Genomic DNA, 144,179 nt, shown 5'->3' on the forward strand with positions numbered 1-144,179 from the left:
TCCAACCTGTGGTAGATGTGGCGACAGGCTCACCGTCCTCCACGTCCTCCTGGAGTGTCGGGAAGCCGAAAGAGAAAGAAAGAAACACTTTCCTCTAGCATATCGCTATTGTGTCCCTCTGCATCCCGCCATGTTTCTTGGTAAAGAACCACTCTTTAACACCAAAGCAGTCCTCGCATACTTGAAAGATGTTGTGCTACATGTTATTAGCCCAGTAAGTTCGTAGCGCATCCTCTCTCAAGAGGATGTTGCTGTGATAGTGTTTTTACAGCACATGCCTACAAGCTCTTGTGTCTCAAGGGCTCTGTTTAGGCACTTGTGCTCCTGGCCAATTCTTGTACCTTTAATTTTTTGTAACTCGTATCATTCTTTCGCAATGCATTGTTCATTTCCATAGTACACATAATCACTCATTGCCATAATCTTATTACTTATAAGTTTTACGCACTTTACAGCGACTGATTTTAGGCCCCTTTACAGCCATGCCACATCTAATGTTCATGTAATTGACTATTCATATACCACTAACAAGTCATTACCATCGTCTTGGCGCTCTTTGGCCACATCTGGCCCTTGCGCCAATAAACCACAATAATCATCATCAATCATCTCAGTGTGAGCACGGCGCTTTCCTGTGCCCTGTGGTAGTGTGTCTTCTTGTGTGTCCCCAGGAAGAAGGCCACAACGAAGTAAATGCTGGGACCTCAAGCTCGAGTGTGTCATCGGCCATGATTTCCAGAACAACTCCCGTGGTCGCCACTGAACACCGAGGCTTTAGGGAGCCTGACAACTGGTCACGCTCTGGTCGGATCTCTCGGCGGCGGAGGAGTCTGTTACGTCTCAAGAAAGCAACGCACATTCCTTTGGTGTGGCCCCCAAGACAGGCCTTTTCATCAGCGCCGTCCAGACGGCAACAGTGCCCGACACCCACTATGACAAGCTGGCCGTCACGGAGATGCCACTGATTGATGCGAGGGGTCAACTTCGTGGAATTACTAGCGTGGGACTAGCGATGATCTCGGTTTCCAAGATGGCCACACAGTTGCGGTGAATGCGAGGGCGAGGGTGCATCATTGGAGGAGAATGCCAGCGGAATGGTGCGACATCATGGGTGGGATATTGTGAACGGCCGACGATTGTGACTGGCCGAGACACAGTGATCATATTCCCTAGTCTGGTCACCTAGGGAAGACGACTTCTTTATGAAGGCCTATCCACACAACGGACCAAATCACTGTTTTGGACCGCAGTCCACGCATCACGCGATAGGATGTTACCAGTTCGTGCGCACCGCCGTTGATCCGCGCAAGAGCCCGAACGTTGCGGTATAACAATTCACCGAGACTTTTCCTCTTCAGTTTTGGCGGCGGACCGTATGCAGACCGCATTCATTTTAGCGTAGCCAACGAATGCTATCTGGAAACACAGTGTATTTAGCCAAATCCAAAGTTTTCGGCTAAGCAAAAGCCAGTCGTTTCATATGCGCCCTTCCGCGGCGAAACGAGCTTCTGTTCCGCCTCCATTTCGACGACTCCAATGCGCGATACATGCGTGGCACGGGCTCGAGGGGTTGGCATGGGTTCGCGAGTTTGTTGAGTCGAGAGCACTGGGCCGAGAATGTAGCTGGTTGGTCCGCGCTGTCGTCTGCTATGGTGGTCCGCCCTGTGGATGTGCTCTGCGCCGGACCGGACCACGGCGGATCGTGACGTCTCATCACGTGACTGATCGGCCCGCGGACTTGGTCCGTCGTGTGGATCGGCCTTAAGCGGACAGATTTGGTGTGCTCGAGCGTCCTGACGTTCTCATGTGCGCTGAGATATGTAGTGATCCAGACAGTCAAAGTGCTCCTGCATGGAGTGGGCTTTTATCTGGAGCCACTGTGAATATTGCAAAATAAACTCTTTTTCTCTCGCTCCTACTCCCGGACGTACTCATCCCTGTGGCTGGAGGATCACCGCCCTAAACGCTATCCCGAGTCCCAACAGGGCTATGCGACTATACGCCTACCGCGAGCATGAGCGAGACTTGGCTCTTGAATGGGCCCGTCGGTTTCTATGATTACTGGTGCGCAAAAAAGGGGCGCCGCAACTTGCACGCTTAAAAAAAATAACACGCCGAAACGAACAGAGAAACCTCACAGTAAAAAAAACAGACACACACACTGAGAGAACCGCAATAATGTAGCATCACCAACGAGGCAATGCGCAGAACTGCTTCCGACGCCATCCGCGTTTCCCCGTGTTCACGCGGTACGCGCATGGTGTCCGTGACTGCAGCCGATGCCTCTGGCAGCAGCCCGGCAAGTTTCGACCAGAGAAATGGACACTCGTCGAGTAGCGTCGGAAGTCGCTGCCCTCGTCTCGCTTCACAACGTTTCAATATAAGTTTTTGTTGTTGATCTGTGTTTACTTGTGTTTACGCAGTTGCATCACGTGCTACACAGGCACATGCAACACTCGTAACACTCGGTGTAGCTATAACAACGCAGCTTCCCTGTTCGACCATTTTTCACGGAGGGGAAGGGGCGGTAATTTTTTTCCCTCTCGTTGATCGCTTATGCCGCTTTAAGATGGAAAGAGAGTGAGTTAGCAGCTAGGGGTGCAACTAAAGTCCCTATATAAGAAAAGCACCGCCATCCTTCGATAAACGCCGCTTCTCTCTCTCCTGTATCTCTGATTGGACGATGATAGCGCGCGCTTTTCACTTCTTTATATTTTCTTTTTTTTTCCGCCTCAGAGCCATGTTGAAAGTACTCTGCGCAGCCGCAGTCGCCGGCGGCGGCGGCGGCGGGGCGTGCCCGGCCTGAAAGCTTCAACGTGGACTTTCTAGGTGCGCCACCGTCGACTTGGCTATCGCAAGCAAAAAGCAAAGAAAAAAGCAAGCGCTTTAGGAGAGGAGGCGGCCGAGGAAAGAGTAGATGGCGGTACTTTTCTTGTATAGGGACTTTAGGTGCAACGACTCATACCCTTTTTTTCATCAGAGAAAATTCGTTTTCGGTGAAACAATTTTTTTGTTTTGATTTCGTGGCTCTTTTTTTTTTGAATGATGTTAGTATGCTTGCTCAGTCCAGTTCCTTGCACTTTGTGGTTTGTAGCGTACTCCGGCAGCATTTCTTATAAAGATAAAGACTTATTCGGTGCTTTGTTATATGGGACCTAGGTCACCATGCTGTAGTTGCTCGGCCACTATCGCGAACTGGGCTATGAGGGAATAAAACTGTGCGTTAGTACGCACTGGCATGCCACTTATGCAATTCTGCATAGTTGCACAGACTTATGCACCAGAATTCAAAGAAGAACATAATGCTACATAAAAGATACTTCACGGCTTTTTAAAATATACGGCTTTTTATACCTTCCTCGGCATACTCGTTTATGCTATAGTGTGTAAAGTACCACTAAGAGAACGCCCCATTTGTGCTAAGGTTCCTTTTCATTTGCGGGTTTATTTGTGAAATCTTCAAAAGTTTGCTCCATCCCACCCATCAAAATTGTGCCTATAGTTATTATTTTACATCATATCGCTAGACGTCATGTCAATGTGAGAAACTTATTTTAGATATGAGTAACCTAGTGACATACTGTAGTGCAAGAATATGCATCATGTGTGATTGTTATAACAATCCTATGATCCATTGACTTCGAGGAAAGGGCTACAAGTGTCATCGTCAAATATTTCTTTTGCGTTGTCGCAGGCGTCTTCATATTCATCTGTGCAACGCTGCGGGACCTTGTTCTTCGCCTCCCAAGTTATCCACAGCATGCATTCTGTGGAGGAAAAGACGCAACCAGAACATTACATTAAACAAAACAGCTTACGTGGTACTATATTAAACAGTGGCCGTAGAAATCTATCTCAAAAAACATACAGGCAATGTTTCTCTGTATTTAACTTTTTTGTGAGCAAATAAGAGTTAACAACTTAAGTGTAAAAAACTTTGAACCTGAAAGGGCATTGCAAGATAACTACAATTATTGCAAGATAAATTAGGAAGGTTGCATTTGAAGCGTCCGCCGAATTAGTCGGGAGGTTTTTCCGAAGATTAAGTTCTTATCTCATTTACTCTGGCTCAGAAATGGTGAGGCTTAGCCCAGACAATCTCCCGAATCCGACACAAAATATCGCTTGCATTGCCTACGTTGGAGGAAGTGCTAATCTATTGAAAGATTCGTTTGTGATGCAGTCGACGTGAAGTTCGGCACTTATACTTTCGACTGCGATGAGAGTAACGTTTGTGCTGAGGTCGTTAGTTAGCAGGCATCCCGAAAGCTTGACTTTAGGTGGCTACTGCACAAAGCTGTTTCCAAACATAAAGCTGGTGTTTGCAGAGGAAACAGTACTTGTAACAGAACTATTTGCCACTATTTGCCACTATTTGCTGGGCTATTTCGTTGGCACGTCTAGAAGATATATCAAACAAACTGAGGCGATCACCTAGGGATAAGAACTTATAGACATAAGAGCGGCTCCTTGTGTTCTTTTGTGTGAACATCACCGTGTGTATTGGTATGTCTGCTACGAAGTATGTATTCGTAACTTGACGTTTCTAGCAAGTAAGAATACTACTGCTGCTTCTGCCATGGTCACGAAGTCTTCGAATTAAAACAGCGAGTGCTTTCTTATAGTTACCAGGTAGTCCTTATCAATGTAGCCCACAGTGTTTGAATGACAGTATCTGTTTAGTGTGTTAGCATTCCTGTGGCCATGCAGTAAGTAATAGTAATAGATATTTATATATATTGTTACGGGAAGGAAGAAGCGTACTGGTATTTACAGATGGGTTTTAATGGCTGCGCAGAGAAGCGAAAACTCAGAATCTTCTTTGTCGTCTCCCAGGGCACCAACCATGTCCTCTTCTTTCCACATTACGCACTGTGACATTACCCCCCGTCGGAAGAAGCACCTTACTGGTGCGACTCACTGGTTCCAGAAAGGAACGGTTTGAGGCGGCTGACGTGGATGACATCAGATAGAGGTGAAGGCACGGTAGCATCCAGTGGAGACGCTTCATATGTGACAGGCGTCACCTGGCGGAAAATGCGATAAGGGCCGTAGTATCGCGAAAGGAGTTTCTCCGAAAGACCGACACGCCGAGATGGAGACCAAACTAGCACAAGAGAACCTGGTTCGTATTCGACGTCGCGGTGGCGCTGATCGTAACGGCACTTCTGACGTGTCTGTGAAGCAGAGAGACGAAGACGGGCAATCTGGCGTGCCTGGGTCGCTGTGGTTATGACATCACGAGCGTACTCTGTCGGCGAGTGGAGTGTGGTCGAAAGAAGAGTCTCGAAAGGCAAGGTCGGTTCACGGCCATATAAAAGGTAGAAGGGCGAATAACCAGCTGTGTCGTGGCGCGAGGAATTGTACGCAAACGTGACAAATGGTAAAGCAGTGTCCCAGTCGCGGCGATCGGAAGAAACATACATCGCGAACATGTCAGTTATTGTCCGGTTCAGGCATTCAGTAAGACCATTAGTTTGAGGATGGTAGGCTGTAGTAAGCTTGTGTTTAGTAGCACAGGATCGAAGTAAGTCGTCGATGACTTGGGCAAGAAAGTATCGCCCGCGATCGGTGAGAAGTTGACGAGGTGCGCCGTGGTGTAAGATAACGTCGTGAAGCAAGAAGTCTGCGAGGTCTGTAGCGCAACTGGTTGGAAGGGCTCTTGTAATGGCATAGCGGGTGGTATAGTCCGTAGCGACGGCAATCCACTTATTTCCGTCGTTTTATATTGGGAATGGTCCGAGAAGGTCAACGCCAACGCGAAAAAAAGGGTCGGTCGGTATATCCAGAGGCTGCAGCAAACCAGCGGGATGTACAGCTGGTCGTTTTTGGCGTTGACACGACTCACACGCGGCGACATAGCGACGGACGGAGCGGTTGAGACGGGGCCAGAAAAATCGTCGCCGAATTCGGTCATAGGTCCGAGAGACGCCAAGCTGTCCAGCAGTGGGAACGTCGTGCAGTTGCTGGAGTACAGTCTGCTGAAGATGAGACGGAATGACGATTAGCAGCTCGGGCCCGTCTGGGTGCATGTTGCGGTGATACAGGGTGTCATTTTGTAGTACGAACATGTGAAGGGATGGGTCCGACGGGTCAGAGAGCAGGGGTTCGATAAGCTGCCGTAACGAGTCATCGCGTCGTCGTTCAGCCCCAATGTCTTTCAAGGCGGAAAGCGAGAGAACGCAGATCGGTGCGGCATCCACTAAATCGTTCGGTGCATCGATGGGGTGACGAGACAGGCAGTCGGCGTCCTGATGTAAACGCCCGACTTGTAGACTACAGTGTATGTGTATTCCTGAAGGCGTAGGGCCCAGCGACCGAGGCGTGCGCTGGGATCCTTGGGGGAAGAAAGCCAACAAAGGGCGTGGTGATCGGTTGTAACCGTAAATGGTCGACCATATATGTAAGGTCGGAACTTGCCCACAGCCCAAACGAGGGCGAGACATTACCGCTGAGTAATCGAATAATTGCGCTCAGACGGGGAGAGGAGGCGGCTGGCGTAGGCGATAACGCGGTTGTGCCCACGTTGGCGTTGGACTAAAATTGCGCCGATGCCGTATCCACTGGCGTCAGTGCGAATTTCTATCGGAGCGGAGGCGTCAAAATGGGCGAGAACAGGAGGTGTCGTGAGTAGCGTGATGAGGAGCGAGAACGAAGTCGCTTGTTCAGAGCCCCAGCAGGAAGGAACGTCTTTCTTGAGGAGGTCAGTCAGGGGACGAGTAACATGCGCGAAATTTTGCACAAGCCGGCGGAAGTAAGAACAAAGACCGATAAAGCTGCGAACATCTTTGGCAGAGTTCGGTACAGGGAAATTCTGAACTGCACGAACTATAGCGGGATCGGGGCGAATGCCTGACGAATCGACGAGATGTCCGAGCATGGTTATTTGGCGGTGACCGAAGTGGCACTTGGACGAGTTGAGCTGCAGGCCAGCGGCGCGAAAAACGGAAAGCACAGATGAAAGTTGTTCAAGATGGGCCGCAAAAGTTGGAGAGAATACGATGACGTCATCCAAGTAACACAAGCAGATGGACCATTTCAATCCACGCAAGAGCATGTCCATCATACGTTCAAAGGTCACCGGGGCATTGCACAAGCCGAAAGGCATTACCCTAAACTGATAGAGGCCGTCAGGTGTGACGAATGCGGTCTTCTCAGGGTCCATTTCATCCACGGCAATTTGCCAATATCCGGAGCGAAGGTCTATTGATGAAAAATAAGTGGCACCGTGAAGACAGTCCAGAGCATCGTCGATCCGTGGAAGCGGGTAGACATCTTTCTTGGTGATCTGGTTTAGATGACGATAGTCCACGCAGAATCGCCAGCTGTTGTCCTTCTTTTTGACGAGCACAACAGGGGAAGCCCACGGACTGGAAGAGTGTTCAATAATTCCTTTGACAAGCATTTTGTCAACTTCGCTCTTGATAACTTGTCGCTCAGAGGGTGACACCCGGTATGGGCGTCGGCGAACAAGTGCCGCATCGCCGGTATTTATACGATGCTTCACAACCGTAGTTTGACCCAAAGAGCAATCGCTCAGGTCGAAAATGACGGCGAAGGACTCGAGGAGGTCATGGAGCTCTGCTGCGGATCCGGGATCGAGGTCCGGCGCAATCATTTTTGCAATGTCGTTGGCCGGGGCAGATGCAGAAGGCGCAGAACGAGCACTGGTAGAATATGTCGCAACAGATAGAGCTGAAATATAGCACTTGCGGGAAGGTGACAACGTGGCAAGCGACATCCCTAGAGGAAGTACCTGAGGGTACTGGCTGAAATTGAGGATGGGAAGGCAGGTCTGATTGGCCGCTACAGAAATGACGGTGTGCGGGAAGGAGACATTGTGGGAAAGCAGGACTGAAGTCACGGGAGTGAGGACATAGTCTCCGTCAGGAACAGGTGGAGAGGCGAAAACGGTGATGCAGGTTGATGCTTGTTGAAGGAGACGAATAAAATCCGCAGAACAAATCTGAGTTGGGGCTTGAGCAGGAAGGTCAATGGAAAGGGGTAGGTCAATTTGGACCACACCGGCTGAACAGTCAATCAGAGCAGAATGGGCGGTCAAAAAGTCGAGGCCGAGGATAACATCGGGGGGGGGGGGGGGGGGGCTGCGTTCGAGCACATTAAACGAAAACGGACGTGTGGTGGCCGGCGACACTGACACGTGCAGCACACATTCCGAGCACAGCCGGAGTTCCGCCGTCGGCGACCTGTAGCAGTCGAGTCGGAGCAGGAGTAAGGCCTTTCTTCAGGCGCGTTCGAAGGTCAGCACTCATGATGGAAACTTACGCTCCAGTGTCGATGAGTGCTGTAACAGGCAAACCATCCACATCCACGTCCAAAAGGTTCCGATCAGTAGGCAGGGTCAACAGAGGAATTTCAGGCCGGGGTGCTAGAGCAGCGTCACCTCCCGGAGATGCCCCAGTCAGTTTCCCGTCGCAGAGCGGCAACGGTAAGCAGGGGATGGAGAACGGCGCAGCTGGGGTGAACAGGAGCGGCTACTGTGAGGTGATGATGAGCGGTTAGTCGCAGTAACTCGAGCGTTGTCAGGTGCATCTTCGAACTCGGCGGGGGGTGCAGGCGGGCGAGGATTCAGTGGGGAGCGGCGGTAGGCGGGAAAGCTTGGTCGAGAGAGGGCCGCCCAGGAACTTCGGCAGTGGCGAGAGATGTGGCCCACACGTCCACAATAGAAGCAGATGGGTCGATCATCGTGTGTGCGCCATTCGGCCGGGTTGCGATAGCTCAGGTAAGGACCGCACTGGTTCCGGTGAACAGGGGCAGAGGCAGCAAACGAAGCGAAGTCAGGACGGCTGGCGGAGCAGATGGATTGCAGACCCACATTGGAAAGTTTTGGCGAACGACCCATTGAATGAGGGACACGAGCGGCCGGGAATCGTCAAAACACTGCGTCACTTGTGTGGCTGGAGACGCTGCTTCAGTTTCTCGCCGGACTATACGTACGACGTTCTCGGAGGGAGTGGGCTCACGCGGAAGACAAAGGTCTTCACACGTCGATGAAGCAGCGGTGTTGGGTAGACGCGTGAACTGCTGAACTATGCGGTGGCTTTTCGCTTCTTCAAAGCGGCGACATTCGTTAATGATCTCATTGACTGTTGTGATGTTCTTATACACGAGAAGGTTAAACGCGTCGTCCGCTATGCCTTTTAAAACGTGACTGACCTTGTCTGCCTCTGTCTTGTTCTTATCCACCATGCGGCAAAGAGCCAAGACGTCCTGGATGTACGCCACGTAAGATTCAGTGGACGTCTGTGAACGGGTCCCAAGGTCCTTCTGAGCAGCACGTTGGCGGCCGATGGGCTTGCCGAACAAATCACGAAGCTTCTGTTTGCATTGCTCCCAACTGATAATCTCTTCTTCATGTGTCTCTAATCAGACTCGTGCTGTTTTTTTTTTTGAGGTATTATATTACGTTGGCCAACATAAGCGTGTTATCCCACCTATTGTTGGCGCAGACCCGTTCGTAATTTGCCAACCAGTCATCGACGTCAACGTTGTCAATACCAGAACACATGCCAGGGTCGCGGGGCTGGGTTAGGATGACCGTCGGTGGCGTCAACGGGGCCGCGGTTGAAGACTCCCCTTCGGATGACATGGCGGCCAGGTTACGTCCGCTGCGGAGCTCCGTCTTGCGCAAGTGATTACACCGCACGTCCACCAATAATGTTACGGGAAGGAAGAAGCGTACTGGTATTTACAGGTGGGTTTTAATGGCTGCGCAGAGAAGCGAAAACCCAGAATCTTCTTTTTCGTCTCCCAGGGCACCAACCAAGTCTTCTTCTGTCCACATTGCGCACTGTGACAATATTTTCACCCGAATACTCCACGTTTACGAAGAGTGAGTGGTTGTGCCGTCGTTGGCGTCGTCCTTTCTCGAACCATTTTTTTTTGGCGGAATTACCTACAGCTATGCAGAAGTCAATTTCAGGCGGTTCAGTCAACAGCTATATTCGATTTTAGGTAATCCAAATGAAGATAATGCTTAAGTATCCCTGCAGTGTAGTCGCCATTTGTATTTATGTACCTTATTCGTTTAAATGTTAGGGTCGTTGCCTGAATGAAATGACAATGTACATTAGAAACCGCCAGCGCTCTCATTGCGGTACTATTGTTCCTGTGATAGCATTTTAGTGAAATACTAGCTGCTTAAGAAGTGCTGTCTAACAAGTATTTGTAAGGTATCAGGTGATTTGCAGTGTAGCTCTATTTCACCTTGTGAGTTTTCGTAAGGCATTTCCACCACGACGCAGTTCTTGTAGTCCGAGTAGTCGTAAGCTCCATTTTGAAGAGGCCCGTCAACTGCAAGAAGATGTAGACAGTTAAGACCCGCATACATTCATCCACACGGTTTTTTGCAAGCAGTTCGTCAGCGCAAACCTGGAGGCGACATTATACTGCTTCGCACTGCGTCCAATGGTGGCCTTGGGGAACTCGAAATTCGGTTCACGGGGAAGTCGAAACCACTAGTTCGCATATGAGTATGGCGCGTTTACTAGGACATGGGAAGGTAAAGAAAAATTAGTTCCATCATTTTTGTTTTGTCGGATCATCTAATGAGCTATGAAGGGGCAGAGCTTGTTGGTGTGCGATGTATAAGCCCTTAGCTGCATCAAGGCTCACCACGACATAGTGTTAAATTTGTGGGGTCTCAAAGTGCTCTTGGGACATAGCACCGACAACGCTGTAGTTGTAACAATTGAAAAGGAATTTATTGCGCGTTCAATACAACAATCTAGTAAGCCGAATTACTACCAAAGAACATGCCGATGAGAATTGACAAATCAAGGAAGTATGACTCACTGCGAAAGGATATCGAACGGAGCTAGATGTTCTTCCTGTGCGGGAGACCAGCGCGTAATCGTTTGCGTGCACAGTCATGCGAACGGTGGCGCGTTTCAACGATCCTGTTCTTCCATTTCAATACCCCACTTCGAAGCATTTCGCAGGACAGTCCTACCAGCCCCCGGAAGGCAAAGCTTGTTTCGGTTTCAAGGAAGATGTCCGCTCCTAGCGGTTGCCGGACAACCTATTTTTTTATTACTATTTTTGTGAATTTTAAATCGGGCGAAGTGCAGGAAGTGGTCGTCTTCGTGCGTCCATCTAGCTTGCCTCTACTCATCCTTGCCACTCGCTCAGCGATATCACAAGTCTGATCGCGCTTGGTCGTCTGCTTCGGTTGTCGTCCGAAGTATGAAGATGGGAAAGATAAGACAGAGAGGCTTGATCAGGCGTGCAACGAACGGAAGAAACAGGAAACCAGGTCAACCAAGCATTAAACGATGATGGCTAAATCGGGGATCACATGTGTTGCAGGGCTGTGTGGTGTTCGAACACCGGGAATTCCAGTTCTGGCAAGTTTTGCAGGTTTCCTAATAACAGCAGGTAAGCACAAGTATTTCACTTTATTTTGTGAGCAGCTTTTCATTTTGCCTGAGTAAACCAGTTCTGTACAAGCCTGAGTAGACTGACGTAGGAGCAGTGTCGCTCGACCCATTCGTCTTGACGGCCGCCCATCTGTTTTCGGTGAAATACTTGTAATCAAGGGCTTGAACCCGCCGTGGTTGCTCAGTGGCTATGGTGTTGGGCTGCTGAGCACGAGGTCGCGGGATCGAATCCCGGTCATGGCGGTCGCATTTCGATGGGGGCGAAATGCGAAAACACCCGTGTACTTAGATTTAGGTGCACGTTAAAGAACCCCAGGTGGTCCAAATTTCCGGAGTCCCCCACTACGGCGTGCCTCATAATCAGCACTGGTTTTGGCACGTAAAACCCCATAATTTTAATCAAGGGCTTGAGTGCGTTTTGGTTGTGCTATACATTTTGTTCACTCTTTACTATACATGCAAATGCATGACCCCATATTACAATTCTGTGGGTCTTCTTATACTGTCAATGAAATACATGTATTGTAAAGGTGCCCACAAAATAACTTGGAACGCCAGACCGGTAACCGCTCGTCGGCGGAGCACACCCGCGGATAACTACAGCCTTCGTCTGCGCGTGCGCGGCATCCCTAGCCAGCAAGCCTCGGTACCTAGTGCATCTAAATAGGCGTTGCCTTGCGTCAAGAAATTTGCGGTTTGTTCCTCTTAGCGCTGCGACAATACATCTGGGGGGAATCGGGGCCTGTAGGCTACAGCGTGCTCACACGCTATGCAAGGTAAATACATCTGGTAGCGAAGCTTCCATAGAAGCCCATACGTTCAAAACATGGTTGCTTACCGGTGGTTCATGGGGCTTAGCGCCATCTGTGTGAGGAGGGAACACTTCCGGCGGAAGAAAAAATAATTTGACGTCATATTCGTCAAAACTAGAAGTGACGTCATTTTGTTCTCATAGGCACGAAATTTGTTTTCGGAGGCCTGCCATTGAGCTGTATATTCAAATGCCCCGCCATTCGACTTCATGGGCGTTCCGAGTTTTCAGCGCGAAAAGCGATGCCGGAAAAGATCAGCCGTACGGGTGTCGAAATCGCATCGCTGCACAGAACATACTTTCTTTGGAGGCTGACGAACGCTTTGGGCGTAGATTGCGTAGACTGCTCGTCCTTTCGTCGGACGCCAAGCCCGTCGGCAAGCGCTGTTGCACGAAAGCAACTAAAGTAAACAAGTATCTGACGGTCGCAACTCACTACTTTTGACTGCACAGGTTAAGGAACAATAAAACTACCCGCGTCACCTAATTCAGACAAACGTCAACATGCAACACAACACATGTGAGGGGGGATTATTGCAACAGGTGAACTTTACGAGCGCGCCTTTCCACGCACTCCAAGAGCTGCATTGCATTGCAACTGATAGCGGCGTCAACGCCCGCCGCTATCGATGGGCGCTCTCACGGTGGGCGCTGAAACAAGGTATTTATTGATAATAATCAAGTAAAACAGAGTGGTATCTTCTTTTCTCGCCATGCGTATATAAAATGGATTAGGAATTTTATTTTAGTTGAATGAATCTAACTGGGTCTCCCTTTAATTTAAAAAATGCTTTTTTTCTTTCCCATTGTTTATTCCCTCCAAACATAGTCGCGCTTCAATCGCTGCTCCCATAACCACCCTTGCTGATGTCGGTGACAATTGGTTCTGAACCGCTTTTCGCCCGAAGCTTCGCGACCTATGTGGATCGACCTTGCGCTATGCAGCGTATTTTCTAAACGCACGCGTAATCCTTGTGGCGTATTCTAGAAGAAATTTGCATTCATTCTAAGAGATAGTCATGGTTTCTGGATAGCTTGCTTGGATGGATCCATGAGTGTGCATAACTGAGTGGTGACCAGTGAGTTCACCATGCTCTACTTTTAATTATACCTAAAGTCTTGCATATCTGAGTCAGTTATTTCGATTAAAGAAACTATGAATTCGCAGCTTATCTTTCATGTGGGCGAGCGCCACGGCTCGCCTATAATAGCACTGTAGCGCACTTTTCAAACGGATTATCGTGATGCGCTATGTAGTGTTTTAGTACTTGTGCAATTATATTCCAAGCCGAATTTACTACCTGGGAATAAGATCAGAACTTTGACTGTAACACGACGCCTCATTTAACAAGGATGACTGCGTGCAGTAATAAAAGTTTTCAAAATGACATCAGAGGCCGTATTCTAACACACCGATTTCATGCATGTGGCACTATAATAAAGGTCTCTTCAATGCTTCGCAGTCACAATGAACATAGCATAATGCTCTATTTATTTACGAAATCTGGCTGCTTCGCTGCAGTTCTAGTAGGGAGTACTCTAACATTTGATCGCGTGTCTGCGTTGGTTGGCGCAAACATTCAATTTTTGGTTCGATGTGTTAATACGTTGCTAATCAAGGGGGTGTTACAGCTATGTGAGTTCAATGCGTAGGAAAAAAACGTTCGGTGGGGTCCCATATCGATTGATAAGGTGACTTTGACGGCGAAAGCGTTAATGCGTTAGCGTCATTTCACTTGCGATAGCTTGCTTATGTTGGTTAATTAATTAAATAAGTATTATTTGGTAATTAGGAATAATTGTTTTCTAACTTGCTGTCACGAAGTCTTTAATTGATCCTAATTAGTATCTGCTGCTCATTGGAGCAGTTAATTAGTCTTAATTTTACGTGACCCGTCTTATCACGGAGTCTTAGTCTTGAATTGATGTTAAGTAATATCCGTTACTGTTCGCAACCCTTAATTATCTTTAATTAGTCGTAATTATTCTTAGTTCCTTAGTAATTCACTTTGGCACGCTTTAATAAACGTTGTATAATGTCTGTGTTTTGGTCTTGTTAATTACCCGAATTACTTTTAATTAGTATTTGCGATACTTGAAATAATCGTTAATTGCTTTATCTACTTGGTGCTAAATTCCTTACATGCTTTATTATAACGGTAGAGGTGTAGTATGCCGCTTTCTGATTTTTGCTACCACAAGTGTTGTCGACGATGGTCACATTCCGCGACCAATAGCCAGTTAAGCCTTTCGCTTTAAAAGGCGCCGATGCCCATTAATGCGATGGCACGAGCGCTTATGGCCCATCGCGTGCACACGCGCGCACACAGCGTTTCAGAGACCGCATCCGGACAGCCCCCCTTTGACAACGCTAAAAGCATCCAACGCTATTCTTTTGGAGCAAGGCAACACCTGTTTAGATGCACTGGGGAGCGAGACGAGCTTGCTAGGGAGACCGCGCATGCGCAGACCCTGGCGCTACTTTTTCACCGGCGCGCTCCGCCGGCGAAAGGCCACCGGTCCGGTGTTCCGAGTTATTTTGCTCTCCGTGAAAGCGCGCGGGGGGACGCGCGCTTTCACGGAGAGCGAACGCATGGCGGAGATCAAACGTGACTTCTTCCGTCGTGCGAAATGCCGTGGGGGTATCGGAGGGAGGGGGGCGACGCTGTGCTGCGGCACCAAGTGCGTATGTTGGAAACGGGCGCAAGGGGAACTGGCGACTCAATCTCCCACGGGAAAGGAGGAAAGCGGGAAGGCAGCGCGGGAGGGAGGGGGGCGGATTCTACTTTGCCAACAACAGCGTACTTGTATTTCGCGCCGGTGCGGGTGTCGCTGCGCACCGTATCTCGAAAGCGATGTCCACACGGCTCTGACTTTTGTATGCGCTGTTTTCGCCCCTCAGTTTCCGTTGAAGCGATAGACCGCACGAAGCGTTGCTCGCTGCGGCGCCGCACTTGCTCACGCCAGCGTTTTGACAGTGGTTGTATGCGGTCATCGAGTGTGATCTATTCATGTTTGCTTGTGCGCGCTGACACCACGCTTGTTAATACAGTTAGTAAGGGAATGTGTCCAAGTTTATGCAGCCGATAAAACTACGATCCCTACTCCGTATAGCTCTCTACTAATTTGCTATCGCAATTGATGTTTCGCATTTCCGGCAAAACTGCGACATTTTTCTTCATTTTAAATGCTTGGTTCGTACGAGCGATGTCCAAGTGGTTTAAAAATGCATAGTAGCTTGCAAGGTTAACGTAGCAGAAAGAAAGCATTTCCTAAACACGGCACATTTCAGCGAGTTCTGCTCCGGAATTTGGGTAATGTCGCGGCGCGGTCAGCGCTCCTGCAAGAGAGCACGAACACCGCCCGCTTGCATGCGAAGTGGGAAAGGATCGCTTCCGCGGCAACCCTCCTCCTCCAGACGGCGCTCTCTCCCTATACCTTCCTCAGTGACGTCATGAAGGCATTGTTTTGTTTGTGAAATATTTTCAGCAAGATATCCGGCAAACACCAGTGGTGGAGGCGGCGCTGCGTCCGCGTATCGGCATGGGACCGAGCGCCCCAATTTAGGTATAGGGAGTTTCCGGCCCCTGGTCCTACGACGCGTGTCAGCGATCGCGTGGCCGTCAGCGCGCCACCGACCCCAAGCAAAATAGGAAGAGGCTACTCCCTTTTGCGCCCGAGCAACCCTGCCGTTCGGTGACGTTAGCAGCGCAACTCTCGCCATCTCTCATACTATTGCGCAACTACACAGAACGCCAACTGCGCACAGCTACGTGGGGGAGTCGGATTACAGGAGACACGAGAGCCATGGGGGGAAAACTTCATGGTACGCGTGAGTCGAGTATCCCCATATCCCCCTTATCTTAAATGGTTACATATTCCCGGCGAAACATGCCACACTGTCTTACATGAACGCCTGCTTCCCAACCAACGGTAGTACATGCGGCAGTTGCCATGTCGAGGGAATGTCCGCGCACCACACCCAAGAATTAGGGACATTTCGTTCAGCTTCCTTTTTTCACCATCACGTGTCTTGCGGACCTTAAAGAATTCGGAATTCCCGGCATGACATATGCGATGACACACGCCTAAAGAAAACACAATAAAATAAGCACACCCTCACACTGCCGCTTCGACTCGATACCTGAAAACGAGTGCGCTTAAGTGTCAGACTTATCTTGAAGACGGCCAACTACTGGCTCGGCTAGGAATGACTCAACGATTTTGCTAAGCATCTGGCCAGACAGCTCGTCGGCATTCCGGATGAGATAACGGCGGCGGCTAAGCGTCCACATAATTTTTTTATTACGCACCATCTTGTCTGCGAGCTTGCGAATACGTTAGCTCTCTGTATCATGAGTTTTTATGGAACTAGTGAGATGGCTTTAGAGCAAGCATTAGCTCGTACCTATCTCTCATGGCGGCTACCCAAATACATGTATAGCGCAGGAGTGTTATTCATGAGAAAGCCATTAAAACAATTTAAGTGAGAAAGTTAACTTAGAGTTACTCCAGTAAACGGAGATCTCATTTTGGGCATGGTTCTCATTTCAGCATTTTGGGCATTCCGATAAAAATTACAAGAAATTGGTAAATTTGAAAAAAAACACGAAGTTTACAAATCTATAGCTCAGCATTAAAAATAAATCTCACATTTCTATACCCTGCATCTGTTGGAGCATATAAAGCGCATACATCTGATCTACGAATTTAAATATTATGTGCATTGAGTGCAATGTTTGAAAAGGTGTTGTAAATGCCATATTCACAAATTAGGGGCATACTGCAGGGTGGCCTATGACAAATCATGGTTGTCCGCTTTAGATATATTGTTAGGTGCAATTTAAATAATTGCGATATCGTTGTTAGCTGCTGCCATACAAGGTTGTATACTTCTAGTTTTACAGTTTTACTCCTCGTTTTACCCACGCCGTATGTTCTATGCGCGAGTGAAAGCACGCGAGGGTGAGCCGGCGATCGCTGCTCAAGAGTCCTGCACGCTAGCGAACGAAGCGGGAAGGAAGCGCGCCGTCTCCCAGTCGCGTGCAATGCTCCAGATGAAGGGTAGGAGTAGGGGGCGGGGGGAAGGGGGAGGGTTACTACGCCGGTGTCCGAGCGACGGCGCGCGCCCGCGGGGTAGCGAGGCTCCGGGGGTCGGCCGCGTACTACGCCGCGCGCTCCCGCCCGCACGTCGCTCCCGCCGCTGTATCTTGAAAACCATCTGCGACGGGGGCAGAGTGCTTCCTCCCTGCGCTGTGTTTTCGGGACGAAGGTTAATTTCTGGACGAAGGTCATTGCAGCGGAGGCTCCAACGCGGTACGGCCCGGTGTTGGCACTTTCCGCACATGGTTTGTCTTTCGCGTCGGATTAGCCTGTGGCTCCTCGTTGCTTAAGGAGTGCAGCTTCAACATACATCAGCAGTGCTTACACGCCGCCTACTGCTTCGCTTCAGATGGCAAAAACTAAGAAAACTGTTGCGCTAAGCGGCGCAGAAAGGCAATGGCGACGACGGGCGAATCTCGCTTTGGAATGGAGAGAGACACGCCAGCGTGAAGCAGCGCTCGCTGCAATATCTGCCAATCGCATTCCTAAAGTTTAGCGCGTCGCAACACAACTGGATGCCCAAGACACTACGGACACTAGCCAGACCAAAATGCTCGTACCGTCACCGAAGCGACTCGGCAGCGGGAAGCCGCTCGCCAACCGCTAGACGCCGCTCGCCTTGCGCCAAGCAAACCTGCAACACGGTCGGCGGCCCGCAAATCGTGCGCCTTTCGCTGCAGCGGACCGTGAATTCACGAAGCAAACATGCAACAGCTAAGAAACGTTTCACTTTCGTGTTCTACCGATTCCTTTGAAAGAGGGATCTACCATACTTTTTTTTCTTTTGAATGAACCAAGCTACATGATGTGCTTGCTCATGACCGCAAAGAGATATTCACCATTTTTGTCCTTTAAGAGAACCTGGCCAGGGGCATCGCCGGCACGGAAATAGAAGGAAATATTTCGCCTGCAATGAACAGAACAGCTTATGTAAAATACATGCATAGAAATAGTTGGACTTCGGCTTATATGTTGATTTCGACACAAGACAGAGCCGAGGACCTGGTTGCCAAAGCTACAACTTTCAAGTTTCAGAAAAAAAGGAGGCCGATTATAGCTGAAGTGCAAAGAAAGTACCAGTTGTACTTTTTTTTGCATAAAACTTTCCTTCTGAACAATATGCAACATTCTATTGACATTCAAGCAGCTTTTCAACAACCAGAAAAGTAGCCACTCTCCTTTGTTTGCAGCATTGGGTTTATGCAGGCAATTCAAGAAAGCCTAATGTTTTGCTGATACAATTCGTTGGCGAATACCAAATTAGATTTAACCTTGAGGCTTTTCTATGCACTTTGTCACCTTGGTCGATTATTGCAGTTTGAAATTGTCCCTGTTAGCATGCTCTAATACGTATCAAATACAGGTGAAGTTCATGACTAGGCTAACAGATTCGTTGGTGGTGGTGAATTCTTTATTTCTCCCAAAATGAGGGGACCAGTCCAAGGACCAGTTGCGCAGGCGGGGATCCCTTGGTATTGCGCAGCCTCCACCGCACGCTGGATGATCCGGCGTTGGTCTGCTGGCTCGGAGGTACGTAGGAGGGACTCCCACGACTGTGGGGCGTTTGCGTTGTCTGTGTTGTAGTGCGTACAATTCCACGCCATGTGTATGAGAGTCACTGGAGCTGAGCAGTGTTTGCATCTAGGCGTTATTTGTTGCGGAAATATTTTACTGTATAAGGAGGGGGTTTGGGAAGCTGCCTGTTTGTAGTTTGCGCCATTGGACGGTCTCACGTCTTGTTAGGTCGCGGTGTGCGGAAGATATGCATCTTCCGAGTCGGTAGTACTAGAGGATGTCCGTGTAAGTGGTGAGTAGAGAATCATGCGAGATAGTGGTGTCAGGGGAATTGGGGTAGTGGATCCTACACTTGGTTCGGCAGCTAAGATCTCGAGCAAGTGTATGCACCAGGACGTTTCCACTGAGCGACTCTTGGGGTGGAGCCCACAGGAATAAGCGGGATGTGGAGGAGGTGGGAGTAGAAACTAAAGCACTAATGACGACTTTGGTAATAGGAGCAGTTAGCGCAAGCGCAATGGAAACCTCCTCTGCTGCGGTGACTGTTTCTGCTTTGCTAATGCTGCAGGCTGTGTACCTGCTACAGTGCGGGGCGAGGGCTGCCACCACCATCGCTGGTTTCGAGGGGTGGTAAGAGGCCTCCGTATACGTGACATTCGGACGTCCGCTGAAGCGTTTCTCGAATTGACGTGCACGGTCGGCCCGTCACTCGGCGTGGTGTTCCGGATGCATCCGTTTGGAAATGGAAGGGAGGAGGAAATTTTGGCGATATTCCGGTGTAAGGTCAATATAATTGGGTGCCGCCCTCGTTGGTGAGGTTCCAACTTGCTGCAGTACCGCTCGGCCAGCGTGTGTGAGTGACAGCCGCTCGTATTGGGTGGTGAGGGTAGCTTCAATCAGTTCGCTCACGGTGTTGGAGATGCCGAGAGCCATAAGCTTGTGAGTAGCTGCGGACATGGGAAGACCCAGGGCCGTCTTGTATGTTCTGCGAAGTGACGCCTCTAGCCGTTCGCTTTCGGCGCGGATGAGACGTAATTAAGGTGCGGAGTAGGTGATGCGGGAGCAGATGAAGGCTCGGACGGAGGCGCAGGAGGTTGTACTCTCGCATACCTCGGTGCTTGTTGGAGACACGCTTGAGAAGACGTCCGATCTGTACCACCGACTGGTCTATGCGTTGTTGCTGCCGTTTGCCTATAGGTGTAGACCCAGAATCCTGATGCGATCTGTAGGAGGGATGGAATTGCCTTGCACCTGGAGGTTGATTGGTGGGCGTCGTCCTAGGGACGGGATGACGATATACTCTGAATTAGTCGCCGAGCAGCTGAGGCCAACTGTATTGAGATAGTCTCCGACACGATCGATGGTGGTCTGGAGAGTCTCTTCAATCTGGCCGTCACTGCCGTGTGTGATCCAAGGTGTAAGATCGTCAGCATAAAGGTGTATGTGGAGGATGTCAGCCAGAAGCTTGGGCTGGCCTATCAGTGCAACGTTGAAAAGCAGCGGCGAGAGCACGGAGCCTTGCGCCGTGCCGCGGTTACCAGGAGAGATGGTGGAGGGATGTCCAGTGCCGACGCTGAGTTGTATCTTGTGGTCGGTCAGGAAGTCTCGGACGTACACATACGTGTGATGTCCGACGCCGAGAGTCTGGAGTTCTTGAAGAATCGCTTCATGGAGGATATTGTCGAAGGCCTTAGCAATATCGAGGCTGACGATGACTTTCGTGTTTAGTGTGCGACGCATGACTGCCTGGTGATGAGAAGCATTATGTCCGGGGCTGCTAAGTGAGGACGGAAACCGAGCATCGTGTCTGGTAAGACGTGGTGGTCTTCGAGGTAGCGAAGGAGTCTGGACTGGATAACGTGGTCCAATAACTTCCCAACGCAGGATGTAATGGGATGGAGGTTGGCCAAGGTGGGTGGTTTTCCCGGCTTAGAGATTAAGACTAGCTTGGTGCACTTCCATTCCTGCACGATGGTACCGCTGGCCCAACACTCTTGAAGGTAGTCGGTGAGGGCCTGAATAGAGGCGTCATCTAGATTCCTAAGCATCGTGTTAGAAATGCGGTCGGGCCGGCCGCCGAGTTGGTCTTGAGGCGATTGAGTTATGCACGGACCTCCGCTAAAGCGATAGGGGCGTCTAGGCCAGGGTTGGCGGAGCCCTGATAGGGGGGAGGCTGGTTGCCGGTTCGGGGCGGATGTAGGTGTCAATGAGCTCTTGTTTTAGCTCATCTGGCGTGCCAGGATAATGATGGAAGATTCGCTCAAGCTGCGTGCTCGGAGATCGCCTCCAGCCGGGTCCTCTAGATGTCGGAGAAGGTTCCACGTGTTACGAGGGTTAGGAGTCTTGTTCATCTGGTAACAAATGTTGTGCCAGCTCTGGCGGGTGAGTGCGATTGCATAGTTCTCGAATTGCGTGTGGGCGCGCGCCAGCCGACGGCGGATATCGCGGTCCCATTTTAGAGTGGCGCGAAGAGCTTCCAGCGTCTTCTTGCGCTCCCAGAGATGGGCGTACTAACGGTCACAGTGTGGGACTGTGTCCTCAACCACGACGGTTTGTGTTGCATCTGTAGCTTTCTTGACGATTTCGGCAGCCCATGCTTTGATGTCAATAATGGCGGGAGGTGTGGCTTGCTCTTTCCTGTGCGTGCGAAAGGAGTCCCAGTCAATCACCTTAGTCGGCCGCGTACGTTGCCTCGTGGGCTCTTGTATCACGATCTCGAGCATGAAGTGATCGCTTCCAAAGTTTTCGTTAGTGTGACACCAAGTAGCTTTGACTCCAGATCTGGTAACGGCGAGATCCGGCGTTCTATCTCGGTGTAGGCCCGAACCGAGTCTAGTGGGGTAGGAGACGTCTGTGATGAGGGTGAGCTGGTGCGTATGCCAGTCATTCCAGAAACGTCTGCCTTTAGCCGAGTCGCAGTGGTAGCCCAAGCGCGGTGGTGCCCATTGAAGTCACCTATGTTGAGGAGAGGCTGCCCTGGCGCTATCTGCTGGGATTTGAGGAATAGGGGCCCGAAAACGTCTTTATGGGCCCAGGGAGGGCTGTAAACTTTAAGCACAGACTAGTGTGACGTTTGCGCGAGAGTCGAGGTAATATTTCTAAGACTACGTGCTCGGGGAAAGTAGGATCCAAATTGGGTGTTGGAGTACAGTGAGATTACGTTTGACGAGAGTGGCTACTTGTAGCTTTACTCGTTCCGATAGGTATGTGCTGAAACCGGCATGTTTTGTGTTCTTGAAACCTTCTTGGAGGGCTATCAGTTCGGGGCGATCGGTCGTGGTGAGGAAATGTTGGAGGACCGGACGCTTACCTGCGAACCCGCGACAGTTCCACTGCCAGACGGTGGTGTTACCCGAGCTTATTTCCATGATTGACCTGGGAACGTTCTCGGGTTGGAGGAAGTGCCGGCGCAGAGGCCGCGAGTTCGGCGACCACTACGGGTTTTCCCTGGGCTTCTATAGTTTTACTCAGGGTCTCAATTTGTTGGGCGACCTGTGAGCGCATTGTCTGGAGTGAACGTTCGATTTGTGCTTCTAGAGCTCTGATGTGGGTGTAACTGAGTTCGTATTTTTGATCGAGTCTGTCGAGACGTGCCTGCCAATCCTCCGCCGGGGGTCGTTGTCGGCCGGGGCTTTGCAATTGTGTGTGGGTCGGCTAGAGGGTGTGATCTCCATAGGTACAGCTGTAGGTGGGACCTGCGGAGCGGGTGGAGACGGGGTGTGTGAAGTGGTTCGCTTTTCGAGAGCGTCTACTCCGAGTATGAGTTGTTGGATGACTGCTGTCAGTTCTACAATCGCTTTGTATGTGTCTGGAGTACTGGGAGTCCCTTCCTGCGTACCCACTGGTAGTTGATGTTCTTGTTGGACGGGCGGAGATGGCGGTGGCCCACGTGGCTGCCGCGGAGGAGGAGAAGAGGCTCGGGGCTTCTGGATGACTGCAGGTGGCCCGTGTCAGCTCCGGGAGGGAGCGCGAGTCCGCCTCCGGTGAGTGGTAGACTCAAGCGGTGGAAAGGAGCTCGAGCGGTCCCGAGGCTGCCACTGCCGGCTACCGGAGCGATGGCGATCGCATAGGCTGGTGTGCTGAAGCGCGACCTGCTTGGCGGGCTCTTGGGTCTAGAGTATGTTCGCCTCACCTTGTCGGTAATTCTCCCATTACCGGCGCTTGACCGTGTAGGGGATCCTGTAGATTTCCTTGCAGCGACCATCACCCATGACATGTTCCTTGCCACACAGGCGACAGCTTGGTTTGCACGTGTGGTTGTTTGGCGGATTTGATAGCCCGCAGCCTCTGCATTTGGTCGTTGGGCTAGCGCAGACGTCGGCTCGGTGACCGAGCTCGCCACAGTGATAGCACACTTAGTACTTTTTCTTGAATAAGTTACATCTGTGTCGACTGTTGCAAAAATAGACCCACGTCGGCACTTGAGGCTGAGCGAACGTGATGAGTACTGCGGTGGTGTTCCCGAGCCGCCGAAAGTCCACTATGGGTGGATTGCGGTTACCTTGTAATTCGGCTTGAACTGTCTCTCGGTCCAGTCGAAGATTGACGCCGCGAATAACACCACGGCCCGAGCTGTTGTCTGGAGCACAGTAGACGGAGACCTCATACTCCTTGTTGTCGATGGTTATCACTTTGAGTCATGGGACCTGTTCGGCTGTTTGGACGTTTGGGGTGCAGTACGCGAAGCTGTTCTAAATCAGGTTCGCTTGTATAAGGCCTTCGTGACGCAGTGCGTCCCTGGTGAACGAGCAGCCATGCAGATCGCTTCTAGCAGTTGGTAGGTCGAAATCATGAAGAGTAGCAGTCCGCCGCGTGGGCGCAGAATCAGCTTGAGAGCGTTGCTAGGTAAGCGAGGCTGGTTCGAAGCTACAGCATTCTTGGCTAGTAGGCGTCCTCGCTGCCGAGGCGTTCGTTCTGCTGCCTTCTTTCTTGCAGGTGCACCCGAGGCCTGGCCTTTGTTGTTTTGGGGTGGTTTATCCGGTCCCCATCTCTCTCTGGGGAAATCGGGTACGGCCTGGCCCTGGTGTTGTTCGCGCTACCCGGAGCTTGTTAACTTTAGTCAACCAACCGCTGGCTGCTAATTCTTCCCGAGAAATTGGGAGGCCCTCTACGGCGACTTTCATGGTGAACTACGGTGCACGGCCTGGGTCGACGGCGCGGCGCAGCTGGATAACGCGCAGCTGCGACGCGGAGCTCCGTACTCTTCGTCGCGACGCGGTAGGCCTAGCGAGGCATCCGGCGTGGTCGCAGAAAAAGTTGACCGTAAAAAGGTCACTCGTCGTCGTACGTACTTCTGGTTGGTTTCTCTAGGTTCTTCTGGTCCTTAGGAAGCCGCCGACGTCGATGAAAGTACGCTAGGATCTCACTATCCGGGGTGAAACCAAGAAATCGGCGCAGCCCATGAGAATGCGCCCGTCGACCGCGTTGCGGGGCGCATCTCCCTCCTAACAGATTCGGATTATTGCTTTAATTATCAGTGAAGGAACCATAACATCTGCTCCAGCTGAGGTTTTGGTAATCTAGTGTTTAGAGCCCCATTTTAAGATGAGATGATTATGACCACAAGGGATTATGACCACAAGGGATTCGTTAATGTGCGCCCAATGCAGGGTACACGGGTGTTCTTCTATTTCTTTTGTAACATCAGAGCTGTTTAAGCCGGCCGTAAGTCCGTGACGCGTAAACAGAAAATGTGGGCCGATCCTGGCAGTAGTGCAGAAAGGGCCCACATACGAGTACCCCCGTGAACTAGCGAAGCTGAGCCTGGCTAAGTATAGCTAAGCATGGTGGCGACTATTTAGGCTTAGTCAGTCATCGATAGCCAACCGATAAACAATCAATAGCTAATTGATAATCAATCAATAATAAATAAATTTCCGGAAATGCTGGGGATGATTTCGTAGTCCTTCATCATCATCATCATCATCATCAGTCTATGCGTATGTCCACTGCAGGACGAAGGCCTCTCCCTGCGATCTCGAATTACCCCTGTCTTGTGCTAGCGTATTCCAACTTACGCCTGCAAATTTCCTAACTTCATCAGCCCACCTGGTTTTCTGCCGTCCTCGACTGCGCATCCCTTCGCGTGGTATCCATTGTAAGCCTAATGGTCCACCGGTTATCCATCCTACGCATTACATGGCCTGCCCAGCTCCATTTCTTCCGCTTAATGTCAACTAGAACATCGGCTATTCCTGTATGTTCTCTGATCCACACCACGCTCTTCCTGTCTCTTAACGTTGCTCCTAAGATTTTTCGTTCCATCGCTCTTTGTGCGGTTAAGGACCGCACAAAGAGCGATAGCCCAAATTCGTGGCCAATACCTTGCGATATTCAATCGATAGCCAATCACTAGCTAATTAATAATTGATCAATAATCAATAAATTCCGGAAATGCCGGGGATGACTTGGTAGTGCTTAGCCTAGCCCAAACACGTGGCGAATACCCTGCGATAGCCAATCGATAGCCAATCAGTAGCAAATCGGTAATGTACAAATACTCAGTAAATTCTGGAAATTGCTGGGGATGACATGGTAGTGCTTAGCCTAGCCCAATAGCCAGGACTAGCTAAGTGCCCATGAGCTCCGCTGTTTCTTTAGCATTACTCCTCCAGTGCAAGCTACGGCAATTTTTTTTAGTATTTTTTGTATTTAATCCACGCACAGCAAGCATAGTGGCTTGTTCGGAACTCCTGCTACGTGGTTCAGCCATGAAAATCCGGTCGCCTGGTCGGAGAGGCCGCTAATGAACATCTCTAAGACGAGCGGCTTTCCAGCGGCGACGAAGAAGTCACGCGCCTCCCCCAGTAGAACCATGCGCACTACCAATTATGGCTCGGATGCGGCGGACTGGTCTCGCATGTGCTCCGTGCGAGGTGCTGGCGCGGCGGAAATCGTAATCATACCGCGGAATATAACCTACGTGCTTCACGCGATTGGCATTGAGCGTTTTAGCACTGTGACGAGTTTATGGAGCTCATGGAGTGCAATACCGAACAAATCCGCAGCAGAGGTGAATCAGACTTGCAGCATTGCTTCCTGTAATTTCTGGTAAGAAACTTCTCATATCTCACGCATGCCTAAATTACACGCCAACACGTCTCTAGTCAGCTGCAATTCTTGGGTTTCTTCAAGCGCTACGATAGTCTTTAAACACATTATGAGTGGGATTCATCTCCCGATAACTCGGCCTTTTCAGATTTGCGGAGGAGTCCTTTTGGCGTTCTTAAACTTGTATTTGTCTTTCCCAATAATTGATTTTGGAAACTGTAGTCACAGGAGTAGCCATTTTTGTGTTCGTCCTGCAGCTTGCGCTGATCACGATTATAGTTGTATGCACAAACTCAATAAAATAGGAGACCCATTGGAAGCAAGGACTGCGGAACTTAATAGGTACACGTTAAACAATAAGCACATTTCACTTTCCTATCGGGATTAGCAATGTCAAATCTGAAGCGATCTACTATGCTTAGGAACGTAAATAAAGAGAGAATACTGACCGGTACAGTGCCCAAAACAGCCAAGCTACTTTCATTCGAAATAGTCATAAACCGGATACAGAGGCTCCTTCTATAACTAGCGATGAAGTTAGAAGGGCCTTGAAAAACATGACCAGGGGAAAGCTGCTGGAGAAGATGGAATAACAGTATAGATAATCAAAGATGGAGGAGATATCATGGTTGAAAAGATTGCGGCCTTTATACGCAATGCCTCACAACTTCAAGTGTACCCGAGAGCTGGAAGAACGCCAACATTATACTAATCCATAAGAAGGGAGACGTTAAAGAATTGAATAATTATAGACTCATTAGCTTGCTTTCAGTATTGTATAAAATATTCACCTAAGTTCCAATAGAATCAGGGCAACACTTGACTTCAGCCAACCAAGAGAACAGGCTGGCTTCAGGAAGAGATATTCGGCAATGGATCATATCCATGTCATCAATCAGGTAATCGAGAAATGTGTGGAGTACAATCAACCTCTCTATATGGCTTTCATAGATTATGAAAAGCATTTCATTCAGTAGAGATACCAGCAGTCATAGAGGCATTGCGTAATCAAAGAGTACAGGAGGCATACGTGAATATCTTACCAAACATCTACAAGGATTCCACAGCTACCTTAGTTCTCCACAAGAAAAGTAGAAAGTTACCTATCAAGAAAGCGGTCAGGCAAGGAGAGACAATCTCTCCAATGCTATTTACTGCATGCTTATAGAAGAAGTATTCAAGCTCTTAGACTGGGAAGGCTTAGGAGTGAGGCTCAACGGCGAATATCTCAGCAACCTTCGGTTTGCAGATGACATTGTACTATTCAGCAACAATGGAGACAGAATACAGCAAATGATTGAGGACCTTAATCGAGAAAGTGTAAGAATTGGGTTGAAGATGAATATGCAGAAGACAAAGATAATGTTCAATAGCCTGGCAAGGGAACAAGAATTCAGGATCGCCAGTCAGCCTCTAGCGTCTGTAAAGGAGTACGTTTATCTAGGTCAATTACTCACAGGGGACCCTGATCACGAGAAAGAAATTTTAGAATAATAAAATTGGGCTGGAGTGCATACGGCAGGCATTGCCAAATCCTGACTGGGAGCTTACCACTGTCGTTGAAAATAAAACTGTACAATCATTGCATGCTAACATATGGGGCAGAAACTAGGAGGTTAACAAAGAAGCTCAAGAACAAGTTAAGGACCGCACAAAGAGCGATGGAACGAAAAATCTTAGGACTAACGTTAAGAGACAGGAAGAGAGCGGCGTGGGTCAGAGAACAAACGGGGTTAGCCGATATTCTAGTTGACATTAAGCGGAAGAAATGGAGCTGGGTAGGCCATGTAATGCGTAGGATGGATAACCGGTGGACCATTAGGGTTACAGAATGGACACCAAGAGAAGGGAAGCGCAGTCGAGGTCGGCAGAAAACCAGATGGGATGATGAAGTTAGGAAATTTGCAGGCGCAAGTTAGAATATGCTAGCGCAAGACAGGGGTAATTGGAGATCGCAGGGAGAGGCCTTCGTCCTGCCGTGGACATAAAATATAGGCTGATGATGATGATGATAATAATAAATGCAGAACGACCACAAGTTTAGTTTATTGAAACGTGCAACATTGCTGAATTCAGGAGAACCATTGGTTCTTTTAAACCATAAAGTTGATATGCCTGTGTCTGACAAACATGTGAATATCAGAGACGCTTCATCTATATTTCGCTATCAAGACCCTCTCGGCCCCGTGTTCAATGATAGCTTAATAGCTTGCGTAGCCGAAATCAAGCTTACGCTTCGTGTCCGTTTACACCCTTGAGAAACCACACGAATGTAGCACTTGGCACGCTGGCATCGTAATCCTCACGCGTAGCCGTCACACAGTCAAGGTCACCGTCGTTGTCGATGTCGGAGAGTGCAAGACCGGCCTGAAAACCCTCGAAAACCTGTCAAAAGAAAAAAAATATGCACAGGCACAGATTATTATTTGTAAAAAATAAATTACTCACTTCACAACACTCACACTTTCCGTCAAAAGTTCTTCTGGAGACGTATTGTAACACGGCGAGAAAAAAAGCAAAGACAAACACGGTCCCTGCGGCGAGCGGCCGCATTTCAGCGGCGATCTTTGTTATCGATCACCTCTGCTAGCCTTCGTCTGTAAAGAAGCAGGCAATCATACAAAACAGTTGACATCGTCGCCGCGCGCCGTGCGCTGTATAGGCGAGTGAAAGCTTGCGATGGTGCAAGCGCCCTCCTTCTGTAGTGCGCGAGGCACGGCGGGGGGGGGGGGGGGGGGGGGGGCAGACGAGAAAAGGGGGGCGGTTACTCCGGTGGCGGCCACGCGGGCGCCGTGTCTTGAAAGCGATCTGCGACGTGGACACATCATAAGTAGTGACACAATTGCGGATCTCACCTACACTTACAGCATTAAGTGAGTAACCTGGACCAACCTAGAAGGAAACTTGGGGAGCGCTCATTATATCAGCAGTGTATCCATGTCGTCTCCCAAGCTCTGCAGAGTAGTGAGTGACACCATCCTACGGACTGGGTTGTCTTGCGCTCCCACCCCCTACCTGACCACATTCCGAGCAATTTCGAGGAATGGACTCAACACTTAAAAGAGGCCCACGAGCAAATTTAGAGAAAGTTCGCGCGCACGGTGCAAACACTAGTAGGCGACTGCCACCTACTCCATTTGTGGGAGAGCCATAAAAGATTTCTCAGACGATGGAAAAAACGACGCCTCAAACGCACCCTATTAACCAGGATAGCGGCCCTCTCAAAGGAAGCCAATTCTTAGGCAGCCCAGCTAGCGACGGAAGGATGGGTACAATTTACAAGACATAGCTCTTTACAAGACACTTTAGGGCCAGCACAAGCGTGGACAGTCCTGAGTAACATGCTGGAATCCAACAAATCCAAAGCTGCAATGAGTCGTGCACTGCAAAGAATAGCGGACAAGTAGCCGGGTACAGACCAACAGCTGACCAAAGCCTTAGTCACACGCTATATATGAGACCAACCTCACCCACCTCGTAACGCTCAGTATAGTGGGGCACCCAACCAAGAGTTGAATGCTCCTCTCACCAAAGCAGAAGTCGTTGAGGCCGCACAAGCAGCAAAAAGAAACACGACACCGGGGCCAGATAAAATTGCAAACGCAGTGGTTACGAACCTCAGTGACGATCTCTTGGACTATACTACCCGCTACATCAGCCAACAAGGTCAAGTACCTCTCGAGGGAAAGAAAGCAAATATCATAACAATCCTTAAACCAAGAAAAACCCCAGTAATCGATCTCTTGCGTCCACTCTCATTCACGTCTTGCATGGGAAACTGTATGAGACAGTCATACAGAATCGCCCTTAGAATTACATTGAATTCGATAACCTTTTCCCACCTACCATGCTAGGTTTCAGGGCAGGACTATCCACAGAGGACGCCTTTCTTCTTCTGAAAGAAGTCTTATGCCGTATACCTAAAGGTAGCGAACACCTTATTCTTGCCCTCGACCTAAAGCGGATTAAATAAAAAAATTTAAAAATCAAACGTTATTCGAGTTGGCGATCCTCGCTATAAAACAAATGGACAAATAAATCTCAGCGTGGATGGCGACCCCATTGCTGAAGCCACCCAGCCTGCATTCTGGGTTTCTGGGTGCAACGCAATGGCATGGCTACACGCACAATCAAAACGTTACGCCCCACAACTAAACAGATCTCAAGGATGATACGCCATATAACGTATCACCATAAAGGAATGAAAGAGAGAGACACCCTACGGCTAGTCCAAGCTTTCGTCCTTAGTCGAATGTCCTATGGGCTGCCTTACCACCGCCTCAGCAAGTCAGAAAAATATCAAGTAGACGCCATCATTCGCAGCGCGTATAAAGCTGCCTTAGGGCTGCCTATACACACTCCGACTCAAAGGCTTTTGGTCCTTGAACCTACATAACACTTTTGTGGAACTCCAAACTGCGGTGCTGGTCTCGCAGAGAGACCGCCTCAGCATCCCCGCAGCAGGCCGAACTATTTTAGCCCGCATGGGAGTCCCAGTCCCTCTAAATACAGGATATGTATGCTATGCAGGATATACCTAAAGAGTGTCGCAAGCAGATATGCACCAGACCGCTTCCCAAGCATTCCCAAAGTCGTCGTTTGGCCAGCGTCAAATGGCTATGCCACCAGTTGGCATCCAAACCACATGCCATAAACGTAGATGCAGCTCCATACGCAAAATTACCTTGTACAGCAGTAGCTGTAGACATAAAATACCAACCCGTCGTCACCGCATCATTAACCACATCTTGCATTACTTTTGCGGAGACTGCAGCACTTTACCTTCTACTACCCTTAGGTTGCTAGGTCCTAACTTGCAACACTACCATACTATATTGTGGTGCACAGGACACCCGGGCCCCATAGGCAACGAATCGGCTGATGCCCTAGCTCGTGATCTTTGCAACCGGGCCGAGCAGCCCAGCTCACACGCTCTGCCTATGCCAGAACGCCCACGTAGAACGTTGGAACACCAGCGTTTCACAATCCAAAACAAAAAAAACGCCTTCCTGCACAAATCGTTAAACGGGGAAGAGGCCTCGAGCCTCAGAAAAATCCCAAACGATGTGTATCCGCATCTCCTAAAACTCCACGCACTCTCTCCTACAAAATATCACGCTAGATGCCCGTGGTGTTGAGGGAGGCCAACCTTTTCCCAGATTTCGTGGACGTATGAAAGAATGCCGACAGAGGTAGCCATTCAGCATAACAAAAACCAACAACAATCATTAGCGGAGCAGTGGGAGGTACAGCTCGCTAGCTCGAACCTGGAGAGGCCGAGGACACTCCTTCAGCAAGTCCAGCGGACGGCCAAGGCCAGTGGAGCCCAGGGCTAAGGGAGCCACCTATCACTCTTTGATTCCTTACCCCCACTCCCTGCCTTAAAAATTGACAGTCGCTTTAGCATATGCCAAAGAGGGTGAAGGCGAAAGCCTGCGCGCTCAAGAGACATTCAATACATTACTTGACATTCTCATTCGTATGCGTTGTTACTTCCTATTACTTGTTTTTTCCGATCAAAGGTCGCAGGTTCAAATGCCGTAATTGATGCTACCTTAGTTAACTGGGCTTTAATTAACCACGCCCAAATTAAGACGAAAGGTCGTGTGTCCGAGTGCTTTTATTACCGCAGTAATATTTAAATCTTCCTTAATTAACTTCGATTTAACGCCGAAGGTGGTGGGTTCGACTCCCACATAAGCTCGACGGTTCGACTCCTACCGAAGGTCGTGGGTTAGAATGCCTGAATTAACTATGTCTTCATTAACACGATGATGAGGGTGACCCGCGCACCATCAAATTTATTGCGTGAGCATTGCTTGGTTGACCCGCGCAACATCAGAATTGTTGCGTGAGCACTGCTTGCTTACTCAGAAGACGATGACGACGCAAGCAAGCAATTGCGCTTAATTTTGCGTAACCAACTTTACGTGCCTTCAGCAGCCACGCTAATTCATGTTAGCCCTATGAGCCATGAAATCGACAATCGAATTCGGAATCAGCGGCGTCTAACGAATCAATCGTCATTACACACGTTAGTTGAGAGAAAGCGACAATCGCAGTCACTTCAAGAACTTCACGCGTTACCACGAATCGAGCCCTGTTTGGTGCTCGGTTAGAGCCATCGCTTCGATGGGTGCCGCCATGTTTGTTGACGCAAAACTTTTGGGGCAGTATTTGGGGCTCCCATTAAATCAGTGAAATAGCGTGCCCGACGCAAAACTCAAACGCAGTTTTCGTCTCGCGCATGCGCAGTGGCTTTAATGCTATTTCTTTGGCGCCCCAAAACGTTTGGGGCCCCTATTCTAAAACTCTCTAATCTCACCGATTTGACAGACTCATGCATCTACGCTTGCGCGTAAAAGCATGAATGTCCAATTAACCGCCGCAGAGTGGCCCTTCTATTTATGAACTCCTCGCGGGCAAGCGAGCACGTTGAGACGATTGGCGCGTTTTGATTTGGCCTGTTGGTGCAGTTAGAACGCAGTCGACAGCTTGCGCGGTCAAGGAACGCGCGGGAAAAAAAACGAGCCTTTCCCCTAGCACAAAATGGGGGTAAGGAAAGCTTGTCCTGGGTGCACCTAAACTAATAATGATGCGACGGCTGCGACGGAGAGAATGACGTCACTGACGGCATGCCCGCAGGCCGCCGTTGTCGCTTGCGTTCAATGTCTCGAGTTTGCTCGGCGGCGCAGTTAGCAGCATTCCCCGCCATTTCGGCTTGCGATTCCTCGAAATTAAATTGCTTCAAAATTAAGTCTGTCCGTTACGCTAAGACAATGAATGACTCATACCCCCTTAAGCAATGGCTCATACCCCCGTAAACGCGGCCTCCCCGTTACTACGACATAAGTGAAATTTTTACATTGGAATGATTAGCGGCAACGTAGCTAGCTGTGGAAGCAGACGAAGACGACGAACGTGGGACCAGGGGCACGAGCGCGTACCGAGCACAAGCCCGAGCCAACGAGCCAGCTGCGGATGAAGACGACGACGTTTGAGCGAATTCTGATGATATATCTTTTTGCGTACACAAATACCACCGAAATCAGTGCCCTATAACAAGCCCTTCGCTCGAGAAAAAAAAATAACAACACTTCACCAAAGGGACTATAATTCCTTCGTATCCCACACGTAACCAGTGCCTCTGCCGATTTCTTTAATGCGAATGCATTATATGCCCCATGAAGCGGAAACATTGGTGTCGTCTAGCTTTGGTTAACCCTGGTTGATAGCGTAAGCTTCACTGCCCTGGCTAGGCCCATTGTCGAGATGTGGCCGTGGTGTGGTTTCGCAATGATATACAGGCATGTTTGCAATGAGTACAGTGTTTATTCATCATTTTTTATGCCTATGAAGACACTGCGGTGATCAGTAAAGTAGTGAGACTTGGTTGCAACTCGCAGCCGGGCCCAACTCTACTCGGGCAACGGTGGCAATGTCTCCTTTCACGGCTTCGTAAAGGCCTAAATGTAGTCCGACGTAGCGTGAACGCGCGCACACGTTATGCCACGTTGGCGAGAACGAGAGCGGCTATAGTTCGACCGATGGTTCGACGTACTGGCGCCGCCAGCGTAACCGGGTGCGCGGCCAATGCGCTCCGACGCGCCCGGCGTCTGATGACGCTCGCCCACCCGCACGCACGCACGCACGCACACACACACACACACACTTACATAGACGCATGCACACACACACACACACACACACCTATAACGTCGGACTATAGATGGCTTGCACTGACGTCATTGTAGCCGCCATGTTGGTGTACCGACACGATGATAAGCTGGGTCCATAACGTCACGTGAAAGCTTTCAATAAGATGGATTGGACTGAGGTGCTCATAGTCGCCATGTTGGTGCCTCGACACAGGGGTAAGGTGGGTTCATGAAATCACATGAAAGCTATGACATGAAAGTGCGCCTTAAGCTTGCTCTTTTGGTTTGACCTCTAGCTCTCAAGGTGAAAACTATTGGGTCGCCGACGTCTGCCCGAGATAGCGTAATGAAGCTTTCGCTTAAAAATATGGCGTTCATTGATATCATCCGATGGTACCAAAAGTCACGTGCCGAATCGATGACGTCACGTTCCTGGCGCTGGAGCGCTTCGGTTCGAACTGCAAAACCCCATGGTGAACAGCCACGGCGTCGGACCTGGTCCACTCCGAAAATTGGATTAAGGTGGATTAAAGTGTATGAACGTAGATTAAGGTTAATTATAGTGAATTAAGGAGGATTAAAATTGGTACAACTTAGAGCAAGGTGGATGAAGGTGGAGCATTAATTTAGGGCGATGACTTAGACAAGTCCTCTTGCTTTCGCATTCAAATCACGTAAGGATACTAAAGTAACTGTCCATCTTTTTGTTTCTTTATCTGTGTTTTCTATGTATTTTTTTCTCTCCTCGGAAAGCGTGTGGATGTCGTGTGCCTTTTCGGAAAGAATTGCTAGCCCTCTTTCGTCTTTTGATGTTTGTATATGTTTATGTGAATAATAATATTTTTAACAATAATAATAAAGGTCGCAGTTTCACCCGAAAGGCGAAGCATCGATTGAGATAGCAAATTAGTAGACATCTATACGAAGTAAGGATAGTAGTTTTATAGGCCATATAAAGTTGTAAATATTCGCTTACTAACTAAATAATCAAGCACAGTGTCACGTGCGCACAGGTAAACATGAACACATCTCGATCGATGACCGCGGGAGCTCATCAAAACGCTGGAGTGAGAAATCGCGCCAGTGGCAGCGAGCAAACTGACCTTCGCGCTAGCTCTCGCTTCAACGCGAACTAAACGTCGAAAGCGCAGCGCATACGAAGCTACCGGCACTCGGCGAATGCACAGTGGCCCATCGCAGATCGCTTTGAAGATGAGGCCGGCGCGGGCGCATACTTCAGCCGCGTCGCAGATCGCTTGCAAGATAGCTCCGTGAACAGCAGCCGCGTAAGCAGAACACTCCCTCCCCCCTCTAGTCTCCGTCGCCTCCTCCCCGTTCGTCCCGCGTAAACGAAGAGCGTGCGCTTCCGGCCGCCTTCCTCTGTCGCGTGCGCGAGATTAAGGTGCGGTTGCCGGCTCACCCTCGCAAGCCTTCAATCGCACACACAAAGCAGGGTGCGTGGCGACAATTTTATTATCGTTGGATTTTATATGGAACATCATGGCGACGATGGCGACGACGGCGACGGCAAAAATGAGCTTGGAGTGTCCATATAATTGCTATCGCAATAATAAAAAAAAAGTTGTCGCAGTTTCACCTGAAAGGTGAAGCATCAATTGCGATAGCAAATTTGAAGAGAGCTATACGGAGGAATGATATTAGCTTTATCAGGTGTATAACCTTGGACATGCAGCAGCACCGGCAACACGCAGAACTGTTGTCGACGCCGTCGGCGTTTTGCCCGCGTTCGCTCAAAATGCGTGCGGCGTTGGTGACTGTTGCCGGAGCCTCTGATATAAATAGGCACTTGGTGCCGCAGCTAAACGTCGCCTCCCTTCCTTCCCCCTCCCCCCCCCTCCCACGGCCTTTCGTGCGTCGGAAGAAGGCACGTTTGCTCCACATATATGGTGATTGTAGAGGAGGAAAGAGACGCCTACTTCTGCAGCCCTTAAGGGAGCACAGAGCAGAACGCGCGTTTGTTCTCCGCCTTGCGTTCACTCCCCGTGAAAGCGCGCGTCCCTCGCGCCCTTTCACTCGCACATACAGCGTTCGGCGCGCGGCGACGATTTCATCTCCATTGACGTCATACGGAACCTCACGGCGACGGCGACGCCGACGGCAGAAATCTGCTTTTGAGTGTCCATATAATTGCTATCGCCATAAAATAAGTAAATAATTATATAAATAAATAAATATAACAACTATTGATAAGGAAGAGGCAATAAAGAGATTGGAATAGTGTTGCCATTACATGTATGGGTAACTTCACAGGAGAAAGTGGATATAGACTCCACTCTAGAGTGCAGTAGCTATAGAAACCTAATTAGCTCAGGCAGGCTAGATGATTTCTTTCCCCTCCGAATCTAAAGAAATGCCATTAAAAATCATTATAATTATCATGGCAAAATTCTTCTGACAGCGAAAACAAGCAAATTCATTGAAATGCTGTCCGGCCATTCTCCACTACGCGGAATGCAGAAAAGCGAGTGAGTTAATCTTTTTTGCAATATCCCAAACTAAGCGAACATACACGCACGCAGGCAATATGAATCGCTCACCTTTCCTACATCTGGATATTCGTGCTGAAGCTGGTTCTTAACTGCGCCCGAAATAAGAGGCAGAGAAAGCACTCCAATAACAACTGCTAGTCTAGGAAGTCGCTGCATGTTGAGTATTAGAGCGGCGTTTAATGTTGAAACAATTTATCCTAGCTTTTATACAGAATTCGCAGTGTTTCGCAATGCACGACGGCGTCCCCGTCTGCCAGGCTTCATACTGCAAATAATATTCTCATTATCAGGGGGCGGGGGGGGGGGGGGGGGCTATTCTATAAACGTCCACCTTGTGTGGACCTGTCTATTTCGTCTGCTCCTGAAGTGCTGGCTAGCTAGGGGCGCCTGTCTTCTTCTCACGCGTGCCCCGGCCCAGCCAATCAGAACTGCAGCTGCAGACGAATTGAACATGTCCACGAGGTTTACTTACAAAATCCCCCCCCCCCCCCCCCCCAGAACTGCTTAAATTTCTGCTGCGTTTATTAGGTTATCTAAGATTGGTGCAGGACGAAATATATTTATAGCACATTGACATTTAAAAGGAGCCCTCGTCAGATCGAAACTAGAGTTTGCAAAACAATCTTTTGGGATAACTTTCTGCATACGACAAGTTGTCCATTTTCGTGTCTGATAGTGTCAGATTGAAACTCTGGAACGTTTTGGAAGAACTCTCTACATACGACGCGTTGACCCTGCCGTGTCTGATAGTGTTAGCTTGAAACTCTTGTACGCAAAACGACCTTTTAGAAAAATTAACAGTATGATTAGCATACACGAAAGATGGTGAAGGTGAAAGCCTGCGCCCTCAAGAGACACTCATTAAATTACTTAATATTCTCATTCGAATGCGTTGTTACTTATTACTTGCTTTTTCCGACCAAAGTTCGCTGCTTCGAGCACCTTAATTGACGCAACCTTAATTACCTGCGCCTTAATTATCCTCGTCCTAATAACACCAAAGGTCGTAGGTTCGACTCCCACAAAAGGCTCGTGTGTACGAGTGCACTAATTACCTCTATAATAATTAACTGTGCCTCTATTAACATCGCCTTAACGGCAGGGGTGGCGGGTTCGAGTGCCTGATATAACTGTATCTTAACACGGTGACGACGGTGCCCCGCGCGCCATCAAAAATGTTGCTGAGCGTTGCTTGACCCGCGCCCCATCAGGATTGTGCGCAAGCGTTGCTTTCTTACTCATAGAAGACGATGAAGATGGTGCCCCGCACACCATCACAATTGTTGCGTTTGATTGTTCGCCTTTACCCCTTTTGTACGTTGTTGGGTGTATGCTTTATTTTATCCGGTGTGGCCAGTCCCCCTCGTGGGTACGAGCCATGCTTTGAGGCAACAACAACAAGAACAATTGTTGCGTGAGCATTTGCAAATAGGTTAGACACGATGCCAGGCAGGTGTGCTAAATAAATTACTGTACCGACTCGTCATCGTGTGCGATTTCGCTTCGACGACATGGTTTCCGCTCAAGGACGCGGAAGGTCGACTGAACGATGAGACACATAAGGCTTTCACCTTAATAACTGTCTGCATACCACAAGTTGTCCCTCTCATGTCTGATAGCGTCATATTGAAACTTTGGTTTGCAAGACAACGTTTTGGGAGAGCTCTACATATGACAAGTTGTCCCTGTCGTGTCTGATAGTGTCAGATTCAAACTCTTGCATGCAAACCGACCTTTCAGAATAACTCTTAACATACATCAAGCTGTCCCTCTCGTGTATGGTAGGGTCAGATTGAAACCCAGGTTTGCAAGACAACCTTTGGAATAGCTGTCTACATAGCATGAGTTGTACCACTCCTGTCTGATAATATCAGATTGAAACTCTGGTTTGCAAGACAACTTTTTGGAATGACTCTCTAGATACGTCAAGCTGTCAATCTCACGTCTGATAGCGCGATTATGGCAAAATATGTTGGTATTCTTTAGTTGGACTGCATTGGTCATTAGTATAGCAATGAACGCAGGTAATCCCCAAGTTATAGAGCTACATGTGCACCAATGCCAGATGGTACTAAATAACGTGTCCAACATTTTACACAGAACAAAAGGCACTATAAATGAAGACACAAAATTTGCTTACAAGTAAGAATCTAAACAAACATAACAGAAATTATACCGATGAAAAGTATTTGAAAACTTCCCTATTCTGTTTACAGTAAATATTAACAATAGCGAGGTCTCAGCGCTTTTATAGTGACTAGGGCCCAAATAAAGGCATATAGTCTGTACTTCATAAATTCTGTCAATAGCTTTAATAACTTATAAAATACAAATACCTCACGGAGGCAAAACTAAAATTTAATGTTCAGAAGGACTATACTCGTTCGATAACAGACAGCAAATGTGCTAACTCATTGCTGCAGTAGATGCATCACACAGGGCTGCATGCGTTTATATGATGCCCTTTGTGATCATTTGTGCTACTTATCCCTAACGGGAAAACATGTGAATACTCTCTTCAACTAGCGAATACTCCTTGGGAGAAAACAGTGGTTCCGAGCTTTTGGCTGGCGTCTCACATTCATCGCAAACTACTTCACGAAAGGTGACGGAGCATGACATAAAGCTGTATGCACTTGCGAAAGAAGTTTCACTGCAATTTGCGGACCAGTTCTCGAGTGTCGTGCAGGGTTCCGCGAGTCAAAGTCGCGCCAGTGTGGCGCTGCACGAGCTCATCTTGCAGCCCTTGCGATTCGAGGTGAAAAGTGGTGCAGCCACGGGTGTGCTTCTGACTTCTGCTCATATCGCTGAAGCCTTTGCGACAAATGCGCACTTAGGAAGGAAAATTGGGGTTGCTTTTTGTTACGGTATACCTCCCCACTCAGGGACTATTATTTTGTCGAGGGACGGTGTACGACCCTCGACTTGTGTCCATAACCCAGTAGATGGGCGCCTCGACGTGCCTCATCGCACGCTCCTTAGTCTTATTGAAGAAATTGACATAACTTCTGGTTTGTATATAGGTCATTCTTTATTTCTTTTCGAGTAACAAAACCTCCTTCATGATTTTATTTTGTTTTCTTTCTGACATTCTTTTACAAGCGCGACCTTCAGTCTTCTTTTTTTTCTGTTCTTACTGCCCCCTCCATTTCTTGTGATACTTCTACTTTAGTCTGACATCTGTTACCTTATTTTATCGCGATAGCAATTACATGGACACTATATACAGGCGAATTTTCACCCTCGAGATCGCCCTGATTTTCCAAATAACATACAAGTGCCTTAAGAATCCATCCCTCCCCGTCCAACGTATGCTGTGGGTGCGAGGGAAAGCACGGGAGATGGTAGTCGAGAACGATGTGGGCTTGACACCCTGCTTTTTGCGTGCCGTCTTCGCGTGCACCCAATTGAAAAGATCACGTTACCCAGCTCAAGTAAAAGCGGCAGAGGCGGTAAGCGCGCACTAACAAGATCAAGCGCGTGAGTGAGCGTTTTCCTGCTCTAGCACAACCGTGAATGTTCATGGCTGTTCCCGCGGCCGAATGCTCTAGTGCCTCCCCCCACCTACCCCGTGCACCTTCCCCGACATATCTTGAATGTAATGTGCAGCGGGTGTAAAGCATGCGGGCGAGCAGACATGGTTGGTCGCTTCTTGCACGCTGAGAGCCAGCACGTTCCAGTGCTTTCCAGCGTGAAACTCGCCCTGGATCGCACTGGCGGCGCGTGAGCTTCACCGGAACACCTGTGAGGTCGCTGAGAAAGAGCTGGGTCACATGGGATGTGACACTGGTTCCGCTGCTATAACGCTGGGGCACACTGATGTGTTCTGTAAACGCGCTGGTTGTCGCTGAAGTTCACTGGCGCGTACTGGAAATTACGATTGTTTAATTTTTGTCCACTTAATTGTGACAGTACGTAAGGAACAGGATTTTTTCAATATTAAATGCTTGATAGAATATTACTGTGAGATAATAGTCTGCTGTCCTATAAAACACGATATTTTGCGCTCACACATGTCGGCAGCTTGGAATAAAGTTCCGTGAGCTGCTCCATCTGTGAATTCATATGTGCCACTGAGGATTACTTTTGTTTCTCGCATTTTCATTTGACTTGACCTACATTTTTCAACGAAAACTCGCGGTGGTTTCTTCGTGGCTATGGTGTTGGGCTGCTAAGCATGAGGTCGCGGGAGGAAATCCCGGGCAGGGCGGCCGCATTTCGATGGGGGCGAAATGTGAAAACACCTGTGTACTCAAATTTAGGTGCACGTTAAAAAAACCCAAGTGGTCCAAAATATTCCGGAGTCCCCCAGTACGGTGTGCCTCATAGTCAGATGATGTTTTGTCACGTAAAGCCACATAATTTAAGTTCTTTAACGAAAATACGTAAACGAAGATAACGCTTCGTTTTTTTAGTGGTCCATTTTTAATTTTTCATTCACTCATGCGGAGTCAATGAGGGCTCAGCAGCAGCCCGCATGCTTACCACTTATGCCAAATCATGTCAGTTTCACAACCCTGACATGTTGGTGTAATGCTTTTATCTAAGTGTTTGGAGGAGATGGCGTGACCGATGATGGTAAGTTGTCGAAATGTGTAGTCGACACGAAATAAACAAATCCAGCAGTCGTTCGAACGCGTTTTAAGGGACTCCAGGAAGCATGCATGCCCCCTGATTGATCTTATCGCACCAGTAACAAAGCTAGAAGCAGTGAAAAGCTTTTCAAGCTCAAATACATAAACTGTAGAATTCACCAGGCACCCGCGCCATGATCATTTCATTCCGCCGAAGGTTTGGCCTAATCTGCCGGCTGGGTCCGTATGGACGCAATGGGCCCTTCTGCGCTCGGGAATAAACAAGTCTGACGAGGAAAAATGACTCTATAGTTCAGCTTTGGTAATAGCGGTTTTAACTAAACAATTTTTTCGTGTCTACAGTGACCACGCAAGAAGCGGTGAACGCTGATGCGATGCGTTGTAAGCGTACCTATATGTCCTGTCGCCTAAGGCTGCCAGCCGCACTAACTGAAGCTTCTCTCATCTTCATCATCGTTTATTGGACCCTTAAAGGCTCCTTGAAGGGCATTACAAAAAAAAAGAGGGGGGGGGGGGGTACACCAGTAAAAAACAGCAGAAAGCATGATCAGCGTGAAGAGAAATGACAATTTGCGTAGGAGTGATATCACAGAAAACGTATGTACACAGAACGCTCGAAAAGTAACATACTTATTACCTAAATGCTTAGCAAGTAACAATAATTATAAGCATACATAAACATCATATACACATATGTAAAAGCGTGCAGATGTGGGCGCAAGGTATTAACGTGATTATGAGAAAGAATGGCTTGTTATTGTTTAATTTAAGTTCGTCAGGCAGTGCAACGATTGCTTCGGGTAAGTTGCATTCCTCTAGGGCTAAAGAAATAAATGATTTGTTAAATGCGGTGGTTCTACCGAAAAGTCGTTGGATGCTATTAGAGTTGAATAGGCGGCGTGAATAGCGGGCGGGAGGTAGTTGTAAGGAGCTATGCAAGTTCGGGAAGCAGTAATACAGCTTATGAAAAAAGCATAGTCGAGATAGTTTGCGTCTGACGTTTAGATATTGCAGTTCGAGCGACTCTCTAATACTATTGATGCTCGAATGGTAGTTGTAGTTGGATCTTATGCAGCGATCAGCACGATTTTGCACGGTTTACAGTTGCTTAATTAGTTAGCTTTGCTAAGTACTCCAAATGGATGCCACATGTACAAGTTTAGTGCGAATGAAAGTTACATATGCTATTTGGCGGACTGAGGGTGTGCGCAGAGACAAAGTTCTCCCAACTTAACCAAGTTTCTTTGATGCATTTGTTACAAGTTCAGTAATGTGTTCAGATCGCGTTAAGTTCCTACTGATTAGGATGCCAAGGTACTTGTATTTGTCGACATGTATTAGGTTCGGCGAATTTAAGTTTCTTTGATGCATGCGTTACAAGTTGAGTAATGTGGTCAGATCGCGTTAAGTTGCTACTGATTAGGAAGCCAAGGTACTTGTATTTGTCTACATGTATTAGGTTCCGCAAATATAATTAGTAGTCGTATTTAGAGTTAGACTGCATGCGGGACACTCGCATAGCTTTACATTTAGACGCATTAGTCTGCACAAACCAGCGCGAGCACCAGATTTCTATCAAACAGAGATCGTTTTGCAGTAGTTCGTGGTCTTTAGTGGTGGTTATGCGGTGGTACAGGATACAGTCATCAGCGAATAGTCGAATAGGTGATGATGTTTCCGAGGACAGGTGATTTACGTAAACTAAATAGCGTAGAGGGCCAAGCACTGATCCCTGAGGGACTCCAGAATTTACGAGAGTCATAGCGGAGTGATGACCACTGACCACTGTGAACTGTAAACGATCACATAAAACGGATTTAATCAATGAGAGGGCTAGCGGATTCAGACAACAAAGTTTGAGACAACAAGATTTATACAACAAAGTTTATTTAATAGGCGTTTGTGTGTAACGCGGTCGAAGGCTTTAGAGAGAGAGAGAAACAACTTTATTTGAAGGCTTTAGAGAAATCTATGTCTATGACGACAGTTTGAAACAAGGAGTCTAAGTTTAATTGGAGGTCGGTGATGAATTCGAAAAGCTGAGTCTCGCAAGACAGACCAGGTCGGAAGCCGTGTTGATCCTTTCCCGTTCCCCCGGTGTAGGGTAGCCAACCTTACGTTATTATGGTTAACCTCCCTGGCTTCTGTATTTCTCTTTTCTCCCCTCCTAAAGAAGAAACGATTACTTTCAAGATGATTGGCAACGTGCGAGTAAATGATGGGCTGGAGAATTTTGCAGACAATGCATGTAAGCGAGCTAGGGCGGTAATTTGATGGGTTACAACGTTCACCCGATTTGAATACTGGTGTTAGCTGTTTTCTAGTCGTGTGGAAAACAGTAATCTGAAAACAGCCTATAACCATCATCTGACTGAGATGTGTGACTGCACATATGTGTAGATCGGAAGGCTTGATTAAACTAAGATCATGCGGCATTTCATGGTTGCGAAGAACAAAAAACGGCTATTGAAATCGGTAGTAACAGCCCGTACAGCGTCCCAAGCTGGTGGTACAAAGAATATTTTTTTAGAAGTTGAAGAAAGCACTCATCGTAAAAGAAAATCAGTGCAGGGCCTCATGAGAGCATAATATTCCACTTAGGTATTTTTTTCTTATAGAAGTTTACGTTTTAGTTGAATGTAGAATGCGTATCTAGTATATCTGTGCGTGATGTGTAAGCACCAATTGAAACTTCGTCTCGGTATTGGCATCGCAAATTATTCACATCTCATCACTAGCCGGCGTGCCTGAAACTATTGAACACTGCCTTATTAAAGCGACACATTTAAGGCCTCCGTTAGGCAGAAAGCATGGCATCGCTGGCGTTGAGCGTACGTTGACCGTGAGCGAAAATTGTCTACAAATCACAGCTTGGTGCGCGGCGCATTTCTAACATTCACAAAGCGACGCATGCTGCATCCGTCGCTTGTTTCCTTGTAGCACCACGAGGTGGTGCTCGCCTCTGCGCAACTGCAGCTGCGAGCGCAGAAGGAAACATAAAAAGTGGGCAGTTTGCACTAGTGGTGCAAGGCTGAGGTAAACAGCGGAGCTGGTGATCGACCTAGCTTCTTCCAGGTTCGACTAGGCTTGACTAAGTTTTGCTAGGAAATGCTAAGTGCTGCCAGGCACGGTATTCCGAATCGGCTCACCGACGACGCGGAGATTCTCTTTGGCTGTGCGACGCGTTTCAAGATGAGCGGCTTCTTCGGGTGTCCGGAATTTCTTTGGGTCGTCCCATGTCAAGGGTACATGTACTCGCCACAGAGTGAACGAGAGTTCTGCCGCCGCCGTGGCGGCTCCGAGCTTTATCTTCCCGGTGGCGTCACGGCCAAGCTGCACCTCCACACTTGCCGGGGCCTGGCTGCTCGAAACCTGCCGAACCGCCGCCAGACGCCTGCTGCAGTCACGGACCCCCCGCGCGTTCGCCGCTAACGCGTGGAAACGGGGAAGCGCGGATGGCGTCCGCAGCAGCTCTGCGCGTTGCCTCGTTGGTGCTGCTACGATTTGTTTCTCTCTCTCTCGCTCTCATTTCCTGTTTCCCTCTCCCAGGCATAGCTCTCGACGCGCGCATGCTCTCCTTCCCTCTCCTTAACGTCCCATGTCAAGGCAACATGTGCACGGTACGAAGAGGAGGCGAAGCAAACGCCGCTCTTCGAGGTGGTGGCTAGAGTGACCTAGAATATGGGAGAGTGTCCAAAGCGCCGGCTCCAGCGAGGGCCTTTTTCTGTGAACTGCCGCGCCGCGCCGCTGCTGCTCCGGACCCGTGGGCTTTTCGCGCTCGCGAAGCGCGCGGGAAGCGAGGGTCGTCTGCTACGCGCTGTAGTTTTTTGCGTTCAATTTCCACGCAAAGCACTTAAAGTCTATTTAACTTGAACAGTGTGGTCCTGCATGGAGATTACTCATCTTTGAGCATTTCTTTGTACTTGGGCAGCAAGGTAGTGCAACAACTAACGTATCAAACTCATCAGCGCGGCCTAGCTCCGGTGCTAGAGTTCGGGAACGGTATTACGGTAACTGCGCGTGCGTAGAAACGCACTAAATGAGCCCGCGCAAGGAACGAACGTAAATAAATAAACGTTATTCGCATGGGTACGCGGGCAATAGCACCTTGCTTGCAAGAATAAGAGTAATGAAAAAAAGTAAATTACTCGCGCAGTCAAGTGAAAAACTTACATGCATGCAGTGACCGCTTCGCTCACCATTACGCGCTTTTCGCTCATGGTCAGTAGTGGTTTACAGCTATATGCATATTTATTTATTCGAATATTTTTTAGCCACGACAATATTTTATTATGAACATAGCAGAGTGAGAAGGTGTAAGGGAAGCAAGAGAAAGAGCAAAGACGGCCCTAACGCAGCAATATTGTTGGCTTATTTCTGTTCAGAGATTGCGTACACGAACAATTCTTGCTGTACGCTATCTCTTCAATACAAATTTCGCGCATGCTGTATCTTAAGGTTCACCGTGAGCGAAGCTTTTTTCAAATTCAGACATTCCAAAGAATTCGATGCAGCCAATATAGCTAAACAAATATATTTTTTCTACATTGAAATGAATAGATAGCTACTACTGGGCCTAGCATTTACTAATTTCTTTTGTAAACGTTATTACTGGAATAGCCTTGTTTTAATAATCCGTGAATCCTCTCTGAAATTACCAACATGTAACTTCTCATTATACCATACATATTGCGTAAGGTGTGCTTTTTTACGTAAACTAACAAGCATTCATGGCGCGTGGCGATGTTTGTGCTTGCAATTATATTGAGGGGAAAATCGTCTTGAAAATAACTGTCTGATGCACTACAAATTTCACAATGGATCTACATATCTCTAAAATAGTTACCTTCAATAACAGCAAAAAAATGAAAAGCATGTTCTGGTGACTTGTTGCCCCTTTCATTACGTAACTACAAGTACGTAGTTATTGATCAGTAAGTATATTTGCGGTGTACGAACCAGCGAGCATACGCAATAAATATTCCTAAAGTTACTTTCATGTTAAAATTCACTTATTTGCGCTCTTGCAACACAAGAAGGCGAAAGACGAGTTGCACATACGTAATCCATCACGTTCGTTTTCTGACGCGTCGCTTGCTCGTAATTATGAAATGAGGCATACGTATACAATGTTGCACTGTTAGCGTTTCATTTATTTTGGCTTGTCTTGTGTTTTGCCGCGTATATTTCTCGCGTACCCTTTACCTATACACGCCGTGCTATAGCTTAGTGGCTTTGGTAGGTTGTCCTGCTAAGCTCGAGGACGCGGGTTCGATTCCCGGCCACGGCGGCTTACATTTCGATGGAGGCGAAATGCACAAAACACCCGTGTACATAGATTTAGGTGCACGTTAAAGAACCCCAGGTGGTCGAAATTAACAGAGCCCTCCACTGCGGCGTCTCTCATTGCCATATTGTGATTTTTGGGTGTAAAACCCCAGAAATTATCATTACTATTATTACCCTTTACCTGTTCTCTCCATTCTTCATGATATATGGGTAAGTTCGGCACGTTGAGATCGAGATTGACATTCAACACGTTTTTATCGTCACACCCACAGCATCAGAGGGATTTCTGGCCGTCGTCATGTGACCACACGTCATAAGTTGTTATCGTTAATCGTGACGTGAGTGCAAGTATGTGAAGTTACTAATGCCATGACCCATCAGCCATCTTAGTCACACATTTCTGCCTTTCCACACTATACTTTGGTATACCAAGTGAACGAGCCGCGAGAGTTACGCGGTTTCTATTTATTTTTGGTACCACAGCATCGGCCAACAGACACATTCCACTTCCCAAGAGCGCAGTTAAGGATTTCGCCTTAATAAAGAAACACCAGCGCACTGGATGCAGTCTTGTAAAGCAAATCGAATGCATGAAATAAAAGAAAGGAAAGGGTTATAAGGTGCAAAAGCGTTAGCATTAGTTAGCCATATCTGCTACGTTCTCTTGGTTATTATCGCGGTCTCCAGCTTATTTTCTTCTGCAGCACGTTCACGTTGCTCATTCCACGCATAACTAAATGAAGTGAGCTCGCGGAATGCGTTACTCAAACAGCCGCGTAAGCGCGGACCAAGCGAGCTAGAAGGAAATAGACAAAATACCCATATTCACAGCCGGCAAATGCGTTCTCTGTGTGGTGAGTCACTGCGGTATTACCTTGCGGTGACGTGGTACTTAATATATCCGAAATTATCGCGATTTTGGCTAATAGCAACGAAAATATCAGGCTCGTAGCAGACGCCCACCGCCTTGGCGCGGCTTCCGCAGCGGAGAAAGCCCACGGGTCCGGTACAGCAGCGCCGCGGCGCGGGAGTTCACACAAAAAGGTCCTCGCTCCTCCCATGCATTCGCGCGGCGCTTTGGACACTCTCCCATTTCTAGGTCACTCTAGTGGTGGCTAGGAAACGTAATTACGTCATAGTTTGGCGGCAGGCCGCACTTTTTACGGTTATCTAGAACAGCTTCGCTGTTAAAACAACCAGGAAGCTCGCCTTCGTGCATAGCGTTGGCCGCAAGAGTTTCCCGCTAACATTACGGTTGCATAAGCTGCAGTTGCCGTGAAGCGTGGGAAGCAGTCAGGGACCCCTTATTGCTATCGCGTTCTTCTCTCAAAGGCGGAGCTGAACCGTCTCCCATGTTTTAGACTACAACGATTCCATAATATTCTGGGTTGTATACCATAGAAATTCGCAGAGAGACGTTGATAGAAATTCTCACAGCATCCGATATACTGTTGTTCCCTGTGATGACACACGATTCGCTATATTTTTATCGATAGGCTTGCATTGCATATGAAAATATTGTGTGCAAGACCGAAATGCAGAAAGAATACGTCTTCAAAAGCACATTTCTCTTAGGTGATTATGCACTTGAAGGGCCTCTACAATCAATCTGAATGTCAGCTGGATTGGTACACCCTTTTGATTAGATTGTCACGACGTTAACAAGCGAGGCTTTGGCAAAACGGTGTTCGTTTTAATAATGGTTGACACCTGGACAGCGCGCGTACCACTGCGCACTTCGACGTTCTCATTCAAGTGGCCGGCGGCCGCAAGTCGATCCCAGCCTATCTCGCGGGATTTCTCCCCTCTCAAAAGCGGTTGTCCCGGTCGGCTGGTTAAATTAAAATTCATAAAGAGATAGGACAGCTCTAATGGCAGATGTATCACAGAAATAAAAGAATATCCACAACACTGAACAGGACGGCGAAAGGTTTGAATGGTGCACTTCAACGCGGGCGTAGTCTGGCTTCGTCCGTATTACATGCATAACTTCGGGACGGGGACGACATCGACTCAAGCGAGGATCAACACTTTGTGGCATGACCCCGTAATTCACATCGCTAAGGCGTCGCACAACGTCGTATCGGTCAAAGTATTGTCGCAATAATTTCTCCCAGAGCCCACGGTGGTGGACACGGGGGCTATTCTGTAAGTGTCCACCTAGTGACATGTCCATTTTGTCTGCTCCTGAAGTTTTGATTGCCAAGATTGGAGTACGCGTCAAAAGGATACTGACGCCTTCAGCCAATCAGCACTCCAGCAGCAGATGAAATGGACATGTCCACTAGATGGACACCTACAGAATAACCCCTCCAGGTGTCCACACCCACACGTAGTCGCCGGTGTTCTGCTCGACATTCCGTCGGCCATGGCTCTAACGACGGGCGTTGGTACTCTGTTGGCTGCGAATGCGCTTCCGAGCAAGCTGGCAAGTTTCCTCGGCTTTCTGGACAAAGACCTCAGCGCTCTCGCTTGTCGTGGTGCAGTCGTCTACAGGGAGCATGGCGTCTAAAGGTGCCGTGACGCGACGACCGTAGACAAGTTTAAATGGGTAAGCTGGGTGGTCTCCTTCACAGCTGTATTATCTACAAACGTCACGTGTGGCAAAATTTCGTCACATGTCGTTGTGCTATACATCATCATACATCATCAGCATATACGCCAATGTTCTGTTTAAGCGCTTGGTCAATACGTTGGTTTGGGAGTGATAAGCCGTTGTAATCCTATGTTTGCTGTGTGTTAACATGACGGCTTCTTGTAACAAATCAGCTGTAATTGCTGCACGGCGATTAGTAATGAGGACAGCTGGCGCACCATGACGCAGTACAATGTCGTGGACGAAGAACTTGGCGACTTCAGCAGTTCTTGGCCGGGGTAAAGCTTTGGTATCAGGTTTGCTTGCTAACTTCGTGAGATTTATCTAGTGTAAAGGGTGTTTATTCGGGTCGTAGAGCGGCAGCGACAAACACAGCACCAGCAGGTAGGGCGTAGCCAGAGAGCGAACTGGGTACGAGCCAGACGATGGCAACGGGGCTGTTCAGAGTGCCGATCTTCTTCCTCACAATCACCCCTCTGTATGGAAGAGTAGCCATCCTGGCAACCTAGGGAGAGTTCAGTGGATCGTAGTATGGCTTGAGCCGGTCAATGTGTACAGTCTCTCGCCCGCGACGACGGAGATCGGAAGATGGCGACACGGGTTAAACCACGTAATTAACGGGTGATGTTTGCGCAACCACGCGGTAGGGCCCGTGGTACTTGGGAAGAAGCTTCGACGAAAGGCCAGAGGCAGCGACAAGCAGGACCCAAAGCCACCCAAGGGAGTCGATGGCAAAAGGGTGAGGAGGTGGTTTGAGGTCATGACGCTGTTTTTGGCGACACTGTTGAGGAGACGTCAACGAACGGGCAAGTTGTTGGCATTTCTCGGCGTGCTGAGCGACCGTAGCAAATGGTGATTAGTCAGCAGGGTCCGGCTGGTACGGGAGAACCGTATCAATGCTGCTGGAGAGCTGGCGGCCGTAATGTAGAAAGAATGGTGAGAATCCGTTACTGGCTTGGGAGGCAGTGTAATATGCGTATGTGACGAAGGGAAGTAGAAGATCCCAGTTGGAGTGGTCTGACGCCACATACATTGATAGCATGTCACCAAGAATTCTGTTGAATCGTTCTGTTAAGCCATTCGTCTGTGGGTGATAAGCGGTAGTTGTGCGGTGAATAATTTGGCATTCCGATAGGAGTGACTGCAGCACGTCCGAGAGGAATACGCAATACCGATCGCTCAGCAGTTCACGAGGTGCGCCATGGTGGAGAACAAAGTTGTGTAGAATGAACGAGGCGACGTCTTTTGCTGATGCGGCAGGTAAGGCGTCGGTTTCAGCACATCGTGTCAAATAATCTACGGCGACGACAATCCATCGGTTTCTAGCGCCAGTACATGGCAGAGGCCCGTATAAATCAATGCCGACACGGTCAAATGGGTGAGCTGGGCAGGGAAGTGGCTGGAGAGGTGCGATGGAGAGACGCGAGACACACTTGCGTCGCTGGCAGGCAATGTAGGAGCGGACGTATTTGCGGATGAAGGTGTACATCCCGCGCAAATAGTAGCGTAGGCGAAGCCGTGTGCAGGTCTTCGAAACTCCACCGTGACCACACTGGGGGTCGGAGAGAAAAGCGGAGCATAAATCGTTTCGAAGGTGGCGGGGCACGACTAGCAGCCATGTGCGGCCGTCATTGTGGTAGTTGCGGCGGTATAAAAGTCCGTCACGGATGGCGAAATGCTGGGCCTGTAGGCGTAATCTCGAGTTGCCGAAGCCGCCGGAGGGTTGGACAAATATCCAATATCATGACGATCCATGGGTTTTTTCGTTGCTCCGAGGCCATGTCCATGATGTCAAGGGGTGAGATATCATGACTGTCGGTAGAAGTACTGGCGTCTGAAGTAACTGGGAAGAGCGGGAGGGCATCGGCGTCAGAGTGTCTCCGTCCAGAGCAATAGACGACACGGATATCATATTCCTGAAGGCGGAGGGCTCACCGAGCGAGGTGACCCGACAGGTCTTGAGGTTAGATAACCAGTAAATTCGATGATCCGTCACCAGGTCAAAGGGTTGACCATAGAGTTATGGGCGAAATTTTAAGTGCCCATACGATGGCCAGCCACTCTTTTTCAGTTACTGTGTATTTGGCATCAGGTTCTGTAAGGGCACGACTGGCATAAGTGACCACGTATTCGGCATTAGTGTTCTTACGTTGTGCGAGCACGGCACCAAGGCCTACACCACTGGCGTCAGTGTGGAGTTCTGTAGGTACGCTTGGGTCAAAATGGCGCAAGATTGGCGGAGACGTAAGTAGGCGGCGAAGAGTCGTAAATGCATCCTCAGAGGCTTCCGACCAATTAGAAAGCTCATTGTGGCCTTGGAGAAGTTGGTTGAGGGGTGCGATAACAGTAGCGAAGTTGCGAACGAATCGTCGAAAATAGGAGCATAGTCCAATGAAGCTGCGTAGTGCTTTTAAGCTAGTGGGCTTCAGGAATTCGGATACGGCACGAAGTTTTAGCAGGGTCGGGAAGAATGCTCCAAAGAATGCTTTCTTTGGAGACAACGTGGCCTAGTATAGTCAGTTTTCTAGCTGCAAATAGGCACTTTTCAAGTTAAGCTGGAGACCAGCATTCCTGAGACAGATCAAAACTTGATGCAAACGGCGACGATGGGTCGGAAAATCTGGGAAAAAGACGAGAACGTCATCGAGGTAGCACAGAGAAGTATGCCACTTCAGGCCGCGCAGGATGCCGTCCATCATGCGTTCAGATGTGGCGGGTGCGCTGCAGAGACCAAACGGCATTACAGTTAATTCATACGAGCCCTCTGGTGTTACAAACGCGGTTTTTGGACAGTCAGCGTCAGCCATGGGCACCTGCCAGTAGCCGAAGCGGAGATCTAAGGAGGAAAAGAACTCCGCTCCTTGTAAATAGTCAAGTGTGTCATCTATACGTGGCAGCGCGTATACATCCTTTCGAGTAATCTTGTTAAGCCTTCGATAATCAACGCAAAATCGTATGGTGCCATATTTTTTTCCTAACTAGGACGACTGGTGATGCCCAGGGACTACTATAAGGCTGGGTGACACCGCGTTTGAGCACATCGTTCACCTGGTCATCGATAACGCGTCTTTCGCTCACCGATACTCGGTAAGGACGCTGCCGAATGGATACATGGCCTCCGGTGTCGATAGTGTGCGAAACAGTCGTTGTGCGGCCAACTGACCTTGCCTGACAGTCAAAAGAGGAAGAGAAGCCTTGGAGCAAGTGAAGAAGTTCGGATCGCTGCGTCGTCGTGAGGTCACTTGCAATAGACGGCGTACACTAACGTGGCAGTGACTGAGGAGGCGATTCTTCGAGTGCGGCAAGATAAGCGGAGTCGTCCATTGTGCCAAAGATTGAAGGTGAAGCCAGTGGCTCTGCTCTCCCAAGGCTTTCGCGGCGGCGTAAAGTAATCGGTTCGGCCGATGGCTTTGAGATAAACATTAGAGAGACGCCAGTGATGAACTCGAGAACAGCGAACGGCATTGGTAGTGATCGGCGGCGAAATAAGAGTTCAGACGGCGTGAAGAGTACTGTGCCGGCATCTACAGAGGCACAAGATACAGTGACAAGAGCAGAAGACCAGGCCGGTATAACGGTATCTTCTGAAACGGTGATTTTGCGACAAGGGCCCTTGTTGGCATAGGATAATATCTGGTGAAAACGGAAACAGCTCAATTACGGCGCGGGCGCAGTCGATGATCGCATGATGTGTGTAGAGAAAGTCCCATCCTAATATGACGTCGTGAGAACATGATGGCAACACGATGAATTCGATGACATAGAGAACCTCCTGAATGACGACACGAGCGGTGCATGCACCGGATGGCTCGACGTGCTGCGTTTTGGCAGTCCGAAGGGATAATCCAGAAAGCGGTGTCACCACTTTTCCAATTTTGCGGCAAATACGGGCATCTATCGCTGAAAGTGCAGGGCCGGTGTCGACAAGGGCTAGCGTCAATATTCCTTCTATTGCGACTTCAATAACGTTTTTCGGAAAACAGTGAGGCCTTATACATTTTGCTGACACCGCAGTTCATGCCTCCTGAACTGCGATATTTAGTTTTCCTGGCGCAGAGTGCTCCGCCGACGGTGCATGGGCGAAACGGAGCGGCGGCGAGGAGATTGTGAACGGCTAGCGGAGATGGTGTTCTCGGCGGAAGGAGGAGATTTGTAATTGTCCGAATATTTGCGGCGTTGATGGAAACGTGGCGCATATGCGCGCACATTGTTGCAGACGTTCGATGCAAGTAGGCGACAGTGACGTGCTACGTGTCCAGCACAGCCGCAATAAAAACAAATCGGACGGTTGTCTTCCGTGCGCCAGTAGTCTTGAGGTCGTGCATGCTGTACCACTGGTCGGGTAGGAGGAGTTATAGGCGGGCGCAAAGGCGGGCGAAGTGGACCGTAGGTCTGCAGTCCAGGTCTCGCAGCGACTTCGGTGTACGTCAGTGGAGCGGCAGTCGGAGCCTGGTGGAAAGAAGGCGGGACGAGGTCAGCTACCTGCTCCTTGATGACATATTGTCACGGGGATTCACAAGCACACTGGAGAGACAATATATACAGGCTGCTGCTACCAGAGAATGGCTGACAGCATGTCACGAGGCTTGTCCCGTCTTCTTCCTCTTTGCCTAGCCCAGCGGTCATTTAATGGCAGGCTCATACACAATGCCTCGTAACAATATTTTAGAGTGGGCGTCGATGGAGAACTCGACTGGCAGTGTGTAAGTGTCATCAGCGAAAGCTGACGAGCAACTTCACGGACGAACTCCTTGATCTGGACTAACAGCGAAGTGTTATCCGGAGCAACAGCCAAGCTCCGCATTGAAGTGGCCTGTGGAAGAGATTGGCGGGTGGCTACGCGTTGTTTGCGTAGTTCATCGAAGTTTTGGCAGAGACTGACGAGTTCTGAACACTGTTGCCGGGTTTTTCGTAAGCAGCATCTGGAAGGCGTCGTCTTCAATGCCTTTTACGATGTGCCTGATCTTCTCGGCAACAGCCATTGCGGCGTCAACACGCTTACAGAGGTCGACAACATCTTCTATGTAACTGGTAAATGTCTCCCCACTCTGTTGCGCATGACCACGCAAACGTTGCTCGGCGCGAAGCTTGCGACCGGCGGGGCGCCCGAATACCTCCGTTACGCTAGCTTTGAAGGCCGCCCACGTCGTGCGATCACGTTCGTGGTTTCGGTGCCACACACTGGCGACACCGCTCAAGTAAAACGACACGTAATTCCGCTTTTGGGCGTCGTCCCAGTTGTTGTGGGTGATCACCCAGTCGTAGTCACCGAGCCAGTCTTCTACGTGATGCTCTTCTGTGCCGCTGAAGATGGGTGGGTCGCGTCGACGTAACGGATCAGGGCAGACCAAGGTAGTCACCGGGGCAGCGGGTTGTGGTTGCGGTGGTCCTTCTTCCGGCATAATGAAGACAGGCTGTAGTGTCTGGTTGCGAAGTTCTAGATTTCCTGTCGTACCAGTTGTCGTGGCTTGGCCCGATATACATTCATATCATACCTGTTAGCGTGCGATGAAATCGCTCTGTTAAGCCATTTGTTTGAGGGTGGTATGCGGATGTCGTCTTATGAACTATACCACAAGTTCTGAGTACTTCTTCGATCATTGTTGACATGAAAGTCTTGCCGCGATCACTCAACAGTACACGAGGTGCACCATGACGCAGCACAATGGCATCCAGAAAGTAGTCGGCAACGTCTGAGGCCGAACTAGAGCGTAGAGGCGCGGTCTCTGCGTACCGTGTGAGGTGGTTGACAGCTGTCACGATCCATCGATAACCTGCTGGCGTTATGGGCAGAGGTCCGGCTAAGTCTATTCCAACGATGGCAAAAGGGGTCTCGGGACATGGGATGGGCTATAAAAGGCCAGCAGGAGGCAAAGTCGGTCGTTTTCGCCACGGACATTGGACGCAAAAAACGACTTACTTGGCCACAAAGGTAGACATGTCTGGCCAAAAAAAAACGGCTCCTAACGCAGTTGTATGTTTTGTGGAAACCCAAGTGGCCAGCAGATGGGTCGTCGTGAAAAGCTTCAAGGATTTGTGTGCGCAGCCAACGTCGACGAACAGGTACCCAGCGGTGTCCGTCGGTGCTGTAAATGTAGCGGTGGAGCACACCGTTGTCGAGCTTAAATAGTCGCAGTTGTCGACGTAATCGGGCATTCGGTGCAGAAATAGTACCACACAGTCGTTGGATGCTACTGCAGTAGGGATCAGAACGTTGACACGAGGCGAACTGAGTGCCGCGATTAGAAGATGGCGTGTCAGTAATCGCTAGCGGTAATAACGTAAGTGGAGACATAGTCTATCATTAAGTGGCGCGAATGGAGAGACGTGCTCGAAGATAACAGTGGACAGAGGGGCAGCGAGACAGAGCGTCGGCATCTTGATGTTTCTTTCCAGACTTGTACACAATGTCAAAATCGTACCCTTGTAATCAGACCACCCAGCGACCAAGGCGTCCAGACTAATTTTTCAATGACGACAACGAGCATAAGGCAGTGATGGTCAGTTATGACAGTGAAGTGGAGTCCATAAAGATATGGTCTAAATTTTTGTATGGCCCAAACTACTGCGAGGCATTCCTGCTCTGTGATCGAGTAGTTCTGCTAGGCAGCCGTTAATGCGCGACTGGCATAAGCAATAACTCTGTCTCGTGAAGTGGTATCACGCTGTAGAAGGAGAGCACCGATCCCAGGCCACTAGCGTCGGTGTGCGAACAGGTTGGTGCGTTCTCATTGAAGTGACAGCAGAACGGGGTCGGATGTCAAGGCTTGCTTGAGGGCTTGGAAAGAACGTTTGCAGTCGTCTGTCCAACTGAGAACTGTGCTCGACGTCCGCAACTTGTGCAGCGGCTATGCCATGGCAGCAAAATGACTGATGAAGCGGCGGAAGTAGGAAGCCAGGCCCAAGAAACTTTTAATTGATTTTGATTTTCAGGGCGAGGGAAGCGAATCACGGCAGCAACCTTGTCAGGATCTCGTCGAACGCCATCTTTACTGATAAGGTGGCCCAACTCTCTGATGTTCTTTCAGGCAAAATGACATTTATTTCTGTTGAGTTGGAGTCCAGCGTTAGAAATGCATATTAAAACGTCGTCGAAACGTGCAAGATGCTTATGAAAAGTTGTAGAAAGAATAACGATGTCATCTAAATAACACAGACCGGTCTACCACTTAAGGCCGCGTAAAACTGTGTCGATAATGCGTTCAAATGTAGCAGGAGCATTACATAAACCGAAGGGCATTACGTTGAACTCGCAATGTCCATCTGGTGTTGCAAAGGCTGTCTTGTCTTTGTCCGCTTCGTGCATGGGAATTTGCCAGTACCTAAATCGAAGGTCTACACTTGACAAATATTCAGTGCCCTGGAAGGAGTCAATGGCATCGTCGATTCTTGGCATCGGATATACGTCGTTGCGCGTGATCTTATTAAGTGCTCGATAATCGAAGCAACATCGTACAGAGCCGTCTATCTTGCGGACCAACAGAACAGGAGACGACCAAGAACTGGACGATGGCGGAATGGTGTCTCTTTTAAGCATGTCATCAACGTTGTCCGCTATTATTTTTCGTTCTGCAGAAGACACGCGATACGGGCGGTGGCGTACAATCGAACTGCCTTCGGTTTTGATGCGATGCACAGCACCTCAGAAGCTTGTAGTAAACGTCAAACAAAGCGCTGTGTTTTACAGCGTAAGCTGTTATGGGCTCATTCCATTAGCCATTTCGGTTCGCGATGGTGTCCGCCGCCGCCGGCGACCGTAAACGCTATTGCCGGAAATGCGAAAAAAATAGCAGTTTCGCCCGAAAGGCGAAGCATCAAGTGCGGTAGCGAATTAGTAGACAACTATACGGATTAGGGATAGTTGTTTTATCGGCTGCATAAAATTGGATACATTCGCTTACTAACTGAATTAACAAGCATGGTGTCAGCGCGCACAAGCAAACATGAATATATCACATTTGATGACCACAGACAATCACTGTAAAAACACTGTTCGTGCGGTCTTTCGTTTCAGCGGAAACAGAGCGGCGAAAGCACAGCGCATACAAAGGTCAGAGCCGTCTGGAGATGGCTTTCAATATACGGTGCGCGCGACAGCCCGCGCAGCGTCGCAGATCGTTTTCAAGATAGCTCCGTGAGCAGCAGCCGCGTAAGCAGAACGCACCCTCCCGTCTCCGTCGCCTCCTCCTCGTTCCTCGCTCATGAGCTCACTGCCCGGGGGAATAAAAAGTCGGTACACGCGACGAAGCGCAGGCTGTGAGCTGCGACAGCGCACGAATATTCAGTGTCCGTCATATGAATAGTTCTCTGGCGGCAAGATATTAAAGCTGACGCTGAGGACAGGAAGTCCCACCCCAAAATCATTGCGGAGGTACGCGAAGGAAGCACGGCAAACTGAATATGGTGAAGAATGCCATCAATGAAAACACGCGCAGTGCAAATACCGGAGGGCTGAATAAGAACTGCATTAGAACAACGTAGGGGAGGGCCATTATATGGACTCTTCACTTTTCGCAAGTGAGAACACAAGTCAGTACTAATAACAGAAAGCGATGCACCCGTATCAACCAAGGCTTCAGTCCGTAAACCTTCAACAAACACCAAAAGTACATTTGACGGGCGCTACGGAGGAGATTCAAGTTGTCCAAAGGATGCAGCTTTCCCTCCTCATACATGAATGAAATTTTGCGTCCTAAATGTGAGTTCCTTGAACTCCAATTTATCCAAAATTTAGCCTCCTTGAGCCTGGAGTTGCCGGGCTGTTTACAACAGAAGATTGTGATATTTGGCAACCTTCAAAAGCAAATTATCCAAAAATTAAAATTCAACATTATTTTGCTGCGTCTAGGAAATAGATAAATATGTCCTAAAGCTACAGAGCAAGCCGCAATGCAGTAAATGCGGTAGTTTCTCCTCAATATGGTCACAACTGAGACACAGTTCGAAAAAACCATGTATCTCATGCTTGTTCTTGAACATTTATTTTTAAATCACAATAATCAATTTCTTTATATTATACATAGTTGGGATCTACACGAATTAGGCTTTCTTATGGTATATACGACACTTTTATATCCTAAGTAGACGAGCCGTCATGGTTGCTCCAAAAGTACTGAAAACGGGGGGCTCGTGCTGACGGAGTGGGACCGCCACCTCAAGTCGAGCCACCATTGTGCACGGACTCTGCTTAACCGGCATGGTAAATGACTTCGCCTTCTACCACGGAAGGGAAAATCGGGATTGGGCCTTGTCGGACGAATTTCATCGATTAGAAAGCTGTCAACTCAATACAATCGCCGACAAGTAATGTGCTGTCCTCCAGTCACCGCAAACCTTATCGCTATGCAACGTCAACGTATGCTTGTTGCATGCGCGTGCCTTCGATGTCTCGCACGACCACATGCGAGGTACCACTGTTATGCTTACCGGGAACGTGGACACACACTGCTGTCGACTTGCCAGGTTACAAGTGCATTAGCCTTGCAAAACGACACGATTGTTGAGCTTCTGGAGTAACCGTGTACGAGAACTTCGATGGAACCACGCTTTCACCGCGAAGCGTTTTCTATAAACTCACCTCGCTGCCCCAGATGAGGGCTTCATTGTCGCAGCAGTCTACCTATCATCAGGAACCTCGCGGACTGACATCACTAAGTTCATAAGGGAATGACGTTGGGATTGGTTGGTGTTGCATTTTGGACGGGGAAACAGCGCGTAAGACGAGGACAAATGAAAGAACAACAGCATGTGTTGTCGCTAGTTTATGCGTCCTCACCTTATTAGCTGTTTCCCGGTCACTAACTTCTTGCTCCAGTATCTCCGTGCAGTGTGCTTCGAGGATGCGCCGTTGATCATTAATGGGGACTTTAATGCCAATGTGCTTTGCCGTGAAAACGAGTTGCTTCTTGCGTTCCTTTAAGCTGAACTTGGACTTCATCTCCTGCCGGGCCGCACACAGCCTTTTGCACGCTGTTTGGATCTTGTGTTCGGAAAGCGTGTCGCATCCCCGAGTGCACTGCATGACATTTCCCACCTACTTCAGCGACCACAAGGCGGTTGTCGCGGTCGCCGAGTGAACTGCGTTAGACTTATTTCACGTGTGTTTAGATCATATCACAATATTGGTGGAATTCGTTTATACACCTCATTAACTACCCCACTTCTACTCATGTGATCATTGCATTACTAAAATTATAAGCACATTCGAGCGAGCGCCCCATCACATACGTTCCTCGCGCGCCCACTGTTGCACGCCGTGTGATCTACTGTGCGCACGATGGTTATCACACCAGGCCGACAAATGAGCCGAGACCGCTGCTCGCCTTCTACCTTTATGTGTGCCATCTTCCCCCGGCAATCTCATCTGCTGATTTACCGGCACGCGCCACACAGGCAATGCGGCCCGGATTGGCAACACAGAACGTATATAGCCCTTCGCACCTGCACGCGCTTCCCACGAGGGGCGCTTCTCAGCAACGCCCTCTGGAGTTACTGTATATAACTCGCGCATGGATCCATATACAGTATAGCTTCCGGTGGAAAATAAGAATAAGAACACTGCGGAAAATACCAATACGATATTAATTTCAGTCAGAATTTGAACCCGAGGTGGTGAACTATATCAGGGCATAGTCGATCCTGTTGCAGTGGAACAGATTGGTGAATAAAATAAGCTTTATTTCGATTTCAGCTTAAACAACTTTGCTTGCTGGAACGAATTCAAACACAGTCTACGCACTCCATTCAAGATTCGGTCATTATTTCCCCACACATAGTAGCTATGGTATATAGTACCTGCCAGACCACGGCGGCCGCGTTTTCGATGGGGGCCAAATGTGAAAACAGCCGTGTACTTAGATTTAGGTGCACGTTAAAGAACCCCAGTTGGCCCACATTTCCGGAGACCCCCGCTACGGCGTGCCTCAAATCATATCATGGTTTTGGAACGTAAAACACCATAATTTAATTGTTTTTTAGTACCTGCCAGTGCGGGGTTTCCGCAGCGAAGCACCGCGTCCCTCCCATCGCGCAGACATGGCCCCGCACATTGTCGGAACGCAGGCCGAAGAGCTCTAGCAAAACACTAATGGCACTGAAGGAAGGCCGACCCGCAAATCTGCAAATACCACTCCTTGGTCCAGACGCAGGAATAACGTCATGTGTGGCCACGGCAGCACTGGAACCCGTGGCCCTGGTGCGGCGCACCTGCAGCTCAACGCCGGAGACACCCAGGCGCGTTGCTACATGAATAGGACCCCGAGACTAAGTGACAACGTCGACAAAACCAGTCAGTTCCAAAAAAGACAGTGTTAAACAAGTGTCAATGGTAGTGAAGACAAGTTCGGCGTAAATGGTTGTTCAAGTGATTCGATGTTTAAAGACATTCATTAATTACTTGACATTCTCGTTCGAATGCGTTGTTGCTTATGTTGAACCGGAGATGTTCAGGGGTGAATGCGTCTGGATAAAGCAAGCTGTAGAAGTTCAGAGTGCATGTTTTCCGGTCGCAAAGGTAGATAATAAAGGTCATTTCGAAACAGTTGAGATGGAGGCTGCTGTATCGCCTACGCTTCCTACGCAGTACCCTTACCTGTTCTCAAACAGGTCGGATCAGATTCTGCACGAGAAAAGGGCTAATGTTCGGGGAGGCTAGCGTGATGGCACTACCGAGATCGAAAGCTCGTGAGTTAGCTGCAAAAGCAGTCGCGTGAGGTGGATGGCTGTTCGCAATCTCGGGAAGCATAGATCGAAAATTCCTCCAGAGTTTGGATCCGCGCAATCAGAATTACGCGTAGTGGCAGCAGCCGATTTATTGGAAGAGCAGTTGCCAGATTTGCTTGTAGCGCCCACGTCGGAAGGCCTCCAGCGGCTGTTAGAGATAGAGAGTTCAGCCTTGATTAAGGAACTAGTTTCTAAAGCGCAGCTGGAGCGTGAACAAATGACGGAGTTGCAGGAAGTCTGGCAAGAATTTCAGGATTTATTTGTGGATAGGCCAGGACGGCCATCGGTATTCACCCATGACGAGCTCACTTCTTCGGAGCCGGTACGTTCAAAGGCTTATCGAGTGTCACAGCGCCCACGTGAGATTATGAATGCGGAAGTGAAAAAAAAATGTTGGCTCTAGGTGTGATCGATTCTTGCGAGAGCCATTACAGCTCACCTTTGACCTTAGTTGATTTGCCGCGCAAGGATCCGCGACCTTGCATAGATTACCGCAGGCTAAAAGCGATCATTAGTTTATCCTATACCAAACATCGAAGAGCGCATCAAAAAGGTTAGTAGTGCCCGATTCATTTTCACGCTAGATCTAGTTCGAGGCTACTGGCAGCTTCCGCTCACCGAGCTGGCTAGTAGATATGCCGCCTTCATATGGCCGTTGGGAACGTTGCGCCCTAAGGTCCTAAGCATCGGTTTGAAAAATGCCCCGTACTGTTTTTCAAACTTTATGGACGAAGTTTTGAGAGGCAGGAAGAGTTCGCCGTGACGTACTTGGATAACGTCGCGATATATTCCGCATCCTGGTCTGATCATATGCAACATCTGAGGGCAATGTTGACCCGCTTTCGTGAAGCCGACTTAACCGTCAAGGCAACAAAGGTGGCTGTAATACAATATTTCCCGCAGCTCCGTACAAAGACCCATATCCTATCTTTCCTAAGGGTCGCAGGGTACATCCCCAGGTATTCTGAAGTGGTTAGCGCTCGGATGGATACTCTTCGAAAAACTGAGCCACAGAGCGTCCTCTTGGATGAAAAAGAAAGGAATCGGCTTACAACGCCCTGATGAGCGTTCTAACGACTCAGCCTGTGCTAAGATCGCTGCACTACGAGGGGACTTGTGGTTCTGTGCGATGCGATGCCAAAAGGGAGAGAGCGAGGAGGAACATCGCGTCCTGTACGCAAGTCGGAAACTCACTATATAGTCGAGAACAGGCGTACATCGCTACTGAGAAAGAGTGTGCATGTCCAGTATGCCCTGTTCCATAATTGTCTTGTTATCTTGTGGGCTCGAGGTTGGTCATCGAAACGAATCATTGTACTCTTCGATGGTTGCAGACAACGACTTCTAAAAATGGCCGCCTCCTGCGTTGGAGTCTCCCTTTGCAGCAATACTCTTTCGCGATACGCTATAAAAAGGGAACTTGCAGTGGCAATGCCGATGGCTTAAGTTGAAGCCCCTATATCAGGAATCAGCCTCGATCGTTTCATCAAAATCATGTTTTTTTTTTCTGACGTAGGACTGGAAAGGTTTTGTTTTTGTCTACGCAGTTGGGTTAAGCCATGTCTTGTGAAGTGTATAACAAATTTATGTATTTATTTAATGCTGCTATAAGTTCAGTAAAACTGACACTTTTGAGTGGGGATTTCTCTCTGACTAAGCGGCTGAGTCTCGGTGAAGTTCTGCGGACGCATGCGGTGAACAAGAAGCTGCTGCGGACCCTTCTGAGGCATTTAGGACCGGGACGTTGAGCTACGTTTGAGAACACCCGCAGTGTTTCGTGCTCAAGAGGGCTGTGCGACAATCGACGACGACTGCAAGTATCAAGCTGCGTCATCCCTCTGGCAAGTGGATGCCGTCCCCTACCCATCGGGATCTCATTCAGTGGCGGGGCAGTCTGTTACGATTCACTTAGAGCGGCCATGCCCGGACCACGTGCAATGGTGTGCCTAACGATCTCGCTTGTCAACATGAGCAGACGTGTCCGTCGCGAGGGTCAGACGTACGTCAGAGACGAAACCTGCCATGCCACCTTGCGACCATCTCACCCCCGCTGGGGCTCTCACCCTGCAACAGTCACCACCCTCACTACTTCGTCTGGTTTGTCCTCTCCCGCAGTCGTGGCAGGAGAGGGGAAGAGTGCCCGGATAGTGGAGGGTATAAGAAAGCCAACAAGCAGCCACGTGAAAAACGCTTTTGCTTAGCCCTAGCCTGCTGGTGCATGCATGCTGAACGTTTGTCGTACATTTTCTTTGGAGCACACTGCTCACTCGTAACCACGTATTAAAGTTGCGTTACTTGCTTTATTGCGATAACAATTATATGGAAACTCCAAGCGCATTCTTGCCGTCGTCGTCACCGTGATTCTCCGTATAAAGTCCAACGGCGATAAAATCGTCGCCATGCGTTGTATGTGCGAGTGAAAGCGTGCGAGGGTGAGCCGGAAACCGCAGCTTAATCTCGCGCACGCGAGAGAGGAAGGCGGCCGGAAGCGCATGGTCTTTGCTCGTGCGCGAGGCACGGGGAGGAGGCGATGGAGACGGGAGGATAGGGGGGGGGGGGGGGTGCATTCTGCTTACGCGGCTGCTGCTCACGGAGCTATCTTGAAAACGATCTGCGACGCGGCCGAAGTGTGCGCCCACGGGAGCCCCATCTTCAAAGCGATCTGCGATGCGCCAAAGTGCATTCGCCGAGGGCTGGTAGCTTCGTATGCGCAGCGCTTTCGACGTTTAGTTCCCGTTGAAGCGACAGCCAGCGCGAAGGTCAATTTGCTCGCTGCCGCTGGCTCGCTTTCTCACTCCAGCGTTTTGACGAGCTCCCGCGGTCATCAAGTGATATGTTTCATGTTTGCCTGTTCGCGCGTAACACTGGGCTTGTTTATTCAGTTAGTAAGCGAATATTTACAACTTTATACGGCCGATAAAACTACTATCCTTACTTCGTATAGCTGTACGCTAATTTGCTATCGCGATAGATGCTTCGCCTTTCTGGCGAAACTGCTACTTTTTTACGTCGCCTCGTCTTCCCTGCCGGACCCTCTCCATTGGTCAACCAGGGGCGCTGTAACGTAAAATGATTCCAAACTGTTTTGATTCCAATTTCTGCAATCAGCCTCCACGATTGGTCAAAACATTTTCGGGCCACTCCCAACTTCGCCTGTCTGTCACGCGACGTCACGAAAACCACGATAGCACCCAATCTGATATAACGTGTACACACTGATTATGCATGATTAAAACGCGAAAATAAAAATAATCATTCCTGATTCGACGCCTTTTCACCATTAGCCCTCTGCTATTGGTCCACTGTTTTCTGGCTACGCCCACTTCGCCTGTCTGTCGCGCGACGTCACCATGTCAAAGTGACGTGTACGCGAAAAAAATGCAATAATGTGCCGAACAAAACTGAAAACTTTTCTGAATAGCCACAGACTGCCCCGTTCCGAAAGGTATAGAAAATGGCTGCCCGCCGATCGCTCAGGCCCTCGCTCCTCGCACCTGCCGGTGAGCATGTATTTATTTGCGCATGACAAACCTTTTTGCGTGGCAGTAAAACGTTATTGAGCCCTTTCGGCATGCATACGACATCGCTCTGCCAACTCTTCCTTGCTAAGGATCCGTTTTAGCGGCATTATTATCCTTCAGTTGCACGCCGCCGCGATTTTCGACCAGCAACCGCAAGCTAAGTAAGGCGAAGCGGACCAATCGGAGAAGCCGGCACCACCCTCTTCATGCGGTTATCTATTTTCACTGTGCTGGCTCAGACCCATCGAAACCCTCTCCACTAGAGCGTGCTCCTTGCCTCTTGTCCGCCAATTAGATAAGAAAAACCGCTGAGTGTAGACAATGTTATTGGTTTTGAAAGCAAACAAAGGTGACCTCCTATAAACGAGGAGAGTGTTTGATTGGGTTGTTCAGACAACGCTGCGTGTCACCGCCCGATGCTTGCGTCGGTGGTTACTTAAATTTGACGTCAGGCGTTTGGAATCAAAACAATTTGGAATAATTTTACGTTATAGCGCCCCAGGTTCGAGCTCCAAACAGACGTGCTTCAAGCAGGCGTTGAAGGTTCACCAAACTCCGGCCCATAACAATTCCTTCCCGAACTGCCTTGAAAGAACGCCTTTCGAACGAAACGTCTTCAGGGCACCGATCATTTGCCAATGTTTCTGGAAAACCGCCCAGGCACCGAACTTGTATTCCCCTTTCTTGTGTCTTTGAAACTGGGTGTTGCGACCAGAGCGGGATACACGTCGGTCAGCCCGCCAATTATCGCTGTCGAACGCTAGCAACCGCTTGCGCGATGACTGCACACCCAATGTATCGAGAGCAAAATAACAGTGAACACTAGCAGAAATTAGTCTGGTGTGCCGACAAATCGAAGAGCGCGGAGCTAGGGGCAGACGGCCCGCACTACATGCATCGACATTAACGTGACGAAATATGACGTAACGTAACATGAAACTGGAAACTTTTGTAAAGGAAAAGTGTAAACTTCTGGAGTTTGAATGTATCTGAAACAGTTCACGAGTGCTGTGCGCGGTTCATTCGCCGGGCCAAAGCGAATTTTTCTTAAACTTCGAAGCTTTCGTCGAGAATACCTTTGGATTTTACTTTGGAGCTTGAAATTAAGGTCATGGCGGATGCTCGTTGTTTTCTTTTATGTGCCCCTTCCTCCACCATACGGCTTTCCGCCGAACTCATTTGCCGTATACCGTGTGCTTACACTTTAAATCGTCGATTAATCCGACCTCCTCCACAATCTGATATCCTCCTGGTGTGCTAAGACGGTAGATCGACTGCCCCGGTAAGGTGTTGGTCCCCGGTTCGATCCCCGGACCAGGAGAAAGTTTTCTTCATCTCCCTATCTTTCTTTGTACGAAATCGATATGAGTTTCCTTGTACCTTCGTGCTAGAATCGTGAGTGTGACCATTTTCTGCTTTCTTCCTCGAACTGATGACCAAAGTGCTGCCATGCCAGAACTTCTACAGAAACTCTGACCACATCCAACAGACCTCGCATCTACTCCGTTATGTTGATATTTTGTGACATTCCGCTCCCACACGTGAAGAGATGTGCCTCCATGATTTGCGATGCAACCAGTTACGGTATACAGGCTAATTAGAGGTCATATCCAATGACATCAAGAGCCGATGTCTGTGTGCCTATGCTCTAACCTTTTTCCCGCCAACTTTGGTGAATGTGTAGCAGATGGTCTAATAGTATGAGCATTTGTTTGCTCCGCTGAGCTTATGTGCATGCTAATAGGGTTGTATTTTGCAGATACACTAATGCGATTAGCATTCCTAGATTACTTCACGTACTTTCCTGTGTCTGTCTTGCCTATCTGTCTGTCTACGTTGCTAGCAATTTTCCTGCCAATTTGGGCTAGTACGTAGTCCATGGTCTAACAGAGAGAGAATTGGGTTACTGCACCGCGGGTATGGGCTTGGAAACCAACCATCGGAACAACGTGGATCACTGGGAATTTGACAGTGTGTATGTGCCGTTTTTCGATGAACCTCTTACACCCTAACTTGCGTGGCGGGGCACAGTGGCTACCTGCCGCCCTTCAAAAAAATTATTTGATGGCAACTTCAGTCATTAGGTATCAGCGATTGAGTATGTACCGCTCCTTAATGAACCCGTTCCACGCCACCTTGGGTGTCTGGGTAAATGCCACTTATTATGTGCCACTTTTTATTAAGTATCGTTGACGCCAGTTCAGCAAAGTTCAGTAAAGTTCAGATCACTCGACATGTGCCGCTCTTCAACAAACCTCTTTAACGCCAACTTGCATCACTGGTATATGCCGATCTTTAATGAACTTTAATGAACAGCACCAAGCTGCGATGACTCATACCATTTCTTCTCCGATCAAAATTAGCTTTCGGCGAAAGAACCTCTTAGTTTTGAGTTCGTGGCTCCTTTTTTTTTTTTTTTAATGAGATTAGTATCCTTAGTCTACTTCCCTGCACTGCGCGGTTCATATCGTACTCCGGGAGCATTTCCTATGATGGAAGACTAGTAAATCTTCGGTGCTTGATCATATGCGACCAAGTTAACCGAGCACAGCTGCCCGATGCTGTAGTCACTCGGCCAATATCGCGAACTGGGCTGCGAGGCATTAATACTTTGCGTTAGTACGCACTGGCGCGCCCGTAATATAATTTACCTTGTTGCACGGACTTAGGCACCAGAATTCAAAGCAGAAAACAAGGCTTCATCAAATATACTTTACAGCTTTTTATACCCACCTCGGCGTACTCGTCTGTGCTCTAGCGTGTAACGTACCGCCAAGAAAAGCTGCCTTTTCTGTTAAGGTGCCTTTCCGTCTGCGGTTCCATTATTGAAAGATTCGAAAGTTCGCCTCGCATCATCGATCAAAATAGTGCGTATAATCTTTATTTTCCAGCGTAGTGCAACACGCCATGTCAGTGTGAGAAACTTTTTTAGATTCGAGTAACGAAGCGACACACTGCAGTGCAAAAATAAGGTTCATGTGTCGTTGTAATAACAACCCTATGATCCATTGACTTCGAAGAAAGGGCTACAGGTGGCGTCGTCAAACGTTTGTTTAGCGTCGTCGCAGCTGTCTTCATATTCGTCAATGCAACGCTGCGGAGCGTTGTTCTTCACTTCCCAAGAAACCCACAACATGCATTCTGTGGAGGCAAAAGACGCAGTTGTAACATCAGATTATACAAGACAACTTACCCGATGGCAGTAAACAGCTGCACGAAAATAAATAAGCGTTTTTGTAATTTCTCAGCGAAGGAAATCTACTTGAAAAAAAAAAGCAGGCGATGTCTCCGTGTTTCATATTTTTATGAGTAAACAAATGTCTAACTTTTAAACTAGAAAAACATTCTAATATTACTTCGGTTATTCTAAGTTCACTTTGCATTGCGCTTGAGACGTCCACCGAATTAGTCGGAAGTGTGTTCCAAATATCAAGTTGTCATCGCCTTACTACTGCTGCTCTGAAGTGGTGACTGCCCAAGCAATCTCACAGTTACCGTATCCCACACAACATATCACCTGCATCCAAATGAATATAATTCTTAAGTATCACTGCAGTGTAGCCGCAATTTGTTTTTATGTACCTCCTTCATTTAAATGCTACGGTCATTGCATGAATGAAATCATAAAATGAGTTAGAAACCGCCAGCGCTTTCACTGCGATACTATTTATTCCTCTGATAACGTTTCATTTAAACCTCAGCTGCTAAAGAAGTACCATCTAACAAGTATTCCTAAGGTAGCAGGTAATTGCAGTGTAGCTTTTCACCTTGTGAGTTTTCGTAAGGCATTTCGAATACGATGCAGTCCTTGTAGTCCGAGTAGATGAGTGTACCCTCTTGAAGAGGACCGTCAACTGCAAGGAGATGAAGATGGTTAAGTTTCGCATGCATTCATCCACACGGTTTTCTGAAAGCAGTTCGTGCAGCGCAAACCTGGTGGCGACAATATCCTGCTTCGTGCTTCGCCGAAGGGTGGCCTTGGGGGAAGTTGAAATTCGGGCCGGGTGTTGGCCGTAGACAGCACTTAAACCACTGATTCTCATATGAGTATGGCGCGTTTACAAGGACCTGAGAAACATTAGGTGCAACATTTTATTGCGATAGCAATTATATGGACACTTCCAGCGGATTTCTGCCGTCTGCGTCGTCGTCGTCACCGTGAGGTTTCATATAAAGTCCAAGGACGATAAAAACCTTTCCGCACGCCATATGTGCAAGTGCCCCGCACGCTTTCACGGAGAGCGAACGCGCGGCGGATAGCAAACGTCACTTTCGTCGTGCGAAGGGCCATGGGGGTATGGGAGGGAGGGAGGGGAGGGGAGGGGGGAGGCGACGCTGTGCTGCGGCACCAAATGCGTATCTTGCAAACGGCCGCAAGGGGAACTGGCGACTCAATCTCCCACGCGAAAGGAGGAAAGCGGGAAGGCAGCATGGGAGGGAGGGGGGGGGGGGCGTCTTCTACCAACAACTGCGTACTTGTAATTAGCGCCGAAAGCCCGTAGGCTCCGTATCTTGAAAGCGACCGTATCTTGAAAGCGATCTCCACGCTGCTCTGACCTTTGTATGAGCTGTGCTTTCGCCGCTCAGTTTCCGTTGAAGCGATACACCACACGAACCTTCTCTCGCTGCTTGTTCACGCCAGCGTTTTGACAGTGGTTGTCTGCGGTCATCGAGTGTGATCTATTCATGTTTGCTTGTGCGTGCTGACACCACGTTTGTGAATTCGGTTAGTAAGCGAATGTGTCTATCGCACTTGATGTTATCTTGATGATGCTATCGCACTTGATGCTTCGCCTTTCGGGCGAAACTGCTACATTTTTATTTGTTTTGCCGACGTCTCTAATGGCCTATGAGCGTGCGGAGTTGATTTCCGTACGATGTATGAGCCCTTGGCTACATCAAGGCTCATCTCGACTTAGAGCTGAATTTGTTTGGTATCATACGTGCTCTTTGGACAAAGGAAAGACAAAACGGTAGCGGGAACACATAAAGAGCCGTTTATTGCGCCTTTCATACACAAATCTAGCCAGCCGCATTATTACCAAAAGGACATGCCGATGGGAGCTCATAAATCAAGAAGACCGCCTCACTGCGAAAGGATATCTAACGGAGATATTCGCCCATGCCGGGGACTAACGCCTAATCGTTTGCGTGTACAGTCACACGAACGGTAGTTACGCTAACGGTGCCGCGTTCGACCGAATCCGTTTTTCCATCCCGGACCCCCGCTTCGAAGCCTTTCGCAGGACACTCCTACGACGCGTGTCAGCGAGTGCGCGGCCATCCTTGCACCACCGACCCCAAGCCAAAGAGGAAGTGGATACTCGCTTTTGCGGCCGAGTAACCCTGTCGTTAGAAGACGTTAGCAGCGCAGCACTCTCGCCATCTGTCGTACTATTGTGCAACTACACCGAACTCCGGTGGTGCACAGGCATGCTCGGAAACGAGATTACAGGAGATGCAAGAGCCTGGCGGGGAAACATCCGGTTACGCGTGAGAGTCGAGTGTCCCCATATCCCTGTAACCTTAAACCGGTACATATTCCGGCAAACCATGCCACACTGTATAACATGAACGTGTGCTTCCAGAAGAAACGGTAGCACATGCGGCAGTGGCCGCGTCGAGGGGAATCTCCGCGCACTATACCCAAGAATCAGGGACATTTGGTTCAGTTTCCTTTACTCACCACACGCAATGGTTGCTTAGTGGCTATGGTGCTGGGCTGCTAAGCAAGCGGTCGCGGGATCGAATCCCGGCCACGACGGGCACATTTCGATGGGGCGAAATGTGAAAATACTCGTGTACTTAGATGAAGATGCACGTTAAAGAACCCCATGTGGTCAAAATTATTCCGGAGTCCTCCACTGCGGCGTGCCTCATAATCAGATGGTGGTTTTGCACGTAAAACCCCATAATCATTTTTATTCAGCAACACCACGCGGCACGACCTTAAAGAATTTGAAATTCCCGCCGTGACGTATGCAATGTACACCACTAAAGAAAGCACAATAGAAAGAAGCGCACCTTGAGACTGTCGCTTCACGTCGATACTTGTTTATAAACGAGTGCGCTTATGTGTCAAGCTTATCACGAAGACGGCCAGCTACTATCTCGGGTTGCAATGACTGCATGATTTTGCTAGACGTTTTGCTAGATTTGGCTAGACAGTTCGTCGGCATTCCGGTTGAGATGTCTAGCTGAGATGACTGCACCGGCGAAGCTTCTAGGTAATGTTTAACATCCGAGCTGTTTAAGCCGGCCGTTAATCTGTTAGTCGCCCACAACAAATGTGGGCCGATCCTGGCGGTAGTGCAGAAAGGGTCCTAGCGCAATGGCACATACCCCTGTGAACTAGGGAAGTTGAGCCTTGCTAAGTCTAGGTAAGCATGCTTGGGACTACTTAAGCTTGGTCAGTGATCGATAACCAATTGATAGCCAATCAATCGCTAATCAATCATCGATCAATAATCAATAAATTCTGGAAAATGCTGGGGATGACTTGCTAGAGCTTAGCATAGCACACATACTTAGCCAATACCTTGCGATAGCCAATCAATAACCAATCAATAGGTAATCAATAATCAATCAATACTCAATAAATTGCGGAAAATGCTGGGGATGATTTGGTAGTGCTAAGCCTAGCCCAAAAGCCAGGACTAGCTAGGTGCCCATCAGCTCCACTGTCTCTTTAGCATTGCGCCTCCAGTCAAGCTACGCTAGTTTTTACAGCGTAAGGTATTATGGGCTCATTCGAATAGCCGTTTTGGTTCGCGATGGTGTCCGCCGACGCCACCGATGGCAGCCGTAACCGCCATCGCCGCAAATGCAAAGAAAGTAGCTAGTTCCCGCCGGGATCGAACCCGCGCCCGCTGCGTGGGAGCCGGATACTCTAATACTGTGCCGCGCAAGCGCTTGCTATCGGGCAATGCAAAAATACGCTATAAATGCTTCCCAGGAACGCGCACAGGCGCAGACGACCCGAGCCTCCGCGAGTATGGTGGCGCCATCTAGGTAAGGCGCCTGCAAACGCATCGTGCGCAGGCGCAGACGACGAGATGCGATTTAGATGAGGCGCGCAATCAACTCGATTCCGATGTGGGATGTGCGCCATGTATCCTGAATACCTCTTCGGTACACGTTATGGCGTCTCCTCGCAACGTACGAACCGCTGCTGCAGAAGCGAATCGTACAGCTACATGCGTGGCTACAACCAGGCATCATCGGGCTCAGCAGACTGCTGTGCAGAGAGCCTTACAAGCCGCAGCTCGCTGTCGACGCCGGGCGGACAGTTCGGATCATTCTCGTGAAACGGAGGCGAAGTGACTTTGTCGCGAAGACCCTGGCGTGCGTGGTGCCGGAATTGGAGCTACTCTTGAGCCACTCCAGCGGCTTACGCTGTGACTGCTGCGTGTGCCGCGTAGGCCTGTGACTTTTTACAGCGTAAGCTGTTATGGGCTCATTCCAATAGCCGTTTTTGGTTCGCGATGGTGTCCGCCGCCGCCTTCGCCGACGGCGTCCGGTGAACGTAACCGCTATCACTGCAAATGCGAAAAAAGTAGCCGGTTCCCGCCGGAATCGAACCCGCGCCCGTTGCACGGAAGCCAGATACTCTACCACTGAGCCACTCAAGCGCTTGCTATTGGGCACCGGAAAAATACCCTATAAACGCAGGCGCAGACGATCCGAGCCTCCACCAGTATGGTGGCGCCATCAAGTTAAGGCACTTGCAAACGCAGCGTGCGCAGGCGCAGACGACGAGATGCCATTCAGACGAGGCACGCAATAAAAAAAACGCGATCCCCAGCCTCCGCCAGTATGGTGGCGCCATCTAGATAAGGTGCCTGCAAACGCAGCATGTGCAGGCGCAGACGACGCGATGCGATTCAGACGAGGCGCGCAATCAACGCAATTCTGATGTGAGATGTGCGCCAGGTATTCTGGATACCTTTTCGGTACACGTTATGGCGTCTCCTCGCAAGATACGAACCGCTGCCGAAGAAGCAAATCGTAGAGCTACGTGCACGGCTACAACCAGGCATCATCGGGATCAGCAGACTGCTATGCAGAGAGCATTACAAGCCGCAGCTCGCCGTCGACGCCGGGCGGTCAGTTCAGATCGTTCTCGTCAAGACGAGGCGAAGATACTTTGGCCCAAACAATGAAACGTTCCTTACCTCAGTAAGGAATCCTTCATTGCTGTGATGCCGCCTTACGCCACTCTGAAAGCTTCCTTACTGAGGGGCCCCCACTGAAGGCTTTCTTGGTGCTTCCTCAGTGAAAGGTGGTTCGGAAGCTACCTTCACGCCTCCTTACGCCGCTCCTCGCCCTGAAAGAGCGTTTCACCTCACTGCTTGCTCACGTGATGTTCGCTTGCGCATGCGCGCTGTCGCCCGCCTGCGGAGAAGCGCAAGCACGGTGTTGTCAGCGCAGTTAAAAAATTTGCCGCGTATCTGCGTGCTTCGCTGCAAATGTCGTCGAAAGACGATAGTCTTCTGCCGGCCGTACTACATGAGTGCTGGTCTGATCCGCGGCCACCCGTGATGCTGTTCTCGTACCATTTCCGTCCTGGCATGAAGGTTTGTTTGAACAGATTTCATTTTACCGCATTATTTCATCAAGCGGCCATTTATGTTTTGCCCTGCCTCAGACAGCGCTTCCTTTATGTTGAATCGGCCGCATCTGGCTGGCATTGATAAAATTGAGGAGGCGCTGCGTGAGACATGGACGCCATCTGGCAATACATCGGGAAACATGAGCTTGTGCAGAGGGTTTCCTTCCTTCATGGCAGAGGGCGCTCGTCGGCGCGCAGTCGGGGAATGTCGTTCGTCGGCGCGCATAGCAGGGCATTTTCAGCGCAGCTTAAGAAACTAGGGTCTTTAGAGTTACCTATCTATGCATTTTCTATTAAAGGAACACACCTCCTAATACTTACCTAGTGATGTTGCGCCTCAGATATGCGTAATATTTACTTTGTGATCGATAACGTTCACAAGTATGAACAGCCATACCAGTTTAAGTAGTGTGGGCGGTAAGCAAGTGGTCCAACTTTGGCCGGGTGGCTGAATCGGGTGACAGACAGACAAACAGACAGACAGACAGACAGACCAAATTTTCAGCGTTTAAGTTCCCCAAGAAAGACTATCGTCTTTAAAAACGTGGTCGCAGTTTCACCTGAAAGGCGAAGCATCAATTGCGATAGCAAATTTGTAGAGAGCTATACGGAGTAATGATAGTAGCTTTATCAGCTGTATAAACTTGGACATGCGGCAGCACCGGCAACACGCAGAACTGATGTCGACGTCGTCGGCGTTTTGCCCGCGTTCGCACAAAATGCGTGTGGCGTTGCCGACTGTTGCAGGAGCCTCTGATATAAATAGGCACTTGGTGCCACAGCTAAACGTCACCTCCCTTCCCTCCCCCTCCCTCCCCCCCCCCCCACCGCCTGTCGCGCGTCGGAAGGCGCGTTTGCTCTACATATATGGTGATTGTAAAGGAGGAAAAGAGACGCCTACTTCTGCAGCCCTTAAGGGAGCACGGCGCAGAACGCGCGTTTGTTCTCCGCCGTGCGTTCACTCCCCGTGAAAGAGCGCGTCCCTCGCACCCTTTCACTCGCACATACAGCGTTCGGCGGCGCGCGGCGACGATTTCATCTCCAATGACGTCATACGGAACCTCACGGCAACGGCGATGGCGACGGTGACGAAGACGGCGACGCCGATGGCAGAAATCTGCTTTGGAGTGTCTATATAATTGCTATCGCAATAAAAAGACATCGCGTCGTTGGCGGTGGACAGCGCGACTGACTTCATGGAATTTTGAACCATACCTGTGAGTTCGCATTCGTAGAAGTGTACCGGCATTCACCGGCAGTGAGGTCACTTCGCCACGCGGTAATCCCCATGAAGAAGATTCTCGAGCTTCCACCTTTGCTTCGTGTTGTCCCATAGCTTCTTGAGCTGTTCGGCGTCCCGGGGGCATGCAAAGGGCCTGCTGTTGCATTCTGCTCACAGTTTCTGCCATGCCTTGGCCTTCGCGTTAATCGACACGGCGTCCGTGCACTTGTTCTCAATTACGTTATCGGAGCTTCGTGACGAGCTCATGCAGAAGGTCCTTCCCTTCTACTTTGAAGTACGACTTTCTAGGCATGTTCGTTTAAGACGCACGTTCGGTATGAAGGGCGTTGCACGACGCTGGCGTGCCACTGTTGCTGGAACACATCATGCTTTGCGCTTGAATGTGGTGCTTTTTCACGCTGAGTAAACAAAACTGGAAGGAAGAGTTCGCACGTCTCTATATTAGCACTTCAACTTGAAAAATATGTGGCGATACAACTTCTTTTTATTCAATAAAGGCGTTGGCGTAAAGCTTATGATACATGATCTCGAACACACTTGAGGACGGCTGAAGGGAGCTTCCAGAATACGCTTGCTTACTCCATCGCTCCTTCGCTGTAAGGAGGCCTCGCGTAAGGTTAGGAAGCGTTCGAAGGAAAGGAACGTTGTATTGTTTGGCCCTTTGTCGCGAAGACCCTGGTGTGCGTAGGTGCGAAAGTTGGAGCTACTCTTGAGGCGCTCCACCAGCTTATCGCTGTGACTGTGCTGCGTATGCCGCGCAGACCTGGGACTTCATTTTTTTTAGTGTGTTTCTTTTTTATTTTTTCACCACTTTCCACGAGCTTGCACATACGTCAGCGCTGTGTTTCATGAGTTTTTGCAGAACCGGTGTGTTGCATTGTTTAAGAGGAAGCTTTATCTCGGACCTTACTCCGATGCCTGATACTCAAGTACATCTAAAACGCAGGAATGGTTTAACAGCGAAGCTGTTCAAGCTGGAGGTAGTCCGGTGGTGTACGCCCAATATCGTGGGCCGATCCAGGAGGTAGTGCAGGAAGGGTTCAAACGCAATGCGCCTAGTCTGTCTGAAAAACTTCATTTCAAGTACATGGGGGAAGTTTGAGGTGGTCCGGAGGGGGCCACCTCTCACCCTCACTAGGTGGGCTCTTCATTACAGGAGCCGATTGGTGACAGCCGCAACTCGTGCTCGCTCGACCAGGGCCTTCTGGCTCGCCAGGTTGGAGCAGCCGAGCAGGGCTGTGTCCCAGTCTTTCCGGGTGGGGTTTGGTTTTGGGTAGAGCTTCGGGGTTGTTTGGTATGCCCACACGATGTGGAAGACGTCCGAAGACTTCTCCGCACAGTGCGGGCATTTTCCTGTATACAGGCAATGGCACATACCCCTGTGAACTAGCGAAGCTGTTAAAGGGACACAAAACGGAGAAGATGATTTCTTCTGTATGAGTAGATTACCATTCCATATGACCAAAGACACCACTCTTACCGCGAGAAGCCGCTTAGTAAGCCAGAAAGAAACAAAAAACACAAAGGTGCGTGGCGACGCCACCTCGAAATTCCCGCCCTAGCTTCACCGTGACCTCATAGACTTTGACCCCGTCTTCTAGGACCCAGTTAATTGTTTAGTGGTAAACATTGGCTACATTATGTTCTAAAGGAGCCCAAGACTGAATGTGGCAAGTTTCGCGAACTTTTACGCAGCCAATGTGGTCCAAATACGAAAAATTACTTTAGAACTAGTGACGTCACACTGAAGAGCTGACGTTGGGGTTCCCGCGCGAAATTAAAAAAAATTCGACCTTCATTTTCTCTTCTAATAATTGACTTATTGCAAAGTAATTAACGACAGAAGAGTTTCCGAAGCATATTTCATTAGTCTAAGTTGATTTATTTTTTCGCTTTAGTGTCCCTTTAAGCTCGAGGAAGGTCCGTCGAGCGTACACCGGAAAACCTCCACCTGGTGATGACGTACACCATGCGTCGCCTATCCACGCTTCGCCCGAGCATCGCCACAGCTGCGTGAGCCGTGACATCATCGCCCGCGCCGCATCGCTTCGCCTTAGCTTTTCTGACCCATGAGGTCACCACGCCGTGCGGAGTGGTGGACGCGGCTGCGCAGAGGTGCAGCTAAGCCTTGACACGGGATATATAGCTCTACGTCGCCGCCGCGACGGACGCAAGCCTCGCCGTCTCCGCGCCGCAATGATGGGGCGGCCGAAGAAGAGCGTCACTCTCGAAGAAAAGGAAGCGCAGGCGCAACAGCGGCCGCGCCGCTACTCGAGAGCGAGTGAGACGACTTCGGTCTGATCCCGAGCATCGCGCCGCCGAAGCGGCGGCAAAACATCATGATTCGCAGAAGATCCGGAGTTACGAGCCCGCGAAACCGAGCAAAAGCGTTTGAGCGTCCAGAAGTGTCCGAGTGTACTTTAATGACCGAGTGTTCGTTGCTCTTTGGGCTGTCGATGATTCCGGGGTGATCTTGCGCAAAACGTGGCCGAGTGTCGAAGCATAACCTCGCAAAAATTTGACTGAACCGAGATAAAGCTAGGTGGGGTCGCCAGCTTTGCTTTTTGCCCAGTCTTTTCACCACTAGTGTGAAGCTGCCCCTAATCTTTTAACATAACATCACGGAACCGATTTCAATGAATTTTTTTTTCATTTAAGTCACAGAGTGAAGTTAGAGTGACTGCAATAATAAGAGTTTTGATTTTGGACACGGTATCTTTAAAAAAATTACCGGAAATCGATAAACTTGAAAACCACGAAGTTAACAAATCAATAAACTCAGGATCAAAAAGAAATCTCGCAGTTGAATAAACTTGATCCCTTGGAGCATATAAAGCGGACAGATGTACGAATTTACAACCTATGTAAATTTGGTACAATGTTTGAAAGTGTTTTGGCAAATGGCATATTCACAAATTAGTATTATATTTCTGGATGGCGTATCATAAAGCAATCTTTCCAATTTAGAAGTTATATTAATTCAAGTTTAGATAAACGCAATATCGTTTTTATCTGCTGCGATATATAGAGTTCTGTACTTAAAGTTTTGCTTTTACAAATTTTGCTATTTAATGAATTTGTGTAAAAAAAAAGCTAGCAGCCTAAATTTAAAAAAAATCGTTTTCTGAAATCACTACATTTTAACGTTTTCTTCTAAATTCAACATAACTCATCAAATTCGACACAGTGGTTGCTTAAAACAATGATTGCCGATTCATCATGTATTTAAATGGATAAAGTTAGAATAATATATTTGGGAATAGGATATGTTTGTAAAGCTGCTTGGCAAGAAGAAGAAAGGGAGCAGGCAGGGATGTTAAAAAAGAACGTTTGGTTGGCTAAAATTAACAAAATTCTTCCCCCTAGATTTCAATAATGGTTAAGTCAAATGACTTAGAAGATGCTACTGCAGTGTGCACAGGAACATTTCAAAGCGTAGCGCTACACGGTGCATTAAATACGCCCTGTTCTGCTGCAGTTATTCGTAATATACGGCTGAAATACTTCCAAGATACACCCTGACAATCTAAAATGCGCGCAGAATTTGTACGATCTGGCGGAATTCAGTAAAATTTCCAGCGAAGCTCTTTTGTCGACCAGTTGCAGTAGAAAGTTTAATCCCCTGTAATATAAACACACATACTGAAGCTTTGCCGGCGTATGATATTAAAAAGTTATGTACGTTTGAACACTATTTTCTCCACATTGAAAGCCAGTGTCACATCGCGTTCTCCCAAGGCGCCTGGATACATGACTGTAAAGCATGAATAACACGGTAATTAACCGACACGAACGAAATTTTGCACGCACATGTGACGCAACGTGTGCAATGTCTAAAAACATGGAGTCATTGCCTAGTTCAGCAGACCGAGGACAATGGGGATGCCTTCTACGTACCTTATTACGTATGAAAATGGGGGGGGGGGGGGGAAACGCTTAACCTTTCACTTAGCCGCGCAACGCTTGAAACAGCGAAGCTGCGCGATCGTAGCCAAGCATTTTCGGAAATTTCGCGCGAACTTTTAATCTTATTACTCATGATGATGATAATTTCCTTTCGCGCGTCTCGGACTTACGGCTGTCATTGCGCGTTGCATAGCGCAGCTTGCAACACCGACACGGCGTTGCAATGCCGACAAGGCGTTCCAGCAGACGCGCTCCGTGACTGCGTCTCTCTCTCTCGCTCTCATAGCGCGCAAAATCTGTTCACCTCGCAGAGCACGAGCGTGCGAACGTGCCAGCTGTGGACGAAGACGACGACGCTCGAACGCAATCATATGGTTCGCATACATGCATGTTCGGCGAGCGTGGCTGTATAGTTTAGTGGTTACGACGCTCGCCTTGGGACCGGGGGAACGCTAATTCGAATCCCGCCTCGGCAAGAAAGCTTATTTTTTTGTTTCTTGATAGTTTCTTGATACGAACCACAAATTATAGCTAGCTTAAACAGCTTCGCTGTTAAAAGTGGTATTCACTAAGCATCTGCAGAGCTCATAGTTAATCTACGGAAAGGGTACTACAAAACTGCTAATTTCTTCCGCTATGCTGGTGTCATCAGCACGCATCAATTGTACCGCTATCACTGCAGTGTGTGATTAAAACTCAACACAAACAATGTTGGCACATGCCGTCATATCCGATGTGGCACGTACCCGTTTTTGGCGTTAGAAAGAGGACGTTTCTCCTTGGTCTGGTGCCGGTAAAGGCGTGGACTCCTGACTGTCTCTGTTGTTTCGCCCGTGACATTACTGGTAGAGAGTACTGGGTAAATGCAGCTTCTTCGCTCCCAAGTTTCCGCTGTCGCTCATAGCACCTTACATACAGCCACAGCTCCCACACCAAGAAGCATGCCGCCGGCTTCAAGGACTACCACTCGAATTCGGTCGCTTGTCATCGAGGCTGGAAATAACGATGTCTGCGACCACTACAAACCAGGCGAGCCAAACCTGCGATGTCCAGTCTTCTCTCCCACATGTTTTTCATGTGCCACAGACACCCAGAGCGTTCCACGGAGACACTTTTGAGGATGTCGAAGACTGGCTGGGCCACTTCGATCAGGGTTGCCAGCGTCAACGAGTGGGATGATGTTCGCAACCTGCGGAGAGCTTACTTCGCGCTAGAAGACTCTGCGAACAAGTGGTACGAGAACCACGAGAGTTCCTTTGCGACATGGCAAGAGTTTAGCCGACAGCTCCGAAAGAAAGGAGAGAGCTTTACAAGCCATCTCTACTAGGAACCAGCGGCCTAACGAGAGACTGCATGTCGATGTTTGTAGAGGACATGCTTCGTCTTTTCAGACGCAGCATGTCTGAAAAGACATGCTGCGTCTGAACATGCCCGAGACATGCCCGAGGAAAAAAAAGGTGCGACATTTAATGCGTGGAGTGAAAGAACAGCTTTTCGCCGGACTCGTACGCAATCCACCAACAACCGTGGCCGACTTCGTGAGTGAGGCAACCACGATGGAACGTACTCTCCAGCCGCAGTCGTCACACTACGAACGCCACGACATCACGGCTTCGGCATGATCTCTTGGGTCTCACAGCGAGAAGCAGGCCCTCGCAGACTTCATACGAAGCGTTGTGCGTGACGAACTGGGGCAACTCCAAGCAGTGGCACTCCATCTATGGCAGCACTTGCGGAGGTCATCCGGAGTGAAATCAGACAGGCGGTGCAACCACTCGCACCACCAAGACTGAGGACCCCGTCCTAACATATGCGGCGGCATTGCGGTCTCCTGCGCCGCCATCTATAGGCCCTATCATGCGGACAGTGGACCAGGCTACAGACCTGTTCCCGGACACCTCTTCGCATCCGCTACCCGGCTCAAGGTACCCGAACGTGCCTACGTATCGACCACCTGGCTACCAGACAGAGCGTTACTAAGCCAAGTGTATGGCGCTCGTCGGATAACCGTCCGCTCTGCTACCACTGTGGCGAAGCGGGTCACGTGTACCGTGACTGCCATTACCGCCCGCTAGTTCTCCGCGCCTTCCACCCCGACGCGCGGTGCCCATTCTACGGTGAGCGTCCCCGCGAAATCTAAGCGTATCTGACGGGCCCGTGAATTCCTTCGACTTTTCAGCAGCGCCAATCGCGATCACAATCCCCTCGCCGGTCCGTGTCACCTAGCTTGCCCTCGTCGTCTTACGCTCCCCTAAGGAACCGGTCACCGAGTGCCCACAGGGGAAACTAGGAAATACGACTTCTGGGGGTAAAGTCCCTTTCCAACGAACATTCAAAGAACCTCCCTCGACGCAACGCCCCGACGACGACCGTTCCGGTTTTTCTTTATTTTAGGACACTACTCAGATTATTTCTGCCGACATCGTCATGTTTGTTGATAATCATACTGCCACTTCCCTTGTCGACACCGGTGCCGATTATTCAGTTATGAGCGGCGCACTGGCATCTAAATTGAGGAAAGTCACCACGCCACGGCAAAGGTCCCAGTTACGCACGGCAGGTGTCCATCTGGTGATGCCAACTGGAATGTGCATGGCACGTGTTCGAATCCGTGTGTCGACGTTCACGGGGTCTTTCCTCGTGTTGCCTGTGTGCTCCCGCCTAATAATCCTTGGAATGGAACTTGCTCCGTGAATGGGGCGCAATCATTGACCTACGTGAGTTGCTGGTGTCATTCGAGGAGGCTTTTAATTCCTTCTGAAGCTGACAACAACACCCTATTAGCGAAGACCGCGCTACGTGTATCCGATGAATCCGTGACTCTGCCCCCTCGCAGCAGCCTCTTTGTTAGTGTGGAATGTGAACAGGACGTCCCCGACGTTGTAATTGCGGAGGCAAATTTGTCTTTCCTTCTTGCACGACAAATCTGCGTTGCCCGAGGAGTTATTAAGCCTCGAAACAGACAAGCTTGTAGCGCCCACCGACGCTGCAACGCGGGGCGCTTTGGTCGGCGCTCCAAACCGGTGCCTTCGCGCCGACTGTCAAGGAAGTAAACAATAAAAAGAAAGGCAGCGCGTGCTCGAAGCGCAAGCTCGGCACGCGCAGTGTTGTTCCAGGAGCTTGAGACGCTGGTCGTGGCGGCCTCCGCTCGGCTGGCCGCCTTCTCAGTAGGAACGACGGCACGGCTCGTTCGCCGCCGTCACGTTCTTCCTACAATGGTGACCCGGACGTGATCGGCCACGACGCGCACCGGCCACGGCGCTCACCAAGCCACGGCGCTCAACGGCAACGGCGCTCACCTGCAACGGCGCTCACCGGCCACGGCGCTAACCAGGCCACGGTACGAGCACGCCGGTCACGGTACGAGCACGCCGGCCACGGTGCGAGCGCGCGGTCACGGTACGAACACGCCGGCCACGCGGAGCGGTGACACGTCAGCTACTCACTCCTCGGACCATGGCCCTGCGCATAGTGCTGACTGGCCTGACCCTGGCCCTGATGGTTCGGGCGACTTCTACGAGGACCAGTTTCGGCTCGGGAACGCCAACAACCTACGGCCCGCGGCCCCTTACGATGCGGACCGTCAGCGGGCTCTGCTCGAGGGACCGTTCCATCGGGCGCCCGTGCAGCAGCTAAGCCTCACTTGTCCTACCAACGATCCGGCACCGTGTTCGATATTGGCAAGCTACAGCGCCGTAAGTCACCGCAGCTCGTCGTTGAGTGTCCGCCTCGGCTGCGGGAGTTCGCGCGTTCGAAACCAGGCGGCCGCCGGTTACCCACCGGAATACAAATCGAGCACAAGCGACCCCCGGCCAGACGCCCGGCTTTCTTCAGGGGTGCTCGCTTGGTAGAAGCTCCGCTAACCCCGCCGTCCCCCTCGGGGATTAGTTTCGAACAACCCAGCAGCCTGCAAAGGTGGTTACGTACAACCCGGCCTGCGCGGCTCAAACTCGAGTGATGCATCGATGCGCAGCCCACTGCGCGCACAATCCCGCACACTGGTAACCTCCTTCCAGGGGCCCACAGCTCTCGCGCCTGTACAAGTACTACGCCACAATCCCCTGGACCGTACACGACCGTCTCCTGGAGAACTCCATCAACCGCCCTACCCTAAGCACCGTGAAGAACGACGTCCCCGTTAAGGTCTCCAAGATGGCCATCAACCAGCTGGAGAAGCTTCCCTCCGACAACGGCAAGTTCGTCTTTCAATGCACCACCCTATCGACGCGCAGGTCACCAAGGCAACCATCGCACTTGGTTCCATCTTCGAGGACACCTGCACGAGCAACGCCCAGCGCGAGCCTCGCGGGGCCTCGTGAAGCGAGGGCCGCTACCCCTACAAGCTATCCGAGCCCGTGAGCCTAAGTCCAAGCACCTGACCTGCCGCACCGCCACCGGCCTCGGCTAGCCCTGCGACTACTCCGAGCAGTGCGTCTTCGCCCAGCTGAACGGCGTCTGCACGGACCATCTGATCGGCGACTGTGCTCTCGAGTTTGTCCGCTCGCTGGACGGCAAGACCTGCGACAAGCTACAGACCACCGCCGGAAACGCATTGGACAGCCCTGCAAGGCCAACAGCGAATGCCACACTGCCGGAGCCGCTTGCCTCAAGGACGTCTGTGCGTGCGCCCGCCACAGGTGCACCTAAGATGCAGGCTGGAGTACAAAGATCCGACTTGGCTTCTCTCACTTCCTTCATCGACGTTCCGTCTGGGCGGGGAGCCCTGTAGCGCCCACCGACGCTGCAACGCGGGGCGCTTTGGTCGGCGCTCCAAACCGGTGCCTTCGCGCCGACTGTCAAGGAAGTAAACAATAAAAAGAAAGGCAGCGCGTGCTCGAAGCGCAAGCTCGGCACGCGCAGTGTTGTTCCAGGAGCTTGAGACGCTGGTCGTGGCGGCCTCCGCTCGGCTGGCCGCCTTCTCAGTAGGAACGACGGCACGGCTCGTTCGCCGCCGTCACGTTCTTCCTACAAGCTCATCTGCTGGTCACGAACTTCAGCGAGGAATATCGTCATCTTGCAAGACGCACCGTCATTGCATACTTTGTGGAAATTGCCGACGTAAACGGTCCGCCTGTATTAGCTGTCCTTTCGCCGTGCGACCATTCTGCCAAGGCGTTCGCGAGCACTCTCGATGTGAACCCGCGCGTACAATCAGCACAACGAGAAATGCTTCTGGATGTACTCGATTCTTTTCAAGATTGTTTCGATACAACGACGAAGGTTAACCAGACGCCGCTTGCCCTGCATCGTATCATTACCGAACCTACCGATAGCATGCCTATAGGGTGTCGCAAAAGGAACAAGATGCTATACGTCACCAAGTTCAGCAGATGCTTAGAGACGACGTCATCCAGCCAAAGACCAATCCTTGGGCTTCGCCGGTTGTGTTAGTAAAGAAGAAAGATGAGACCTTGCGCTTTTGCGCCGATTATAGAAAATTGAATAAGATCACGAAGAAAGACGTTTTTCCTCTGACCCGAATAGATGACTCATTGGATCGTATACGCAACGCATCGTATACGTTAGCATGCCGTCACATTGGAGCCACCTGATGGGGCACGTACACGTTTTGGGGTTAGAAAAGGACGTTTTTCCTTGGTCTGGGGCCGGTAAGGACGTGGACTCCTGGCTGTCTCTGTTGTTTCGCCCGTGACAATGTTTAAAGTATCTGTCAACACGTTGTGGTTTAAAAAACATAGGAACGTGGCTATATTACGAGGAAATGTGAAACTTTGTAAGTGCTGACCGCAGGTTTCAATTCCGAAGTCTTTCGTAGTCATCCGTCAATTTTGATTCGTTTACCTGCGACTCAAGTGAGTTCAGTTTGAATTATGTAAGCATGACACCATAGTGCGATTGTGTAAAAACTGTTTGCCATTCATCAGTTCGATGACGATAGCGTTAACTACAGAGCAATGCAAAAAAGCGAAAATTTCAATAGAGTGCTCTTGATCTTGATGCCGTAATTAATTGGTCTATCAAATGGCTCATAGAAATAAACGCCTACTAATGTAAATTATAGCGCGTGTCATGGATTGCTTGAACTGTAATATCTCTTCAGACACTACCTGCAGCGCCATTAAGGCAATTTCGGGAGCGGGGGGGGGGGGGGGGGGCGGTAAGAGCCATCAATATTCTTTCGGTACACCACATCCGCAGGTAGCGAATTCCAAGCGACAATGGTTCTCGGAAAAAAGAAGACTCGGAGATCAGTCCTGTAACGGCACGGCCTAACTTTAGGTGCATGGTCTTTACGCGAGGAAACATAATGCGGGGTCTTCTGATGAGCAGATTCCCACACGATCATAGAAGATTCAATTAAACAGCTTAGGGCGTAATCTGCTTCGTCGTTCGAACAAACGGACCCAACCAAGCTCATTTACCACGAAAGCGTTTTAGGGTCTACTCTTCTCAAGAATTATCGCGTATACGAACATCACGGACATGCCGTCACGAAAAGAGCAGGCTAGTTTTTAGCGTCCCGCGACATGGCGCCACTTTGCCAATCTTTGACTTTTGTGCTTTGATTGTCTGTGGTAGCGAATCAGTTTCTCCACAGATATTAGCTGCCGTGTTGATAAGCCTATGACGCGTGGTTGCTGCCTACTGCTTCGCTTACAATGTCGCTAAAGACTCCATAGCAAAGCATGCCTTCTAGTGGCGCAGCATCACCGTGATTTTATTAGGCATTGCCAACATGACTTAAACATGCCGCTTGAGTAAAACTCAGTGGTAGAACGTAACAGGTGCATGCAAAACATCGCTTAGGATTTATGACTCAGTTTGTTTGATTTTGCAAAATCCCACGGGCTCTCTAAATGAGAGAAAACGTGACTGCCTCGGAAGAACAAAGCATTCTTCTAACCATAGCCCGACTTGCTTGCCTCGTTCACTTAATAATCTGTCGTCAATTTTAGAAGTTTGGTAAATTCTTTATCGGTTTCCTTTTAGTCCTGCTAAGCGCAAACGACATTTCCTGATAAATTCGGCTTTTCTTTACAGGAAGCCTTATACTGCATTGACTCTGGCGCTATTTAGACGGCGCCAATTTAGTTGTATTTTTTTTTTGTTTTTATAACAGCATTCAATCTACATAATGCGTTTCTTCAGTGACCATAACGAGAGAATTCACCATTTTTGTCGTTGAAGAGAATCTGGCCAGGGGCGACGCCAGGACGGACATAGAAGGAAATGTTTCGCCTGCAATGTTTAGAAAAATTTTATACAAAAGGCATGTAAAAAAGTAGTTATATTTTCGGATTATTTGTTCATTTCGCCACAAGACAGAGCATGGCGACCTGGTGGCCAAAACAACTTTAAATTTCCGAAAAAAATAAAATGGGCGATTGTAGATGAAGTACAAAAAAAAGAACATCTGTTAGCCGCAATTGAAAACACTCTTAAAGGGGCACTAGACTACTTTCTTTAAAAAACAAAACGCCAAGGAACTAGTGTGGTGCCTACTAAGAATATATTACCAAAATATTTTTTTTTCAAAAAGACCTAGAGCAAGCCTAGACCCTAAAAAGTTAACGCAATGTTTGCCTTTCCCATACCCCTCAACAGCCTCCGTTATGATTAATCGAAACGGTGTCGGTGGCGATGTACGAGGAAGTTCTGGTTTTAATGTTGTACTTCATTCAGCGGAAGTAGATGAGCGCTGTTGGCAACCTACGCTTCGAATCTATTTTGCTGTGCTATCACTTTGCTGTACTATACTGGATAGCGGCGCGCGTGTTGTTTCTCGTACCTAGTGGTATGAGTAGCACATTTACTTTCGTTCTTATCTCAAAAACAATCGCACAATTTAGGAGGCTCGAACGAAACGTCGTCCTTATGTTCACTCGTGTGAATACGTCGGTCAAGCGCAAATCACCTCAACGACGGATACCGCACTCCGGACTCGCGTTGAAATGATTCTTAAAGTCTTTTTCATGCGGTTTCATTTTCACTAGTTCCAGAAGGGTGATTTTTGCCACATGCGGACCCCCCCTCCCTCTCCCCCATGCATACATACACTTGTATTGAGGCACCCTTTTATTGACAATGTCTAAACGTTTTAATGTGATCTTTAAAAAAGATGTCAATATTTGAATTTTGTTTTTCATGAATAACCACACAAACGCGTAGGGATATTGTCAATGCTTAACACTTTCTCTCAGAACAATACGTAGTATTTTATTGGCAGTCAAGCAGGTTTTCAACAGCAAGAAATGTAACAAGTTCCCTTGTTTTCAGCATTGGGTTATTGCAGGCAATTGAAGCGATCATAAAATTTTGCAAATACGATCCGTTTGGAAGCACCAGATTTGATTAAACCTTGATGCATTCCTTTGCCTTTTCTTACCTTCGTCGATTAATTCAGTGCGAGATGGTTCCTCTTAGCATGCTATAATATTGATCTAGTACAGGTTAAATGCATGAATAGGCTAATAGATAGGGATTATTGCTTAAATTTCCAGTGAAGGAACCTTAACAATTGCTCCAGTTGCGCAGCTTTTCGTAATCCGGGATTCAGAGACCAATTTTAAGATAATCTGCTGAAGCAGGTAGCAGCACACGCATGTTAACGAGATTCGCTGATAGTTACGATAGCTTCCTACTTTTTGCTTTGACACCACAAATACAAAAATTCAAGCACTCTACTTTGTTATTACACAAACAAATATACATACTCCCTACTAGAGCACTGCACTGGCCGAATTTTGCGGCCCGGGCCCGGCCCGGGCCCGTTTTTACATTGGGAGGCCCGCCCAAGCCCGATCAAAACTTTTATGGCAAGACCCGGGCCCGGCCCGGGCCCGAAATAATCTACGTTACCCGCCCGGACCGGCCCGAGCCCGGCTCGAAACCGGCCCGAACCCGGCCCGAGACCGAAAAATACATGTTTTTCAGAGTTGAGAAGCCCGAGAATACTTCACAGAAAGCCCGAGCCCGGCCCAGGCCCGCGTCAAAAAACCCGAGCCCGGCCCGGGCCCGGGTCAAAAAGCACACTCCGTGCCCGAGCCCGGCCCGAGCCCGCGAAAAAACTGCCCTACCCGGCCCGGCCTTTCGGGTAAGCCCGAGCCCGTGAAGTGCTCTACTCCCAACAACGTATGAGATGTTTTCCGTGGAGCTAAACCGCCGCACTACGTACTGCAGCACACAGATTTGGGCTCATTAGTACAGATTCATAAACTAACAGCGTGAGACCCAGGACGAGAACGTAGACGGCACTCATGTCTGTTAGAATGCTATGATGCTACGTACACACGTGCATCCAACTCCGCAAAAATATTTGAGGGCAGGTTTTACGCCTTTAGAAACGTTCAGAGAGGACTTTATACATATTCACAGCACACGCGCCCCGACAACAGAAGTTTTATTGCACTTTTAGCATTCAGGCACACATAACTTGCGGCTTCCTTAAGGGGCACACATGGACTTTCGGGTTGGTGCTGGATCCCACAATTTGTGCAAGAATATGAGTAGGAGCAGGCACCCTTTATGCGAAATTACGAGTAACATACAGACAAATTCTCCGGAAGCTGACGCTACTTAGCCTGGCTAGCGCGAGTATCTCACTGCACTCACACAACGACTTCGCTGCATCCGAATTCAGAATACTGCATAGTGCGATATGTGTAGCTATATGTGCTTGTTGATAGGTCATCTAATTTGTTGCAGCCCATGCCGAACCTCACGAACATAGAAAGCACATGACGCGACACGCCGCAGTGAACATCTAGCTGCGAACAGCTGTGAACATGGCTGTGAACTTCCGCCATGTGTCCCCTGCACTGAACATCATTAACTGCTGTTGTGCACTCCAAAACTAATTGAAACCTCAAAGCGTTTTTAAATTAATAAACACTCGTAATATTGGCTCCTAATATAGACAGGTCAATGAACATTTGCATGTTCGCCCGAAGGCCGATTCACTTGGGTCTAGCATTGGGCTTGATCTCCTCGGGTGATGTTCAATCTATACGCGGGTCCACCTAAAGTCCCTAGTTATTTTTTCTGCCATCTTTTGCAATAATGCAGGAAAAAAATATCTCGGGATTCAGGTACTAGAAATACGGCCGTGACATCCGCGGGTGCGCTAAGATTTCTGGCACCATGAAAAGCTAAAAACGATGTGTAGGGCCCGTAATGGCAACACACAGGTGCCATTTCGCAGTCCGTAAAAAGCCACGCCACTAAAGTGAGATCATTTTCAGGTTTGAAGACTGGTATTTTTATGCACTTTTAATAATAGTCTGAGAAGCAATAAGGTAAAATTCATGTGCTGTGAAAGTAATGTTATGACGTGTGTACACGGATTATGTATGATTAAATCGATAAAAAGTTATTATTTCCGTTGTACACCTCTTCTGCCATCAGCACTCCGCATTGGTCAAATATGTTCAGGCTGCACCAATTTCGCCTATCTGTCACACGACATCACTGAACTGCGAAAACTCACCACGTGAAAGTGAAGGTACGTGAAAGTACGCATTAAATATGCATAAATATGCCGAACAAAACTGAATGGTGTTTAGAATAGCCGGAGTCTGCCCCGTTATGAAAGGCATCGATGTCTCCCTACCAATCATCCAAACAGTCGAATTCAGTCCTACCAATCATCCGAATTCAGTCGTAAAAATGTGTTAACCAAAACGCTTAATCAGCACAGTCGCCTTCAAAGTAGACCCCTTGAGCATGTATACACCTACACCAGCGTTTCTGCCGCGATTCCATGCATTCGTGGAACTCTCCAGGCAAAAGCGTGTTGAGGACCGCCTGCGATTCCGACTGGATCTCTTCAACAGTGTGAAACCGATGTCCTTCCAGCCTGAACTTCAACTTTTATAACTAAGAAAAAGTCACAAGGGGCGAGGTTAGGTGATTAGTATGGGTGCCGGAAGTATTGTGATTTGTTAGGAAGTCAGGAACTGTCGAACAACGAGTGGTTTGTGAGCGGGCGTGTTGTCCTGATGAAGAAGTCAGTTGTTGTTCTTCCACTTCTCCGGACGTTTGCGACGAATGCTCTCTTTTACGCCCCTCAAAACGTCACAGTAAAGATCGCTATACACGGTTTGTACAGGAGGTACGGAATCGTTGTGGACAATTTAATGTAGGTAAAAAAAAAAAACTAATGAGCATGGACTTCACAATGCCACGAACTCGACGTTGTTGTGACTTTGTTGACAGCAGGGTAATTTGGCGACTTCCATTGCGACGACTGCTGTTTGGTTTGACGATCGTAGCCATAAACCCATGTCTCATTCGCGCTTATTACAGTGAAAAGGAATGTGGGATTTTCTCTGATTTGTTGCTTCAGTTCCGTACAGACAGAAACACGGTGCAGCTTCTGTTCGTCACTGTACAGTCCTGGCACGAATTTTGCAGAAATGCACCTCATGTTCAAAATATGCAACAAAATTCGCTGAACCGTGCCGTACGATTGTCCTACAATGTCGCAGACATCCTTTATAGTTAGCCTATGATTTCCAAGGATAGCCTTGCGAACTTCCGCTATTGTTTCCGGGGTTGTGCTCGCTGACGGGCGTTCAGAACGTTGATCGTCGTCAACACACATTCAATCCTCTTTGAAACGTTTATACCATAAAAACGTCCTACTTTGGCTCATGGCGCCGACTCCAAAAGCGTCCTCTAGCATACGATAAGTTTCTGCCACAGTTTTGTCCAAGCTTAAAACAAAACTTGATGCAAATCCATTGCTTCTTGAAGTCTGCCATATTGGTTGCTCAGAAATGTGCCGAATTAGTGAAACATTGCGTTGCAAAACAACAGCTCGCAAAACAGTACTTCTCAGATACAAGTCGCTCAGCACACTGATTCGCAAGGCATACTGCTAGCTACATCTAGCACCAGAAATATGTACCACACTTAGTTTGCCTGTGCTTTTCAAAATCCCGAACTTTTGGGTAGCCCCTCGTATATATATATCAGTGAAGCAAAGAATCACAGGAGCCGGCACAGAAATAGTTAAAAAATAGAAGCACGTTGGCAAAAAATATAACCGGACGTTACTGACGTTTCGGCCGGGGTCCGGCCCCCGGCCGTCTCTTGATGAAGGCCAGACCCCAGCCAAAACATCAGTAAAGTCGTGTTATATGTTTTTCGTACGTGTTTCTATTTATTGAACTATATATATATATATATATATATATATATATATATATATATATATATATCCGCCCTGGGATCACAAAAACGATGATGTATTCTCAAGCAGACAATTCACTTTGCGACTACGCCTGTCATAGGCATACCTGCAGTGGCCCTATATATTGTTGGTGAACAAGTGCTACATAAGTTGACTATCATGCTGCAGTTACTCCAAGCTCCAGAGGAGGTGCGCAGGGGGTAAGTCACGAGACCATGCATCCGATAAAAAATATACCTTAAGGCCCACTCTACAAAACTTTATTCGTGGATTTTACGTGCCGAAACCACGATCTGATAATCAGGCATGCCGTAGTGGGAGACTCCGGATGGATTTTGACACCAGTGGATTCTTTAACGTGAACCCAATGCAAGGTACGCGGGCGTTTTTGCATTTCACCTCAATCCAAAATGCGGGTGCGCTGTCCGGAATTTGGTCCCGCGACCTCGCCCTTAGCAGCGCAATGCCAGAGACACGAAGCAATCACTGCAGGTAAGGCCTACTTTGTGCTGGGTATTACGATGCTTTTGTTCTTTTGATTTAGACCATGCAAAGCAATCATAGTGGTTTGTGCGGAACTGATGCTAAATGGCTCACACCTGAAAATCATGTCACTTGGTCGGAGGTGCCGCTAATAAACGTTCTTAAACCAGGGTGTGTGTGGTTTATAGAAACCACACACCTCCGCCAGTACAACCATGCGTGCTACCAATTCCGCCACGGATGCGGCGGACATGTCCTCCGTTCAAGTCGTTGGCGCGAAGGTTAATCTGATCATACAACTGAATTTTACCTACATGCTTCTCCAGATTGGGAGGGAGCGTTTTAGCACTGTGATGCGTTTATGGAGCTTATGGAGTGCAATACCGAACAAATCCACAGCGGAGGTAAAGCAGGCTTGCAGCATTGCTTCGTGTAATTTCTAGTAAGAACCTTCTCTTATCTCATACATGCCTAAATTACACGCCAAAACGTCTTTGGTCAGCTACATTTCCTGGAGTTCTTCAAGCGATACGAGAGTCTTTAAACACATTATGAGTGGGATTCATCTCACGATAACTTGGCCTTCTGAAATTTGCCGAGGTGTTCTTTTGGCGTTCTTAAACTTGTAGCTGCCTTTCGCAATAATTGATTTAGGAAACTGTAGTCACAGAAATAGTCGTTGTTCTTTTGAGCCTGCGGCTTACGCAGATCACGATTATCGTTGTACGCACAAACTCAATAAAATAGAAGCGCACTTGAAAGCCAAGGCTGCGAAACTTTATCGCTAAATTCGTGTAACAGTAACCGCATTTTACATTCCTATCGTGATAAACAATGTCAAACCTGCATTAATCTTGCATCGATGCAGGTCAGACCTGCTTCGACGTTAAATAACGAGATACAATAATACAAGTTTGAATGACGACAAGTTCAATTTAAGGAAACGTGCAAGATTGCTGAAATCTAGAGATCACGAAACCACGATTACAGTTGACAGCACCATGTCAATAAAATATGAAAGCAATTGAAAGCCAAGCCTGCGAAATTAATTCAACAAAATCGATGGTAAGTACATTTCACTTTCTTATCGCAATAAACAGTGCCAAACCTGCAACGATCTGCGATACTTAGGGACGTTAAATAACGAGATACAATATCACAAGCAGAACGACGAGAAGTTTAATTTAATGAAACGTGCAAGATTGCTGAAATCTGGAGAACCATTCGTTCTTGTAAACGCTCAAGGGGATTTGTCTGTCTGTGAGATACACGTGAATCTGCGAGATGCTACATCTTAAGTACCCTCTCGGTTCCCTGTTGAATGATAGCTTGATAGCTTGCCCGCCCTAAATTAAGCTTACGCTTCATGTCCGTTTACTGCCTTGAAAAACCAAGTGTATACGGCACTTGGCACGCTGGCGTCGTAATCCTCTTGTACAGTGGTCAGACAGTCAAGGTCACCGTCACTGTCGATGTCGAAGAGTGCGAGACCTGACCGAAAACCCTCGAAAACCTGTCAAAAGAAAAAAATGTGGTTGATCCCTCTTATATAGGAATCGGTATAGAACACGAAAGTGAAACGTGTCTTCACAGAAGTAGTGTAATGTTTATTGCACATTGATATATAATGTCTATTGGTGTTTTGTGGCTAAAGCGCCCTTAGGCGTTGATGCACCCACGCTGACGCCTGGTGGCACGTCTCCTCCATCACGACTACCAACGTCGATGACCATGAGCAACCGTCGTGCATATGGAAGCTGCACTACGCTGCACACGCTAGCACAACGCGAAAGACGAAGCACGTAACTGACACACTAATACAACGCGCAAGACAAAGCACGTAACTGAATCGTCACCGAGTCAAATCAGCGCGTACAGCGCGTCGTAATTGCAGCCTCCGCGATCAACTTCAGAAACATTTTCAGAGCTAATTGCGGAGGCCACGCTCCGCTGTGCTGAGTACGGTGAACGCCACCTAGGTGCACAACGACGCCTCGATGCCAGCATTCGAAGGGACGCTGGCATCAAGAAGCACTACAAACGCCACCTAGGTGGCGTTTGTAGTGCTTCTTGATGCCAAGGTGGCGTTTGTAGTGCTTCTTGATGCCAGCGTCCCTTCGAATGCTGGCATCGAGGCGTCGTTGGGCTGAGACCACCGAAGCGTTCACTGTCAGTGCGCGTTAGTGTCATAATGCAGTACTTCTCTTTTCTGCTCGTAGGCGGCGGCACCGCCCCGAGCGAGAGCGCGGGTACACGGAGGAGTGTTAGATATATAAGGCGCGTCTGTGTAGCTCTCTGCAAATGCGTTTGTGGCGCAATGGGTTAAACGCTCGGCGATCTATCGTCGCGGACCGAGAGGTCGTGGGTTCGATTTCCAAATTTTGCATGTTTGTGGAACTTTTTCTTCTGGTTTCTTTCTTTGTATTATGTTCGTGTACATTGTAAGAACGTCATTCCGTATTTCCGTATGACGTATTTCCGTGACGGAAATACGTCAGTGAAGTCTTGGTGGACCCCCGCATAAAACACTTTCGTGTTAAAATAAATATTAGGAGCAGATTTTTTACAGCGGAGCTGTTTAGGCCGGCCGTTATTCCGTTAGTCGTCCACAAAAAAGGTGGACCGATCCTGCCGGTTGTGCAGAAAGGGTCCAAGCGCAATGACAAATGCCCCTGGAAACTAGTGAAGCTGAGGCTGGCTAAGACCAGGTAAGCATGGTTAGGAGTACTTAAGCTTAGTCAGCCATCGATAGCCAATCAATATCTAATCAATAGCTAATCGATAATCGATGAATAATTAATAAATTCCGGAAATGCTGGAGAGGACTTGGTAGTGCTTAGCCTAGCCCAAATGCGTAGACAATACCTTGCGATATCCCATCTATAGCCAATCAACAGCTAATCGATAATCGATCAATAATTAATAAATTTCGGAAAATGTGGGGACGACTTGGTAGTGCTTAGCCTCGCCCAAAAGCCAGGACTAGCTAGGTGCCCATCACCTCCGCTGTCTCTTTAGCATTGCGCCCGCAGTGCAAGCTACGCTGTTTTGTTTTTTCTTATTCCCAACAAATAAATTGCCCAGTTCTCAACTTTCCCACTTTCCGTGACAAGCACTTCTGATGACATATTGTAACGCGGCGAGATAAAAGGAAGACGACAATGGGGCCTGGTACGAGCGGCAGCATTTCAACGGCTATTTCTTGGATCGATCACCTCATGCTAGCCTTCTTCAGTGAAGAAGCACACAATCATGCGTAACAGTTTTGGAGGAGGTGGGGGGATTCCGCTACCTCCACCAAAACTGTCGTTGTGTCCACTCAAGTTCCTCCTTACGTCGGGGCCTATCCTGCGTCACTTCAACCCTTCTTTTGCCACAGAAATCAGTACTGACGCCTGTGGCATAGGGATCAGTCAACGATACAATGAAGCCGAGCGTTCGTTACTTATGCCAGTCGTTGTCTGAGATATTCCAAGTGAAAATCACAGAGAGGCAAGAACGTCTGAATGTTGTTTTTGATATTCAGAAATTCCGCTATTATGTTTACGGTCGCCCGTTCAAGATCTTAACCGACCACCATTCTGCACGCTGGCTTGCAGGTCTTCGAGATCCGTCTGGTCGTCTGGTACAATGGGCTGTACGACTACAATAATGATTTTGTGGTAATCTATAAGAGAGGCGGCCGTCATGCTAACGCCGATTGCCTCACTCGCTAACCATTGGCAATGACACACTCTGATGAAGACACCTTCGATTACTATCAGTCTGCTAGCGCTCATTTTGAGCAGAAGTTATCATTTTCGAGCAGGAAAAGCGTAACGACATAAGCTTGGAGCGTCTTTGTTTCGCACGCGCACTCCCAAAGCCGGTAGTCGGTTTTCTGTCCTTGACGGTCTGTTTTGTAAAACCATTTACTCCGCCAGTGGTGCTCGGTTTCCTCTTGTTGGGCCGGAAAGTCTAAGAAGTGACGTGCTATACGTGTCATGCATGATGTCCCGACAACTAGTTATCTGTGATTTGCCCGCAAGCTACAGCGTATCCAGGAGCGCCTTTACTAACCACTGATGCTTCACTCAACATATCAATACGTGGTCATCTGCGATAATGCCAACATCATAAGCGACCTTCAAGCGCTCCATCAAGGTCATTTCCGCGCTTTGATTCCTCCGCGTACAACCTTCGAACGAGTTGGTGTCGACCTCCTGGGCCTCTTTCCACGTTCATCGAACAACAACCAACTGGTCATAGTCTTTGTTGACCATGTTACTGGCTACGCAGAAGCAGCAGCAATACCATCATCCTTCGCTGCTTGTGTCGCAGGTGTCTTGTTGCATTTTGTTATTCTACGCCATTACCCACGTCGAGTGATCATAAGTGACCGCAGTCGGCAGTTCATTGCCGAAGCTGTAGAAGAGTTGCTTCTTCTATGCGGTGCATAATTCCGACACTCAACGCCGCATTATTCACAGACCAATGGTCTTGTTGAACGGAAGAGACGAACACTGACTAACATGATGACCATGTACGTCTTCCCGATCGCCGCAGGCATTCCTTGGCACTATCCTACCGTTCTCTGTATATCATCATCTTCAGCAACAGCCTATATTTATGTCCACTGCAGGACGAAGGCCTCTCCCTGTGATCTCCAATAACCCCTGTCTTGCGCTAGCTGATTCCAGCTTGCGCCTGCAAATTTTCTAACTTCATCACCACGCCTAGTTTTCTGCCGTCCTCGACTGCGCTCCATTCCGTAACTCTAATGGTCAACCAGTTATCCATCCTACTCATTACATGGCCTGCCCAGCTCCATTTTTTCCGCCTAATGTCAACTGGTATATCGGCTATCCCCATTTGCTCTTTAATCCACACCGCTCTCTTCCTGTCTCTTAAGGTTAGGCCTGTATATACGAAGATTTATTCACCAATACCAATCGCCTTGCCGAAGAAGTCGGCCAGATAGCGCGTCTTCGCATGGTGGCATCGCAAAATCGCTCGAAACGCTGGTACGACAGGCCTCATGGACCGTTTTTCTTTACCAAAATGCGATTTAGTGTGCCTATGAATCCAACAGTGAAATTTTATCGCGCTATGTTGGCCCATTGGCAATTTTTGAGCGTTTGAATGACATACGTGGCGTGGTGGCACCCCTCTTGTGCACATGTCAGGGGGCTAGCAAAACCCAACTTGCATATGCTGCACGTCTTAAACGATATTACCCCGTCACAGGTGACTCTCACAGCGGGTTTCGTCAACGAAATAGGGTTGTAACACATCGAGAAAAAAAAAGGTTGAAGAGGAAGACTAGGACGGTCTCTGGAATTTGTCTATGAATACGCACGCTATCATTCCGAATAGTATTCTCGAGAGATGCGTGTATTCGTCGTTTTTCTGTATTAATGGAGTACGCTCTTAAATTGGCAGTCTAGCCATAGAGACTGGAGCCATACAACACTCTAGCCATTGAGACTGGAGCAACGTCTGTCGCTACTAAAGGGCTGTGCGGTATTCTAGGGTCCGTAGTGACGCAGGACGGTGAAAATGTACCAGTCTATCTGCGTGCGCGAAGCCTCCGCGATGCATTGCGAAGAAGAGCGTGCTGCCCAGCGACACAATTCATTGCTTGTCATCGCTTGCCCGGTGGAGGTGCCTCCGTGCACATCTACGCAGTATTTGAGTGTGTTGTGCACTCCTAGGTTCTTGCCGATTGCCTCTGCTGCTGAGCTAACAGCGATCGCAGATGGATATCGTAACGACACCACATCAATCGCATGTTCCCGGGTGAGGGCTCTTGTGTGCAGTTATGAAATTACACTACGAACGGAGGAAGTTTTTGCAGCTGTTTAGTGTGCAGTACTTGTGATGAAGAAATGGCATCGCACTGGGTCTAGCAAAGCGGGCGATTCTCGACGCTGACCGTGTTTGCGACACTGCGGCTCCGATACACCATCGATGACAGAGCAGCCATCTCAAACGACAACTGCGATACGTTGTCGTTATAAAACACTACGCACTGCTCAGCATCGTTGTCTACCACTGCGCATCGACGTCTTGCAAGCAGCTACAGTGACGTGCCGATAATTATTTGCTGTGCGCTACGTCGCCAGAATGCAGGCAGTGAACCGTGTTGTGGGGACATCACAGCCCAAGAAGATATATGCATACGCTAGCGAAAGTCGACGCTTTGTTTTTGACAATGCTGCTCCGTACATCACCGATGCCAGTGCGTTGTGCGTGTTTTATTTCAGCGGTCAAGATTGTTGATGCCTCTCAGCTCAGCACCGCGTCGCTGTTTCCAAAAAATAATTTTGGCGTGGCCCAACAGTGGTGGGTGCACGCACAAGAGTTACATGCCTCGCGCGAGGCATGACCTATGGTTTTGATTGACAGGCGAACTCGTGCCAAATTCGTGCATCGCGAAACCCCCCTCGAGTTGAACTCGGGAACATAGCGGCGGCAGTAGCAGCCTGTGTCATCGCCTCCAGCGGCAGCAAGCGTCAATATGACTGTCTTGACCCGTTCATCTACATGACCGACCTAGAGTTTCAGCGTCATTTTCGCCTTTCCAAAAAGACTTAGGCGAAGGCCCTCATTTGCGGAGACAGCGTGGCGGGCAAATTATGCTTTCCGAGCACACATTGGTGTGACTAGGCTGCGGAGGCGGAGTTCGTGCGATCGCTTCGGCTCTCTCCAGCTTCAAGTGGTTTGTTCACCGCGCCCCAGCCCAGGCCAGCTCCAGCGGCGTCATCGTAGTACTGGGCACCTGCAAGTACCTGGGTTTTAAACCGGACCAACCAACCCGCGAAGGCGAAGTGGTCACATTATATAGGAAGACTCAGAATGGACGCCGGGATGCCTTCCAGTGCAACAGGTGCCGAAAGCAGTTGTCGCAGTTACACGAGTACCGCTGCTCTGCACGGGCAAGTTAGTCGAAGGAAGTTCCTTCGCCAAATACAGACCGCCTCGGCCGCCCGAACGTCCACCTACGCTTTTGCTCACTGCGTGAGCAAAAGCGTAGACTGTTGAAGAGTATGACCGACGACTTGTTTCCTAAATCGGAGCACACCATTGCCGACTGGAGGAACTACGCCCGTGAGGTAGTGATGGACGAGCTGCTGGCGCGACCTCCACTCGGCAACCCCGGGAAGATAGTGCAAATTGACGAGTGCCTGCTTCGCGGTGAGCGAAAGTACAATCGAGGCCGCGTGATGACGGGCGACAACGTTCCGCCGAGCCGACAAAATTACGGCGGTGTTAAAGATCGTGGACCATGGGTCTTTGGCGTGGTCTGCGCGACGACACGGGTGCTGCAACTTTTCAGGTCGACCGACGAGACGCGGCAATGCTAGGCCCCATTATTGCAGCCAATGTTCAAACGGGGACCATGATTCTTAGTGACGACTGGGCCGCATAGAACTGTATCCGAAATTTGGTGGATGCTAACGGGAGGAGCCTCAATCTGCATTGCGAGACAGTCAACCACAGCGTGAATTTTGTGGACCTCATCACGGGCGTTTACACGCAAAAAATATAAAGTTATTGTCAAAAAGTGAAGCAGCCACCTCGTCAGCGGTTCGTACAGGGTAACTGCACCGCTGCTGGAGTCCCACCTGACATGCATGTGGTGGCAGTCAACGGCCACGTGCGCTGCCAAGAGCCCTTTTCTTGCGTTTGTGAGAAGCCACGGATCGCTCGGGGCTACCCAGTACAAAGACTCTTTCCTGCGGTTGTTAGAAGCCATCGCTCGGCGCTAGCCAGTATGAAGGTTTATCACAAAGTAAAAGAAAATAAAGCGTAGTTTTCTGACCCTTGCATGAGTGCTTTCCGGCATTTGTGAGTGCTTACACGGTAAGCGTGTGGTAAACCACTTCTGCGCTAGCCGACGATCGCTTTGTCTCGCTGCCTTACTTTAGCGCGAGCAACGAGAGATATGTTGAAAGCCCAGTGCGAAAACCAAGCGCACACCAATTTGTGCTCGGAAATGCGAGCGCAAGCACGTAGCGAGCCGCGCCAATCCAATCCAGAAGAAAGAGGAGCAGGTGAAGCGTTCTCTCATGGTATAACGCGAAACGTATTCAATTACAAATTAGTCTAGTACACATTCGGTGTACATCTTGATAACTTTAAAATGCTTATAAACCATGTTAAGGTTACTAATAATGTTGTACTGAATTCATTTATTTTGTAACTTGCTTGTGCCTGTAATGCACTCGGTCGAACGACAAACAAGTGAAAGAAGGCACGACCATGCACCGACGATATGATCACGTGAGTCCTAGTTTGTCGACCGCCCATATGGCAACGACCAAGCGATGATAGCCACCGAGAGTGAATCTAGATAAACCAATGAAACTGTAGGCGTTCCAAATGACTAAGTTTGTCGTGGTACCATTAGTTCTTTCATCTTGAGGCGTCGTCAGAGCTCGTGAAGATCCCGAGTTTCACCAAACTCGGCGTATCCTGCATAGCACCCCTTGTCTTACGTTCTTCACTAAATTATTCACAATAAAGAATTTTGAGAATGACAGGCCACAAACAAATGTCATGAAACATAACAATCACAGCTCATGCCTTTTATCACAAATCTTCTCAGACTACGAAATAATAAAAGAGCAAAACTTTATCAGTGCTCTAACCTAAAAGTGGAGTAACTTTAGCCATGCCGCTCTTTAATAGCAGTGTGTGGTGCCTGTGAGATTTCATTACAGGACCTACTTAGCCTGTTAAATGTTTAGGAGTGCCAGAAATTTTTGCGTGGCCGCATTAGTCGTACCTACGTTAGTAGAACACCGACCGAGAAGTTCAAGCGCAATGCTAAACATTGCTATCAATGGTAGTGCTTCGTCATTGGGGCGGAACTGCCAAATTTTGCTCATTCAGTCAAAGCAGGTCATATAGGCTGCTGGATTTCAATAACAGAGCAAAACGTGGTGTCTTTGTACAACGCAGATGAGCCAGGCCATGGTTCGAGGAACTGCTCTAAAAGTCCTGTCGTATAAGTTTCCAAAACGGTCCGAAGGGAAAGCCTGTGGTCTTTCTATGATCAACCATCACACAATAGGTCCATCAAAATTTTCCGGACGCATAGTTTCCGATCCACCATTCCAGTTATGCGTCAATAGGCATTCGTGAAATTGTGCAGGAAGCATAGTAGCTGATCCGCTTCCATTCCATCCTGTGAAAGCGGATGTACGGCGATGCTGGTGCAGATGCTGTACAAGTAGCACCACCCCAACGGACCTTAGAGGACGTTGGACAAGGACCACCACCACATGCGACGTACGTCCCTGCACCTACGAATGGGTGCGGAAGTGCAGCATACGTCCTCATTCTTCTGAGCCTTCCGCCAAGTACAACTTCCTTATTGAACTAAATTATTGTACTTAAGTAAATTGCGTCAGAAAAATGCATAAGGTAAGACTTACACACTTGCTGCAGACATGATAGCGTCGGATTGTTATTCGAAGATACGAGATAACGTAAGTATGTACTTGGAAACTGTAAAGACAAAGCCCTTTCCGACTGCCATTTGAAGCTTTTCTGAGCGATCGCGGGCGCTAGGTGCCGTACCCTTACGACAGCATACGTCGTCATTCTTATACTGCTTCCACCTATCGCAAATGCGTTATCGAAGTAATTGAATTTCTCAAAATAAAATTCGCCAGAAAATTCGTAACGTGCGTCTTACACCCAACCTGCAGACATGATAGCATCGGATAGTACTTCGAATATACGAGAAAACACATTTCTCTTACGCGGAATCTCAAACACAAACCAGTTTTCCAGCTGCCATTTTTTTCGGTGAGCACGCCACAAAAATCCGGACCAACTATAGAGACTCACAGCTTCGCAGTGAAATGCGCGTTTATCGCGTTCACGCAAAAGTGTAACATTCTATACCCGCTGTTGGTCATCGGCTAACCTATACCGTGTAAGTTCGTCGCTTTCTAGGCATCATTGTGGATCTCAACCTCTCCTGACGCGTTCATAGTGTGTCCATGAGGAAGTGACTCATTCAATTTTTGTCCTTGTAAACCACATGGCATGACTGGAAAAACACGCGAACGTGGGGTCACAATAGTCTAGTACACATTCGGTGTACATCTTGATAACTTTAAAATGCTTATAAACCACGTCAAAGTTACTAATAATGTTGTAATGAATTCATTTATTTGATAACATGCTTGTGCCTGTTGTGAACTCGGTGGAACGACAGACAAGGGAAAGAAGGCACGACCATGCACCGACGGTATGATCACGTGAGTCCTAGTTTGTCGACCGCCCATATGGCAACAACCAAGTGATGATAGCCACCGAGAGTGAATCTGGATAAACCAATGAAACTGTAGGCGTTCCAAAGGACTCAGTTTGCCTTGGTACCATTAGTTCTTTCATCTTGGGGCGTCGTCAGAGCTCGGGAAGATCCCAAATTTCACCAAACTCGGCGTATCCTGCATAGCACCCCTGGTCTTACGTTCTTGGCTAAATTATTCCTCAGAATTTTGAGAATGACAGCCCACAAACAAATATCGTGAAACATAACAATCACAGCTCATGCCTTTTATCACAAGTCTTCTCAGACTACGAAATAATAAAAGAGCAAAACTTTATCAGGGTTCTAACCTGAAAGTGGAGTAACTTTAGCCGTGCCGCTCTTTAATCGCAGTGTATGGTGCCTGTGCGATTTCATTACAGGAACTACTTAGCCTGTTAAATGTTTAGGAGTGCCAGAAATTTTTGCGTGGCCATTAGTTCCTCGAACCATGGCCTGGACTCGTCTGCGTTGTACAAAGACAGCACGTTTTGCTCTGTTATTGAAATCCAGCAGCCTATATGACCTGTAAGGCCAAATTTTGCTCATTCAGTCAAAGCCAAACGTACCGTGCTTACTTAGTATCGCTGAGAACCGCTCTGCTCTTTAGTTTTATTAAATGTTTTCATTACTGCACTCGAATGCTGTCAAGTACACGGAACTTAAACCACGAAATCCTTGAGCACGCACGCTTAGAACCTGCAATGGTCTTTTCCAATATTTCGTAAGCAGCTGCCACAGTTATGACCGCCATGGGTTATCCCAACACTACGTATCCATGTCAATTACATGCTTAAACACCGTCCTCGGCGCTGATTCGGCTCCAATTTCGATGTCCTTGCTTCTCATGCGAAAACTAGAAGACAGACAGCGCTTTCAAGCTGCTTTGTTTGGTACAGTGGTGCGAAACACCGTGACAGTCGCACAGAAAACAATTAGATATGTATGTGCATTTGACGCATGGCTTTCATGAAAGATTCAAGGTGCACCAACTAATTTCTGAAAACTATATGATGACACTGCTAACAGCAAGGAAAGATGTATACATCTTCGTACTGGACAAAGAAGGTAGCATGGAAGGGGACAACGTGCGGGAGTATTACTCATGATTTTTTTTTCATCTTGGCAGCATAGTGACTGTGGCGTTGTGCTTCTAAGTGCGAGGCCATGAGTTCGACTGTGGCGGTGATGGCAGCATTTTGATGAGGGCGAAATGCAAAACTATTCATGTACTTGGTTTTAGGCGCACGTTAAAGAACCCCAGGTGGTCAAAACTATTCCGGAGTCCCCCGCTACAGCGTGCGTCTTTATCATATAATGCGTTAGACACGTAAAATGCCAGAGATTTGTAATGAATTGGGTAACGGAGGAAGGGTAGTCCAACCTCAGACACATTCATCAACAGAATAATCTGAGTTGAAATCTGACGCTTTAAAAAATTTGGACAATTCACTATATTTTCCAAAGTAGGGTTACCACGGCTTCGGTGGTCGCTGCGCGCCATAGAAATAGTACAAATAGTCAGAAATATGTTTGCAATTATATGGCATTTAAATATCTCCTACTCAAAGAAGAAGAGTATATTTCGGCGTATGTAGACAAGACACACGCTACGCAATTCAGCTCCGAACGGTGTCTTGACCGATCAGTCTCGGCAGCGGAGAAATGCGACACAGCATGGAACAAGGGGGAAAAACTACGAGGGAGCCCATGACGTCGGGCACCTAGTCTCGGTAAGCCAACTTCATTTGACGCCCTTCTTTCTCTTGCGGGCTTATCTACGCGTTGGATTTGGTAACTCACTCCTCCGTGGTTGACGAGTCATTCAATGGCATGCTTGGTTCGTGTGAACAATTAGTGGCGCCTACCATCGCAGTCAAAGGCATGGAAGAAGCTACATGGAGACCTTATTCGTACTTGCTCGAGCCTCGTGCAGATGCGTGATTGCGAGCGAGACATCTCGGGAATTCGGCTTCTCGGAATTTGCCTTTCCCTAGGTACTATACACTGCACGGGCCGTGATTCTCGGCCCGGGCCCGGCCCTTATAAATGTTTACCCGCCTGAGCCCTGCCCTCAAACTCAAAGCGACACCCGGGCCCGGCTTGAGCCCGAAAAAAATTCACCTACCCACACGTCTGCAAGTCAAGCCCAAACTTAGGCCTATTGTTGTTTCATACAACAATAATCGTTGTTTTGGTGGCGTACGCTTTGCTAAGAAGTACTTGAACCATCATTAATTTAGTCTACAAAAGGGTCTCAGGGTGAAGAAAGGTGACCAGGGGCGCTATAACGTAAAATGATTCCAAACTGTTTTGATTCCAATTTCTGCAATCAGCCTCCACGATTGCTCCAATCATTTTCGGGCCGCTCCCAACTTCGCCTGTCTGTCACGCGACGTCACAAAAACCGCGATAGCTCCCCATCTGATATAACGTGTACACACTGATTATGCATGATTCAACCGCACAAAAGAAAAATAATAATTCCTGATTCGATGTCTTTTCACCATTAGCTCTCTGCCATTGCTCCAATGTTTTCTGGCTACGCCCACTTCTCCTGTCTGTCACGCGACGTCACAAAACCGCGAAAACTCACCACGTCAAAGTGACGTGTACGCGAAAAAAAAAATGCATTAATATGCCTAACAAAACTGAAAATATTTCTGAATAGCCACAGACTGCCCCGTTCCCAAAGGAATCAAAGATGGCTGCCTGCCGATCGCTCATGCCCTCGCTACTCGCACCTGCCGGTGAACATTGTATTTATTTGCGCATGATAAACCTTTTTGCGTGGCAGTAAAACGTTATCCAGCCCTTTCGGCATGCATACGACATCGCTCGGTCAACTCTTCCTTGTTGAGGATCCGTTTTATCGGCATTCTTATCCTTCCGTTGCACGCCACTGCGATTTTCGACCAGCCACCGCAAGCTAAGTAAGGCGAAGCGGACCAATCGGAGAAGCCGGCTCCACCCTCTTCATGCGGTTATCTATTTTCACTGTGCTGGCTCGGCCCCATCGAAACCCTCTCCACTAGAGCGTGCTCCTCGCCTCTTGTCAGCCAATTAGATAAGAAAAACCGCTGAGTGTAGACAATGTTATTGGTTTTGAAAGCGAACAAAGGTTACCTCCTATAAACGAGGACAGTGTTTGATTGGGTTGTTCAGACAAAGCAGCGGGTCACCGCCCGATGCTTGCGTCGGTGGTTACGTAAATTTGACGTCTGGAGTTTGGAATCAAAACAGTTTGGAATCATTTTACGTTGTAGCGCCCCAGACATACCGATTATGACGAGCGTTTGTTCATCTGCGACATGCTGTGCTCATTTTTCTGCAAGTAAAGGCGGTGGTTAACAAAGAAGCTCTACAACAAGTTAAGGACTGCGCAAAGAACGATGAAACGAAAAGTGTTAGGCGTAACGTTAAGAGACAGGAACAGAGCGATGTGAAAAACGGGGCAAACGGAGCCGCCGCCTTCATCCGCTTTTCTTCTTCCAACTGTGCAGCGCGCACAGCGTCTGTCGCTACTTTTTCTTGTGACGTCGAAACGGTCGGCTGCAAATGTGCCGCCAACTGCCTGACCGCTGGCGTTGCAAAGACCACAGGCAACCCTGTGTCCGCGCCAAAAGATGACAATCAAGAGTATGGTGCCCTGTATCTGCCTTTTGAACGTCGCTCTTGGAAATGACAAATAAAATTTCAGTGCACTGTAGAAGTTACAGCTTTAGTGATATTGTGAACAAACAAACGAAAAATTGGAAGCAATATGTTTTGTAACTTATTTGGGCAGTAACTAGCGTATGTAATGTGGTCCTGTAGAAAGGGCTGGTGGCCTTAGACCGCATTTTCTTAAGTTTTGTCTGAGTGCCCGGATGATCTCGTTTTGTTCTCCCAACGATGCTCGGATGTTCTTGCTTGATTGCCCGGATGCTCTCTTTTGAGTGGCCGGATAACAGCTCTGGCTTTTGGCTCAAGGTGACTTGGAGGTCGCCGACAACGGCTGCTCAAAGCATTTCATGCTTAATAATCTGTAGCATGTCCAAGCGACGGCAAAAAACATCACCTTGGTTCTGTCCAGCTACGCTGCATTTGCATATTTTTAGAACTTGGTGCATGAAAGGTGGCACAAGCTGTATAAATATATTACATTTGTTGCTGCTACTATAAAATAACATTTGAAGTATAAAATAACGAATAGAAAGAAAGTGCGAAGCACTTGAGATAGTGGCTTTACTGAAAGATTTTAGCAGTGAGAGGAAAAAAAACGTTAACTGGAAGGAGCGGCTCATCCACACCAGCTCCACATGCAGTATATTAAGCAGCAACAAGCAAAATAAATCCGCTGTTGTAGATGAAACTACTCAAAGTGACTTATTCTATGAAAAGAAAGCTTGTTCCAGATAGAATATATGGAAGGTATACGTATACGCAACCTATGCGAACCATATTAACAGTGTACCAGAAGAAGAAGCCCAGCCTGACCCTGGCCCGCTGCCTTAAACCTGGGCCCAGCCCGAAGTCCGGAGCTTCAGGCCCGGGTCCATCGTGACAGTGCTGTACTGCATGCGTTCTACAAGGCTGAGCAAATATACTTTGCAATTGTATCATGATACGATACAAGATACTCGGGCAACAAGTATTTCAGATGCAGATACAAGATACTACCACAATTATTGTATCCAATTCGATATTTTGCAATGGCATCTTAAGATACTACACATGAGGCTCGAAAAGCTGTCCCTGAATTCTTATCAACCACGAGACTAGACCCTCGTCTGTAACGGTGGTAGTCTGCGTGTGACTGTGTTTATTCCTCTCTCGTTTGCCTCCTTTATCTCCTTGTTTTCTTTTACTGTTTTTCTCTCCTCTGCAAGCGGGTGGACGTGATGTCCTACTAAGTAGAGAATTGCTAGCCCGCTTTTCTTTCTATTTGTGATGTTCGTACATGCTTCTATGAATAATAATTTTGATAATAATCTTGGTATAAAATACATGTGACAAACAGGTGGCATATTTTGGAGTTACAACAGATAAGTTTGGGAACTTTGGTCTTGAAAAAGGAAAGTAGTAATGTTTTGTATAGATTATAAAAGAAAGCATACCCATACTCAAGCAGTAAAAATTGGTAGCTGTTGATTTAGATCCTAGGTAATCATTACTGCAGCAAAGAAGAGCTCATACACCTACCAAGAGCAGCCGAGGACAAAGAGGAAGGCGAACGTGCTTATGCTGAATTTAGATCATTTCTGAGCTACAATACATATGACGTGATAGGGCTATTTGGGTAGGAGTAATGGCGCTTAGCGCTAACAATTGTAAGCGACATAACGAGTACAAAGTTCTTCAAAATGGTTTACAGAAATTTTAGAAATCTGGTGGAGATGTAGTTGTAGCTAGAGCACAAAAATATCTCTACCACAAGGGCGTTGACACGGAATCAAGGAAGAGGTCAAGAAAGCTCACGACAAAGTAAAGGGTAATCGGATGTAGAAGTAGGCGACCTGAATCCTTCACTAGATAAGTTACACGTCGACAGTAATCAGCGTAAAATATTGACACAATGATGTGGGGCTCCCGCACCGCGGGACGGCGCGCTCAAAGGTCGGTGCCATGAAAGTCGACGAAGCGCGTAGGCTGCACGTTATTCTTCTGGCCCGCCATTAAAGATAAGCGCCTATTTTTCAAGACTCCGTCTTCGATCTACGTTACACTATTCCAAATAGCTTTACACGGAAGGGAAAGAAGTACTAAAACAAGCTTTGCACACCAACACAAAAAGATATTCCTACTGTCATCAGGCCTGATATTGCTGCCCGAAGACAATATCAAACAGGAGCAAGCACTTGCAACAGAGTGAAACCTCCTCCTGCTGACGACTCATCAAATTGTAATGGAATGCCAAGATATCCTCCCAGCCAGAGCAGTAAATAAGGTCAACCTTAAAACGAACATGGTGTCAGCGTTGTGGTTCAAAGTTTTAGCGTCAGCAATAAATAACTAAATAAATATATAGATTGTAATGAAGAACAGTAGCCTGAGCCTCAGCAGCATCGTCACCGGCATTAGCTCATGGTTGCTGTCCTTGGCCGAACGTTTATTACAGCTGGCCCGTTCACTTTGGATCAAACATATTGACGCAACAACTTGGCGACATTCAAGTTGCGCACCCTTCATAACAGACACTGTGCACGCCGTACCGTGGTCTTGTTCAGCAACAACAGGCAGCGACTTTCGTGGCACGAGTATAGGAAGCCTACTTGCAAGGCTCCCTACACGAGTACCTGGTTGGACCCGGCTCGCATGCACCACGCGCACGAGGTATCACGCGAGAAGAAAGAAGAAGGACAGTTGGACGCCAGTTTTAGAACGCGACTGCCGGGCGCTCTTCACGACCGCAGTGACATTTAGTCGTGGGCCCAGGTTCGCCCTTACTAAATATCGTTGTTGTGTTGACCTGTGTTCCTCAACATCGTTACAATATAATGAAGGGTATTGAGGACGACGCGTTCCAAATGTTATTATCGAAGAGTCCTTGCACTGTCGTCAAAGTGATCGAATTTTGTCAGAGTTACGACGAGTTGCGCAAGAAATGGCTTCACACCAGACGTCCCCCTGCGCCCGCCGACTCTCTGTCCAACCTTGGTGTCGGCGACGAACATGCTACTCTGTTTCTAAATATTCAGGAGTTCGTTCCCGCAGAGGTCGCTCGCCAGCTATCTTTGATGTCTTGCGTCCAGGAAGCACCACCCGCTTTGGCGCCTACGATCCGCGACTTCATTCAGGAGCAAGTTTCTCATGCGATTCCTCCAGCCCGTCAACCTGCCGACCGGCCAGCAGCAAAATTGTACCCTGCCTCTCTGGTCTGGCTTCTGGTACTCACTACCATACCCGGCCACTTCGCAAAACTTGTCGCAAAATACCTTGGACCCTACCGCGTTCTGGACCAAACGTCCTCCGTCAATTGCCTCGTCGAGCCCCTCACGCCATCGACAGACCTGCGCCATCACGGCCGCGAACGCGTACACGGCTGTCGCATTTAGCCGTACTACGGCCAAATTGTAGTGTCTTCGCCTGAAGACGCCAGGATGGCGCCTTTTTCTGCGGAGGGCGATTGTAATGAACAATAGTAGCCTGCGCCTCAGCAGCATCGCCACCGGCATGAGCTCGTGGTAGCTTTCCTTGGCCGAACGCATGTAGCTATGCGTGGGGGGGGGGGGGGGGGGATCTGATAAGTTTATGCAGGCTAGGTTATTTCTTTCCGCTCCGCATCTAAAGAAAGCCATCAGAAATCATCATAATTATAATGGTTATCATGGCAAAATTCCTGGATGGGAGAGAACGACAAAGGGTAAGTTTTGAATGCTACGCGCTACGCGCAGGGCACAAAAGCGAATGAGTTAACCTTATTTGCAGTTTTCCAAACTTAACAGACGTAAACGCACCCAGCCCTTATCAATCGCTCACCTTTGCCAAATCTTGAAATTCGGGCTGAAGCTGGCTCCTAGCTTCGCCCGAAATAAGAGGAAGACAAAGCACTCCAATAACAACTGCTAGGCTAGAAAGTCGTTGCATGTTTAGTATTAGAGCTGCCTTTAATGGGGACGCAATTGTGCCTGCCTTTTATACAGAATCGAAAGTGTCTTGCAATTCGCTACCACGTCCACGTCATCCAGGCTTCATATAAAAATAATAATCTCTTAATCTGCAAGCGTCCATCTTTTGTGGACCTCAGCATTGCATCTGCTGCTGAAGTGCATAATGCGTGGGGCGCATCTCGCCGTCGCACGCGTAGGCCAGCCTAGCCATTCAGAACTGCAGCGGCAGATGAATGTCCTACAAATGTACAACAAAATACCTACGAAATACCCGCTGACCTACAAAATGCCCCCCCCCCCCCCCCCCCCCGCCCAACAACTGCTTACATTTCTGCTACGCATATTAGTTTATCTAAGCTCGGTGCATACAAAAATATAAATATTGCACATGTATATTAATACATTAGCCCTCGTCAGATTTCAACTCGAGTGTGCAAAAAAAAAACCTTTTGGAATATCTCTCTACATAGGACCAGTTGTCTCGTGTCTGATAATGACATATTGAAACTCTAGTTTGCAATATAACCTGTTGGAATAACACTCTACATACGACAAGTTGTCCCTCTTGTGTCTGTCAGTGTCAGATTGAAAGCCTGGTTTGCAAGATAACCTGTTAGAATAATTATCTACATGCGACAAATTGTCCCTCTTGTGTCTGTCAGTGTCAGATTGAAAGCCTGGTTTGCAAGACAACCTGTTTGAATAACTCTCTACATAGGACAAGTTGTCCCTCTCGTGTCCGATAGTGCGACTATGGCAAAATATGTTTATATTCTTGAGTTAGATTGCATTTGGTAATAGTAGCAATTAACGCAGGTACGCATCAAGTGACAGTGTACTCATGGCAGCAATCCCAGATGGTACTAAATAACGTGTCAAATACTCGTATTTCACTCTGAAGAAAAAGGCACTATAAATGCAGAGACAAAATTTGTTTTAAATTAGTGACCTAAACAAAAACGAAAACAAATTAAATAGATGAATTCGTCCGCAGTGAACGACAAATATTTGAAAAGTTCCCTGTTCAGTTTATTAGAGTAAACTTTAAGGATAACGAGGTATCAGCGCTCTTATAATGACTAGGGTAGGGCTGGGCAGGGCTACATTGGCGACTGTATCATAATACGATAGTTCCCATCTTTATACCTCGTTACATTCTCAAATTTCTTATATATCTACATAATGTAAGCAAACGCGTATGAAGAAAAAAAATTTTTTTCTTAACTCCAACTTCTTAACTCTAGGGATTCTTCACTCCGAGGGTGACGGTCTTATTACTTACTTTCTTAGCGTTGTTTGCCTAATTTTTGCACCTTGAGTGTCAGAAAAATAGTCTTCTTATGTTTGGGGCAGGATGACTATGATAATCGGGCACATCATACTTTCATAACGATATAAACAAGCGCTAGTTCATCCGTAAGGTGCAGATTTCATAGCTCATTCTGATTTCGCAGAATTCTTATTATGCAACGTAGTCCAAAAAATTGCTTTTGGTGCTTGCGATCATCACTCACGTACGCAAAATAACCGCCTTATGCACAAGTATCGCGAGAACAGCGCCATTCACGATTTCGTTCACAACAGCCGGTCTTGCATCACCCAGATTCTTTAAATCGCTGATGTGCGAAAACCATTAGACGCAAGGCAACCGCATTCTTGTAGTCATCAGATTTCTTAACAAAGCACCACGCAAGAGAAATTACGATGAAGACACTAAAGCGGCATCAAAATTTGCGCGGAAGACTACGGAAGCATTGGTGTACGCAGCACAGTACCGTGGCTACGAGCAGGTCTCATGGAAACGATGCAACTAAAAATAAACACAGGCCTGCGCGGCACACGCAGCAAAGTCACAGCGTAAACTGGTGGAGCGGCTCAAGAGTAGCTCCAATTTCGGCACCACGCACAACAGGGTCTTCGCGACAAAGTCTGTTCGCCTCGTTTTGACGAGAACGGTCTGAACTGCCCGACCGGCGTCGACTGCGAGCGGCGGCTTGTAATGCTCTCTGCGCAGCAGTCTGCTGAGCCCACATGACTGGTTGTAGCGGTGCCCGTAGCTCTACGATTCGCTTCTTCAGCAGCGGTTAGCATCATTTTCATTCCAAAGCCTGGCAAGCCCCAAGCCATAGCGAATCTGCGTCCAATATCGCTAACATCATGCGCCGGCAAGCTGATGTAGCGTATCGTGCTTAACAGACTTCTTAGTCACCTTGAGAAAAGCCAACACCTACCCTATAATTTGATTGGATACAGGCATCACTTATCTACTCAAGATGTTCTGCTGCCGCTCCACGAAGAAATCACGAAGGAAACAAGCAGCGCTCAACTTAAAGCCATTCTTGCTATCGATCTCAAGAAAGCTTTTGATTATGTTGATCACGATGCTATACTGCAAGAGCTCGAAGCTACTGGCTGTGGGACAAAGCTTTATAATTATTTAAGGGACTTCCTACGGAGTCGCACATACACGCTACGAGTAGGCGACACCACCTCACAACAGTATCCCCATCCGCAGAGAGGTATCCCGCAGGGTTCAGTGATCTCGCCCACACTCTTTAATCTTGCCATGTGCGTGATCCATAGAGCGCTGCAAGACATCCCCGACATCAAATATGCGATCTACGCAGATGACATTACCATCTGGATCAAGAGGGGCTCGCCAGGACACATCCAAGAAACTCTCCAGCAAGCAATGAACAGGGTACATGAGGATGCTCAGACCATTGGCCTTAGATGTGCGCCGGAAAAATCTCAGTTGCTACTGGTTCACCACAAAAGATGGCAGCCGCCCACCATACAAATTGTAAACGACGGCGTGTCGATTTCTCAACCGAACTGCATTAAAATACTCGGTCTCCATATCCAGAAAGATGGAGATCCGGCTGCGACGGTGCAGCACTTGCTCAGGCAGGGAGGGCAGGTGCTGCACATGATGCGTAGGGTCTCCAACCGAACCAATGGAGTGAAGGAGGCTGATATGCTGCAACTACGAAATGCACTAATTATGTCGCGCCTGCGCTACCATCTGCCCTATACCAATCTCCGCCAACAAGATATCAATCGGCTTGATGCTCTCATCCGAAAGGCGACAAAGCTGGCCATCGGCATACCGTTTAGTGCCAGCACTAAGCTCCTCCTTGACATTGGTTCCCATAACACGGTGGCGGAACTAATCAGTATTCATCGCCGTCACCAAGAACTCCGTTTGCAGCACACAAGTCAAGGCAGGCACATCCTCCATAGCATCGGTCATCATCCACGAGCTTCGCCTACTGTGGACACGCGCCCAATACCGCCAAAACAACTTGAACTCCTTACCATAGCTCCACTGGGTCGCCACATGAATCCCGAATGAGACAAGGAGAGGAGACGCCAGAGAGTTGCCTACTTCAAGAAGTATATGGCAAGATACACTGGCGGCATCTACTTCTACGCTGATGCTAGCGTTGGGGAACATGGCTCCGCTATAGCAGTCGTGAATAATAACCTCCAAACTAAACAGACGGCGGTACTTCCAGAGACAGATACGACCTTAGCGGAGCTGACGGCCATCGCAATCGCGATCAAACATATGCCCCCTAGCAACTCAGCCTACCCACGAATCATATTTACCGACTCCATGGCGGCTTGATGAAAATTGTTGCACAACGATGTCCCGGCGCACATTTCCACACTTATACAAGAGCACCTACAGGAGCCTTTAGAAATCATCTGGATACCTGGTCACGACGGGATGCCGGGAAATGAAAGAGCTAATCAGCTCGCCTGCGAGACTCTGAACCAGGCGCCCGACATTCCGCAACCAGCCCAGACGACAAGGTGGGCTCCTCTGCTTCTGCGGCCTTATCAAGATGCAAGGCGAAAGTTTCCTAAGCTTAGCAAAGAGCTCACCCGTGATCAGGGTGTACTCATCCGTCAGGCCCAGAGTGAAACTCTCCCTACGCCAGCTCGAATGCACCTCCTCCGCGGGCTATTACCTGAGGATCCCCCACCATGCCGACACTGTGGCGAACACCCGACCACATCCCATATCCTCTGGTCCTGTGGACCGCCCCCACCTCCCTTGCCTTCCCCTACAAATCTTTCCCTTAAACCCCATGCCGGGTGGCTGACAGAAGCCACCAGCACCAACGACCAACGGTACCTTGCGGCGTTTATCGGTGCTGCACTGAAAAATGCCGCAAGCGAGGCTCTGGACTGAGGGCCTTTTCACCACACCACCCAACATGAAAATAAAGTTTTTCTCTGTCTCTCAGCAGCGGGTCGTATCTTACGAGGAGACGCCATGACGTGTACCGAAGAGGCACGGCCGCTGGAAGAGGTATCCAGAATACATGGCGCACATCTCACAACGAAATCGAGTTGATTGCGCACTTCGTCTGAATCACATGTGGTCGGCTGCACCTGCGCACGCTGCATTTGCAGGCACCCTAACTAGATGGTGCCACCATACTGGCCGAGGGTCGGTTCGTCGAATGGCGGTGGTGGCGGTGGCAGTGACATCGCGTACCGGAACGGCTATAGGAATGAGCCCATAACAGCTTACGCTGTAACAAAAATCTAGAAAACAAAACGGCGGCTGCGTGTAGACGTTCACGCGCTTCTTTTTGTTGAAATGGCGCGAGCGCCACTACGCGGCTCTGTTCCACCAATAGAGATGCGCAGAACTCTTCGACTGCCCTCGCTAGAAGGCTCTGACCGAAAGACGGCAAGAGCTGAAGGATCGTTTGCTTACATAAGATTAAATGGCAAGAACTGAAGGATCGTAGAAGGCATGCCAGATTAAACATTTTCCACGATATTTATTATTCTAAAACAGGCGTAAACCCCGAACAATATATCCAGGCACCACACTACATATCTAAGCAACGGGACCACTGTTCGAAGGTCAGGGAATTTTCTTGTAGGGGTGACGTTTTCCGTTATTCTTTTTTTGTTAGAACTGTTCGAGATTGGAACAGTTTGCCATCGCGCATTGTATACATCACAGAACACGGTGCTTTTTTCCACGCATTGTAATTATTTGTTCATGTATTTAGGTCATGTTTAGTTTAGTTCATGTATTAAGTCTGTAACCTCCCTGCTGTAATGCCCTACGGGGCGATGCAGGTAATAAATAAATAAATAAATAAATAAATAAATAAATAAATAAATAAATAAATAAATAAATAAATAAATAAATAAATAAATAAAAGAAGGTCACTGCCTTTAGTTTTATTGAGGTGGCTTAGTTGTAGCAGTATCAGCTTGAGACGCGGAGTTCAGCCAACGTTCGTAATTTCGCACGGTGATGTTGCGATAGCAGTAGCGTGAGCCTTAAGAAATAAGAAATCCGATATATTCCTTCATGTATCGGGAATACCGATACTGACACACGTCTTCCTAGACGTATCATGATACAGATACAAGATACCTAAAGAGTATCTAAGATAGTATCTAAGATACGAGTATCTTCGATACTGCCCGGCACTGGTTTCAATGACTCGTGGTTTTCGGCTTTCTTCCCTTAATCAGGTTCCCGGCCTTTTGAAATTATTCCATTTGTGCCAAGTATCACATTTTTTTCTATCAATGGAAGCTTTTTCAGTCCCCATTCTTGTTTGAGATCATTCTTTCTCATCCAAACGTAAAGGTCAACCAATTCTTTGATCATCCTTTATACCAGTCGCTGTCTAGTAGCATGGTAATATATATGTAGCAGTTTTTTCAAGTGTACGTTGACAGCTGGAATTCCTCTCCTGAAATAACTGATACGGCATCGGCATGTGTCTTGCATTAAATTTTGCACCTTGTGTTATGTATCATTTTACTTGTTTTTGGCCTTCAGTGCTTGCAGAGCACAGTGGCTTCTTTCTTGAATGCAAGCTTTCTCCTTCCCATATTTAATTCCTAGGCTCGTTCAGGATTGCTCTTCTTGCTCGGTAGCCCGGGTTTTCGTGCACGATAGCCTGTGTTTTCACAATAATTAACTCAATATTAATTACTGTGCCCTAATTAACTTTGCCTTAACGCCAGAGGTGCTGGGTTGGAGTGTTGTGGTGATGGTGGCCCGCGCACCATCAAAATTGTTGCGCGAGCATTGCTTGCTTACTCATAGAAGATGATGAGGATGGTGACCCGCACACCATCACAATTGTTGCATGAGCGTTTGCTATAGGTTAGACACGATGCCAGGCGGGTGTACTAAATAAATTACTACGCCGAGTCGCCATCGTCCATGAATTCGCATCGACGACATGGTTTTCGCTCATGGACGCTGAACGTCGACTGAACGATAAGACAAATATGGCTTTCGCCTTATTAAACTGGGCTCCAATCCACGCTGGGAAGGTGGTCAGCCAGCGAAGCTGTGGTATCACATGATCCGATAGACCAATATCACGTAGCCATGAACTATTCAGCAATACACTACATGAAATGATTGACAGGAAGACAAATGCGTTGTACCATACGGTTATTTCCTTGAAACAATATTGATGACTGCGTCGCTCACTGTATGCACGCGCTGCTCTTCAGGAGTCGTAACTGCGCGTGGCTTGCTTTCGGAATGAACCGTTGTGTCCTGCATAGCCTGAGCACGACGCACTCGTGCATATTGACGTTGCTTTTACCGTCGCAGCTCATCGTGTTCACGCGGCACTTTGGGAGTCCTAACTATGCGTCACCTTCGCATATACCTATCACAACATAAATGAAATTAGTTGCTTGCCGGGTTCTTGTTTTACATATGAAAGTGTAGTTTCTATGCTACAGTTTCCACTTCCCGGCCACTTCAGGTTATGCGACCGTTATCTTTGCCAGCACGCACGTGTGGCTAACGCTGCGTGCTTCGCATTGTCGAAACGCGCCTTATCATCTATCATGTGGTTTTGACACTTGTTTTGTGCTTTTTTTTTTATTGAAACAAATGCTGGGGTGTGTCTTGCATGCTTAATTCCAATGAAGATAGGCATTTCTCGCTTAAATTCGTGCAATGGTTTTTTGTCGGCTGTTCTGTAGACGGATACGAAAAAATCCCGAGATTCTAGTCATATACAGCTTTACTGTGCTCAACATCATCATCAGCCTATATTTATTTCCACTGCAGGACGAAGGCCTCTCCCTGCGATCTCTAATTACCCCTGTCTTGCTTGCTTGCTTCTTCCAACTTCCACCTGCAAATTTCCTAACTTCATCACCCCACCTAGTTTTCTGCCGTCCTCAACTGCGCTTCCCTTCTCTTGGTATCCATTCTGTATCTCTAATGGTCCACTGGTTCTCCATTCTACGCATTACATGGCCTGCCCAGCTCCATTTTATCGGCTATGCCCGTTTGCTCTCTGATCCACACCGCTCTCTTCCTGTCCCTTAACGTTGGGCCTAACATTTTTCGTTGTATATGCCTCCGTAATATATGGCGCTGTAATATATGTCTCTTTTTCTTGTTCTTTATGCCATTTGGGTGAGGGCCATCATGCGCATAATGCATTCGCATTGAAAAAGAACCCGCAAACTTGCGTTCGCCGCAAGTGTTTCGCGGTAGATTACGGCTGCATAAGATGAAGCTGGCGGAAAGCGGCAACTGTAGCACACAAAGCAAATAATGACGTCACTACACTTTCATACGCAAAAGAAGAAACCACCTAGGAACTGAATTCATTTGTGTTCTGACAGCGCTTTGGGAAGGCCACGCTTAGTTAGGACTCCTGAGGAAGAGCGTGAATACGACGAGAAACGAAAGGAACAGCAATGTCGATATGTACAACGGCTGTCGTGCTCAGGGGCGGCAGGACCCACTTCGAAGCTACGTCACATTGGTCTGTCAGATCAGGTGATACCACGCTTCGCTGGACAATCGCCTTCGCAGCCTGTATGGGAGCCCATATATATATATATATATATATATTTGCGAAGAGCCTCAAAATGAGCAAGGAATAAATAATTACCTTTTGAAGAATTAATTCAAATGCCGAGCTTACAGTGTAGTTGTTATACAGTGTAATGACAAATATTCAATTGACTTCCTTTAAAAAATGAAAGATTTTGGTTTATTTCTACTTTTAATAAAAAAATATCTTTGTTTAAAAGTGCCTCGTGAATTTACATGCTGCCACACACCAACCTTATCATCGCACATGCATAAATTTTCAAATGAACAACCCTTGTCGGGTGCAGACCACAGCAGAGACGAAAGGAAACCATAGTATTCCAGAGCACTACACCCGTCGGATAGCGGACAACAATTTCGCTAACTCATTGCTACAGCATCTGCATCACACGTTGCTGCTTGCTTTTATATGTTGCCCACGTTGTTAAATTTTACATTTGCCGAGTGGTTTGTCCCCGAATAAACATAGAGGAATAGGCCGTGAGCTAAAACAATGCTTCGGAGGTGTCACCATTGTCTCGGATTCATCGCCATTGACATTACCAAAATATGATGGAACATTATGATAAACTGTACACATTTGTGAAGGAAAATTGTAAGCCTGTTTAGTTTGGCTGCATGTTGTGAACCAGTTCTGGATTGTTGTGTACGGTGCCGCACGAGTTGAAGCCCTGCCAGTGCGGCGCGCCGCAAGCTCCTCCTTGCAGGCGTTGCAAATCGAAAAGTTCAGCTATGGGTGAGTTCTCACTTCTCGTGATAGTGGCTAAGCCTTTTCGACAAATGCGCAGTCAGGAGTGAAAATGGTGTTTTAGTTTCGTTATAGCAATAGTTCGCAGGGGGACTATTACTTTTTTGATGTGGAGGTGTACGACCACTCAGGTATATATTTACCCCAGTGGTCTTGGTCTTGAGCCGGCTGAACGCACCTTGCTTACTTTTGTAGAAGAAATTTACTTGTTCCCGTTTGTAGTTTATTTTTACTTTGTTTTCGAGTGACAGGATCTCGTTATGACGATGGCTACACGACAACAAAGGCATGAGATGGGGTGACGAGTATCGGATAATCAAGCTGGATAACGACGATGGTGAGATATGGCGAGACGACGACTGTATACATGACGAGAATTGGATGGCAAAGCCGGAATCACTACGATGGAACGACCGTGACGGCAATACGACGAAAGTATGAAAACCAGTGCATGACGACGACTGTATTACAACCATGCCATCACGACGATGTCATGACAACGACGTCATAATCATGATTCAATGACGACGGCATAATTACGATGGAATGACGAAGAAAACCACCAGCCCTTCCCCCGTCGACAAAATGAGGCCGACATACCGACAAAAAACTTTATTGGTGGTCCTGAGGAACTGCGTTAGGGTACCTCCCTTTTCAGGGAGTCCCCGTAGCCGTCGCGGGCCGCACCCACGTCGCGGTCGGAAGATCGTGGTCCTCCGCCCTGTCGCAGGCATTCTGGACAGGCCGTAGTTGCTCTGAGAGGTCACTGCTCTTAAGAGCTGCCTCCCAGTTCGTTAGAGTAATAAGCGATGAGCTGCGTAACGCTAGGGCATTGTCAGAGCATATGAGATAAAGAGCAGTACGCCTCCCACAGTCTAGACAGTGGGGTTACACATTAGGCGCGAAGTGACTGAATCGGCCCCTGGAGAGGAACGACCCCGTTTGAAGCTTGCGAAAGGCTGAGTTTAGGATGTGGTAGCGGAAAGGCCCGTCGACCAAACGACTTTCATTTCAGAGTAGCAGTAAACGTAATGAGAAATTGATCTTTGGAACACACTTCCGACTAATCGGTGGACGTCTCAAGCGCAATCATCCAAATTGAACCTGGAATAACTGTAGTAATATTGCAATCTCTTCCTAGGTTAAATTTCCCATCACGTTTACTGCTGCTCTGAAATGATGACTGCCCAAGCAATCTCACAGTTCACGTATCCCACACAATCTCGCCTGCATTGGCTACGTTGGAGGAAGTGCTATTCTACTGAAATGATTCGTTTGCGAGGCAGTCGACGTGGAGTTCGGCACTTGTACTTTAGACTGCGGTCAGAGTAAGATTTTTGATGTGGTAATTAGTTAGCAGGCATGCCAACAGCTTCACAATAATTGGCTACTGCACTACCGCGCGTTTTCAGACATAAAGCTGCTGTTCCTAGAGGAAACAGTACTTGTAACAAAATTATGTGCTGGACTATCTCGTTCACGCGTCAAGAAGACATAACAGAAAAACTAAGGCGATCACCTGGGAATAAGATCACGTAGAGAAAAGAGCTCCTCCTTGTGTTCTTCTGTGTGATCATCCAAGTGTGCGTTGATACCTTTGGTTCTATGTACGTGTCAGTAGCTTGACGACGTTTCTCGCAAGCTAGTAAGAATACTACTGCTGCATTTGCCATGGTCGTGAAATGTTCGAATTAAATCAGCGAGTGTTGTCTTTAGTTCTAGTTACCAGGTAGTCGATGTAAACGTACCCTATAGTATTTTTACAGTGGTATCTGTTTAGTGCGTTAACATTCTTGGCACCCTGCAGCAAGTAATAGTAATACATATTCATAGATATTTTCCCCGGAATACTACACGTTACCAAGAGTGAGTCGGTTGTGCCATCGTCGCCGCTGTCCGTCCTCGCACCATTTCATTTCTCTGTGAAACTACCCAAAGCTATGAACGTGTCAATCTCAGGCGGTTCAGTGCAAAGTCGATTCTGGTTAATCAAAATGAAGATAATGCTTAAGTATCACTGTAGTGTAGCCGCAATTTGTTTTTATGTACCTCCTTCGTTTACATGCTAGGGTCATTGCATGAATGAAATGTGAAAATAAGTTAGAAACCGCGAGCGCCTTCGCTGTGATTCTATTTATTCCTCCGATAACGTTTTATTGAAACCTCAGCTGCTAAAGAAGTGCCGTCTAGCAAGTATTCCTAAGGTACTAGGTAATTCGCAGTGTAGCTGTCTTTCACCTTGTGAGTTTCCGTAAGCCATTTTGACCACGGTGCAGTCCGTGTAGTCCGAGTAGACGAATGTACCCTTTTGAAGAGGCCCGTCCACTGCAAGGAGATGGACACGGTTAAGTGCCACATACATTCTTCGAAACAAATTTCTGCAAGCAGGTCATGCCGCTCAAATCTGGCGTTGACATTTGTCTGCTTCGCGCTGCGCCCAATAGTGGCCTTGGGTGAAGTCAAATTTGGCGCGGGTGTCGGCCATTGACGGCACTTAAACCACTGGTTCACATATCAGTATGGTGCGCTTATTAGGACATTAGAAAAATTCGGTGCAGTATTTTTGTTTTGCCGAAGCATGCAATGGCATATGAGGGTACGGAGCTTGTTCCTGTATGATGTATGAGCCCATGGCTGCATCAAGGCTCATCGCGACTTAGAGCCGAATTTGTCGGGTATCATACGTGCTCTTTGGACAAAGGAAAGGCAACACAGCTGCGGGAACAATTAAAGGGGCGTTTATTGCGCCTTCTATACACCAATCTAGCTAGTTGCATCATTCCCAAAAGAGCATGCCGAGGGAGCTCATAAATCAAGAAGTCTGACTCAGGGATACGTTTACCCCATGCCTCACAGAACACCTAATTGTTTGCGCGTACGGTCACGCGAACCGTGGCTCATTCAAACGATCGTGTTCTTCCATACCGGTACCCGACTTCGAAGCCTTTCGCAGGACAGTCGTACGACGCGTGTGAGCGGGCGCGCGGCCGTCCTTGCCCCACCGACCCCAAGCAAAATAGCAAGAGCCTACTCCCTCTTGAGCATGAGTAACCGGGCCGCTAGGTGACGTTAGCAGCGCAACACTCTCGCCATCTCTCGTAATATTGTGCAAGTACACTGAACGCCGGCGGCGCACAGCTATGCGGGGAAGCGGGATTACAGAATACGCATGAGCCTGGCGGGGAAAACAACATCAGGGTACGCGTGAGAGTCGAGTCTTAAATTAAATTAAATTATGGGGTTTCACATGCAAAAACCACGATCTGATTATGAGGCACGCCGTAGTGGGGGACTGCGGAAATTTGGACCACCTGGGGTTCTTTAACGTGCACCTAAATCCAAATACACGGGTGTTTTCGCATTTCACCCCCATCGAAATGCGGCCCCCGTGGCCGGGATTCCATCCCGCGAAGAGTGGAGTGTTCCTCCATCCCCCGAACCTTAAGTCGTTACATATTCCAGCCAATCATGCCACACTGTACGTAGAACATGAACGCGTGCTTCCCGAATAAACGGTAGTGCATGCGGCAGTGGCCCCGTCGAGGGAATGGCCGCGCACGATACCCAGGAAATAGGGACATTTCGTTCAGTTTCTTTTCTTTTTTTTCACTGCCACGTGGCGGGCCGACCTTAAATAATTGTTTGTGCTAACCCAGTGCATATAGATTTCAGTAGCTCAGAACACACCTTTACGGATAGCATTTGTAGATGATAAAGGAGCCTGTGACAACGAAGACAGGAAATTGTTATGGGATATTCTTAAACACGAAGGCATAGACATGGCCACTGTAAAAAAAAATAGGTTATCCAGTGGCCGTGGAATAGATGACGATTTCGTGTAGCTTCTGATAGAGATATATAAGGGCAACCCAGTACAACCTGCATATAGGAAGGTCGAAAGGGTACTGTAGTAGTGCGAATTCACCAAGGATTGACGCAAGGATGGCAAGGACTGACGCAAGGATCCTCTGTCTCCATTGTTGTTCACGCTTTATATTAAGGGCATAGAAAGCCGACTGGAAAGCAGCGAAATAAGGTTTGATTTATCATGCATGCGTAATGGACAAATATTGCTACAGAAGGTCCCTGGACTGATGTATGCGGACGACATAGCGCTACTAACGTACAATACCAGAGATTTACAAACTCATGCGAATATCTCTGGCAACGTAGCGACAAATCTAGGCCTTACGTTTAGCAGAGAGAAATAGGGAATTGTAATCTTTAATGAAGAGACGACTCGTTACGTGGTGTCCATTCAACAGCAAGTCATACCCATATTCGAGCGATATAAATACCTCGTCGAATACATCAACGAAGGAAAGACTCATTCAAGCACCCACCAATATAATGTGTAAATACTGTGAAAAAGGCACTGTGAATGAATAAAAAACAATAAATAAAAACTAAAAGAAGGGGAAGCGGAATGCCACAATAATGAAACACAGAGCACTGTTGGGCCACAATAAGTATGAGGTGGTGCGTGCAATCTGGAAAGGAGTTATGGTGCCAGCGTTAACGTTCGCAAATGCCCTGCTATGCTTTAAAATCGGATATCTTGTCGGGGTTGGAAGCTAACCAAAGATCGGTAGGACGGTTGGCTTTGGCCGCACATGGTAAAACCACAAATGAGGCAGTGCAGAGTGACATGGGTTGGGCCTCTTTTGAAGTCAGAGAAACACAGAGCAAAATTAGCTTCGAAGATAGACTCAGGAACATGGATGAAAATAAATGGGCGTCTAAATTGAACAAGTGTCTGTGTTAATCAACTACTTGCGAATGACCGTCAGTACGCGTGCGCATACATTGACGATGTGGCGGTATTCTCAGAGACCTGGCAGGATCATATTCATCACCTGCGCACTGTTATGCAAGTAATACAGGCAGCGGGATTAATTGTAAACCCGGCAAAATGTAACTTTGCGCAGCCGCGGGTAAAGTATTTGAGACATGAGGTGGGTTCTGGCACTCGTTCTCCAGATTCAGATATGATTCGCGCTATCCAGCAGCTCAGGCCACCAAAAACAAAGAACTGAGGAGTGTTCTGGGATTTCTCACTTATTATCGTGATTACGTCCCAGATTGCTCAAGGCTAGTCCTGCCATTGACAGGGCTAACGAAAAAGAGAGTCACAAACACGTTGCCATGGACCGCTGAGGCGCTGCATGCATTCCATATAGTAAAGGAGGCCCTCGCATCCGTTCCTGGCTTAACAGCACCACTCCTGGGTAAAGAATTGTACTTGGCCATGGACGTCTCAGAGAAAGCGGTTGGCGCTTGTCTTACTCGGGAGGCCTATGGAGATGAGCGCCTTGTAGCGTTCTTCAGTAAAACGTTAACCCCTGCGCAGCAGAAATGGTCTACAATCAAACGGGAGGCGTTTGCGATTGCATGAACACGTGGCTTTTCGGCACAAAGGTAAGGATTAGGATTGACCACGACCCGCTGACTTTTTTAGCCCGCCCAATTTCCTCCAGTGCAAGACTCACACTTTGGACATTGGCGCTCCAAAAGTATGATGTGGAAATCGTACACATAAAGGGTGCAATCAATAAGGCTGCAGATGCCATTTCGCACCTCAGTCAGGAAATATAGAAGCGAGCACTTCTCCTGAACAGTCTGTGTGCGATATTTTGTTTGTTCTGAAATGTATAGCATAAGCATATGTTTATCATTGTTATCAAGTAATGATATTATTTTATTTTGTCCGCGATTTCTACCTCATATATTCGTAGATATGCGGTTGCATGTAAAGCATTCGTTTTGGTGTTGTTGTATTGCTTTGATTTTGCCGAGGACTTGTATTTTTGCGTTAGACTTTCTTTTTTTTTTCTCTCTTTTGATGTGTACGTTACTATAACTGGGTTGACTGTGATAAGTTCGCGGCATGTTGCGACGTCTGAGCAGAAATGTTATTTTTTGAGGTGTGTTCATATTGGTACGGTAGTTTAGCAGTCAGCGTTGGATATTACAGTACGCTGATAGAAAGTGTTAGTTACATGCTGTTGACGATCCAAACCGCGCCGGTTAGGGCCGTTGAACCACTATGTGCTGCTTCTTCCCATTGAGAGTGCTTGACAAACCAGAAAGAGAGCTCGAAACGTATCTCGCATGCTGGGAGAATTGGTTGGTCGTGTTTGGACACGTTTAAGTGCAGTTTTTAGTTTTTCATTATGTGTGTGTGTGTGTGCATCGCGCTCCCGGGACATCTCCAGCAACACTATTGCACAAACAAGCGTGGAAATTGAGGTCATTTTTGCGTGTTGTTTCACTTTTTTTTTTGTTTCATGTGTGTATGTTTCTCTCTGTTTCTTTTTTCGTGCTGTAGAAAGAACGCGTTTTTTCTATCATGCTACGCGGACAACAAGTGTCCAGTAATATTTTTGAAGGGGGAGGAGTCAGTTTGAGAGTGTATAGGTTGGGTCGTTTGCTACGGTTCGCCATGATTTTCTTAGCTGTCTCCGTACTCGATGCAGCTGCAGTGGCGCCGAGCATTCAGAAATGCACACGGGGGCTGTCAAGGAAATTACGCTGAAAGCCGTGACAGCGCCCCCCGAGCCAGTGGGCAGAGAAATGACAAAGCATGCGTGGAAAGTGTGTTTCGTGGAAATGAGCCGTGGCGGCGGCTCCTTCATTTACGGAGGAAGGGAATGCCACTGGATGCTGCTTTTTCAACCCATGTTGGTGCAGAGGACCACCAACTGGTAACCGTTTGCTCAAGCGGGCATGACGGAATGCAATTAACCGGTAGCGAGTGACTGAAAGACGCTTGCGGGGTTTGACGAATTGAGTGTTGCTCCCGTAGGGGCGGGTGAAAGCAAGACAGGCAAACACGCTCTCTCCTGTCCTGATTCTTCTGTTCCTTCCTTGGTTGCGTCTAAACACTACGGAATAAGATGAACCAACTAGCCCAGCAACTAGTCCTGATAAGTCAATAAATGTACGCGTTTTTGTTGGGTTGTTTGACCGAGCGCGGCGGAGCTATTAAAAACGGGCGCGCGGCATGAGAGAAGGAGAGTTGTGTGGCCGGCCGGACTCTTTGCTGTGCAATAAACGTTGTCCCCCGCCAGACGCTGGTTCTTCTTTCGCATTGCCACCGTGCACTCGGGCCATCGAGGGGCGCCATCTCGGACCACCACCACCACCCACGAACTTCCATCCCTAACTGCACCTGCTCCCTAAACCGTTATCTGGAAGAAAAGGTGACAGCCACCAAGGAACAAAGCATTCTTCTAAGCATAGCCCGACTTGATTTCCTCGTTCACTTAATCACCTGTCATCAATTTCACAAGCTTAATTAGCACAATTTTTATAGGTTTTGTTTTAGTTTTGATAAGCGGAGCATCGAGCTTTCGTGCTGAATTCGCCTTTTTTATTGGAATGCTTAGTCATTTACTCTGATGCTATTTATATGGCGCATTTTAGCTCGTTTTTTTTTTTAAACATAACTGAGCTGCATAATGTGTCTCTTCGTGGCCGCAACGAGATATTCAGCGTTTTTGTCCTTGAAGAGAGCCTGGCCAGAGGCGTCGCCGGGACGGGCATAGAAGGAAAAATTCGTCCTGCAATGACCATAAAAACTTAATATAAAGTACATGCATAGAAATAATTCAATTTTGGGCTTATATGCTCATTTGGCCACAAGACAGAGCGTGGCGAATTGGTTGCCAAAGCTACAACTTCCATGTTTCCGGAAAACTAAAGGCGACGGTCTTATTAGCTCCCCTCTCCCCCTCCCCCCCCCCCAAAAAAAAAAAAGAAGTGCACCAGCTTGCCACAATCGCGAGTACTCTTAAAGGTGCACTGAATGACTTTTCTTTAGAAGTCCTAAGCACCTAGGAGAGACAGAGAGACAGAAGAAAGGGGATAAGCAGGGAGATTAACCAGAGGGGAAGATCCAAACGCCTAGGAATCGGTATGGTGCCTACTAGGAATATATAACCGAAATAATTTTTAAATGACGTAGTACAAGGCTAGATACTACGAATCCAACACAATATATTATTTTCTCCTTTCCCCTCAACGTATCAGAAACAATCCTTCCGACGGACGTTATCAGCTAGAATGCATCTCAGAATTTATGAGGTGTCTAGTTTCAGGTGTAACAAAGCTTCACATGTTAACATGGTTAACACGAAATAAGTACAAAAGAAAGAAAGAGAAAGACCAATATGTATTTGCCTATCAGTCAATTTATAGTTTTCCGTAATTCTCGCTTCAAGAAATTCTGCCTGTGCTTTCAGTACCTTATTTGCATGGTTTTTGTTTGCAATGCATCCAAGATTCTCCAGCGACAGCAATCTTCTATGAAGCAGTTTCCAACAACGCTTGGGGCCAAACCAATTTTCACGCATTGTAGGGGTAGGTGTTATACATTTTTATGAGGTTCTTCATTTGAGCAAAGTGCAGTTTCAGCTATAAGAAGTCCTCTAAAGTGAGCACTCTAGGTTGGTAGTGCTAAGTTGTATTCCTTTTATTTCATGGGGTGTGGCTGATATTGATCGGAATATTTAGCTTCACGTTTAGATCTACGCTAAATAATGGTAAATGTAAGCGCCCATATGCGCCCAGTGTATTTTTGAAAGTACAGGACCATTCTGAATTTTAGACGGTGAAAGAAGAAACATACTGTTCTCTTCTGTATGCCATTTTGCAAAGGAAGGTCTTGCCAAGACGGCCACTTTGTAGGCTTTTGTCCGCTCCATAATGACTTTCATATATTCGTTGCAAAATGAGGAGAAGTGCCAAACACAGCAGGTAGTCTTGGCCACGCAACTTAGATTTGCTTTGTCTTGATCAGTATTTGGTCGAAAAAAAAAAGGTCAGTTTCGCCCTAAGGTCGAAGCAATGAATGCGATAGCAACACAGCAATGTCATACGAAGTAAGGTGAGCGGCTTTGGTAGCAATATGAATTGTAGTAAACATGATCTGATTAAGTAAGCAGGTGTGTTGCGGCGTAAGTAGACCGACATGAAGAGAGACTCGATGACCACGAGAACGCGCGTGTGAAACGGTGGTGTTGATGAGAAGCGCTTCCCGTGGGCAGCGCGTGCGAAGGGACACACCTGTAGTGCTACACTGCCGATCCGGGCAGCATTGCATGTGTAGCGTGCGCTGGAAAATGTGGTCCTGAACTGAATGAACAAGCGTGGTGTGAGCGCGCACAAACAAACATAAATAGATCACACTGAATGACTGCAGACAACGGCTGTCAAAACGCTGGCAGCGAGCCCATACGCCGCAGCGGGTGAAGGTACGTGCGGTCTATCGCTTCAACGGAAACTGAGCGGCGAATGCACGGCGCATAAAGGTCAGAGCCGTGTGGAGATAGGCGAGCGACGAGCGCGGTTGTTGGCAGCGTAGAAGTGCGCCCCCCCCCCCCCCCCGCGCACCCTCCGGCGCTGGCTTCCCGCTTCCTTGCTTGCGCGTGGGTGATTGAGTGCGTTCGCTCTCCGTGATAGCGCGCGTCCCCGCACGCTTCCGCTCGGGCATACGGCCCGTGGCGAAGATTTTATCTATAGGGAACCTCACGGCGACGACGACGGCGACGGCAGAAATCCGGTTGAAGTGTCCATATAATTGCTATCGCAATAAAAAATCAGTGCTGGTGTACTCTATAAAGTACACCTGACCTATGTATATGATAGAAGGCTTGTTGTTCTGAATGAACGTACGATGTTTTTTTTTTTTTTTAATCGTATGGGGGCAGCAAATGTTTTGTTATGTATAAACATTTCAGGGTCAGTTGCAGTTATAAAAAGAGCATAAAGATGACATCAACGTTGCCATTCTGCCCTCGCGGTCATTTGCTTGCCGTCGACAAAGTTCACGATGCTCTTGTCTTCTCGCTCAATAAAACTGTGAGCAAGATTAGTTATAGTTTAGAAGACCGAAAGCAATATAGATATCTATTTCACCAAAAGAAAGCATTTTATAAAACATTTCATTGCAAATATAAAAATAAGGGGGGGTAAGCCCAAAAAACCACAAACACGGTGTATAATACCTCTGCCAAACGAGATGAGCTGCACAATTAAAGGAAGGTGACCCGCACTGGGGAACAAAAGGCGGTTCCCATCTTTTCGTAGGTCAGCAAATTACAACAAATATAACACCGAGCAAGTCCTATACGACCGGATTTTCATAGAAGAAACCAACTTTTATTAGAGGAAAGGCCAACAGTACGTTGAATGTTTCAACCACAACTGAACCTAATGCTGAATGCTTTAGTCTTCTATGCCTGCATGCATCGTGGACTATCATTATTATAGCAATGTAATATACATGACATATTGTTATGAGCAATCCACGTATCCAGCGGACGAAATAGCAGTAGCATAGCAGACGAGAAAGAGGACAAGCGGTATCCCGGCCCGCCATATTTGTTGTTATGGTGCACTTGTAAATATTGTAGATAAACCCTTCGCAGCGGACATCTCGTGTGCCATACGACCATGTCGACTGGAAGACCCGCTGACTCAGCCTCGGCTACCGCAACATCGGTTGTCCTGGCCCAACTCCGAGACTCTGTTACCTTCTCCGGTACAGACGCCATGGACGTCGAGGACTGGTTAACGGAGTACGAGCGAGCCGGCAATAGGAACCGGTTGCACCCAACCATCATGCTTGCCAACGTTATCTACTACCTCGAGGGAACGGCCCGTGTTTGGTTCCAAACACACGAGGAGGAACTGACTAGTTGGCATACCTGCAAACTACAGGAGCTCTTCGGGAAGCCAGTCTGGCGCCAGCCAGCCGTCAAGAAGGAACTTTCGTGCCGGGCCCAAACATCAAGTGAACCATATGTCGCGTACATTCAGGACGTGTTAGCTCTGTGTCGGCGGGTTCACGTCAAAATGCCTGAAGCTGACAAAGTCAGCCACGTACTTAAAGACATCGCCGATGACAACTCATCTTACTGATATATAAGGACTGCCCTAGCGTCGACTACATAATAAAAGAGTACCGACGCTTTGAGGAAGCGAAGAGCAGTCGTGTCTCTCAACAATTCGTGCGGCTCCCTAACACCACCGTTATCACATGTGCGGACGTCCAGCCACCCGGTACCGAAAACTTGCTGCGTGTTGTGCGGCGTCAGATTGAGGCCGTGTGTCAATCTGTTCCTCAGGCCCGTGCTTACAGCGAGTCCCGCACGGCAGTATTGTTGATCCAAGTCGTCATACGCGAAGAGTTGGTGAACGCAGGCATTTATCCCATCTGTGCCGTAAGTCACCCTGCGGTCAGCATTTTCTTTCAACCTCCCCGCCCACAATCGACCTATGCCATATGCTGCGATCCAAACTAGTGGTGCACGCGCGTCAACAGGCCACAAGGCTTCAACTGCAGTGGGATGGGCCAGATTTCCCGCCATTGTCACTATCGCCGGCCGTCTTCACCTCGTCCCACGTCACTTACCGCCCGGAAGACAGTCGGTCCTCTTCGTTTCGTGCTCGCGATGATTTACCGCATCCTGATGTCCCTGCCCCGACTGCACGCCATGACCGCTCGCCATCCCCACAGAACCACCGTTCACGCTCTCTGCTGCCCCGTCGATCGCCGTCGCCATACCCTGGTCGTCCATCTTCGGAAAACGGATCAGTGCAGCTCTCAGAGGTGATGCTGCATTGACCAACCGACTCGCAAATGCTTTGTGGACCCTGGCTACCCGACAAAATCTTTTGGACGTAGAAGTGGACGGCGTGTCTGTTTCGGCTCTCATAGACACTGAGGCGCAACTACACCTTTGTCCATATAGTTTCGAGACTGGTTTATTTTCTTCTCTAGAAATGATTGCCCAAAACAAATGTTGGTGCGTATGTGTAACGCCATCTTTTCGGGCTAACCTGAGCTATTTATCTTAATTGCTGTGGCAGCCGTTAGATGGCACTACATGTAGAAAAATACGTTGTCACTAGTCGCCTGCGCATTATACTGTGAGTGAATGTGGAGAGATGAACGTCCACCTCGAACAGTGTGTAAAAATAAAATTCTGTGTGAAGCTTGGCAAGACCGCCACACAGACGTATGAGCTCCTTCGTGACGCTTACGGCAAGAAGACATTATGGCGGCCGCGGGTTTTCGAGTGGCACGAGAGATTCGTTTCGGGAAGAACGTCGGTGGAAGACGACACAAGGGAGGGGCGTCCTGCAACCTCACGGAATGAAAACAACGTGGCTCGGATCAGGGAGATTGTACATCAAGACAGCACCATTGCAGTCCGCATGCTATCGGATGCTCTCGACATTAGTAAGACAACAAGCCACCAAATTTTGCGTGAGAACTTGGGGAAACGAAAGCTGAATTCCAGACTTGTGCCGCACTCCCTCACACAGGATCAGAAGGACACGCGGGCATCAGTGAGCGCTGAGTTGCTCTCCGACGCAGAGAAGGATGCTGCATTCGTCGACAGCATCATTGCTGAAGACGAAACATGGTGTTTTCAATACGATCCTCAAACAAAGAGGCAGAGCGCCGAATGGCGATCCACAAGCCCTCCGGCGTCGAGAAAGGTGCGGCGACAGAAGGCCAAAACAAAGACGATGCTGATAGTTTTTTTTTCGATTCCAGAGGTGTCATACACCACGAGTTCGTCCCACAAGGACAGACGGTGAATCAGGAGTTTTATATCCGCGTGCTCCAACACATGCGCGATGCACAGCGACGCCGTCACCCTGACTTTGGGCATCTGGACAATGTAGCCTTCTCCACGATAACGCAAGGCCGCACACTGCTCTCAGTGTGACATTTCTCGCCAAGCACAGCATTATTGTATACTTACCCATCCGCCATAGTCGCCTGACCTCTCCCCACGCGATTTTTTCCTGTTTTCTCGTGTGAAGAGAGCCCTAAAAGGTCGCTGGATGGGGAGCGTGGAGGCCATTCAAGACGCCACGGCAAAGGAGTTGACAGCCCTGCCAAAAGAAGCGTTTTCCAACTGTTTTCAAGACCTCGAGAAGCGTTGGAAGCTGTGTATAGACTGCAAGGGAGACTATTTCGGAGGGGTGCTGCACAAATGATTTCAATGTTAAACGCATTTTCTTAATGGACTCAGTCTCGGAACTTTACGGACAAAGTTTGTATATGTAATGAACGCTCGCCTTTCTTGTCGTCTCCGCAAGTTTCTTACACCCGCCACGTCGCCTGTCGTTCGCCTTGCCGACGGCAGTACACCTTGCGTCGTTGGCATGTGCCCTGCGCGTGTGAACTTCGCTGGCCACCAGACCTAGCTCCGTTCTATTCACCGTTCTACACCAATGTCCCCATGACGTCATCCTCGGCCATGACTTCCTGGACACCCATTCTGCCCTCATTAACTGCTCATCTGGCCCGCTACAGATGGAACTCCCTTCTGTGCCCGACCTCAATACCGCGTCGCCACGGCGTTTGTGAGTCGTCGAGTTTGTTGGTCAGCGACCAGCTACGTTGACCTCAGAGCCCGCTGTTTATGACGTTGACTGTGTGATCTCCCCTTCTCTAGACGCCCTTTGAAGCGGTGTGTTGCGCTCCGTCACTGTGTTACGATTGTTGCGGAGAAGCGGGCGTGTATACCGATTCTTAACTTTAGACGCACCCCACAATTTCTTCCCTAAGGCATCACGTTGGGTAGCATATTCTCTTTAGGCGCACACGACTCTCTGGCTCTGACATTCTGGACGTGTTAGCTCTGTGTCGTGATGCTCCACAATTAATTAATTAAATTATGGGGTTTTACGCGCCAAAACCACGATCTGATTATGAGGTACGCCGTAGTGGGGGACTCTGGAAATTTCGACCACCTGGGGTTCTTTAACGTGCACCTAAAGCTAAGTACACGGGTGTTTTCGCAATTCGCCCCCATCGAAATGCGGCCGCCGTGGCCGGGATTCGATCCCGCGACCTCGTGCTCAGCAGCCCAATGCTCCACAGTCGTTACCTGGAAGTCCGGAGACAACTAATATGTTTGACGACCATCTTGCCGGTATGATTTCCCCTGATCTCTCCCATTCTCAGTCTCAATGTCTTCCCAGCTCTTAGCATCTTACCGCGATGTTTTTGATTTTTCTTCGCCCCATCTTGGCCAGACATCACTGATAACCGATCGCATCGACGCTCGGGATGTCGATGAACTCATCCATAGGATACGGAGTGTCTGCGTCCGAACGCCGTGTCATGCAAATCGAATTTGAGAAAATGATGACTAAGGACGTCACTGAACCATGTGTGAGTCCTTGGGCGTCCCTTGCGGTGCTTGTCAGAAAAAAAGACAATTGGCGGTTCTGTATCGACTATTTTATTTATTTTCATTTATTTATTTCAACATACTGCAGCGCCGAAGGGCTATCGCAGGAGTGGGGCAATACAATACATATAAAAGCATAACAAAGAGCACTGAACATCAATGATTAGTAATATACAATAAAAATTCATCGAGTGGTAAAAATCTTGCGTAACCAGGCAGATCATTCCACAATTCCATAGTGCGGACAAAAAAAAAACTATTTAAACGCATCGGTACGATGGTGCAAAGTGGTCTTATTCAACTCATGGTGATGTCTGGTGGTTGTAGGTCTAGCGGGTGCGATATATTTGCTAAGCAGGGGGAATCGTGGGGAGTTAGAGAATAAAGAAACTTCAAAGATTCGACGTGATGACGGGAAGAGAGACTGGTAAGTTGAAGACTAAGAAGATGGGAACTGGGTGAGAAATACCTGTCAAAGCGACGATAAATGAAGCGTACAGCTTTCTTGATGTCAGATATTTTGTGCGGGTTGCATACGACAGAGCCATACTCCAGTATTGGACAAACGAGCGTTTTGTAAGTGAGGAGTGTGCTAAGTGGGGCTGAAGGTAATGTGCGTTGCAAGTAGCGTAACCTTCTAAGCGCACTGTTGCGCTTGAGTTCGATGTGATGCGACCAAGATAACTCCTGAGTGAATAGAAGACGTAGATAATTATACTGTGGAACGTCTCCCAGAGGGCAGCCATTAAACGAATAGGTCAATCGAGAAGGAAAAGAACGTTTGGTAAATGACATAGATGCAGTTATTTTGTAAATTGATTTGCATCTGCCAAGTCTCACACCATGATTTAAATGATACAAATGAATCATCAAGGAAATTTGGATCATGAGGAGTTTTAACCGTATGGTACAAAACACAATCATCTGCGTACATGCGGATTTTAACAGTAACAGTGCTTGGCAGATCATTTATGAAAATCAAAAACATAAGCCGACCTAATATTGAACCTTGGGGTACGCCAAACGTTACACTGCAAGTAGAGGATTTAGAAGACCTAAAGAGTACGTACTGTGATCGACTGGATACTTTTTTAGCTCGCCCAATTTCCTCCAGTGCAAGACTCACACTTTGGACATTGGCGCTCCAAAAGTATGATGTGGAAATCGTACACATAAAGGGTGCGCTCAATAAGGCTGCAGATGCCATTTCGCACCTCAGTCAGGAAATATAGAAGCGAGCACTTCTCCTGAACAGTCTGTGTGCGATATTTTGTTTGTTCTGAAATGTATAGCATAAGCATATGTTTATCATTGTTATCAAGTAATGATGTTATTTTATTTTGTCCGCGATTTCTACCTCATATATTCGTAGATATGCGGTTGCATGTAAAGCATTCGTTTTGGTGTTGTTGTATTGCTTTGATTTTGCCGAGGACTTGTATTTTTGCGTTAGACTTTCTTTTTTTTTCTCTTTTGATGTGTACGTTACTATAACTGGGTTGACTGTGATAAGTTCGCGGCATGTTGCGACGTCTGAGCAGAAATGTTATTTTTTGAGGTGTGTTCATATTGGTACGGTAGTTTAGCAGTCAGCGTTGGATATTACAGTACGCTGATAGAAAGTGTTAGTTACATGCTGTTGACGATCCAAACCGCGCCGATTAGGGCCGTTGAACCACTATGTGCTGCTTCCTCCCATTGAGAGTGCTTGACAAACCAGAAAGAGAGCTCGAAACGTATCTCGCATGCTGGGAGAATTGGTTGGTCGTGTTTTGACACGTTTAAGTGCAGTTTTTAGTTTTTCATTATGTGTGTGTGTGTGTGCATCGCGCTCCCGGGACATCTCCAGCAACACTATTGCACAAACAAGCGTGGAAATTGAGGTCATTTTTGCGTGTTGTTTCACTTTTTTTTTTTTGTTTCATGTGTGTATGTTTCTCTCTGTTTCTTTTTTCGTGCTGTAGAAAGAACGCGTTTTTTCTATCATGCTACGCGGACAACAAGTGTCCAGTAATATTTTTGAAGGGGGAGGAGTCAGTTTGAGAGTGTATAGGTTGGGTCGTTTGCTACGGTTCGCCATGATTTTCTTAGCTGTCTCCGTACTCGATGCAGCTGCAGTGGCGCCGAGCATTCAGAAATGCACACGGGGGCTGTCAAGGAAATTACGCTGAAAGCCGTGACAGCGCCCCCCGAGCCAGTGGGCAGAGAAATGACAAAGCACGCGTGGAAAGTGTGTTTCGTGGAAATGAGCCGTGGCGGCGGCTCCTTCATTTACGGAGGAAGGGAATGCCACTGGATGCTGCTTTTTCAACCCATGTTGGTGCAGAGGACCACCAACTGGTAACCGTTTGCTCAAGCGGGCATGACGGAATGCAATTAACCGGTAGCGAGTGACTGAAAGACGCTTGCGGGGTTTGACGAATTGAGTGTTGCTCCCGTAGGGGCGGGTGAAAGCAAGACAGGCAAACACGCTCTCTCCTGTCCTGATTCTTCTGTTCCTTCCTTGGTTGCGTCTAAACACTACGGAATAAGATGAACCAACTAGCCCAGCAACTAGTCCTGATAAGTCAATAAATGTACGCGTTTTTGTTGGGTTGTTTGACCGAGCGCGGCGGAGCTATTAAAAACGGGCGCGCGGCATGAGAGAAGGAGAGTTGTGTGGCCGGCCGGACTCTTTGCTGTGCAATAAACGTTGTCCCCCGCCAGACGCTGGTTCTTCTTTCGCATTGCCACCGTGCACTCGGGCCATCGAGGGGCGCCATCTCGGACCACCACCACCACCCACGAACTTCCATCCCTAACTGCACCTGCTCCCTAAACCGTTATCTGGAAGAAAAGGTGACAGCCACCAAGGAACAAAGCATTCTTCTAAGCATAGCCCGACTTGATTTCCTCGTTCACTTAATCACCTGTCATCAATTTCACAAGCTTAATTAGCACAATTTTTATAGGTTTTGTTTTAGTTTTGATAAGCGGAGCATCGAGCTTTCGTGCTGAATTCGCCTTTTTTATTGGAATGCTTAGTCATTTACTCTGGTGCTATTTATATGGCGCATTTTAGCTCGTTTTTTTTTTAAACATAACTGAGCTGCATAATGTGTCTCTTCGTGGCCGCAACGAGATATTCAGCGTTTTTGTCCTTGAAGAGAGCCTGGCCAGAGGCGTCGCCGGGACGGGCATAGAAGGAAAAATTCGTCCTGCAATGACCATAAAAACTTAATATAAAGTACATGCATAGAAATAATTCAATTTTGGGCTTATATGCTCATTTGGCCACAAGACAGAGCGTGGCGAATTGGTTGCCAAAGCTACAACTTCCATGTTTCCGGAAAACTAAAGGCGACGGTCTTATTAGCTCCCCTCTCCCCCCCCCCCCCCCCCCCCCAAAAAAAAAAAAGAAGTGCACCAGCTTGCCACAATCGCGAGTACTCTTAAAGGTGCACTGAATGACTTTTCTTTAGAAGTCCTAAGCACCTAGGAGAGACAGAGAGACAGAAGAAAGGGGATAAGCAGGGAGATTAACCAGAGGGGAAGATCCAAACGCCTAGGAATCGGTATGGTGCCTACTAGGAATATATAACCGAAATAATTTTTAAATGACGTAGTACAAGGCTAGATACTACGAATCCAACACAATATATTATTTTCTCCTTTCCCCTCAACGTATCAGAAACAATCCTTCCGACGGACGTTATCAGCTAGAATGCATCTCAGAATTTATGAGGTGTCTAGTTTCAGGTGTAACAAAGCTTCACATGTTAACATGGTTAACACGAAATAAGTACAAAAGAAAGAAAGAGAAAGACCAATATGTATTTGCCTATCAGTCAATTTATAGTTTTCCGTAATTCTCGCATCAAGAAATTCTGCCTGTGCTTTCAGTACCTTATTTGCATGGTTTTTGTTTGCAATGCATCCAAGATTCTCCAGCGACAGCAATCTTCTATGAAGCAGTTTCCAACAACGCTTGGGGCCAAACCAATTTTCACGCATTGTAGGGGTAGGTGTTATACATTTTTATGAGGTTCTTCATTTGAGCAAAGTGCAGTTTCAGCTATAAGAAGTCCTCTAAAGTGAGCACTCTAGGTTGGTAGTGCTAAGTTGTATTCCTTTTATTTCATGGGGTGTGGCTGATATTGATCGGAATATTTAGCTTCACGTTTAGATCTACGCTAAATAATGGTAAATGTAAGCGCCCATATGCGCCCAGTGTATTTTTGAAAGTACAGGACCATTCTGAATTTTAGACGGTGAAAGAAGAAACATACTGTTCTCTTCTGTATGCCATTTTGCAAAGGAAGGTCTTGCCAAGACGGCCACTTTGTAGGCTTTTGTCCGCTCCATAATGACTTTCATATATTCGTTGCAAAATGAGGAGAAGTGCCAAACACAGCAGGTAGTCTTGGCCACGCAACTTAGATTTGCTTTGTCTTGATCAGTATTTGGTCGAAAAAAAAAAGGTCAGTTTCGCCCTAAGGTCGAAGCAATGAATGCGATAGCAACACAGCAATGTCATACGAAGTAAGGTGAGCGGCTTTGGTAGCAATATGAATTGTAGTAAACATGATCTGATTAAGTAAGCAGGTGTGTTGCGGCGTAAGTAGACCGACATGAAGAGAGACTCGATGACCACGAGAACGCGCGTGTGAAACGGTGGTGTTGATGAGAAGCGCTTCCCGTGGGCAGCGCGTGCGAAGGGACACACCTGTAGTGCTACACTGCCGATCCGGGCAGCATTGCATGTGTAGCGTGCGCTGGAAAATGTGGTCCTGAACTGAATGAACAAGCGTGGTGTGAGCGCGCACAAACAAACATAAATAGATCACACTGAATGACTGCAGACAACGGTTGTCAAAACGCTGGCAGCGAGCCCATACGCCGCAGCGGGTGAAGGTACGTGCGGTCTATCGCTTCAACGGAAACTGAGCGGCGAATGCACGGCGCATAAAGGTCAGAGCCGTGTGGAGATAGGCGAGCGACGAGCGCGGTTGTTGGCAGCGTAGAAGTGCGCCCCCCCCCCCCCCCCGCGCACCCTCCGGCGCTGGCTTCCCGCTTCCTTGCTTGCGCGTGGGTGATTGAGTGCGTTCGCTCTCCGTGATAGCGCGCGTCCCCGCACGCTTCCGCTCGGGCATACGGCCCGTGGCGAAGATTTTATCTATAGGGAACCTCACGGCGACGACGACGGCGACGGCAGAAATCCGGTTGAAGTGTCCATATAATTGCTATCGCAATAAAAAATCAGTGCTGGTGTACTCTATAAAGTACACCTGACCTATGTATATGATAGAAGGCTTGTTGTTCTGAATGAACGTACGATGTTTTTTTTTTTTTATCGTATGGGGGCAGCAAATGTTTTGTTATGTATAAACATTTCAGGGTCAGTTGCAGTTATAAAAAGAGCATAAAGATGACATCAACGTTGCCATTCTGCCCTCGCGGTCATTTGCTTGCCGTCGACAAAGTTCACGATGCTCTTGTCTTCTCGCTCAATAAAACTGTGAGCAAGATTAGTTATAGTTTAGAAGACCGAAAGCAATATAGATATCTATTTCACCAAAAGAAAGCATTTTATAAAACATTTCATTGCAAATATAAAAATAAGGGGGGGTAAGCCCAAAAAACCACAAACACGGTGTATAATACCTCTGCCAAACGAGATGAGCTGCACAATTAAAGGAAGGTGACCCGCACTGGGGAACAAAAGGCGGTTCCCATCTTTTCGTAGGTCAGCAAATTACAACAAATATAACACCGAGCAAGTCCTATACGACCGGATTTTCATAGAAGAAACCAACTTTTATTAGAGGAAAGGCCAACAGTACGTTGAATGTTTCAACCACAACTGAACCTAATGCTGAATGCTTTAGTCTTCTATGCCTGCATGCATCGTGGACTATCATTATTATAGCAATGTAATATACATGACATATTGTTATGAGCAATCCACGTATCCAGCGGACGAAATAGCAGTAGCATAGCAGACGAGAAAGAGGACAAGCGGTATCCCGGCCCGCCATATTTGTTGTTATGGTGCACTTGTAAATATTGTAGATAAACCCTTCGCAGCGGACATCTCGTGTGCCATACGACCATGTCGACTGGAAGACCCGCTGACTCAGCCTCGGCTACCGCAACATCGGTTGTCCTGGCCCAACTCCGAGACTCTGTTACCTTCTCCGGTACAGACGCCATGGACGTCGAGGACTGGTTAACGGAGTACGAGCGAGCCGGCAATAGGAACCGGTTGCACCCAACCATCATGCTTGCCAACGTTATCTACTACCTCGAGGGAACGGCCCGTGTTTGGTTCCAAACACACGAGGAGGAACTGACTAGTTGGCATACCTGCAAACTACAGGAGCTCTTCGGGAAGCCAGTCTGGCGCCAGCCAGCCGTCAAGAAGGAACTTTCGTGCCGGGCCCAAACATCAAGTGAACCATATGTCGCGTACATTCAGGACGTGTTAGCTCTGTGTCGGCGGGTTCACGTCAAAATGCCTGAAGCTGACAAAGTCAGCCACGTACTTAAAGACATCGCCGATGACAACTCATCTTACTGATATATAAGGACTGCCCTAGCGTCGACTACATAATAAAAGAGTACCGACGCTTTGAGGAAGCGAAGAGCAGTCGTGTCTCTCAACAATTCGTGCGGCTCCCTAACACCACCGTTATCACATGTGCGGACGTCCAGCCACCCGGTACCGAAAACTTGCTGCGTGTTGTGCGGCGTCAGATTGAGGCCGTGTGTCAATCTGTTCCTCAGGCCCGTGCTTACAGCGAGTCCCGCACGGCAGTATTGTTGATCCAAGTCGTCATACGCGAAGAGTTGGTGAACGCAGGCATTTATCCCATCTGTGCCGTAAGTCACCCTGCGGTCAGCATTTTCTTTCAACCTCCCCGCCCACAATCGACCTATGCCATATGCTGCGATCCAAACTAGTGGTGCACGCGCGTCAACAGGCCACAAGGCTTCAACTGCAGTGGGATGGGCCAGATTTCCCGCCATTGTCACTATCGCCGGCCGTCTTCACCTCGTCCCACGTCACTTACCGCCCGGAAGACAGTCGGTCCTCTTCGTTTCGTGCTCGCGATGATTTACCGCATCCTGATGTCCCTGCCCCGACTGCACGCCATGACCGCTCGCCATCCCCACAGAACCACCGTTCACGCTCTCTGCTGCCCCGTCGATCGCCGTCGCCATACCCTGGTCGTCCATCTTCGGAAAACGGATCAGTGCAGCTCTCAGAGGTGATGCTGCATTGACCAACCGACTCGCAAATGCTTTGTGGACCCTGGCTACCCGACAAAATCTTTTGGACGTAGAAGTGGACGGCGTGTCTGTTTCGGCTCTCATAGACACTGAGGCGCAACTACACCTTTGTCCATATAGTTTCGAGACTGGTTTATTTTCTTCTCTAGAAATGATTGCCCAAAACAAATGTTGGTGCGTATGTGTAACGCCATCTTTTCGGGCTAACCTGAGCTATTTATCTTAATTGCTGTGGCAGCCGTTAGATGGCACTACATGTAGAAAAATACGTTGTCACTAGTCGCCTGCGCATTATACTGTGAGTGAATGTGGAGAGATGAACGTCCACCTCGAACAGTGTGTAAAAATAAAATTCTGTGTGAAGCTTGGCAAGACCGCCACACAGACGTATGAGCTCCTTCGTGACGCTTACGGCAAGAAGACATTATGGCGGCCGCGGGTTTTCGAGTGGCACGAGAGATTCGTTTCGGGAAGAACGTCGGTGGAAGACGACACAAGGGAGGGGCGTCCTGCAACCTCACGGAATGAAAACAACGTGGCTCGGATCAGGGAGATTGTACATCAAGACAGCACCATTGCAGTCCGCATGCTATCGGATGCTCTCGACATTAGTAAGACAACAAGCCACCAAATTTTGCGTGAGAACTTGGGGAAACGAAAGCTGAATTCCAGACTTGTGCCGCACTCCCTCACACAGGATCAGAAGGACACGCGGGCATCAGTGAGCGCTGAGTTGCTCTCCGACGCAGAGAAGGATGCTGCATTCGTCGACAGCATCATTGCTGAAGACGAAACATGGTGTTTTCAATACGATCCTCAAACAAAGAGGCAGAGCGCCGAATGGCGATCCACAAGCCCTCCGGCGTCGAGAAAGGTGCGGCGACAGAAGGCCAAAACAAAGACGATGCTGATAGTTTTTTTTTCGATTCCAGAGGTGTCATACACCACGAGATCGTCCCACAAGGACAGACGGTGAATCAGGAGTTTTATATCCGCGTGCTCCAACACATGCGCGATGCACAGCGACGCCGTCACCCTGACTTTGGGCATCTGGACAATGTAGCCTTCTCCACGATAACGCAAGGCCGCACACTGCTCTCAGTGTGACATTTCTCGCCAAGCACAGCATTATTGTATACTTACCCATCCGCCATAGTCGCCTGACCTCTCCCCACGCGATTTTTTCCTGTTTTCTCGTGTGAAGAGAGCCCTAAAAGGTCGCTGGATGGGGAGCGTGGAGGCCATTCAAGACGCCACGGCAAAGGAGTTGACAGCCCTGCCAAAAGAAGCGTTTTCCAACTGTTTTCAAGACCTCGAGAAGCGTTGGAAGCTGTGTATAGACTGCAAGGGAGACTATTTCGGAGGGGTGCTGCACAAATGATTTCAATGTTAAACGCATTTTCTTAATGGACTCAGTCTCGGAACTTTACGGACAAAGTTTGTATATGTAATGAACGCTCGCCTTTCTTGTCGTCTCCGCAAGTTTCTTACACCCGCCACGTCGCCTGTCGTTCGCCTTGCCGACGGCAGTACACCTTGCGTCGTTGGCATGTGCCCTGCGCGTGTGAACTTCGCTGGCCACCAGACCTAGCTCCGTTCTATTCACCGTTCTACACCAATGTCCCCATGACGTCATCCTCGGCCATGACTTCCTGGACACCCATTCTGCCCTCATTAACTGCTCATCTGGCCCGCTACAGATGGAACTCCCTTCTGTGCCCGACCTCAATACCGCGTCGCCACGGCGTTTGTGAGTCGTCGAGTTTGTTGGTCAGCGACCAGCTACGTTGACCTCAGAGCCCGCTGTTTATGACGTTGACTGTGTGATCTCCCCTTCTCTAGACGCCCTTTGAAGCGGTGTGTTGCGCTCCGTCACTGTGTTACGATTGTTGCGGAGAAGCGGGCGTGTATACCGATTCTTAACTTTAGACGCACCCCACAATTTCTTCCCTAAGGCATCACGTTGGGTAGCATATTCTCTTTAGGCGCACACGACTCTCTGGCTCTGACATTCTGGACGTGTTAGCTCTGTGTCGTGATGCTCCACAATTAATTAATTAAATTATGGGGTTTTACGCGCCAAAACCACGATCTGATTATGAGGTACGCCGTAGTGGGGGACTCTGGAAATTTCGACCACCTGGGGTTCTTTAACGTGCACCTAAAGCTAAGTACACGGGTGTTTTCGCAATTCGCCCCCATCGAAATGCGGCCGCCGTGGCCGGGATTCGATCCCGCGACCTCGTGCTCAGCAGCCCAATGCTCCACAGTCGTTACCTGGAAGTCCGGAGACAACTAATATGTTTGACGACCATCTTGCCGGTATGATTTCCCCTGATCTCTCCCATTCTCAGTCTCAATGTCTTCCCAGCTCTTAGCATCTTACCGCGATGTTTTTGATTTTTCTTCGCCCCATCTTGGCCAGACATCACTGATAACCGATCGCATCGACGCTCGGGATGTCGATGAACTCATCCATAGGATACGGAGTGTCTGCGTCCGAACGCCGTGTCATGCAAATCGAATTTGAGAAAATGATGACTAAGGACGTCACTGAACCATGTGTGAGTCCTTGGGCGTCCCTTGCGGTGCTTGTCAGAAAAAAAGACAATTGGCGGTTCTGTATCGACTATTTTATTTATTTTCATTTATTTATTTCAACATACTGCAGCGCCGAAGGGCTATCGCAGGAGTGGGGCAATACAATACATATAAAAGCATAACAAAGAGCACTGAACATCAATGATTAGTAATATACAATAAAAATTCATCGAGTGGTAAAAATCTTGCGTAACCAGGCAGATCATTCCACAATTCCATAGTGCGGACAAAAAAAAAACTATTTAAACGCATCGGTACGATGGTGCAAAGTGGTCTTATTCAACTCATGGTGATGTCTGGTGGTTGTAGGTCTAGCGGGTGCGATATATTTGCTAAGCAGGGGGAATCGTGGGGAGTTAGAGAATAAAGAAACTTCAAAGATTCGACGTGATGACGGGAAGAGAGACTGGTAAGTTGAAGACTAAGAAGATGGGAACTGGGTGAGAAATACCTGTCAAAGCGACGATAAATGAAGCGTACAGCTTTCTTGATGTCAGATATTTTGTGCGGGTTGCATACGACAGAGCCATACTCCAGTATTGGACAAACGAGCGTTTTGTAAGTGAGGAGTGTGCTAAGTGGGGCTGAAGGTAATGTGCGTTGCAAGTAGCGTAACCTTCTAAGCGCACTGTTGCGCTTGAGTTCGATGTGATGCGACCAAGATAACTCCTGAGTGAATAGAAGACGTAGATAATTATACTGTGGAACGTCTCCCAGAGGGCAGCCATTAAACGAATAGGTAAATCGAGAAGGAAAAGAACGTTTGGTAAATGACATAGATGCAGTTATTTTGTAAATTGATTTGCATCTGCCAAGTCTCACACCATGATTTAAATGATACAAATGAATCATCAAGGAAATTTGGATCATGAGGAGTTTTAACCGTATGGTACAAAACACAATCATCTGCGTACATGCGGATTTTAACAGTAACAGTGCTTGGCAGATCATTTATGAAAATCAAAAACATAAGCCGACCTAATATTGAACCTTGGGGTACGCCAAACGTTACACTGCAAGTAGAGGATTTAGAAGACCTAAAGAGTACGTACTGTGATCGACTGGATAAAAAAGAAGAAATCCAGTTAACTAATGCTTGGTTGTTAAGAATAACAGTGAGCTTTTTCAACAGTTTGGAGTATGACACAGTGTCGAAAGCTTTTGAACAATCTATAAATATTGCGTCAATTTGATCACTGCATCGACGGCCTGGATGATGTCGTGGATGAATTCACTGAGCTGGGTTGTGGTGCTAAATCCGCGCCGAAAACCATGTTGAGCATCCGGTAAAACATTATTGGACTCTAGAAATTCAATGATATGTTTGTAAATTATGTGTTCGAGTATTTTACAAGAATGAGATGTGATAGAAATTGTTCTGTAGTTCAGCAAGGACTGCTTATTCCCGGATTTGAATAGTGCAAGAAGTTTAGCCGATTTACAGGCAAAAGGGACAACAGACGTCGAGAGATATTTCTGAAAAATAACAGTTAAATATCGACTAGTCCATAAAGAGTATCTAATGAGGAATGCATTATCTATATTGTCGGGACTACCTTTCTTTTTCGGATCAAGTTTCAAAATCAAATTCAGCACACCCTGGTTCGAAACAACAATGTCATCTGCTAAAGTGATATGTTACACCGTTGAATAGCAAAAACACCTTCCGAACCACAAATATTTCCCGCTAAAATACAAATTTTGCGGCATCAACAGCTTTGTATCTGAAATAAAGTTTGCTCACTGACTGGAATCAGACTGATAAGCGGACCCCCTGCGTAAATTTTCGCATGACTCTTTACTGCAACCGTTTCTATACCAAATATCTTCGAGAACCTGCATCATGTTTTGCTCCTCTAAAGGCCCAGCGTACTTTATGTAGTACATACACCATCGTAGCATTCCAAACAATTACGCGCAATTGAAACAATCACAGTGCAGTTACAGAGGGAAAAGGCGAGTGGGTACCAAATGTCAATGGATTCTAGCTCCTCGACTTTCGCTGCGGTTTAATGAATTGCACCATGTCGCTCTCGTCTTAAGACGCATTTCAGTAAGAGAACATCGTGCTACGGTTTTTGGCAAATGAATATAACTTTTTTTTTACGGGGAACATGAATGATAAGCCACAAAACTGGTTTCGTGAATACATTGTTTAGCCATGCTTTTGACTTCGGATGACACGACGTCACATGAACCATGGTATCCGTCGTAGGATCGGACAAACTATCATGCGTTCTCAAGCCAATAATTGTTTGATTGCGCCAACATAGGTGCCTTCACTGGCAGTATGCCTTTTCGTCAACAATGAGTGCTACGTAAATTGATCATCATGGCGCAGTTACACTAAGTCCAAGAGGGGGTGCGCAAGGGGTAGGTAATGAAAGCTTTGCTTTACAGAAGATGCATCAGAGGGAAAGCCTACTTTACGCACATTTTGAGAATTTTAGTTCTACAATTTTAGGTGCCAAAACCACGATTTTTGATAATGTGGCACGCCGCGATGGGAGGCTCCGCATTGATACCCGATGCAGGGTACGCGGGAGTTTCTGTATTTCACCCCCAATAAAATTGTGGCCGCTGTGGACGCGACCTCGTGCTTAGGAGCGCAGTGCCAGACTCCAAGCGATCATGGCCGGTAAGGACCACTTTGTGCTGGGTAATATGGTGCGTTCTTTAACTTATTCCGTGCAAAGCAAGCGTAGTCGTTTGTGCAGAACTTCTTCTAAATGGCTCACCCCTGAAAAATTTGTTGCTTGGTCGGAGGCGCTGCATATAAACGTCTCTTAGACAAGCGGCTTTCCAGCAGCGACTAGAAACCACGCAACTCGGCCTATAGAGCCATACGCGCTACCAATTCTGGCATGGATTCGCTGGACTTGCCTCGCATGTCCTCCTTCCAAGCGGCTGGCGCGGCGGACAACGTGACCATTCCACGGAATTGAACCTACATCGTTCTCTAGATTGTGACTGAGCTATTTGGCCCTGTGAATAGTTTATGGAGCTTATGGAGTGCAAACCGAATAAATTCGCAGATGAGTTGAAGCAGGCTTGAAGTCATTGTCATTTCTGGTAAGAAACCTATCTTATGCATCTATAAATTACACGCCACCACATCTTGAGTCAGCTACATTTCCTGGAGTTCTTACAGCGCTACTTTATGAGTGCCATTCGTTTCCCGATAACATGGCGTTCTGAAACATGTGGAGAAGTTCTTGTGGCGTTTTTAACTTTTAGCTGCCTTTCCCAATAATTGAGTGAAGAAGTTATAGTCACACGAGTAGTCGTGTTTCTGTTCAGACTGTGGCTCACGCAGATCACAATTATAGTTCTACGCACAACCTCACTAAACTAGAAGAGCCATCGAAAGACAAGACTGCGAAACGTAGTCGTTAAATTCGACAGT

The 144,179-nt window shown here is 48.2% G+C and overlaps 1 protein-coding gene across 2 annotated transcripts; it reads right to left on the minus strand.

Moving 5' to 3' along the window:
* Positions 1–3,624: 3,624 nt before the first annotated feature.
* On the minus strand, positions 3,625–108,048 carry LOC119440403 (uncharacterized). 2 transcript variants are annotated; one of them, XM_049661624.1, is made up of 5 exons: positions 107,936–108,048; positions 91,527–91,678; positions 18,153–18,220; positions 10,228–10,314; positions 3,625–3,767 (listed from the first exon to the last, which is right to left on the minus strand). In XM_049661624.1, exons 1-5 carry the CDS (start codon positions 108,041–108,043, stop codon positions 3,625–3,627), a joined length of 558 nt encoding a protein of 185 aa, XP_049517581.1. In that variant the 5' UTR covers positions 108,044–108,048. The 2 variants fall into 2 exon arrangements, with proteins under 2 accessions (XP_049517581.1, XP_037561242.2); XM_037705314.2 differs by lacking the exons at positions 91,527–91,678; positions 107,936–108,048 and adding exons at positions 28,112–28,263; positions 36,095–36,242.
* Between the last annotated feature and the right edge of the window lie 36,131 nt (positions 108,049–144,179).

The sequence above is a fragment of the Dermacentor silvarum genome, chromosome 2 (genome assembly GCF_013339745.2).
Source record: "Dermacentor silvarum isolate Dsil-2018 chromosome 2, BIME_Dsil_1.4, whole genome shotgun sequence".
Taxonomy (NCBI): Eukaryota; Metazoa; Arthropoda; class Arachnida; order Ixodida; family Ixodidae; genus Dermacentor; species Dermacentor silvarum.

Bases quoted from the DNA above. Each gene is read 5' to 3' on its own strand.
- LOC119440403 (XM_049661624.1), bottom strand. From the start codon at position 108,043: ATGCAACGACTTTCTAGCCTAGCAGTTGTTATTGGAGTGCTTTGTCTT. The intron at 91,679-107,935 runs GTGAGCGATTGA...TTCTTTTGACAG, and splicing joins AATTTCAAGATTTGGCAAAG to GTTTTCGAGGGTTTTCGGTC. The intron at 3,768-10,227 runs GTGAAATAGAGC...TTTCCTCCACAG, and splicing joins GCCTTACGAAAACTCACAAG to AATGCATGCTGTGGATAACT.